The 144,179-nt window shown below is 48.7% G+C and overlaps 1 protein-coding gene across 2 annotated transcripts; it reads right to left on the reverse strand.

Annotated features, from left to right (window-relative positions):
* Positions 1-24,243: 24,243 nt before the first annotated feature.
* Positions 24,244-99,608, reverse strand: nudt14 (nudix (nucleoside diphosphate linked moiety X)-type motif 14). Of its 2 annotated transcripts, XM_055640252.1 has the most exons (5): positions 99,453-99,608; positions 59,472-59,515; positions 43,369-43,433; positions 34,371-34,620; positions 24,244-24,626 (listed from the first exon to the last, which is right to left on the reverse strand). In XM_055640252.1, exons 1-5 carry the CDS (start codon positions 99,531-99,533, stop codon positions 24,365-24,367), a joined length of 702 nt encoding a protein of 233 aa, XP_055496227.1. In that variant the 5' UTR covers positions 99,534-99,608; the 3' UTR covers positions 24,244-24,364. The 2 variants fall into 2 exon arrangements, with proteins under 2 accessions (XP_055496227.1, XP_055496226.1); XM_055640251.1 differs by lacking the exons at positions 59,472-59,515; positions 99,453-99,608 and adding an exon at positions 45,655-45,776.
* Positions 99,609-144,179: the final 44,571 nt, after the last annotated feature.

Genomic DNA, 144,179 nt, shown 5'->3' on the forward strand with positions numbered 1-144,179 from the left:
GCAGAGTGATCGCCCAACCAATCACAGAGCTTGGCACTGACCAATCAGCAACGCGCCCATTCACCGCCAATCAGAGCCCGCTCCGGCATGCGCGCCCCTGGATCGTTCTCCTTTTGCAGTTTGCCCTCTGCAGCAGTGCTGATGGGCAACACTGCAGCTGCCCTGATGCACAGTTTGCCCTTTGCAGCAGAGCTATTGGGCAACATTGCAGCTGCCCTGATGCAGTTTGCCCTCTACAGCAGAGTTGCTGCAACACTGTGTGTGTGTGACGCCTTCCCTCCCCAGAGCTGGTGGGAGGTTTGCGTGCAATGTTTGCACTGACTGGGTGTTGGTGTGAGCATGAAGTAATTGGTAATGGTCAATGCTCCACAAAGGCAGGAAATGGGCAAGGGCTGGACGCTGGGCTTCAAACAGCACACAGCCTCGCCCCCACAATGCTTGCCATTAACATGTTCCTGGTATTGATAACTGCAGGGCAGGCACTTCCCTGAAAATTTACTATTCTGCAATCTTTCCTTAGATTATTCACAGCGAGTCTCAGCCCAAGTGCACTGGAGAAGGGAATGTCACAAAATTGACTCTGGCACTGGGCAGAATATTCCGCAATGCTCCTCGGGGGAGAAAATTCATGTGATAGGAGCAGAATTAGGCCATTTGGCCCATCGAGTCTACTCCACCATTTAATCGTGGCTGATTGATCTCTCCCTCCTAACCCCATTCTCCTGCCTTCTCCACATGACCCCTGACACCCGGACTAATCAAGAATCTAACTATCTCTGCTTTAAAAATATCCATTGACTCTACAGCCTTCTGTGGCAAATAATTCAACAGATTCGCCACCCTCTGACTAAATTAATTCCTCCTCATCTCCTTCATAAAGGAACATCCTTTTATTCTGAGGCTATGACCTCTAGTCCTAGATTCCCACTAATGGAGACATCCTCTCCACATCCATTCTTACCAAGCCTTTCACTATTCAGTATGTTTCAATGAGGTACAGTGCCGTCAAACGCTCATCATATGTTAATCCACTCATTTTTGGGATCATTCTTGTAACCTTCCTCTGGACCCTCTCCAGAGCCAGCACATCCTCAGATATGGTGCCCAAAGTACTGGGGAGTGTATACATTTGGTCAGCTAACATCCGTGGAAAGAGAAAAAGTGCCAGGAGAATATACAAATGTACAGAAAACAAACTACTAATTTGTTTGTCATCACGATTGTAATCATGTATAGTCTTTTTGCTGATCGACACAAAATGTTGGAGTAACTCAGCGGGACAGGCAGCATCTCCGGAGAGAAGGAATGGGTGACGTTTCGGATCAAGACCCTTCTTCAAACTAGCAGAGTCTGAAGAAGGTTCTCGATCTGAAATGCCTTTCATCCATGTCCTCCAGTGATGCTGCCTGACCCGCTGAGTTACTCTATCACTTTGTGTCTCTTCTTGGTCAATCAGCATCTGCAGTTCATTGCTTCTACATTTTGACCTGATTAAGACAAAACCCCTTCACAGGCCCCTTCCCAGGTAACAAACAGCTTCCATTTTACAGACATCCATAAATTGATTTTGTCCATGTCGGAAAATACACAGAAATCACTCAATTAAAAATAACGTGCAGGGGCCACACAATGTTGCAGCAATTGGGGGAAACAGTGTAGACCTTTAATGTATGTGTGCTGTGGGCAGTTCTGGTAGCCCCACTGAAAAAGTGTTTCCTCATCTCCATTCTAAATGGCTTACCCCTTATTCTTAAACTGTGGCCCCACGTTCTGGACTCCCCCAACATCAGGAACATGTTTCCTGCCTCTAGTGTGTCCAAACCCTTAATAATCTTATATGTTTCAATAAGATCCCCTCTCCTCCTTCTAAACTCCAGAGTATTCAAGCCCAGCCTCTCCATTCTCTCAGCATATGACAGTCCCGCCATCTCGGGAATTAACCTTGTAAACCTACGCTGCACTCCCTCAATACCAAGAATGTCCTTCCTCAAATTAGGGGACCAAAATTGCACACAATACTCCAGGTGTGGTCTCACTAGGGCCCTGTACAACAGCAGAAGGACCTCTTTGCTCCAATACTCAACTCCTCGTGTTATGAAGGCCAACATGCCATTCGCTTTCTTCTCTACCTGCTGTACCTGCATGCTTACTTTCATTGACTGATGAACAAGGACCCCCAGATCCCGTGTTATTCCCCTTTTCCCAACTTGACACGGATCGTCGGCAGAACTACGATGAACCGGACTCTATTCAAGTGTTTCATTCATATGTACCAACAGCAGAACAATGACATTGTTACTTGCAGCAGCATAACAGACCTGTAAACACAGTATTCAGAAATAACATAATAAACAAATCAATTAATTAAGTTAAAACCCCAATATTCGTGAAAGAAGGCCAGTCTTTAATGCCACCAAGTCAGTTCATAGTTTAGTTAGTCATAGAGCTGTTCAGCACGGAAACAGGCCCTTCGGCCCACCTTGTCCATACAGACCACATTGGCATATAGCCTCATCCTGTTTGCCTGCATTTAGCACATATCCCTCTTAAATGGTTCTGATTTTGTTATGACCGGTTTCTTTTGCTTGTAACACAACTTTTCCCTTGCAACAAATGATCGGAAGGTGGTCAAGGCAGTTGTGCAACGGACAGCAAGATGTGATGTAAACTAACAGAGTCATGGAGTCAATGACTTGGTGTCGTTTATTATCGTCACGTGTACCGAGGTGCATTGAAAAGCTGAAAGACTATACATGATTACAGTCAAGCCATCCATAGTGTACAGATACAGGATGAAAGGAGCATTGTTAGAGTAGGAAATGCTGCTGTTGAAATAAGGATTTAAAACAGTGGAGCGATTGTAATGAATGATAGTAGATAGAGTCATAAAGTGATACAGTGTGGAAACAGGCCCTTCAGCCCAACTCGCCCACATCGGCCAGCAATGTCCCAGCTACCCTAGTCCCACATGCCTGCGCTTGGTCCATAACCCTCCAAACCTGTCCATCTGCTTCTTAAACATTGGGATAGTCCCAGCCTCAACTACCTCCTCCGGCAGCTTGTTCCATACACCCACCACCCTCTGTGTGAAAAAGTTACCTCTCGGATTCCTATTAAATCTTTTCCCCTTCACCTTGAACCTATGTGCTTGGGTCCTCGATTCCCCTACTCTGGGCAAGGGACTGTGCATCTACCCGATCTATTCCTCTCATGATTTTGTATTACTTCTGACCAGCAGGCAGAGTCTCGCCTGGCCTCAGCGCCATCTTGAATGGTGTGTTGTATTGCGCAGTATTCATGAGCTTGATAGTTGTTGGGAAGAAGCTGTTTTTGACCCTGGTGGTCACTGTTTCCCGACTCCTGCAGCTCTGATTCCGTTCCGTAAATTGGCCGTGTTCTGCGCAGCCTCCTGTCAGCCAGAGAACGCTGTCCTTTGTCAGTGCCATATGGAGCCCTGTCATTGTGTATGCAGGTCTACTGAATATCAGCGCGGACAGAGGCCGCCTGAATTATTTATCCTTGCACATGTTTCTATTGCACACAACATAAATGTGAGGATCCTGATCTCCCGCATCTGTTATCAAACTGAACCTCTGGCCTCTCACACTCACCTTCTTTCGTGGTTGCCAAAGTTTATTTTCCGCACTGTGTACAAAGGATGGGAGGCTGTGACCATAATACACTGTGCTCCCTCAATACGTGTCGTAATGAGAGCATAAGTCACTGGAGCAGAATTAGGCCATTTGGCCCATCGAGTCTACTCCATCATTCAATCGTGGCTAATCTATCTCTCCCTCCTAACCCCATTCTCTTGCCTTCTCCACGTAACCCAACACCCGTACTAACCAAGAATCTATCTCTCTCTGCCTTAAAAATATCCATTGACTTGGCCGCTACAGCCTTCTGTGGCAAATAATTCAACAGATTCACCACCCTATGACTAAATTAATTCCTCCTCATCTCCTTCATAAAGGAATATCTTTTCATTCTGAGGCTATGACCTTTAGTCCTAGATTCCCACCAGCGGAGACATCCTCTCCACATCCAATCTATCCAAGCCTTTCACTATTCAGTGCGTTTCAATGAGGTGCCCCCTCATTCTTCTAAACTCCAGTGAGTACAGGCCCAATGCCGTCAAACACTCATCATCTCTGCCATTCGATTATGGTTGATCTAGGGGATTTGGGCCAAATGCAGGAAAGGGCGTTGAAGGTCACGGAACAAAGGCAAAATAATGGGGCTGAGAGGGAAAAATAGATCACTCATGACATAATGGCAAAGCAGATTCGATGGGCCGAATGGCCTAATTATGCTTCTCTGTCTCATGGTCTTATGGAAACCGTGCACACGGAGAAAAGACATGTCACAGGGAAAACAACGTAAATGGGACGAGCTTAGATGGGGCATCTTGCTCGGCAAGGACAATCATAGACAAGTCCCACCCCTTGGGTAACAGTGACCATAATATGTTGCAATTCTGCATTAGGATGGAGAGTGACACAGGGAATAGTGTCCTGAACTTAAAGAAAGGAGACTTTGAAGGTATGAGACGGGAATTGGCTGGGATAGACTAGCAAATTATACTTAAAGGGTTGACGGTGGAGATACAATGGCAAAAATTTAAAGACCGCATGGATGAACTCCAGAAATTGTTCATCCCTGTCTGGCAAAAAAATAAAACGGGGAGGGCGGCTCAACCGTGGCTGACGAGGGAAATGAAGGATAATGTTAAATCCAAGGGAAGGGTATATAAATTGGCTGGAAGAAGCAGCAAACCGGAGGACTGTGTGAAACTTAGAAGTCAACAGAGGAGGACAAAGGGGTTAATTAACAAGGGGGGGGGGAAGAGCATGAAAGAAAGCTTGCGGTGAATCTGAAAATTGACTGTAAAAGCTTCTTCAGATATGTAAAAAGGAAAAGATTAGTGAAGATGCAGGTCCCTTACAGTCAGAGGCAAGTGAATTTATAATGGGAAACAAGGAAATGGCAGAACAGTTAAATGAGTACTTTGATTCTGTCTTCACTAAGGAAGACACAAACAATCTCCCGGAAATACCAGGGGACCGAGGATCTAGTGAGAGGGAGGAACAGAAGGGAATCCACATTAGTCAGGAAATGGTGTTAGATAAACTGTTGGGACTGAAGGCAGATAAATCCCCAGGGCCTGATGGTCTGCATCCCAGAGTACTCAAGGAGGTGGCTCTAGAAATTGTGGATGCATTGGTGATCATTTTCCAGTGTTCTCTCGACTCTGGATCAGTTCCTGTGGACTGGAGGGTAGCCAATGTAACTACACTTTTTAAGAAAGGAGGGCGAGAGAAAACAGGGATTTCTAGACCAGTTAGCCTTACATCGGTAGTGGGGATGCTGCTGGAGTTGATTATTAAAGATGTTATAGCAGAGCATTTGGAAAGCAGTGACAGGATGGGTCAAAGTCAGCATGGATTTATGAAGGGGAAATCATGCTTGACTAATCTTCTGGAATTTTTTGAGGATGTAACAAGTAGATTGGATAAGGGAGAGCCAGTGGATGTGGTGTATCTGGACTTTCAAAAAGCCTTTGACAAGGTTCTACACAGGAGATTAATGTGCAAAATTAGAGCACGTGGTATTGGGGGTAGGGTACTGACATGGATAGAGAACTGTTTGGCAGACAGGAAGCAAAGAGTAGGAATTAACGGGTCTTTTTCAGAATGGCAGGCAATGACTAGTGGGGTGTCGCAAGGCTCCTTGCTGGGACCCCAGTTATTTACAATATATATTAACGATTTAGACAAGGGAATTAAATGTAACATCTCCAAGTTTGCGGATTACATAAACCTGGATGGCAGTGTGAGCTGCGATGAGGATGCTATGAGACTGCAGGGTGACTTGGATAGGTTGGGTGAGTGGGCAGATGCATGGCAGATGCAGTATAATGTGGATAAACATGAGGTTATCCACTTTGGTGGCAAGAACAGGAAGGCAGATTATTATCTGAATGGTGTCAGATTAGAAAAAGGGGAGGTGGGTGTGCTTGTATATCAGTCACTGAAAGTAAACTGATGTACTGTCCCCTGTAAAGACTCCATCCCCTACTCCCAATTCCTCCGCCTACGCCGCATCTGTTCCCAGGATGAGACGTTCCACACCAGGGCATCGGAAATGTCCTTGCTCTTCAGGGAACGGGGATTCCCCTCCTCCACCATAGATGAGGCTCGCACCAGGGTCCCTTCCATACCCCGCAACACTGCTCTCTCTCCCCATCCCCGCACTCGCAACAAGGGCAGTCCCCCTAGTCCTCACCTTTCACCCCACCAGCCGGCAAATACAACAAATAATCCTCCGCCATTTCCGCCACTTCCAACGTGACCCCACCACTCGCCACATCTTCCCATCTCCCCCCATGTCTGCCTTCCGCAAAGACCGCTCCCTCCACAACTCCCTTGTCAATTCTTCCCTTCCCTTCCTTACCACCCCCTCCCCGGGCACTTTCCGTTGCAACCGCAAGAAATGCAACGCCTGTCCCTTCACCTCCCCCCTCGACTCCATTCAAGAACCCAAGCAGTCGTTCCAGGTTCGACAAAGGTTCACCTGTATCTCCTCCAATCTCATCTACTGCATCCGCTGCTCTAGATGTCAGCTGATTTACATCGGTGAGACTAAGCGGAGGTTGGGCGATCGTTTTGCCAAACACCTCCGCTCAGTCCCCAATAACCTACCTGAACTCCCGGTGGCTCAGCACTTCAACTCCCCCTCCCATTCCCAATCCGACCTCTCTGTCCTGGGTCTCCTCCATTGCCAGAGTGATCAGAGAGAAATTGGAGGAACAGCACCTCATATTCCGCCTGGGTTGCTTGCGTCCGGAGGCATGAACATTGAATTCTCCCAATTTTGCTAGCCCTTGCTGTCTCCTCCCCTTCCTTAACCCTCGAGCTGTCTCCTCCCATCCCCCCGCCCTCGGGCTCCTCCTCCCTTTTTCCTTCCTTCTCCTCCCCACCCCCCATCAGTCTAAAGAAGGGTTTCGGCCCGAAACGTCACCTATTTCCTTCGCTCCATAGATGCTGCTGCACCCGCTGAGTTTCTCCAGCTTTTTTGTGTACCTACTGAAAGTAAACATGCAGGTACAGCATGCAGTGAAGAAAGCTAATGGCATGTTGGCCTTCATTGAGAGAGGATTTAAGTTTAGGAGCAAGGAGGTCCAACTGCAGTTGTACAGGGCCCTGGTAAGTCCACACCTGGAGTATTGTGTGCTATTTTGGTCTCCTAATTTGAGGAAGGACATTCTTGCTATTGCGGGAGTGCAGCGTAGGTTCACCAGGTTAATTCCCAGGATGGCGGGACTGACATATGATGAAAGAATGGGTCGACTGGGCTTATATTCACTGAAATTTAGATGGATGAGAAGGGATCTTATAGAAACATATAACATTTTTAAAGGATTGGACAGGCTAGATGCAGGAAAATGTTCCCGATGTTGGGGGAGTCCAGAACCAGGGGTCATAGTTTAAGAATAAGGGGTAGGCCAGTTAGGACTGAGATGAGGAAAACTTTCTTCACACAGAGAGTTGTGAATCTGTGGAATTCTCTGCCACAAAGGCAGTGGAGGCCAATTCACTGGATGTTTTCAAGAGAGAGAGATAGATTTAGCTCAGATTTAGCTCTTAGGGCTAATGGAATCAAGGGATATGGGGAAAAAGCAGGAACGGGGAACTGATTTTGGATGATCAGCCATGACCATATTAAATGGTGATGATGGCTCAAAGGGCCGAATGGCCTACCCTTGCACCTATTTTTCTACGTTCTATGTTTCTAAAATATCTACTGACTTGGCCTCCACAGCCTTCTGTGGCCATGAATTCCACAGATTCACCACCCTCTGATTAAAGACTTTGTGACTCCACCACTGAAGGTTGGAGGAGATGGAGGAAAACAACAAGCGGAGGAGAGGTGAGGCGATGAGAATTAACGTGTTCATTCACTCATTAATCAGAGCAAACACCTCCAACCAAGCAAGAAGATTGAAGCCGGGAGATTAAAGTTGCTGAGACAATCTTACCCAAGAAAAATGCTAACCAAGTGATACCTCGAGAGACCTCAATACCTTCTTGGGTATTGTCCCCTGACATTTAACACCACGATTAATTATACTTCCATCTGCAAGAACCTTGACTCCACCAACCTTGCATTGGTGGTTGCCAAGGGAACTCCAAGGGATTTATTGCAAAGCCGAGGGGTTGTTGCCATAGAGACAAGCACAACCAATTTGTTGTCATCTGTTCCATGTTGTCATCAAAAGCCCACCCCACGCTCACCAGCCCACCCCACCCCACAGCCCCCCACCCCACCCCAGCCCAACCCTTCCCTCCCCACCCCACCCACATGATAAACGGAATGTGATGAATAACGTTTTAGTGCAAGTAAGAAATGTTGGTGTCAGAGTAGAGATTTAAAAGAGTGGAAGGATTGTAATGGGTGAATGCATGATAATCCAACCATCAAGATTGCATGACAATCAATACAAGATGAGTGACAATAAAACCTCAATTAATCATTGATTTATTGCAGATCCACTTCTGTGACGGGCGCACAAACAGTCGCCTGTGTTGGGCGCCATCTTGAAAGAGAGCCCTCCCTGTCTCCAAAACTGGGATATAATATTCTCATCACGATCCTGTCTCGTTTCACCTCTTTTACCCCTTAGACAGTGTGGTGAAGAATGCTTTTGGCACCTTGGTCTTCATCAGTCAGGGAACAGTGCAGAAGACGCAAGGAACTGCAGATGCTGAAATCCTGAAGAAAGCAGAAAGTGCTGGATTGAACTCAGCAGGTCAGGCAGCATTTGTGGAGTGAATGGACAGGTGACATTTCGGGTCACCTAGTCGACACTTAGCCACGCCCATGTACAGGAGGTCAATGAAACAGGCCCTTCGGCCCAACTTGCCCATGCTGACCAAAATGCCCCATCTACACTAGTCACATCTGCCTGAGTTTGGCCCATATCCCTCTAAACCTGTCCTAGCCACGTACCTGTCCAAATGTTTGTAAAGCATTGCGATAGTACCTGCCTCAACTCCCTTCTCCGGCAGCTCGTTCCATACACCCACCACCCTTGGTGTTAAAAAACATTACTCTTCAGGTCCCTATTAAATCTTTCCCAACTCACCTTAAACCTATGCCCTCTGGTTCTCGGTGCAAAAGACTCTGTGCATCTACCCGATCTATTCCTCTCACGATTTTGTACACTTCTATAAGATCACCCCTCATCCTCCTGCGCTCCTAGCCTGCCCAACCTGTCCCTGTAGCTCAGGCCCTCGAGTCCTGGCAACATCCTCGTGAATGCAGTAGATGAGGTTGGAGGAGGTGCACATGAACCTCTGTCTCACCTGAGAGGAACGCTGGGGTCCTTGGATGGAAGATGGATCAGGGGTTTATGTAGAATAACAGATGCAAGTTGCGAATTACAGGTTGGGATGTAATCAAGGGTTTGGGAGGCTCTATGTTCGTGATACACACGCGGTGAAGCCTCGGGCTGGAAGCTAATGACACGGAGAATAACGGAGAGAAGAGATGATGTCAGCTCTGCAGCTTTGAAGCAAGGAAGTGTTTTCCCCCGAAAAATGTAAACAAGCATTTTAAAGTCTATCTGTATCAAAGCATAATTAGCGAGGGGTGTGGATCGGAAATGCTCTGGCTGTTTGGGATTGTTGACGGAATTACCTGGCAATCATTTAAGTGAACTAATCTCCGCTGGCAACTGATGTGGTTCCCAGCCCCGCTGGGGACATGTAATCAGCATGAGGGTGCGGGTTTGAGGCGAGGGGAGGGGGGCGGGGGTGAGCGAGGTCTGGGGGTGAAATACGCAGAGAGTGCTCGGTGTACTGGCATCCACTTCCAGAGGAGGTGGTGGAATCCGATACAATTGCCACAGAGAACATAGAACAGTAGACAATAGACAATAGGTGTAGGAGGAGGCCATTCGGCCCTTCGAGCCAGCACCGCCATTCAATGTGATCATGGCTGATCATTCCAATCAGTACCCCGTCACTGCCTTCTCCCCATATCCCCTGACTCTGCTATTTTTAAGAGCCCTATCTTGCTCTCTCTTGAAAGCATCCAGAGAACCGGTCTCCACCGCCCTCTGAGGCAGATAATTCCACAGACTCACCACTCTCTGTGAGAAAAAGTGTTTCCTCGTCTCTGTTCCAAATGGCTTACTCCTTAATCTTAAACTGTGGCCCCTGGTTCTGGACTCCCCCAACATCGGGAACATGTTTCCTGCCTCTAGCGTGTTCAAACCCTGAACAATCTTGTACACGGTACACGGTGGTACAGCGGTAGAGTTGCTGCCTCGCAGCGCCAGAGACCCGGGTTTGATCCTGACTACGGGTGCTGTCTGTACGGAGTTTACACGTTCTCCCCGTGACCTGCGTGGGTTTTCTCCGGGTGCTCCGGTTTCCTCCCACACTCTTAAGACGTGCAGGTTTGTAGGTTAATTGGCTTTGGTCAAATTGTAAATTATCCCTACGCTGTAGAATAGCATTGTTGTACGGGGATCGCTGGGCGGAGTGGACTTGGTGGGGCCGAAGGGCCTATTTCCACGCTGTATCTCTAAACAACAGCTCAGGAACAGGCCCTACCGCCCACAATGTCCGTGCCGAACATGATGCCAAATTAAACAAATCTCCTCTGCCTGCACGTGATCCATATACCTCCGTTCCCTGCATAGCCACAAGCTTCAATGCCACTACAATATCCGCCAAGTAAGATTTTCCTCCTTGTTGGTACAGATGACAATAAAATTGTCTTGACTCGCCAGTCTGAAAAACAGTCCCGACCCAAAACGTCACCTATTCCTTCTCTCCAGAAATGCTGTGCGACCCGCTGAGTTTCTCCAGCATTTTGCGTCCATCTTCCATGTAAACCAGCATCTGCAGTTCCTTCCGAAACTCTTGACTCACCGGCCCTGGCAGCGGTTTCCAGGCACAGGGTATAAGGTACGTAGGTTTGCGTACAAACCTGTGTACGCCATGTATAAGAGGCATTGAGACGAACACTTCAATAGGCAAGGCATGAAAGGCCAACAGACATACTGCGGGCACAGGAGATTGGTGCGGATGGACAAAAAGGTTGGCATTGATATTGTGGGCTGATGGGCCTGTTCTTGTTTACTATTCTGTGATCTATGTTATTCAGGATTCTCTGCATTCACTCCAGTTTGTGTAGGAACCCTGCACTTCTCCTTCCCCTCCCCACACCCACACATCCCACACCCTTACATCCACCACCCCACAGCTCCCAAACATTGATCCCACCTCCAAATTGATTCCCAAATCTGCCCACCTCCCAACTGATCTCCCAACCTTCTCCTCACCTCCTACCCGACCTCCTTCATCTCCTCACCTCCCACCCATTCTCCAACAATCCCTCCCCTCCGACCCACCCGACCTCTCAACCAAAAGCCTCCCCGACATCACCAGTGGAATCAGTTAGCCACCGATGGCTGAGAGCTTGACCGAGGTCCCGAGAGAAGGGATCGTCTCCGACACTGGGCAGCATAGTCTTCAGCGGGTCCATTGCAAATGAGCGATGGCTCCCACAGATTGTCGCCGGAAACTCGAGTCCTTTTCACCGCCATTTAATGTGATCATGGCTGAGATTCGGATCGAGACCCGAACGTCACCTATTCCTTCGCTCCATAGATGTTGCCTCACCCGCTGGGTTTCTCCAGCATTTTTGTCTACCTTCGATTATATCCATGTTCTCCAGAGTTGCCGCCTGACTTGCTGAGTTATTCCAGCACAGTGTCTTTATTTGTCTTTTCAATGTTGTTATTGTGCCTGTTTCAACTACCTGCGGGAACCTAATGGGAAAACCTTGACACACAGAGGGTGGTGGGTGCATGGAACGAGCTGCCAGAGGAGGTAGTTGAGGCAGGGACTATAACAGCAATTCAGACATTTGGACAGGTACGTGGATAGGACAGGTTATGAAGGATATGGGCCAAACGTGGGCAGGCGGGTCTAGTGTAGATGGGGCATGTTGGTCGGCAGGGACAAGTTGGGCTGAAGGGCCTGTTTCCATGTTGTATGACTCTGTGACTATGTACCACAGGTCCAGAACAGGACAGAACACAAGAGTTGCTGGACCACAGAATGCCAGACGAGAGTTTCAATCTGTCAGAATAACTTCAGTCAAAGAGTTTAATTATTTACATAAATCCAAACCTATTTATTTAGGCCCCTATCGGTCGTGGCTGACCATGGGTGTCTCCAGGGTTGGAGGACGCCTGTGCGTAACTTTGTTTAACGTGGGGAGACTGGTGCACAGACAGCCACGCCACAGTCCTTGACAGATCTGGGTCAGGATCCAGTGGCATGGAGTCCAAGACGACCGGAGACCCTTTTCTGCCGCAGCCTTCATCCGCCTTCCCAGCCGTTGTGACGCTCCACTAAGGTCAGCCATCGTCCTCCGCCTGTTCCACCGTTGAGGTCTTGGTTGGATTGCTCTTTGTCAGAGACCTCCCCCTCGACCTTACCGCCATGGGTGGCCCTACCAGGAGCATCGCTCCAGACGGCATCGCTCTCAGGATCTCAGGACCACACAAGCTTCTCCACCACGACAAGGTGACAATCCCACGGAGAAGAAATACAAACCACCACCAGGAGTTTGTAGCTGCTCCGAGTTCCAATGGAAATTTATGATTTTAAAATATACTAATTCCTCTCACACATTGTCCCAGAGTTAAAAAAATACCCTTGACATGTAGCTGGCTACATTCTTAAAGGTATATCTGTGGACATCTTGGAGGGATGTAGACACAAAGAACTGCAGATGCTGGTTTACAAAAAAAAACACCAAGTGCTGGAGTAACTCAGCGGGTTGGGCAGCATCTCTGGAGATGGCACTTGGACAGGGACGTGGATGGGATGGGTTTAGAGGAATATGAGCTAAAGGCGGGCGGGTGGGCAGGTGGGACTGGTGTAGACGGGACAGGTTGGTGGGAGTGGGCTATAGGGCCTGTTTGAGTGCTGAACGACTGCGGCTCTGCGACACTCTGTCAGGGCGGAGGGAATGTGGCTGGGGAATAGTCGGAGCTGGAAGTGGTTTGGCTGATTGGACTGTATTGTCATTTATGTGACCACAATGAGTTGGTGAAGGAGCTTGTACTCCGGCTGTTGATGGTATCGTGGTCTGAGCACACTGTGGGCGGAGACACAGAGACCGTATGTATACCCAGGCATTTACAGCCCAGCCTCCCCCAACCCACCCCCCCCCCCCCCCCCCCCACCCCCTCTACCGATAAATAACATCCCCACCCCCCCTTCACCGATAAATAACCCCACCCCAACCACCCCCCACCGAGGGGGCCGCACACCCCGGACCAGCTCCACACGTCCTGCAGGGCAGTCACAGCCTGGGGTTAGACTGTGGGGAGGGGGGGAGAGGGTGAGGGGGAGTGGGGATGGATTGAGGGGGGGAGGATGAGGGGGAGTGGCATTAGATGGGATGGGAGGGGGGGAGGGTGAGGGGGGGAGTGGGGTTTAGACGGGGGGGGGGGAGAGAGGGTGAGGGGGAGTGGGGTTAGATTGGGGTGGGGGGAGGGCGAGGGGGGAGTGGGGTTAGACTGTGTGTAGGGGAGAGGGTGAGGGGTAGTGGGGAGAGAGGGTGGAGGGGGAGGTGGTTGGAGGGGGTGACTGAGGGAGGCGGAGTGGGGGATTGGCATTAGACTGGGGGGGAGAGAGTGAGGGGGAATGGGGTTAAACACGGGTAGAGGGGGAGAGGGTGAGGCGTAGTGGGGTTGGACTGAGGGGGAGAGGGTGAGGAGGAGTGGGTGGGGTTAGACTGAGTGTGTTATAGGGTGTGGGGAGTGAAGGGTGTGGGGTTAGACTGAGGGGCCAAGGGATTATAGGATGTGGGGAGTGAGGGCGAGTGGGATTAGTCAGGGGGGTATAAAGGGCATGGGTTCGGGGGGGTTTATAGGGTTCATGAGGCAGTAGGGGTGTTTAAGGCTTTTCTACGTACTCTTGTGAGTGATGGGTACAGACACAGTGGGTGCAGACGGGTACATGCGCTCACTGGGGGGTACAGGCATACATGGACGTGTACAGGGGCATACATTGACAGGTACAAGCATACACTGACGTGTACAGACACACACACTGACGTGTACAGGGACACACACTGACGTGTACAGACACACACACTGACATGTACAGGGACACACACTGACATGTACAGGGACACACACTGACATGTACAGGGACACACACTGACATGTACAGGGACATACACTGACATGTACAGGGACATACACTGACGTGTACAGGGACATACACTGAGAGATACAAACACACACTGAGGGGTACAGGCATATACTGACGTGTACAAGGCCATATACTGACGGATACAGGCGCTGGGACACAACTGCTAACTCCTGGCTTGCCGACTGTTATTGTGGCAGAGTGTTTACCTTGGCAGAGTGAACAATCTCCCGCCACATCTGACTCCTTCCCCCGACCAACACGAAGATTGATCTATTTATCCTCTACACACGTAGACAAATGTTTATGCATTGTTCTGAAAGATTCTGACAAAGCAAGTGGTCGCCGTGCAAGACTGAGTTGTGGTGCTGGAGTTACAGTCGCGCGGCACAGAAACAGGCCCTTCGGCCCACAGAGTCCGTGCCGACCTGCGATCATCCCGCACTATCCTACACACACTAGGGACAATTTACAATTTATTGAAGCCAATCAACCAGCACGTGTTTCGTGTATGGGAGGAAACCGGAGCACCCGGAGAAAACCCACGCCGTCACAGGGAGAACGTACAAACTCTGTACAGACACCACCTGTAGTCTGGAGTTTAGAAGGATGAGAGGAGATCTTATTGAAACATAAAAGATTATTAAGTGTTTGGACACGCTAGAGGCAGGAAACATGTTCCCGATGTTGGGGGAGTCCAGAACCAGGGGGCCACAGTTTAAGAATAAGGGGTAAGCCAATTAAAACGGAGATGAGGAAACACTTTTTCTCACAGAGAGAGTGGTGAGTCCGTGGAAATCTCTGCCTCAGAGGGCGGTGGAGGCAGGTTCTCTGGACATTCTCAAGAGAGAGCTAGATAGGGATCTTAAAGATAGCGGAGTCAGGGGATACGGGGAGAAGGCAGGAACGGGGTACTGATTGGGGATGATCAGCAATGATCACATTGAATGGCGGTGCTGGCTGGAAGGGTCGAATGGCCTACTCCTGCACCTATTGTCTATTGTTCTCCTCATGTTGCCGGCACGACACAGTAGCTGCACCCGCCTCTGCTGAACGTGCCTGAGTAACAGCAGCTTCACACACAGGGGCGGCGTGTGTGTAGTAGCGGCAGTATTTGCATACAGTTGGCGAGCAGAGATTGCAGCGGCAGTAAACCTTGGCCTCAACCTGCAATCTGCAGATGTTATCACTGTCCCGCAATACTTTCACACCTGCTGCTCTCTGCAGATCGGCCAGCCCCGCAGTCAGGCTCATTCCCTGACCTCGGCTGCTCCCCACCCCCGCCCCCACCCCTCACACAGCTGGTGGTCCCCACTACAGGGAGGGCCACAGCTATCACAAAGATCACTACTCCCTCCCCCTCCTTGTCAAAGCAGTCAGTTCTAATCCAGGAGCTCAGAACAATACGATCAGACAAAACACACACTGGAGTCATCTTATAGACAATAGGTGCAGGAGGAGGCCATTCGACCCTTCGAGCCAGCACCACCATTCAATGTGATCATGGCTGATCATCCCCAATCAGTACCCCGTTCCTGCCTTCTCCCCATATCCCCTGACTCCGCTATCTTTAAGAGCCCTATCTAGCTCTCTCTTGCAAGTCTCCAGAGAACCTGCCTCCACCTGAGGCAGAGAATTCCACAGACTCGCAACTCTCTGTGTGAAAAAGTGTTTCCTCATCTCCGTTCTAAATGGCTTACCCCTTATTCTTAAACTGTGGCCCCTGGTTCTGGACTCCTCCAACATCGGGAACATGTTTCCTGCCTCTAGCGTGTCCTTCTTCTGTCGTGTCCTTTATGCTACATAGCGGCTCGTCACTGCTGTACACATCGTTGTGCTGTTGGAGTGTTAAGTGCCCGGTCTACAGTAGTACATGGATTATCCAGCAATGGGCATTGCAGTAGGTGTTGCATTGTCTGGGTCTGTATGCCACAGTCACTCAGCAGGACAGGCAGCATCTCTGGAGGGAAGGAACGGGTGACGTTTTTCGGGTCGAGACCACTCTTCAGACCCAAAACGTCACCCATTCCCTCTCTCCAGAGATGCTGCCCCGTTCTGCTGAGTTACTTCAGCATTTTGTGTCTATCTTCGGTTTAAACCAGCATCTGCAGTTCCTTCCTACACATCCTTGGAGAACATGTGGAGGAGACGTTTTGGGTCGCAACCCTTCTTCAGACTGATTATGGTGGGGGAAATAAAGCTGGAAGAGAGATGGTGGCAAGTCAAAGACTGGCGAGTGAAAGGTGGACTCTGATGAAGGGGAATGGGGGGTGGGGGGATGGGGGGGGGGGGGAAATATGCAGATGGTCGGACAAAGCCCCATGGAGTCATAAAGCCCCATAGTCAGGCCCACTCCCTGGGCTGCGAAAATGGAGCGGCTGGGCTTGTACACTCTGGAGTTTAGAAGGATGAGAGGGTATCTTATAGAAACAAATAAGATTATTAAGGGTTTGGATACGCTAGAGGCAGGAAATGTGTTCCCGATGTTGGGGGAGTCCAGAACTAGGACGAGGAAACACTTTTTCACCCAGAGAGTTGTGAGTCTGTGGAATTCTCTGCCTCAGAGGGCGGTGGAGGTACAGTGAAAAGCATTTTGTTGTGTGCTAACCAGTCAGCAGAGAGCTTGATAGGGCTCTTAAAAATAGCAGAGTCAGGGGATATGGGCAGATACTTTCAAGAGAGAGCTTGATAGGACTCTTAAAAATAGCAGAGTCAGGGGATGATCAGCCGTGATCACATTGAATGGCGGTGCTGGCTCGAAGAGCCGAATGGCCTACTCCTGCACCTATTGTCTAACCCCCTCCCCTCACACAACAGGTCCTTCGGCCCAATTGGTCCATTCTGACCTATGTGTAGGAGTTCCAGGGATCCATGCACATGTACTCCTAGATCTCTCTGCTCTACAACACGCTAGAGGCAGGAAACATGTTCCTGATGTTGGGGGTGTCTAGAACCAGGGGCCACATTTTAAGAATAAGGAGTAAGCAATTTAGAACGGAGACGAGGAAACACTTTTTCTCACAGAGAGTTGTGAGTCTGTGGAATTCTCTGCCTCAGAGGGCGGTGGAGGCCGGTTCTCTGGATACTTTCAAGAGCTAGATAAGGCTCTTAAAGACAGCGGAGTCAGGGGATATGGGGAGAAGGCAGGAACGGGGTACTGATTGTGGATGATCAGCCATGATCACATTGAATGGCGGTGCTGGCTTGAAGGGCCGAATGGCCTACTCTTGAGTCTATTGTGTTTTTTTACAGGCCTGTTAAAATACAGTAAGCAAGAACTTCATTGTTCCCTGGCCAATACATATGACAATTCAACACTCTAGACTTTTAATCGTGGGGTGAAGAGCAGGGTTGCTGGTTAGTGTCTCTCCCATCAGATGGAAGGTCACCAAGCCTGGGTAGTCTGTGCAGCAGCCTCTCCTATCCACACTCACTGAAGACTCACCCTTCCCTGGTCACTAGTGTATATCTCTGAATGGAAAATAGACGCAAAATGCTGGAGTAACTCAGCGGAACAGGCAGCATCTCTGGAGAGAAGGAATGGGTGAAGTTCCGGGCCGAGACCCTCTTCTCCTCTCTCTGAACAGGGGATGTCTGTTTATCTGCCAAAGTTGTAAAACATCGACCTGTCTGTCCTCAACCTCCTCCCTTTCCAGAGTGAGACCGTGAGCAAACTGGAGGGACCGCTCCTCATATTGGCTACCTTACACCACAATGGTGTGAACATCCTTGATGCTGCCTGACCCACTGAGACACTCCAGCACTTTGCGTCTATCTTCAGTATAAATCAGCATCTGCAGTTCCTTCCTACACACTATGAACATTGAGTTTGTAAAAAGGAACCGCAAATGCTGGTTTATACCGAAGATAGGCACAAAGGATGAAGGTTTGGGTCGGGACCCAAAGGGTTCTGAAGAAGGGTCCTGACTTGAAACGTTACCCATTCCTTCTCACCAGAGATGCTGCCTGTCCCGCTGAGATACTCCAGCACTTTGTTTATCTTTGTGTAAACGTTGAATCATCCAGTTTCCAGTAACCTGCTCCCCCTCTGTCTCTTCCCTTCTTCATCTGATCCACCCCACTCCTCTCACCCACCCCGTTTTCCAACATACCCTACCCCACATCGGTGCTGGCTCGAAGGGCAGAATGGCCTACTCCAGCTCCTATTGTCTATAACCCAGTTTCTATCACCTACCCATATGCCCTTCTCCCCATCATTAGCTTCCCATTCCTCCCTGATTGTTATGTTCAGAGGCTTTTGAATAAGCACATCGATATGTAGGGAATGGAAGGGTATGGGTCATGTGCAGGCAGATAAAAGTTCATCTCGGCATCATGCTCAGCACAGACCTTGTGGGCCGAAGGGCCTGTTCCTGTGCTGTACTGTTCTATGTTTTTAGAGGACACAATTTTAGAATTTACTAGACTAAGTGGGACCCATTGGGTTCCATGTTCACACGGGAGGGCTAGTCCCCCAACGCAATATTCCACCTCGCCACAAATTCCAGTATTGGTGGCCAGTGGGGTGGTGGGTGCTTTCTGGACGCTGGTATGGGTGTTGTGGGACAAAAGGACTGGTTTTCAGAGGGCTAGTACAGACATTGTGGGCCAAATGGATTCTTGGGCTGGTGCCTCAGTCACTCAAGCCTGTTGTGCTGGCAGCTCACTCACTCACGGCTGGTGGGCTGGCAGTTGACTCACGGCTATTCCTTGAAATTCCACTTCAAGCAGGGTGCAAGGCCACTAAAGACAGCGAGTCGTGACCTCTCCCTCCTCCATCTTTCAGAGACTGAGCCATGCCCACATTCTGGGTATTATAGTCCCTCCCTCCTCCCACAGAAGGGCGTGGCCTTCATGGCATGATTGACAGGAGAGAGAATCTCAACATTTTTAAACACTAATAACTTTTATTTTTCATCGATGGGAGAAATCCTCGGCACCTGATGAGCGGAGGGGGACTCTGAGTAAGATGGCCAAAAATCACATTCGTACGTGGTAGCGTTTTTTTCTAAAATCAATATAAAGCGCAAACAGGAAGTGGTCAAGATTAGACTTTTAATTATATAGAAGGCAAAGCAGCTTTAATTAGGCAAAGCAACTTTAATTAGGCAAGGCAACTTTAATTAGGCAAGGCAACTTTAATTAGGCAAGGCAACTTTAATTAGGCAAGGCAACTTTAATTAGGCAAGGCAACTTTAATTAGGCAAGGCAACTTTAATTAGGCAAGGCAACTTTAATTAAGCAAGGCAACTGTAATTAGGCAAGGCAACTGTAATTAGGCAAGGCAACTTTAATTAGGCAAGGCAACTTTAATTAGGCAAGGCAACTTTAGCATTTCCAAGGCAACTTTAATTAGGCAACACAGCTTCAGCATTTCAAAACCAAAGGCAACACAGTATTCCAAACTATATTTTCAAATCACATTAAGGGCACTGACAGGTCAGTAAAACCACTCACAGTTTAGTAGACATGTGTTCAGTGTTATTCACAGCTCAGAATGAGAGACATGACCCTCTTGTTCCCCCCATCTTCCAGAGACTGACTGAGGCACTCAACACTTCCGGGTTTTATAGTCCCTCCGGAAGGGGCGTGGACTTCAGGTGAGAGAATCTCAACATTTTTTAAACGCTAATAACTATTTTATTTTTCATCGATGGGAAAAATACTCTTGTCCTGACTCCGAGTAAGATGGCCAAAAATCAAAGCCGTAAGTAGCAGCGTTTCTTCTAAAATCAATATACAGAACACCAAGAAGTGGTCAAGAATATAGATGAGTAAAAAGTCCTTCATCTCAACATTTTCCCCTTGCTCCTTCCTTCCCTCCCTCCTTCACTCCCTCCCGCCCTCGTTCCCCATAAAATAGACACCAATCCGCCCCTTAGCAATTTTGAGCAGTTTAAAAAAATATTGCCTTAATGATTTTAATCTTCAAGTATTCCGCCAGGATCATTTCTTTACAAACCTATTTAATTTCAGCTCTGTTGGAACAAGTTATTGCTGTTGATTTATGATAAACACCAGAGCTGGGTGCGTGTGGCGTGATGGGACGGAGCCGTGGGGCAGTAGCAGACAGACAGGGCACACGCGTAGGCTGTCACCTCCCCTCCCCTCACCTCCCTCCGGCAGCTGACTGGACCGCTCTGCATGGAGAAGATATCCTCTCCTCACATCCACATTTAGAAGAATGAGGGGAGACCTCATTGAAATGTACAGAATAGTGAAAGGCCTGGATAGAGTGGATGTGGAGAGGATGTTTCCATTACTGGGAGAGTCCAGGACCACAGGGCATACTCAGAATTAAAGGACGATCCTTTAGGAAGATGAGGAGGAATTTCTTTAGTCAGAGGGTGGTGAATCTGTGGAATTCTTTGCCACAGAAGGCTGTGGAGGATATATTTAAGGCAGTGATAGATAGTTTCTTGATTAGTAGAAGGCAGAAGCTTGTGGTTCAGAGGGAAAGATAGATCAACCATAATTGAATGGCTGAGTAGCCTCGATGTGCTGAATGGCCCAATTTTGCTCCTATGACTTATGAACATGAATCAGGCCCTTCGGCCCATTCTGAGCATGCTGACCAAGTTATCATGCTGAGCTAGTCCCATTTGCTGCATTTGGCCTATATCTCTCTAGCCGTTTCCTATCCATATAATCTGTCGAAATGCCGTAATTGTATCCAGATCTGCAGCTTCCACTGGCAGCTCGTTCCAGACACGGACAAGAGTTGACCCCGAGGTTCCTCTTAAATCTCTCCCACCTCACCTTATGCCTGTGCCCTCTAGTTTTAGAATCCTCCACACGCGAGTAAAACTGCAAGCGTTCATTTTATCCGTGACCCTTGTGGTCTTGTACACCTCAATAATGTGGTGGGCATACGGATCAAGTTGCCAGAGGAAGTAGTTGAGGCTGGTACAATAACAACTTTTAACAGAGCAATACACAGTGGGACAGGCAGCATTTGTGAAGGGAGGGCACAGGCGATGTCTCGGGGGGTGGGGTGGCAAACCCTGCATTGCCTGTCCTTGACAATGTCCTTCTTTCTTGATTAGTACGGGTGTCAGGGGTTATGGGGAAAAGGCAGGAGAATGGGGTTAGGACGGAGAGATAGATCAGCCATGATTGAATGGCAGAGTGGACTTGATGGGCCGAATGGCCTAATTCTGCTCCTATTCCTTATGGCTCGCTGAGTTCTTCCAGCACTTTGTGTTTTCCTCAAGATTCCAGCATTCCTTGGTTCATCATTGGGACAGGTACATAGATGAGATTGATAGTGGTTTACAGAAGGACCCCGCCTCAATAACATAGAACGAATGATCATTGGCTGGCATGGACTTGATGGGCTGAAGGGCCCGTTTCCATGCTGTCTCTCTAAACTAAACCTAACCAACCATAGGCACCAAATACACAAGTGTGCCTACCGGGCTGATCTAGCACTCTGCTGCCAGGATAGCAGCCTCCTCTTGAACATCAAAAAAACGAAGGAGCTGATCATGGACTTTAGGAGGGCATATCATCCGAGGACGTACACTCCATTGAGGATAAATGGGATCCTGTGGATAGGGTGAACTGTTTTAAATATCTGGGAGTCCACATCTCTGAGGATATGACATGGGCATCACACGCCTCAGCACTCGTGAGTAAGGCAAGGCAGCGCCTTTACCACCTCAGGCAATTGAGGAAATTCAGAGTGTCTCCGAGGATCCTCCAGTGCTTCTACGCAGCGACGGTGGAAAGCATCTTGTCCGGGAACATTACCATCTGGTTTGGGAATTGCTCTGCCAAGGACAAGAAGGCTCTGCAGAGAGTAGTGCGTTCGGCCGAAAGCACTATGGGAACTTCACTCGCCTCCCTGTAGGAACTATACAACAGGAGGTGCAACTCCAGAGCAAATAAAATCATGGGAGACCCCTTCCACCCCTGCAACGGACTGTTCCAGCTGCTACGGTCAGGCAAATGCCTCCGTTGCCATGCGGTGAGAACGGAGAGGTTGAGAAGGAGTTTCTTCCCAGAGGCAATTCGGACTGTAAACGCCTATCACACCAGGGACTAACTCTACAGAACGTTTTTCCTTCCATTATTTATTATGTAAAAGAATATGTGTGTTATGATTGTGTTTATAATTTGTTTGGTTGTTTGTCTTTTCAACAAAAGTCCGCGAGCATTGCCACTTTCATTTCACTGCACATCTCGTATGTGTATGTGACAAATAAACTTGACTTGACTTGCAGGAAGAGTAGATTATACTGAGGCAGTACACAGGAGTTGCCTTGTTTCCGCACCACTAGTACCTTTTAAGTTCAAAGTTATTAAAAATATAGAGTTTTAACTTGGTCTTAAAGACCAGTTTTCCTGGCGACGGCACTGGGCCAAAGTTGCAGGGGACAGCCTGGCCAGGTGATGTTGTCAAAGTCCTCCACCGTCCGTGCTGCTGCAGGTCGCGTCTGATCTGCGAGCTCGGCCTCTTGGAGCGGCCCCTCGGTCAAATGGAGCCCCAGGCTGTACAGGGCCTCCAGCGGCCCCCGGTCTAATAAAGCCCCAAGCTGCTGCAGGTTCTACTGCGGCCCTCTGTCTAATAGAGCCCCAGGCTGATGTAGGGCCTCCAGTGGCCCTCTGCCTAATGGAGCCCCAGGCTGCTGTAGGGCCTCCAGTGGCCCTCAATTTAATAAAGCCCCAGGCTGCTGTAGGGCCCTCTGCCTAATGGAGCCCCAGGCTGCTGTATGGCCTCCAGCTGTGGAGCGCAGCAAGTGATGAACGGTCTGCCTGCCCTTTAGGAAGGATCATGAAAAGGATGGCAGGAAAATAAAATGGAGCAAGTTGCTCCAGACTTAATTCGACACGCTGTGGTCCACAGAGGCCTTGCCAAGGTGCCTTTGGGAGCAGGAAGCAATTGACTGGGGATGTTCCTGCAGTAATCACCGATATTTTTTCTGTATTTCTCCCTGTCTCCAGGTAACTGTATTGTTCAGTGTGGGGCGTTTACTCGATGCACAGGATGAGGGGGGAATCTGAACGGGGCCTCTCCCTTCTTGCATCAGCCTCTCAGACCGTGTGCCGGGTCTACAGCATTAACGGGGCAGTGTTTTGGTGAGTGTTTGACAATAGACAATCAACAATAGGTGCAGGAGTAGGGCATTCGGCCCTTCAAGCCAACACCGCCATTCAATGTGATCATGGCTGATCATCCCCAATCAGTACCCCGTTCCTGCCTTCTCCCCATATCCACTGACTCCGCTATCTTTAAGAGCCCTATCTAGCTCTCTTGAAAGTATCCAGAGAACCGGCCTCCACCGCCCTCAGAGGCAGAGAATTCCACAGACTCACAACTCTCGTCTCCCCCAACATCGGGAACATGTTTCCTGCCTCTAGCGTGTCCAAACCCTTAATAATCTTACATGTTTCAATATGAATCCCTTTCATCCTTCAAAATTGCAGAATTTACAAGCCCAGCCGCTCCATTCTATCAACATATGACAGTGGAGCAGATCCACTTGGTTAGCTTACAATCTAACATCATGAATGTTGAATTCTCCAACCTTAGGTAACTAACCTACGAACCTCTTCAGCTTTTTCTCACAGAAAGTTGTGAGTCTGTGGAATTCTCTGCCTCAGAGGGCGGTGGAGGCAGGTTCTCTGGATACTTTCAAGAAAGAGTTAGATAGGGCTCTTAAAGATAGCGAAGTCAGGGGATATGGGGAGAAGGCAGGAACAGGGTACTGATTGGGGATGATCAGCCATGATGCTGGCTCGAATGGGCCGAATGGCCTACTCCTTCACCTGTTGTCTATTGCTTGACCCAGTGAAGACCTCATGATTTGGTCATAGAGTGATACAGCGCGGAAACAGGCCCAACATGCCCACACCAGCCATCATGCCCCCATCTACATTAGTCCCACCTGCCTGCGTTTGGCCCATATCCCCTAAATCCATGTACCTGCCTATATGTTTCTTCAATACTTTTAATACTTACAGTTTAAAATCAGAGATGAATAGCTTTAAGAGTGTGTACAGTGGACTGTGTTTAATTTTTACAAGGTTCCCAGGTGATGTGCGGTCGTGCTGGCAGCCGCTGGTTCCAGACGGATGCGGGTTTTGCGTGGTTGATAGGCGATGCCGGGAGACCTGCATCAGGAGGCGGGAGAGAGGCACTGGGCAGCGTGAAGCCGGGGTGCGATGTTGGACTGGAACCACAAGAAGGCCAAGTGGACACCCACTGCCTTGGGGATACGATCGTCCAACACAAAGGTCTGCCAGTCTCTCACAGGCACGTGGACCACCTCGATCAGCTCCCCCTCCTCCGCCTTGCCGCCATCCGCACCCACATGCAAGGCGTCCGTCACCTCCGTGTAAAACATTGTGTGCTTGGACCCCGTCAGTCCCACACCCGACCTGGCAGACAGACAGACAGACAGACAGAGAGAGAGAGAGAGAGAGAGAGAGAGAGAGCACGTCAGCATGGGCGAGGCCAAGGTTATCATCATACGTTAGGGCGGTCACGGTGGCGCGGCGGTAGAGTTGCTGCCTTACAACGAATACAGCGCCAGAGACCCGGGTTCCATCCCGACTATGGGTACTGTCTGTAAGGTGTTTGCAAGTTCTCCCCGTGACTGCATGGGTTTTCTCCGAGATCTCCGGTTTACTCCCACCCTCCAAAGACGTACAGGTTTGTGTGTTAATTGGCTTCGTAAATGTAAAAATTGTCCCCAGTGGGTGTAGGATAGTGTTAGTGTGCGAGGATCGCTGGTCGGTGTGCCTAATGCCTGTTTCCACGCTGTATCTCTAAACTAAATTGAACTACCTGAGAGAAGCAAGCACCTGATAGAAGCATACACCTGATATATATACCTAATACCTGTATATACGTTGGGTCCCATGTTCACACGGGAGGGCTGGTCCCCCGACGGAATATTCCACCTCTCCACCAATTCCAATATTGGTGGCCAGTGGGGGGGGGGGGGGGAGCTTTCTGGAGCGCTAGTATGGGTGTTGTGGGCCAAAGGGACTGGTTTCCAGAGGGCTAGTACGGACATTGTGGGCCAAATGGATTCTTGGGATGGCAGCTCAGTCACTCAAGCCTGATGTGCTGGCAGTTCACTAACAGCTGGTGGGCTAGCAGTTGACTCATGGCTGTTCCTTGAAATTTCATTTCAAGCAGGGCGTAATACAATCAAATTCAAATGCAGTTTCCTACCACTTCTAGCAGGGTGCAAGGCCACCGAATTCAAGTGCAGTTTCTGACCACTTCAAGCAGGCTGCAAGGCCACCACATTCAAATGCAGTTTCATACCATTTCTAGCAGGGTGAAACCACCACATAAACACCACACTCACAGTTCAGTAGACATTCAGTGTGTTCAGTTGATTCACAGCTCAGTCGTGACCTCTCTCCCCCCATCTTGCAGAGACTGAGCCACACCCACACTTACGGGTTTTATAATCCCTCCACCTCCAACTGGAAGGGGCGTGGCCTTCATGGCGTGATTGACAGGAGAGAGATTCTCAACATTATTTTAAACACTTTTATTTTTAATTGATGGGAAGAATCCTCTGCACCTGATGAGTGGCGAGGAACTGAGTAGGATGGCCAAAAATCACAGCCAATCTAAATCAATATTCAGTGCAAACAGGAAGTTGTCAAGTTTCCACCAATTACAGACATTTTTTTTTGCCGTGCAGTCTTTCATAGCAGTTACCACCACCAACAACATCCATTTTTTTTGCAGTGCACGGGGTGGTGGTGCAGGAGATGGTAGTGCATGGGGTGGTTTAACAGACAGTAGTGCAAAGGGTAGTAGTGCAAGAGGTGGTAGTGCAAGGGGTGGTGGTGCAAGAGGTGGTAGTGCGTGGGGTGGTTTAAGAGACAGTAGTGCAAGGGGTGACAGTGCAAGGGGTGGCAGTGCAAGGGGTAGTAGTGCAAGGGGTAATAGTGCAGGGGGTAGTAGTGCAAGGGGTGATGGTGCAAGGGGTAGTGGTGCAAGGGATTGTAGTGCTTGGGGTGGTAGTGCAGGGGGCTTGGGTAATAGTGCAAGGGGTGGTAATGCATCCACACACACAGGTCAGCACCCAACATCACGATGGAACCTGGGTCTCTGGCACTGTGAGGCAGCGACTACCTGCTCATTGTGAAGGAGAAGAACAAGCTCTGGATCGATTGGCCAGGTGGGCTGAGGACTGGTTTATGGAATTTAATACAGAGAGGGTGAGGCGTTGGATTTTGGGACGTTGAACATGGGCAGGACCTACACAGTGAATGGTAGGCCCCGGGGTAGTGTTGTAGAGCAGGGGGATCTAGGAGTACAGGTGCATGGTTCCTTGAAGGTCGAGTCGCAGGTGGATGAGGTGGTCAAAAAGGCTTTTGGCACTTTGGCCTTGATCAGTCAGAGTATTGAGAATAGAAGTTGGGAGGTCATGTTGCAGTTGCATAAAACGTTGGTGAGGCCGCATTTAGAATATGGTGTTCAGTTCTGGGCACCATGTTATAGGAGAGATATTGTCAAGCTTAAAAGGGTTCAGAAAGGATTTACGAGGATGTTGCCAGAACTAGAGGGTGTGAGTTATAAGGAGAGGTTGAGTAGGCTGGGTCTCTATTCCATGGAGTGCAGGAGGATGAGGGGTGATCTTATAGATGTCTATAAAATCTTGAGAGGAATAGATCGGGTAGATGCACAGTCTCTTGCCCATAGTAGGGGAATCGAGGACCAGAGGACATAGGTTCAAGGTGAAGTGGAAAAGATTTAATAGGAATCTGAGGGGTAACATTTCCACACAAAGGGTGGTGGGTGTATGGAACAAGCTGCCAGAGGAGGTAGTTGAGGCTGGGACTATCCCAACGTTTAAGAAATAGTTAGACAGGTTAGACATGTTAGACATGGTTAGGACAGATTTTGAGGGATATGGACCAAGCGCAGGCAGGTGGGACTAGTGTAGCTGGGACATGTTGGCCGGTGTGGGCAAGTTGGGCCAAAGGGCCTGTTTCCACACTGTATCACTCCATGACTCTGAGACGTGCCCTTTCCATCACTCGGTTCTCATTCTTCCAGGGCCCTTGCTGTAAGACAGCAGCCTGCTAGCAATGTGCGGGGCTGCAATGAGCGGAGGCTATTCTACAGGTGGTGGTCAGGTTAAGGCACGCTCCAGCTTCAGAAGTGTCAGGAGCGTAGGAGGGAGATGTGTCGTGGGCTGAGATATTAATGGGTTAGAGTACATCTTGACCACCCACAAGGGGAACAGCGTGTACTGTAGCACGGGAACAAGGTAGGAGGACAGCAGAAGAAAACAAATCATAAATCAGCATTCAGACAGAGGCCAGGGAGAGGGAGAGAGAGAGAGAGAGGGAGAGAGAGAAAGAGAGAGAGAGAGAGAGAGAGAGAGAGAGAGAGAGAGAGAGAGACAGACAGACAGACAGATAAAGAGCTATTGGTCTATTGCGAGTTTATGTACAGGGACATATCTATCCATGCACTGTATACTTATATTTATATTTATGCATTTTAAATATGTATGTCATGTTTTATACTTTGGCAATATAACGATGTATTTTATCATGCCAATAAAGTTTTTAAAATTGAAATTGAATTGAGAGAGAGACAGAGAGAGAGAGCGAGAGAGAGAGAGACAGAGAGACAGAGACAGAGACAGAGACAGAGAGAGAGAGAAAGAGAGAGAGACAGAGAGAGAGAGAGGCTGGGACAAATAATTTCACAAGAGATGCGACTGAGAATGAGGGAAACAAAGGGAGACAGCGAGAGTATGATGGAGAGAGAAAGGCAGGAACGGGGTACTGATTGGGGATGATCAGCCACGATCACATTGAATGGCGGTGCTGGTTCAAAGGGCCGAATGGCCTACTGCACCTATTGTCTATTGTATCTCTAAACTAGACAAATTCTTGATTAGTACGGGTGTCAAGGGTTATGGGGAGAAGGCAGGAGAATGGGGTTAGGATGAAGAGATAGATCAGCCATGATTGAATGGCAGAGTAGACCTGACGGGTCGAATGGCCTAATTCTGCTCTTATAACACAAACTTAGAAACTAGATGAAACTAAACTAAACTTAGATGAAAACAAACACAGAGGGTGTGGGGTGGTTTCGAGTGTCAGTGCCACAGTGCCGGTCTCCAGGAGGGAGCAGCCTGATCCTTGAACCGCAGCATGTCCAGAGTATTTGACAGTGAATGATATTTCTTTCCTCTAAATCCCGCTGCCCCACACCTGTGCCGGGCACACCCGCCGCTCCGGATCAACATTCCCCGCAGGAAATACTTGGGCAAAATATAAAAAGTTGTGCGAGTGACTAGGTGTGACGGGAAGTGGCTGGAACGGGAGAGGTTGTGTGCGAGAAAGCTGGCCGGCGTTCCCCTCAATTACTCACAGTGCTTTCACTGAAGCTCGACAGCTCGCGACGGTTAATTGCGCCGGCATGTCCCTGCATGCAGATGCGCGGGCAGTGACTGGAAAGGCTGACAGTAACTCTGCTCAGCCCCAGTTCAGTTAATTGTCACGTGTACCGAGGTACAGTGAGAAGCTGTTGCTCCGTCCTATCCAGTCAGCTGAAAGACAATATTGTTAGCATTTATAGACAATAGGTGCAGGAGTAGGCCAGTCGGCCCTTCGAGCCAGCACCGCCATTCAATAGGATCATGGCTGATCATCCCCAATCAGTACCCCGTTCCTGCCTTCTCCCCATATCCCCTGAATCCGCTATCTTTAAGAGCCCTATCTAGCCCTCTCTTGAAAGTATCCAGAGAACTGGCCTCCACCGTCCTCTGAGGCAGAGAACGCCACAGACTCACCACTCTCTGTGTGGAAAAAATGTTTCCTCGTCTGCCTCAGAGGGCAGTGGAGGCAGGTTCTCTGGATGCTTTCAAGAGAGAGCTAGATAGGGCTCTTAAAAATAGCGGAGTCAGGGGATATGGTGAGAAGGCAGGAACGGGGTACTGATTGGGGATGATCAGCCATGAATGGCGGTGCTGGCTCGAAGGGCCGAATGGCCTACTCCTGCAACTATTGTCTATTGTCTCTGTTCTAAATGGCTTATCCCTTATTCTTAAACTGTGGCCCCTGGTTCTGGACTCCCCCCAACATCAGGAATATGTTTCCTGCCTCTAGCGTGTCCAAACCCTTAATAATCTTATATGTTTCATTATTTTTCTTTATTTCATTTCTTTATTTCAAGTGGGCTTGTATACAAAAACAGGGATGATTTTTTATGATGAGCGTTTGTCGGCACTGGGCCTGTACTCACTGGAGTTGAGAAGGATGAGGGGACACCTCATTGAAACATACAGAATAGTGAAAGGCCTGGATAGAGTGGATGTGGAGAGGATGTTTCCACAAGTGGGAGAGTCTAAGACCAGAGGTCACAGCCTCAGAATTAAAGGACATTATTTTAGGAAGGAGATGAGGAGGAATTTCTTTAGTCTGGCTGTGGAGTCCAAGTCAGTGGATATATTTAAGGCAGATATAGATAGATTCTTGATTAGTACAGGTGTCAGGGGTTATGGGGGGGCAGGCAGGAGAATGGGGTTAGGAGGGAGAGATAGATCAGCCATGATTGAAAGGCGTAGTAGACTTGATGGGCCGAATGGCCTAAATCTGCTCCTATCTCATGATCATATGAATACATGATTAACATCGAGCCATTTACTGTGTATTGATACATGATAAGGGAATAACATTTAGTGCAAGGTAAAGCCAGCAAAGTCCGATCAAGTATAGTCCAAGGGTCACCAATGAGGTAAATAGTAGTTCAGCTCTCTGGTTGTGGTAGGATGATTCAGTTGCCTGATAACAGCTGGGAAGAAACCAGCTGTGTGGGCTGGAGGGCAGCTGATGAAACCCATCCCGGAGAGCCTGCAAACTCCACGTAGACAGCACCTGAGGCCAAGATCTTGTTTCGTTTAGAGATACAGCGCGGAAACAGGCCCTTCGGCCCACAGAGTCCACGCCGACCAGCACTAACACTATCCTGCACATACTAGGACAGGTGTCGGTAGCCTACGGCCCCCGGGCCGAATGTGGCCCGTAACCCAAAATCAACCGGCCTGCAGACGGATTTTTTTTGACGTAATTTTTCCTTCACAACCCCATGCTCCTGCCTCCTCCTTATAGCCTTTGATGCCCTTACTAATCAAAAACCCATCAATCTCTGCTTTAAAAATACTCAATGAATTTACCTCCACCGCCGTCTGTGGCAATCAATTCCACAGATTCACCACCTTCTGGCTAAAGAAATTCCTCATCTGCATTCTAAAGGTACCTCCTTTTACTCCGGGGCTTTGCCCTCCAGTCCGAGACTCTCCCACTAGCGGAAGCGTCCTCTCCACATCTACTCTATCCAGGCCTTTCATTATTCCTTAATCAGTTCAGGCCCAGAGCGGCTTTACATCCTTGCTTTATTAACTAGTTCCCCTCCAACATTAGAAGGTTGAGGAGGCACTTCATTAAAACTTACAGAACAATGAAAGGCATAGATAGAGTGGATGCGGAGAGGATGTTTCCACTGGTGGGAGAGTCTACAACCAGAGGTCACAGCCTCAGAATTAAAGGGTGCTTTTTTAGAAAGGAGGTGAGGAGGAATTCCTTTAGTCAGAGGGTGGTGAATCTGTGGAATTCATTGCCACAGAGGGCTGTGGAGGCCAAGTCAGTGGATATTTTTAAGACGGAGATAGACCGTTCTAATTTTTGATTAAAACGGGCGTCAAGGATTATGAGGAGGCAGGAAAATGGGATTAGGAGCCAGAGAGCAGCCATGATTGAATGGCGGAGTAGACTCGATGGGCCGAATGGCCTAATTCTACTATTATAACTTGTGAACTACCGACCCAACCTGCAAATTAACCCTTTGGGAATCCTGCACCGGCAGTCCCATGCCTCTTTGTAAAGGGGAAGGTACGGAGTCTCAGTATTGTAGCACTCCAGCTCCAGAGACAGAGGTATTCGCTGGCTGCAAGGATTTTTGCTGGGAGCCCAGGGTGCTTGCAGAAATAATTGCTTCATTTTTCATTCGTATGGGAAATTATCCAAATTGAGGCAACAGAAGGCAATGGATGCAGAAGCAGGGAACTGCAGATGTTGCTTTACAAAACAAGACACTGAGTGCTGGAGTAACTCAATGGGTCAGTCAGGCAGCATCTCTGGAGAGGGCGGTCACGGTGGCGCAGTGGTAGAGTCGCTGCCTTACAGCGCTTGCAGCGCCGGAGACCCGGCCGGGTTCCATCCCGGTTACTGGTGCTGTCTGTACGGAGTTTGTACTTTCCCCCCGTGGATTTTCTCCGTGATCATCGGTTTCCTGCCACACTTCAAAGACGAGCAGCTGTGCAGGTTAATCGGCTTAGTGTATGTGTAAATTGTCCCTAGTGTGTGTAGGGTAGTGTTAATGTGCGCTGGTCGGTGTGGACTCGATGGGCCGAAGGGCCTGTTTCCGCCCTGTATCACTAAACTCAACAGTTTAGACGTGGGAGGCACAGTGGTGCAGCGGGTAGAGCTGCTGCCTCACAGCGCTGGAGACCCGAGTTCGATCCTGACCTCACATAATGTCTCTGCATGGAGTTTGCACGTTCTCCCTGTGACTCTGTGTGTTTTCTCTGGGTGCTCCGGTTTCCTCCCACATCCCAAAGATGCAGGTTTGTAGGTTAATTGTCCCTCTTAGTGTGTAGGGAAGGTGGAATGACATGGGACTGGTGTGAGCGGGTGATCGCTGGTCTGGCCTGGGCACGGTGAGAGTGCTTCCATGCTGTATCTCCAAGGGCTAAAGGTGGAGCGATGGCGTTTTGGGTTGGGACCCTCCCTACAGGCAGTGGATTGCTGCCAGCCCAGGAGTCAGGTGTGGACACCTTATACCACAGGGTGTTAGGATTTGTTCTCAGCGTTAGGTTGAATGCTTGGGATGCTTTAGCCAGCAGCAGCTGCCTGTCCTTCACCTCCACACGGACAAAACCCCGCGCCAAACAATCAACACTCCCCCTAGCAACCACCCGTCCACCAATGGGCAGGGGCAAGGCACTGACCAATTTAAACAGACTCTACAGGAACAGCCATGACAACAGGGACACAGCCAACCTGCGCTCAGCACTCCATGTACACATGCCACTGCTCCACCACTCATCTCAACCTCAGCTTAACAAAATCTTGCCGACTTAAAATTCCCGAGTACGACAGATGCAACAGCGAGGGTGCTCGCCCGACATCAGTGTCACGTTTCGGCGAAGCGGTAGAGTTGCTGCCTTACGGCGCCAGAAACCGGGGGGGTTCCATCCTGACCGCGGACGCTGTCTGTGTGGAGTTTGTACGTTCTCCACCATGTCGGTTTTCCCCAGGCGCTCCGGTTTCCTCCCACATCGCAAAGACGTGCAGGCCAATTGGCCGCTCTAAATTGCCAATGTGTAGCCATCATCGTTGAAAACATTCGCGACGCAGTGGCGCTGGTTTCCGACGGGAACGGTGACGGACGCACCACACGTCTCTGTCCTCCAGTTCCTGCGGACTTCCGCCGCTGGAAGTACAGGGTTTTGGTGTGTGTGTGTGTGTGCTTTATCATCATTCTTACAATGCTATGTACAACAGTGATTGCAACTTCTACTGAAGTGTGGATGGCTGTCGGCTCGCTAGGAGCTCATCCGCCCTTTGTTTTCCGTCCTACTGAGGGTCCACAGCCCTCTCCTCACCTAACAAACCAGGTGGGGGAGACGGTTTAGTCACCGACTATCCGACCATGGAGCAGGTAGCACGGGATTACATAGTACCCGTGGCGAGGGGGGGGGGGAACTCCCCCTGACCTGACCATCTGATGTGTAGTAGCCTAATGCTAGTGTATGGTAGACAAAAGTGCTGGAGAAACTCAGTGGGTGCAGCAGTATCTATGGAGCGAAGGAAATAGGCAATGTTTCGGCCCGAAATGTTCCCATTTCCTTCGCTCCAGAGATGCTGCTGCACCCGCTGAGTTTCTCCAGCACTTTTGTCTACCTTCGATTTTCCAGCATCTGCAGTTCCTTCTTAAATGCTAGTGTATGGGGTGATCTCTTCGTGTTTCCAAGCTGTTTCCAAGCTCTATTCCTGGGATGTCAGGACTGTCTTATGAAGAAAGACTGGATAGACTTGGTTTATACTCTCTAGAATTTAGGAGATTGCGAGGGGATCTTATAGAAACTTACAAAAATTCTTAAGGGGTTGGACAGGCTAGATGCAGGAAGATTGTTCCCGATGTTAGGGAAGTCCAGGACAAGGGGTCACAGCTTAAGGATAAGGGGGAAATCCTTTAAAACCGAGATGAGAAGAACTTTTTTTTCACACAGAGAGTGGTGAATCTCTGGAACTCTCTGCCACAGAGGGTAGTTGAGGCCAGTTCATTGGCTATATTTAAGAGGGAGTTAGATGTGGACCTTGTGGCTAAGGGGATCAGGGGGTATGGAGAGAAGGCAGGTACGGGATACTGAGTTGGATGATCAGCCATGATCATATTGAATGGCGGCGCAGGCTCGAAGGGCCGAATGGTCTACTCCTGCACCTAATTTCTATGTTTCTATCCACACCAACCAGAGATCGCCCCACTAGCACTATCCTACAAACTAGGAAGAATTTAACCTACAAACCCACAAGTCTTTGGAGTGTGGGGGGAAGCCGGAGCACCCGGAGAAAACCCACGCAGGTCACAGGGACCAACTCTGTACAGACAGCACCCATAGTCAGGATCGAACCTGGTACTCAGGTGATGTGAGGCAGCAACTCTAACACTGTGTCACCGTGCCACCCTCTAAAGAGACAATAGGTGCAGGAGTAGGCCATTCAAAACATGTTCCCAATGTTGGGGGAATCCAGAACCAGGGGCCACAGTTTAAGAATAAGGGATAAGCCATTTAGAACGGAGACAAGGAAATATTTTTCCTCACAGAGAGTTGTGAGTCTGTGGAATTCTCTGCCTCAGAGGGCGGTGGAGGCAGGTTCTCTGGATGCTTCAAGAGAGAGTTAGATAGGGCTCTTATAGCGGAGTCAGGGGATATGGGTAGAAGGCAGGAACGGGGTACTGATTGGGGATGATCAGCCATGATCACATGGAATGGCGGTGCTGGCTCAAAGGGCCGAATGGCCTACTCCTGCACCTATTGTATATTGGGAGCAGGTGAGGAACACTGTTACCTGTAGGAGCTGATCTTCTGCAGGCTGTCCAGAGCCACTCGGTAGCCACACTCCTCCTGCACCTCCTCCACGGCTACTTGCTCCAGTGAGAGGCCAGGCTTGTCCACGATGCCGGCGCACAGCTCGTACGTTACGCCCAGGGAGGCGGGGAGGGTCTGCACTGCCACCCGGGACTGGGGGTCCGCATCACTGGTCATGGTGTCGATGGGGGGCAGCAAACCTTGCCGGGCACACTCACACATGTAAACAGCTGCAGACACACAATGGCAGGATCAACACTCTATACATCAATAGACAATAGACAATAGGTGCAGGAGTAGGCCATTCAGCCCTTCGAGCCAGCACCGCCATTCAATGTGATCATGGCTGATCATCCACAATCAGTACCCCGTTCCTGCCTTCTCCCCATATCCCCAGACTCCGCTATGTTTAAGAGCTCTATCTAGCTCTCTCTTGAAAGCATCGAGGGAACCCGCCTCCACCGCAGGAAGCAATTCAGACCAGCGTCCCCTCCTGGAAATGACCACCCATTAGAGTCTTGGAGCCACACTGTGCGGCCGATCACACACAGGCCCTTCAGCCCACATCTTCCATTCCCACCGAGTTGGCATATTGGGCTAGTCCCATTGGGGACCCGGTTTGGGGGGGGGAGGGGGGGGGGCACTCTAGTTTAGATTCCTCTGCCCATGGGGTAAGTCTGTGTCTGTTTGTTCACTCGTTCCAGTGAAGGTGCTGTGCACACGGCAGCCAGGCAACACTCGCTTGTCCTTTTCTTTTTGCTTTCACTTTTAGTTTAATTTTAATTTCAAGTTGTGACTGTTGGCAGACCAATTTCCCTCCGGGTTGAATAAAGTTCTAATGTATCGTATCTAACATAAAACATTGAACAGCAGAGCGGAGGAACAGGCCCTTTGGCCCACAATGTCTGTGCTGAACATGATGTTAAGACTAACCCTTATCCGCCTGCACATGGCCCATATCCCTCCATTCCCTCATGTCCCTGTCCAAATTTAAGGAAGGACATGCTATTGAGGGAGTGCAGCGTAGGTTCACCAGGTTAATTCCCGGGATGGCGGGACTGTCATATGTTGATAGAATGGAACAGCTGGGCTTGTATACTCTGGAATTTAGAAGGATGAGAGGGAAACTTATCTATCTATATTACTAAAAGTCTGATCTTGACCGCTTTTGGCCCGCTGTGCCACGATTTCCGAGAGAACGCCGCCACCTATAGCCGTCATTCTTGGCCACCTCGCTCAGAGCCCTCCTCCGCTTTCCAGGGCCGGAGGATTTTTCCCATCGAAGAAAAATCAGAGAGATATTAATGTTTTTAAATAATTTGCCATTCTCTCTGCTGCCCCTGCTGGAGGGACTATAAACCAGGAAGTGGTGTGCCTCACTCAGTCTCTGCAAGATGGAGGAAGCCAGAGGATCACGTCTCTCTGAGCTCTGAATAACACTGAACACATGTCTACTCAACTGTGAGTGCCCTTAATGTGGTTAGAAAATGAAAATTTGGTTGGTTTGAAGTAAAAATGCATTGCAAATGGTTGTTCGGGTTGAAGTAATTGGTGGAGAGGTGGAATATTGCGTCGGGGGACCAGCCCTCCCGTGTGAACATTGGACCCAACGGGTCCCACTTAGTCTAGTTGAAACATATAAGATTATTAAAGGTTTGAATACGCTAGAGGCAGGAAACATGTTCCCGATGTTGGGGGAGTCCAGAACCAGGGGCCATAGTTTAAGAATAAGGAGTAAGCCATTTAGATGAAGACGAGGAAGCACTTTTTCTCACAGAGAGTTGTGAGTCGGTGGAATTCTCTGCCTAAGAGGGTGGTAGAGGCTGGTTCTCTGGATACTTTCAAGAGAGAGCTAGATAGGGCTCTTAAAGATAGCAGAGTCAGGGGATATGGATTGGATGCTTTCAAGAGAGAGTAAAGGGGCTGTCCAACTGCAGCGACCTCCTTCGACTATGTTGAAGACTAGCTTCGACGAGCTTCGGGAAAATTGTACACCGAATAGTGGAGAGTCAAGCCGACCTCCTTCGACGTCCCTTCGACGTCCCTTCGACTATGTTGAAAACTATCTATGACTACCTTCGCCTACCCTAGATTACCTACGACTAACATGCCGACCTATTACGACCTACTTCAACTAAACCTACGAGTAAAAAAAGTATCGATTTTTTCCATGGCGACCTTTTTTTACTCGCGGGCATTTTTCAACATGCTGGAAAAAAACGTCGCTACCTTGCTGAGGCAGAGAGTACGCGGGGACTACTCTCGAGTATGAAGGAGAGTTACAAAGACCTCCTAGGACTTTGTGCCGACCATGCTCCGCTATCTCCTCTATCGACCTGAAACGTCACCTATTCCTTCGCTCCATAGATGCTGCCTCACCCGCTGAGTTTCTCCAGCATTTTTGTCTACCTTTAAAAGATATTTGGTGAGGTACATGGATAGGAAAGGTTCAGAGGGATATGGGCCAAACCCAGGCAAGTGGCGCTAGTTTGGATGGGGCCTGGGTCTGTAGTGTATGACTCCATTTGTCCTGCATTCTTCCTGCAGGTTCTCTACCAGCAAGATTACAATGAGTTGTAATGGGCTGGAAATAGAAAACTAACAGAGTGACTGTGGCCGAGCCAGCCATGAGATCGGCCCAGCGATTAGCCGCACGGCAGTGCAGTGCAGGCGGCTGTGACGCTCCAGTGATCACAGGCAATTTTGCCCAGTGTATGTTTAACTAAACTAGTTTGCACATAATAGCGAGGCAAAGGGTCGGCCAACAAAAAGACGCTTCGGTTGGAAATGAAATCAGGCAACTTTTCATTTCAATTAAATGTTTTGTCAGAAAAGGCTTCTTGATCCCAGGATCAAGATTGAGATTGGCAAGAATCACACAAGCACTAACACCCGTGAACATACCAATGGTTTAGGCTGAAGATTATTATTGTCGCGTGTGCCGGGATACCGTGAAAAGCACTGTTTTGCATAGACAATCAACAATAGGTGCAGGAGTAGGCCATTTGGCCCTTCGAGCCAGCACCACCATTCACTGTGATCATGGCTGATCATCCAAACAGATCAGATAATACTATAATCAAGTGGGTGAGAAATGAAGATAACACAGAACCTGTGTGGACGGGTGATTGATAGTCGGCATTCACTCGAGTGATGCAGGGTGGAAATAGGCCCTTCGGCCCAACTTGTCCACTCCGGCTAACATGTCCCATCTACACTAGTCCCACCTGCCCGCATTTGGTACATATCACCTCCAAACCTGTCCTATCCATGTACCTGTCCAACAGTTTCTTAAACTTTGGGATAGTCCCAGCCTCAACTACCTCCTCTGGCAGCTTGTTCCATACACCCACCACCCTTTTAATAGATTCCTATTAAATCTTTTCCTCTTCACCTTAAACCTACAGTATGTGCTCTTGTCCTCTATTCCCCTACTCAAGGCAAGTGACTCACACGATCTTTTCCTCTCATGATTTTATACACTCGATGGGTCGAAGGGCCAGCTGTATCTTTCAATTCAATGCATTTTTGTGTTGTCTGAGTCTGTGGGCCGCTGATACTGTAGCAAGCAAGGTTTTCCCTTGTACCTATATCTCACCGTGCAGATGACAACAAACTCGACAACCTGAAATGGGAGCTGTTAGTGTTCCGCGGAGATATGTGTAGGAAGGAACTGCAGATGCTGGTTTAAACCAAAGATAGACACAAAAGCTGCGGATCAGGCAGCTTGGAAGTCCAAGTCGCACCAGCTTCTTGTTTTCACCCAACAGCTAACAAAGGCCTGTTTCCTTTATCGTCATTACGTTTTTGCATATCTTTCATTCTTTGTTCTTTATCTCTCCACATCATCGTCTATATCTCTCGTTTCCCTTATCCTTAACCAGTCTGAAGAAGGATCTCGGCCCAAAACGTCACCCATTCCTTCTCTCTAGAGATGCTGCCTGTCCTGCTGAGTTACTCCAGATTTTTACGTCTGTCTTCTGTGGAGATACACCCTTTGGCCCAGCGCACTCACACATATGAGGGACTTCTCTCAGCTGTCTGCTGCGAACATCCAAGAAAGCTGAGAAACAGGCAGGGAGGCTAATCTCTCACTAGTTGTCAGCTCCACCCTTCTCAAGAGATATTGAGCCAGCTCATTTAAAGCTGCCAGTAAACGTATATCATTCAGACGGTGTCAAATTGCTCATTCTCCCTTAGAGAAAGAAGCTTTTGTACTGGTGTCCTCAGCTTGCTAGCTCTTCATCATCTTGGCTTTAAGCTGAGAGGTATCTTTCATTAAAGGGCCTCGGCACTGCAGATAGACACACACAAAGCTGGAGTAACTCAGCGGGACAAGCAGCTTCTCTGGAGAGAAGGAATTGGTGATGTTTCGGGCCGAGACCATTCTTCAGACCGAGAGTCAGGGGAGAGGGAGGCACAGATTTGAGGAAGTGTAAGGTGTGAAAATGAGATATCAAAAGAAATGAGGCTCAAGGAAAAAAGCAGAATAGATCACTGCTAGCTAGGAGAAGGTGACAATGAAGCAAACAGATACAAATGTGATCAGGGAGACAATCAGACTGGTGGGAGAACTAGGAAGGGATGGAGAGAGAGGGAAAGCAAGGGTTACTTGAAGGTGGAGGTCAATGTTCATACCGCTGGGGTGTAAGCTGAAATATGAGGTGCGTCACTGCATCAGTTAGCGAGTGCACGGACTCTTATGCCTTTGCTCACACTTGCTCACACTTGGGTAAGGACAAGTACCAAGTACCAATTGTCATATGCAGGGCTCTCTATATTTCTGCCCTGCATTCCCCAAACCTGAGTAAATATATCTCTTCTGGGCCAGTGGATTTATTTCCTTTAGTTCAATCCGTTTACCTAATATTTTCCCATTATTTTTGCTTTAAATGTAGTTATATCATTTCTAATCTCATTGTCCAATGTCATGACCACCTGATCTGTCTCCCTGCAAGATACTGATGCTGAGTAATTATTTAATATTTCCGCCATTTCGTGACCACTGCCTGATATTATCCCCACTGGCCCTGCTCCCAACCAGCTTTCCTTTTCTAATTTATGAGCATGTAGAATATTTTTGCTATTTTGTTTCATCATTCTTCATAATTGAGTTTCATTATTCTGCTCTTCCGTTCATGCAGTTTAGTTTAGAGATGCAGTAAGGGCAAAATGGGCCCTTCAGACCACTGTGTCCGTGCCGACCATCGATCACCACATTAGTTCCGTGTTATCCCACTTTCCCATTCATACAGAGGGCCAATTAACCTACAAACCCGCACGTCTTTGGGATGTGGGAGGAAACCGGAGCACCCGGAGGAAACCCACACAGTCACCGAGAGAAGGTTCAAACTCCACACAGACAGCACACGCAGTCAGGATCGAACACAGGTGTCTGGTACTGTGAGTGTGAATGGGATATCGATGGTCGGTGTGGACTCAGTGGGCTGGAGGGTCATTTCAATGCTCTTTTAATTCAGCTCAATTCAACAATCCTCCGCCACTGGATTCAGAAGTCAATCTTATCTGGCTTTTTAGAGTCGTACTGTGTGGAAGACAATAGACAATAGAGAATAGGTGCAGGAGTAGGCTATTCGGCTCAGCACCGCCATTCAATGTGATCATCCCCAATCAGTACTCCATTCCGGCCTTCTCCCCATATCCCCTGACTCTTTTTAAGAGCCCTATCTAGCTCTCTCTTGAAAGCATCCAGAGAACCGGCCTCCACCGCCCTTCTGAGGCAGAGAATTCCACAGGCTCACCACTCTCTGTGAGAAAAAGTGTTTCCTCGTCTCCGTTCTAAATGGCTTACCCCTTATTCTTAAACTGTGGCCCCTGGTTCTGGACTCCCCCAACATCGGGAACATGTTTCCTGCCTCTAGCGTGTCCAAACCCTTAACAATCACATATGATTCTATGAGATAGCCTCTCATCCTTCTAAACTCCAGAGTGTACAAGCCCAGCTGCTCCATTGTCTCAGCATATGACAGACCCTTCGGCCCAACTTGCCCACGTAGACCAAGATGTCCCATCTACACTAGTCCCACCTTCCGGTGTTTGGCCCATATCTCTCTAAGAAGGGTTTCGACCCGAAAAGTCGCCTATTACCTTTGCTCCATAGATGCTGCTGCACCCTCCTGGGATAAAGATCTATTGTATCGTATCGTACAATCTCCATACAGACTGCACCCAGAGTGAGGATTGAACCCGGATCCCTGGCGCTGTAAGGCAGCAGCTCTACTGCTGTGCTCCAAGGAAAATGTCCTAGCCGCCTCAACGTCTAACAAAGTTGGCCTTCATTGCAAGAGGACTTGAGTATAGGAGCAAGGAGGTCCTATTCCAGTTGTACAGGGCACTGTTGAGGCCACATCTGGAGTATTGTGTGCAGTTTTGGTCCCCTAATTTGAGGAAGGACATTCTTACTATTGAGGGAGTGCAGCGTCGGTTCAAAGGTTAATTCCCAGGATGGCGGGACTGATATATGATGAAAGAATGGAGCGGCTGGGCTTGTATACTCTGGAATTTAGATGGACGAGGGGATCTTATAGAACCATATAAAATTATTAAGGGATTGGACAGGCTAGATGCAGGAAAAATGTTCCCCATGTTGGGGGGAGTCCAGAACCAGGGGTCCCAGTTTACAAATAAGGGGTAGGCCATATAGGACTGAGATGAGGAAAAACTTTTTCACCCAGAGAGTTGTGAATCTGTGGAATTCTCTGCCACAGACGGCAGTGGAGGCCAATTCACAGGATGTTTTCACGAGATTTGGCTCTTAGGACTCTCGGAATCAAGGGATATGGGGAGAAATCAGGAACAGGGAATTGATTCCCGATGATCAGTCATGATCATGTTGAATGGTGGTGCTGGTTCGAAGGGCCAAATGGCCTACGCCAGCACCTATTTTCTATTTTTATATTTACTGCTGCGCCACCGTGCCACCCTCGAGTCTCAGAGTGATACAGTGTGGAAACAGGCCCTTCGGCCCAACTTGCCCACAAAGGCCAACATGTCCCAGCTACACTAGTCCCACCTGCCTGCGCTTGGTCCATATCCCTGCAAACCTGTCCTATCCATGTCTAACCTGTCTAACTGTTTCTTAAACATTGGGACAGTCCCAGCCTCAACTACCTCCTCTGGCAGCTTGTTCCATACACCCACCACCGTCTGTGTGAAAAAGTTACCCCTCAGATTCCTATTAAATCTTTTCTCCTTCACCTTGAACCTATGTCCTCTGGTCCTTGATTCCCCTACTCTGGGCAAGAGCATCTACCCGATCTATTCCTCTCATGATTTTGTACACCTCTATAAGATCACCCCTCATCCTCCTGCGCTCCATGGAACAGAGTCCCAGCCTCATTTGTTAACCATTCGCTGACAGGTTTTGAGATCAGTGTGGAGATTGCTCCACAAGCTACCTGCTCTACTCATGTCATTGGCACTGGCCTGAGGAACAGGGGCAAAACACACCAGCTACTGACACAGCAGAAAGCAACGTTTAACAGATGCCTCACCAACCTCGTCTGTTGCCCAAGCTGTAAAAATAATCAAATGTTGCTGACATTCAGAAACAAGTAACACATTCCAAAACTATTCAAAACCTAAAATTAAAAAAGACTAAAACACAACCACTAAAGATGAAATAAACACAAGTTAAAAAATGTAAGTTAATTAACGTCTACCTCATATTTCATTTGGTGTAGCTTACAAGCGAACATATGATCATTGAATTTTCTAGTTTTGAAGAAGGGTTTCGGCCCGAAATGTTGCCTATTTCCTTCTCTCCATAGATGCTGCCTCACTCGCTGAGTTTCTCCAGCACTTTTGTCTACCTTCGATTTTCCTGCATCTGCACTTCCTTCTTAAACACCTCCTACCTCTCTCTTTCTCATGCTTCTTCCCAGCCTGCAGCACACACATTTCTCCCACTGTCCCACCAGTCTTCCCTCTCCCATCCATGTCCGCTTTACACTTCACTCATTCTCCTCCATTTTTCTGGCACTCTTTTGACTCAGGAACAGCTTCTTCCCCTCTGTTATCAGGTTCCTGAACGGTCCTTCCATAAGCTAGGGTACTGTCCGATTCACCTCTACCCCATTGTGGACATTGGACTTTGTCTGTGGAACTGATGCGCTACAATGCTGAGAACTATATTCTGCACTCTGTATCTTCCCCTTGGTTCAACCTGTTGTACTGGAGTTTGGTTTGATTGTATTCATGAATAGCATTATATTAAGAATAAGGAGTAAGCCATTTAGAACGGAGACGAGGAAACACTTTTTCTCACAGTGGCGAGTCTGTGGAATTCTCTGCCTCAGAGGGAGGTGGAGGCAGGTTCTCTGAATGCTTTCAAGAGAGAGCTAGATAGGGCTATTAAAGATAGCAGAGTCAGGGGATATGGGGAGAAGGCAGGAACGGGGTACTGATTTTGGATGAAGAGCCATGATCACATTGAATGGCGAACACAAAGCTGGCTCGAAGGGCCAAATGGCCTACTCCTGCACCTATTGTCTATATGGTCTGATCGGATAGCATGTACAGCAAAGCTTTTCACTGTACCTCGGTACACGTGACAACAATAAACCTCAACCTTTTCATCTCTAGCCTTTGTCACTTACTTCACCCATCTGCCAACCAACCCCCCCCTCACCTCACCTGTATCCACCTATCACTTGCCAGGCTTTGTCCGACCCCCAAGCTCTCTTTTCCAGCTTTCTCCCCCCCCCCACTACAATCAGTCTGAAGAAGGGTCCCAACCCAAAATATCATCCGTCCATTCCTTCTCTCCAGAGATGCTGCCTGTCCCGCTGAGTTCCTCCAGCACTTGGGTGTTCAGCTCATGATTCCAGACTTGGTGTTGCTGGTGCCTCCTGCTTCTTACGTTCCCAGATAGACCTCCGCAGCTTCAGATATCTCCCTCACCACAACCCCAACCCCAGCCCCAGCAAGGCAACATGATGTTCAGCTGAGATAATCACCTGGACGAAACTGTTTCACGAGCACAAAGGTCTCCCGCCCTGCGTGGTAGATCAGCACTGAAACGCTGGAAAAGACAGAAAATAAGGAGAGTTTGTTACAGTCTCCTGCCATCATTATTGAATTGAATTGAAAGTACAGGATTCTGTACCCACTAAGATCCAGGTTCAGGAATAGCTTTCAGCAGTCTGAAACAGCAGTCTGAAGAAGGGTCTCCACCCGAATGGTCACCCTTTCCGCCTGTCGCGCTGAGTTACTCCAGCATTTTGTGTCTATCTTCAGGAACAGCTTCTTCCTGAGAACCACCAGGCTATTGAACACCACAGGCACCAACTAAACTCCGAACTCACGGAACTGGGTCTCTGCGGATCCAAGTGCAACTGGATCCTCGACTTCCTCACCAACAGACCACAGTCTGCACAAATGTTTAAGAAAGGACTGCAGATGCGGGAACAATCGAAGGTGGACAAAAATGCTGGAGATACTCAGCGGGTGAGGCAGCATCTATGGAGTGAAGGAATAGGTGACGTTTCCTTCGTCTAACGTCGCCTATTCCTTCGCTCCATAGATGCTGCCTCACCCGCTGAGTTTCAGTCTGTACAAATTGTAAGTGACACTTCCTCCTTGATAAGCATCAGCACGGGAACACCTCAAGACTGCGTGCTCAGCCCCCTGCTGTACTGACTCTATCCCCATGACTGTGTAGCCGGACACAGTTCTAACTCCATCTTGAAATTTGCCTACAACACCACCATTGTTGCATGAATTATAGATGATAGGACACAAAAAGCTGGAGTAATTCCGCAGGACAGGCAGCTTCTCTGGAGAGAAGGAACGGGCGATGTTTCGGGCCGAGACCATCCTCCCAACGAATTATAGATGATGATGTGATCAGTGTAGGGGGGACAATAGACAATAGCTGCAGGAGTAGGCTATTTGGCCCTTCGAGCCAGCACGGCCATTCAATGGGATCATGGCTGATCATCCCCAATCAGTACCCCATTCCTGCCTTCTCACCATATCCCCTGACTCCGCTATTTTTAAGAGCCCTATACAGCTCTCTCTTGAACGCATCCAGAGAACTGGTCTCCACCGCCCTCTGAGGCAGAGAATTCCACAGACTCACCACTCTCTGTGAGAAAAAGTGTCTCCTCATCTCCGTTCTAAATGGCTTACTCCTTATTCTTAAATTGTGGCCCCTGGTTCTGGACTCCCCCAACATCGGGAACATGTTTCCTGCCTCTAGCGTGTCCAAGCCCTTAACAATCTTATATGTTTCAATGAGATGCCCTCTCATCCTTCTAAACTCCAGTGTGTACAAGCCCAGCCGCTCCATTCTCTCCGCATATGACAGTCCCGCCATCCCGGGAATTAACCTTGTAAACCAACGCTGCACTCCCTCAATAGCAAGAATGATTTAAAGATCGACTGACCAAATGGTGTCAGGACAACAACCCCGCTCTCAACATCCGTAAAACCAAGAAACTGATTGTTGACTTCAGTGACGGGACGGTAGAGGAGAGAATCAAAAACATTCTTTGGTGACATTTATCTGAAGATCTGTCCTGGACCCAGCACATTGATGCAAAACTCTAAGTAAGAGCATATTGACTGGTAGCATCACAGCTTGGTTCAGCAACTCAGACACCCAGAAACGATTGGCAAAGGTGGTGGACACTGCCCGGTCCATCACAGATACAGACCTCCCCACCATCGAAGGTCCATCACAGATACTGACCTCCCCACCATCGAAGGTCCATCACAGATACTGACCTCCCCACCATCTAAGAGCCTGAAAACTGTAACGTCCAGGCTCAGGAACAGCTTCTTCCCAACAACCATCAGGCTATTGAACACGACAACCTCCAAATATGCTTCAAACTATATGGACTTGGAGACTGTTTTTGTCTTTGACTACCCTAGCTTAAAAAAAATATATATATTAAAAAACCTTTTGGTGTTTGGCTTTATAGAGTACAATGTTTACAGGCCTGTTGTGCTGCTGCAAGTATGAGTTTCCTTGTTCCGTTTCGGGACATATGACAATAAAACACTCATGACTATCTTGAACTACAAACTGCCTGGGGTGCACCAGAGACTTTGGGCTTTGTCATGTTTTTGCACTACATTAGGTTTTTTATTTATTGAACTTTTTTCCTGTTTGTTTAATAATTTAATCTATTGAGTAAGGGCCGGCATGGTGGCGCAGTGGGTAGAGATGCTGCCTCACAGCGCCAGAGACCCGGGTTCAATCCTGACCTTGAGTGCTGTCTGTACGGAGTTTGTACCTTCTCCCCGTGACCTGCGTGGGTTTTCTCCGGGTGCGCCGGTTTCCTCCCACACTCCAAAGACATTCAGGTTTGTAGGTTGTAGTAGTAAACACTGCCCCGTCCATCATCGGCTCTGACCTCCCTTCCATCGAGGGGATCTATCGCAGTCGCTGCCTCAAAAAGGCTGGCAGTATCATCAAGGACCCACACCATCCTGGCCACACACTCATCTCCCTGCTACCTTCAGGTTGAAGGTACAGGAGCCTGAAGACTGCAACGACCTGGTTCAGGAATAGCTACTTCCCCACAGCCATCAAGCTATTAAACATGGCTCGGACAAAACTCTGAACATTAATAGCCCATTATCTGTTATTTGCACTTTTTCAGTTTATTTATTCATGTGGGCATTTACGTACATAATGGTATATGGACACACTGATCTGTTTTGTAGTCAATGCCTACTATGTCCTGTTGTGCTGAAACAAAGCAAGAATTTCATTGTCCTGTCATGGACACATGACAATAAACTCTCTTGACTCTTGAGGTTAATTGACTTTGATAAAAAAATATATAAATTGTCCCTAGTGTGTAGGATAGTGTTAGTGTATATGGTGATAGCTGGCCGGCGCGGATACAGTGGGCCGAAGGGCCTGTTTCCACACCGCCACTCTAAAGTAAACTAAAACTACTCTGCTTACAGACCTGTAGAAGTGTCTCGACCTGAAACATTATCCATTCATTCTCTCCACAGATGCTGCCTGTCCTGCTGAGGTACTCCAGCTTTTTGTGTCTATCGTCTAATTTGATCTGTCATTTTCACACCTCACCCTCTTCCATTTTTCTAGCCTCCCTCTCCCCCAATTCTCAGTCCAAAGAAGGGTCTTGACCCGAAACGTTATCCATTCATTCTCTCCACAGATGCTGCCTGTCCCGTTGAGTTACTCCAGTTTTGGTGTCTATCTTTTAAACCAGCATCTGTAGTTCCTTCCCACACTGCTTACAGTTGTTTAAGAAAGAACTGCAGATGCTGGAAAAATCGAAGGTAGACAAAAATGCTGGAGAAACTCAGCGGGTGCAGCAGCATCTATAGAGCGAAGGAATAGGTGACTATTCAAAGGAATTGTCCTCCTCACAACCTAAACCTATACCTATAGTCAGAGGGTGGTGAATCTGTGGAATTCTTTACCACAGAAGGCTGTGGAGGCCAAGTCAGTGGATATTTTTAAGGCTGAGATACAGTAGATAGATTCTTGATGAGTACGGGTGTCAGGGGTTATGGGGAGAAGGCAGGAGAATGAGGTGAGGAGGGAGAGATAGATCAGCCATGATCGAATGGTGGAGTAGACTTGATGGGCTGAAGGACCTAATTTTCCTATCACTTATGGCCTTATGACCAGTCTGAAGAAGGGTCCCGACCCGAAATGTCACCTATTCCTTCGCTCCATAGATGCTGCCTCACCCGCTGAGTTTCTCCACCATTTTTGTCTACCTGCTTACAGTTGTGTAGGTTCTGCAAGGAAGGATTTCCTTGTTCTGTTTCGGACATATGACAATAAAATACTCTTGCTTAGAGGTTTGTTACAGCAATCGGAGGCATGCCAAATATCTTTAAACTTCTATGTAAATAGAAGGTCTGGTGTGCCTTATTCCTGATTAAATCTTTCCACACCTGTGATGATAGGTTACTCAGGTTGTAAATGAGAGGCCACACGACAGACAGACAGACTTCAAAGAGCTGTAGACTAGTTATTTAGTTCTCAGTAAGTTGGCAGCTCCAGCACTGGTTGGGATCGGTGGAAAATGGCAATTACTGGGGCTGGAAGGAGCCAGTGTTCACCAAAGATCCTATAGCGAGCAAGAGAGATCACTCGAGGAAAAAGACGTAGTACGGTCATGTGCAGATTCATGGGGAATTTTCGGCCCCATTTCCGTAACCGGCTTCCGTCTCCGCACCAAAGATCCTATAGGATACTAGTGCGGAGACGGAAGAAGAGGGCAGGGGTGTGGAGAAAGAGAGGGTTGGGGGGGGCAGAGAGGGGGGTGGGGAGGGGGATGGAAGGGGCAGAAGAGGAGGTAGGGGAGAGAGTGGGGGGTGGGGGTGGTGGGAGGGGGGTGGGGGGGGGGGGCAGAGAGAGTGGGGGGGGGGGGGGCAGAGAGAGGGGGTTGGGGAGGGGGATGGGAAGGGGCAGAGAGATGGGGGAGGGGCAGAGAGAGGGGGTTGGGGAGAGAGGGTGGGGAGGGGGATGGGAAGGGGCAGAGAGAGGGGGGTTGGGGAGGGGCAGCGGTGGGGTGGGGGGGGGGGGTGAGGAGAGAGAGAGAGAGAGAGAGTCAGCAGAAAGACTAGTTGGGCAGGAAGGAACTGCAGATGCTGGTTTACACTGAAGATAGACACAAAAAGCTGGAGTAATTCAGCGGGACAGGCAGCATCTCCGGCGAGGAGGACGGGGGGGGTGACGTTTCAGCTCGAGACCCTTGGCTGGCTCAGCTGATGTAAGGCTCTGCGGTGATCAGACATCAATCAATCCCCCCCCCCCCCCCCCCCCCCCCCCGCACGCTGGGTGAGCTGTCAGTCTGAGATCCCCCCCCTCCCCAACCTGGACGGGAACTAGTATCACCAATGAGTGCCTGGCCAGCCCACTGATGGACAGCCGCTAACACACGTGCAGCTATGTCTCCTGTGTCTTTATTTAGGCAGTGGAGCGCAGGCTATATTTAGCTGGCATCAGGGGTTCCTCCCACAGCCAAGAAACTGTTCCTTCACCAATAACTTTTGCAAATGTTATGTAATATCTCACAGACATGGTACTAGAGACAATGCATCAATGTCTCCATAATTTGCAAATCCATAGTAGATGCAGTTATCTCAGCGCTCAGTCCGAACACAGTAGTTTCAAAGTGGGTGCAGTCCTGTGTGTGTGTGTGTGTGTGTGTTTGTGTGTGTGTGTGTGTGTGTGTGTGTGTGTGTGTGTGTGTGTGTGTGTGTGTGTGTGTGTGTGTGTGTGTGTGTGTGTGTGTGTGTGTGTGTGTGTGTGTGTGTGTGTGTGTGTGTGTGTGTGTGTGTGTGTGTGTGTGTGTGTGTGTGTGTGTGTGTGTGTGTGTGTGTCTGTCTGTGTGTGTGTGTGTGTGTGGGCCATAAAGCCCTCCGTTTCTTCCTCGACCGCAGCACCATCCAATCTCCCTCCACTTTATAGTTTTTTCGCACCTCAGTCTTAAATGGCCTCCCCTTTATTCTAAGACTGTGGCCCCTGGTTCTGGACTCGCCCAACATTGAGAACATTTTTCCTGCATCTAGCTTGTCCAGTCCTTGTATAATTGTATGTGTTTCTATAAGATCCCCCCACATACACTGGACGTACACTCCATTGAGGATAAATGGGGATCCTGTGGATAGGGTGAACTGTTTTAAATATCTGGGAGTCCACATCTCTGAGAATATGACATGGGCATCACACGCCTCAGCACTCGTGAGTAAGGCAAGGCAGCGCCTTTACCACCTCAGGCAATTGAGGAAATTCAGAGTGTCTCCGAGGATCCTCCAGTGCTTCTACGCAGCGGCAGTGGAAAGCATCTTGTCCGGGAACATTACCATCTGGTTTGAGAATTGCTCTGCCAAGGACAAGAAGGCTCTGCAGAGAGTAGTGCGTTCGGCCGAACGCACTATGGGAACTTCACTTGCCCCCTGCAGGAACTATACATCAGGAGGTGCAACTCCAGAGCCAACAATATCATGAGAGACCTCTTCCACCCCTGCAACGGACTGTTCCAGCTGCTACGGTCAGGCAAACGCCTCCGTTGCCATGCGGTGAGAACGGAGAGGTTGAGAAGGAGTTTCTTCCCAGAGGCCATTCGGACTGTAAACGCCTATCTCACCAGGGACTAACTCTACTGAACGTTATTCCTTCCATTATTTATTATGTAAAAGAATATGTGTGTTATGATTGTGTTTATAGTTTGTTTGGTTGTTTGGTTGTTTGTCTTTTGCACAAAAGTCCGCGAGCATTGCCACTTTCATTTCACTGCACATCTCGTATGTGTATGTGACAAATAAACTTGACTTGACGACATCCTTCTAAACTCCAGTGAATACAAGCCTAGTCTTTTCAATCTTTCCTCATATGACATTCCCGCCATCCCAGGGATCAATCTTGTGAACCTACGCTGCACTTCCTCAATCACAAGGATGTCCTTCCTCAAATTAGGAGACCAAAACTGTACACAATATTCCAGATGTGGTCTTACCAGAGCCCTATACAACTGCAGAAGAACCTCTCTACTCCTATACTGAAATCCTCTTGTTATGAAGGCCAACATTCCATTAGCTTTCTTCACTGCCTGCTGTACCTGCACGCCAATTTTCAGTGACCGGTGTACAAGGACACCCAGGTCTTGCTGTACCTCCCCCTTACCTAACCTAATCCCATTGAGATAATAATCTGCCCCCTTGTTTTTGCCACCAAAGTGGATAACCTCACATTTATCTATATTATACTGCATCTGCCACGCATCTGCCCACTCACTCAACCTGTCCAGGTCACCCTGCAACCTCCTAACATCCTCTTCACAGCTCACTCTGGCACCCAGCATTGTGTCATCCGCAAACTTGCTAGTGTTGCTCCTAATTCCCTCTTCCAAATCATTAATATATATGGTAAACAGTTACGGCCCCAACACCGAGCCTTGCGGCACTCCACTCGCCACTGCCTGCCATTCTGAAAAGGACCCGTTCACTCCTACTCTTTGCTTCCGGTCTGCCAACCAATTTTCTATCCATATCAACACCCTACCCCCAATACCATGTGCTCTAATGTTAGTCACTAGTCTCCCGTGCGGGACCTTATCAAAGGCTTTCTGAAAGTCTAGATACACTACATCCACTGGCACCCCTTCATCCATTTTACTTGTCACATCCTCAAATAATTCCAGAAGATTAGTCAAGCATGATTTCCCTTTCATAAATCCGTGTTGACTTGGGCTAATCCTTTTACTGCTCTTCAAATGCCCCATTATTACCTCTTTAATAATTGACTAGCATCTTTCCCACCACTGAAGTCAGGCTAACAGGTCTGTAATTCCCCGTTTTCTCTCTCACCCCTTTCTTGAAAAGTGGGATAACATTAGCTATCCTCCAATCCACACAAACTGATCTAGATGCTGGTAAGTAACATAGAAACATAGATAATAGGCGCAGGAGGAGGCCATTTGGCCCTTCAAGCCAGCACCGCCATTCATTGTGATCATGGCTGATCATCTACAATCAGTAACCCGTGCCTGCCTACGCCCCATATCCCTTGATTCCGCTAGCTCCCTAGAGCTCTATCTAGCTTTTAAATACATCCAGTGAATCGGCCTCTACTGTATTCTGTGGCAGAGAATTCCACGAATTCACCTCCCCATCCTCCAGTTTAAACCGAAGCGCCCAGTGGAACATATCCCATTTTGGGTCATTCTTCAGCTAAGCCCCTCGAGCTCTATCTAGCTTTATAAATACTGCCTGTCCCGCTGAATCGAATCTATCTCTACTGTATTCATGTGGCATTTTACATTATTTTATGTACTGGTGTTGGTTTGTGATGGACACTTGGACCGAGATACAGTGAAACACTTTGTTCCGCATGTTATCCAGTCAAATCGTACAGTGCCTGTGGAAGGGCCGAATGGCCTACTCCTGCACCTATTGTCTATTGAAAGAGAAAATAAACAGTGTTTAAGAAAGAACTGCAGATGCTGGTAAAATCTACGGTAGACTAAAAAATGCTGGAGAAACTCAGCATCTATGGAGCAAAGGAATTGGCGATGTTGGCGAGTGGATGAGAACATGTGATAACAACAAACTACTGTCAAAGGGCGATCGATGGGTAGCATGGACTCGGTGGGCCAAAGGGCCTGTTTCAGTGTTGTATCTCTAAAACTAAAACAAAGCATTGCAGGAACTCAGCGGGTCACGCAGCATCTGTGAAGGGAAATAGACAGATGATGTTTCTGGTCAGTCTGAGGAAGGCTGTCGACCCGAAACGTCACCCATTCCTTCTCTCCAGAGATGCTGCCTGTCCCACTGATTTACTCCAGCTTTTTTTGTGTCTATCTTCGGTTGAAATCAGCATCTGCAGTTCCTTCCTTGACGAACATAGGGAGACGTTTTGGGTCGGAATCCACCTTCAGACTGATTAAACCCGTCGCACGGTACGAGTTCTTTCCACGAGTTCTCCCGAGTTTGCCCTGATTCGAACTCGGAGATTTATGGTGATGGCCGCTCGTCGGTACTCGGGGCTCTCGTGGACATTTTTCAACATGTTGAAAAATCTTCACGAGTCTTCCTGTGCTTACCTGCCATTAGCGAGTCTTCCCGAGTACCTGCTGTTAGCGCTAAGAGACGTCCCCGAGCTCCGACGTACCCGCTACGTTCATTCTCCGTGCTTACCACGAGTTTGATTTTTTTTAAACTTGGGAGAGCTCTTGGAATGAACTCATACCGTGGGACAGGGCTATTAGGGTGGGGGAAATAAAGGTAGAAGAGAGGTGTGGGCAAGTCAAAGACTGGCGAGTGAAAGTTGGATACAGATGAAGGGGAATTGGGGGGGGGGGGGGGATAGGCAGATGTTCGGACAAAGGCCAGAGATCTCTGCATAGATGCTGCCTCACCCGCTGAGTTTCTCCAGCATCTTCTTAAATAAACTGCTTGCAGTAACATATAATGTTACCGGCACAGAGAGAGTGCAGATATACTGTTTACTTTGTGAGCTCCATGCACACAAGGAATGTCACTGCACTGTTGCATTTGATGATCAAGTAATCTGAATCTGGATCTGAATCTGTGAAGGAGATAAGTAGAAAGCAACTTGGATGGAGATAAAGAACAAAAGAGTGTGGGAGAGGGCCGAGTGCTAAAGGATTACAGAGAGACATTATGAATATAGAACACTTCTATACAAAAGAAACATACTAGGGGTCTGTATAGTACCACTGTCATAGTGTGTAGGAAGGAACTGCAGATGCTGGTTTAAACCAATAATGGACGCAAAATGCTGGAGTAACTCAGCGGGCCAGGCAGCATCTCTGGAGAGAAGGAATGGGTGACTTTTCGGATCGTGACCCTTCTTCAGACCATAGTCCTGGAGGATTTCACTTCACAAATATTAACTGGGACTGCCTTATGGGCCCGTCCCACTTAGGCGATTTTTTCGGCGACTGTCATAGTCGTAGCGGGTCACCGTAAAAATGGCGACTGGACCCCCTCCCCCCCCTTACGACAATGTCTACGACAACCTATCCCCTAGTCGACGTCAAGCTGTGGCAATCTACCGACAACCGGCGACCCATTACGACCACACCTACGACAACCTACGTCCACCCACCACAAGCTACGACAAGGTAAGACAATTCAGTCGCCGGTACCTGTCGCCGGTTGCTGTAGGTTGATGGAATTCTCCAAAGTCTGCACCGGCGACAACCCACGTCATCCGGGCGACAACACCATCGTCACGCTACGATCGTTGGCGTCAAGCCCACGACCGCCAACTGTCGCCGAAAAGTTTTGAACATTTCAAAATCCAGCGGCGACCAGAAAAAAGGTACGACTCTTTGGGCGACTGAGGAGACCAGACAGGCGACACCCAGGCGACCATGTGGCGACAGCCTAGTCGCCTGTAGTCGCCTAAGGGCATTAGTGTAAAAGGTTGAGAGAGGGCAGAGTTAATAGTTGTGTTGAGGGGAGCATTTTGATACAGTGCGTGATGGATAATGTTGCTAGAATTTAGAAGATTGAGGGGGGATCTTATAGAAACTTACAAAATTCTTAAGGGTTTGGACAGGCTAGATGCAGGAAGATTGTTCCAGATGTTGGGGAAGTCCAGGACAAGGGGTCACAGTTTAAGAATAAAGGGGAAATCCTTTAGGACCGAGATGAGAAAACATTTTTCGCACAGAGAGTGGTGAATCTCTGGAACTCTCTGCCACAGAGGGTAGTTGAGGCCAGTTCATTGGCTATATTTAAGAGGGAGTTAGATGTGGCCCTTATGGCTAAAGGGATCAGGCAGTATGGAGAGAAGGCAGGTACAGGATACTGATTTGGATGATCAGCCATGATCATATTGAATGGCGGTGCAGGCTCGAAGGGCAGAATGGCCTACTCCTGCACCTATTGTCTATGTTTCTATGTTTCTCACACAAAGGGTGGTGGGTGTAAGGAACGAGCTGCCGGTGCAGGTAGTTGAAGCAGGGACTATTGCAGATTAAGAAACATTCAGACAGGTACATGGATCGGACAGGGTTAGAGGGATATGGGCCAAATGAAGGCAGGTGGGACTAGTGTAGGTGGGACATGTTCGTCGGCGTGGGCAAGGTGGCCAGAAGAGCTCTATGACTCTAGGTCAGATGGATTCCGGGGCTGGAGGACACAGGCTTAGGGTGAGGGGAGAGATGTAAAAGGAACCTCTGAGGTAATGTTTGATCCTAAAAGCCCTGTCCCACGGTACGAGTTCATTCCAAGAGGTCTCCCAAGTTTGCCCTGATTCGAACTCAGAGATTTACGGTAATGGCCACTCGTCGGTACTCGGGGCTCTCGTGGACATTTTTCATGAATCTTCACGAGTCTTCTCGTGCTTACCTGCTGTTAGCGAGCCTTCCCGACTACCTGCCGTTAGTGTTACGAGCCGCTAAGAGACATCCCCGAGCTCCGACGTACCCGCTACGTTCATTCTCCGTGCTTACCACGAGTTAGACTTTTTTTTAACTCGGGAGAGCTCTTGGAATAAACTCGTACTGTGGGACAGGGCTATAATTTGTTCCAGAAGGAACTGCAGATGCTGGAAAAATCGAAGGTTGACAAAAATGCTGGAGAAATTCAGCGGGTGAGGCAGCATCTACTGAGCGAAGGAATCGGTGACGTTTTGGGTCGAGAACCTTCGCTCCATAGATGCTGCCTCATCCGCTGAGTTTCTCCAGCATTTTTGTCTACGTAATTTCATCCATGTACCTTGTACCTTTCGGCTCCCTCTCCCTTGACTCTCAGTCTGAAGGGTCTTGGCACCTATTCATTTTCTCCAGAGATGCTGCCTGACCAGCTGAGTTACTCCAGCACTCTGCGTCTATCATGGAATGAGCTTGCCAGAGCAAGCTACAGGAATGGATACATTCACTATTTTCAAGAGACATTTGGACAGGTGTGTGGATAGAAAGAATTTAGAGGGATATGGGCCAAATGCCAACACAGAATGCCAACTTGGTCGGCTTGGGCAAGTCGGGAAGAAGGGCCTGTTTCCGTGCTGCACCACGAAGGAAGGAGCATTTCTACCGCTGCACCATTGGGAGTGGCCAGGAGAGACGGGGTGGGAAGGTGAGAGGGAGGGGGATGAGAAGGGGGGGGGCAAGATGGGATGGGAGGGCTAGAGAGAGGGGAGGGAGAGATGGAGGGGGAGGGGGAGAGAGGAGGGAGGGAGGGGGGGGGCGAGAGGGGGGGGGGGGGGAGGAGGGAGGGGGGGGGGGGGGGGGGAGGGAGGGGGGGGGGGAGAGAGGGAGGGGAGAGGGAGAGAGAGGGAGGGGGGAGAGAGGGAGAGAGAGGGGGGGGGGGAGGAGAGGGGGAGGGATGGAGAGGGGGGGGGGGAGGGGGAGAGAGAGGGGGAGGGGGAGGGGAGAGGGGGAGGAGGGGGAGGGGGGGGGGGGGGGGAGAGGGGGGGGGGGGGGGAGAGAGAGGAGGGGGGAGGGGGCGAGAAGAGGGAGGGAGAGGCGAGGGAGGGAGGGGGGAGGGGGGAGAGGAGGGAGGGGGGGAGAGGGAGAGAGAGGGGGGGGGGGGGGGAGGGGAGGGGGGCGAGGGAGGGGGGGGGCGAGGGAGGGGGGGGGAGAGAGGGAGAGGGATTGGAGGGAGAGTGTAAGTAAGTAAGTAAGTAATTTTTATTTATATAGCACTTTTAAATCAAATCACGTTGAAGCCAAAGTGCTTTACAGAGAAAAAAAATGTGATTATCATACATCCATACAAAACAAAAAAGATGAAAAAAAAGACACAATACACCATAGGATTCTCGGAGTGGGGCCGAGAGAGTGGGTGGGTTGAGGGGGAGGGGGGACGAGAAAAATTAAAGTGAGCGTGAAGATCTAGTGGGGGTAGGAAAACCAGCAAAGAGCAGAGGGAGTGAGGGAAGGAGAGGGGAGTTGAGACAGAGAGATGGAGAGCGGATGGAAGGGATCCAGAGAGTCACGTCATTGATAACGATTTACAATGCCCTGGTTTGCTGCTGGACATCTATAAATAATTCCAGATGCAACTTTTCCCACTTTATATTTGTACATTCACACCACCGGATCTTCCTGTTCCTGCAACCACTTAAAATATTCTCATAATAAAGGAAAAAACGGGGAGATGAAAGCAAGATCTTAAATAAATTGTACAGTGGATAAATCAGTGTTCCTGTCGATCCTTGATTGGACTTTACTGGCTTTGCCTTGCGCTAAACGTTATTCCCTTACCGTGCATCCGTACACAGTGAATGGCTTGATTGTAATCATGTATTATCTTTCTGCTGACTAGTTAGCACGCAACAAAAAGCTGTACCTCGGGTAGAGTGAGATGTAATGCTGAGGCTCTATAAGGCGCTGGTCAGGCCGCATTTGGAGAATTGTGAGCAAATTTGGGCCGTATATCTGAGGAAGGATGTGCTAGCTCTGGAGAAGAGGGTCCAGAGGAGGTTTACAAGAATGATCGCAGGAATTAGTGGGTTAGCATATGATGAGCATTTGACAGCACTGGGCCTCTACTCGCTGGAGTTTAGAAGGTTGAGGGGGGACCTCATTGAAACGTACAGAACAATGAAAGGCATAGAGTGGATGTGGAGAGGATGTTTCCACTGGTGGGAGAGTCTAGGACCAGAGGTCACAGCCTCAGAATTAAAGGGTGCTCCTTTAGAAAGGAGGCAAGGAGGAATTCCTTTAGTCAGAGGGTGGTGAATCTGTGGAACTCATTGCCACAGAGGGCTGTGGAGGCCAAGTCAGTGGATATTCTTAAGGCAGAGTTTGACAAATTCTTGATTTGAATGGGTCAGGGGTTATGGGGAGAAGGCAGGAAAATGGGATTAGGTGGCAGGGATCAAAGGTGGAGTAGACTCGATGGGCCGAATGGCCTAATTCTACCCCTATAACTTGTGAACGTGACAACAAACTAAACTACTCCCTCCTCCTCTCACCACCTTTCCCCATCTGTGACATTCTCCGTCAACTACCCAATTTGGGAACCGGCCCATCGGCCCATCGAGTCCGCACCGTCCACTAGTACTATCCTCAACACGAAGGACAATGTACAATTTTACCAGGGTCAATTAACCTACAAACTGTATGTCTTGGAGTTTTATGGCCCTGTCCCACGGTACGAGTTCATTCCAAGAGTTCTCCCGAGTTTCCCCTGATTCGAACTCGGAGATTTACGGTAATGGCCACTCGTCAGTACTCGGGGCTCTCGTGGACATTTTTCAACATATTGAGAAATCTTCACGAGTCTTCCCATGCTTACCTGCTGTTAGCGAGTCTTCCCAAGTACCTGCTGTTAGCGTTACGAGCCGCTAAGAGACGTCCCCGAGCTCCAACGTACCCGCTACGTTCATTCTACGTGCTTACCACAAGTTTGATTTTTTTTAAACTCGGGAGAGTTCTTGGAATGAACTCGTACCGTGGGACAGGGCCATACGGTAGACAAAAGATGCTGGAGAAACTCAGCGGGTGAGGCAGTATCTTTGGAAGTGAATGGACAGGCAGGGTTTCGGGTCGTGACCCTTCCTCAAACGAATCAGTCTGAAGGACAGTCCCGACCTGAAACATCATCCAAAGATGCTGCCTGATCTACTGAGTTCCTCCAGCGCTTTGTGTTTTGCTCAAGATTCCAGCGCCTGCAGTCTCTTGCGTCTCCCCAGTCGCTCAGTGGGCCAGCAAACATCCATGGTCGAGTCGCTGCCTCACAGCGCCAGAGATCCGGGTTCGATCCTGACTACGGGTGCTGTCTGTATACTGTTTGTGCAGTACAGGCAGCATCTCTGCAGAGAAGCAATGGGTGACGTTTCGGGTCAACTCTACTCACTTGTATTCACTGGAGTTTAGAAGGATGAGGGGGCTTCTTATAGAAACATATAAAATTATTATATGACTGGACAAGCTAGATGCAGGAAAAATGTTCCCAATGTGGGGCGAGTCCAGAACCAGGGGCCACAGTCTTAGAATAAAGGGGAGGTCATTTAAGACTGAGGTGAGAAAAAACTTTTTCACCCAGAGAGTTGTGAATTTATGGAATTCCCTGCCACAAAGGGCAGTGGAGGCCAAATCACTAGATGGATTTAAGAGAGAGTTAGATAGAGCTCTAGGGGCTAGTGGAGTCAAGGGATATGGGGAGAAGGCAGGCACGGGTTATTGATAGGGGACGATCAGCCATGATCGCAATGAATGGCGGTGCTGGCTCGAAGGGCCGAATGGCCTCCTCCTGCACCTATTTTCTATGTTTCTATGTAAAACCCTTCCTCAGACTGACCAGAAACATCATCTGTCTATTTCCCTTCACAGATGCTGCCTGACCCGCTGAGTTCCTCCAGTGCTTTGTTTTTGTTTTAGAGATACAGCACTGAAGCAGGCCCTTCGACCCACCGAGTCCATGCTGACCATCGATCGCCCTTTGACAGTAGTTCTATGTTATCCCATGTTCTCATCCACTCCTTACACACAAGGGGCAATCTTCAGAATACTTTTTCTACAGTTTAGTATTTCAATCAGGCTTCTAATCTTGGCTGTGTCAGCCACACCATGACCCTCACCCTCACCCTCACCCTCACCCTGACCCTCCCACCCCCACTCTCACCCTCACTCTCACTCACCCTCACTCACTCTCACCCTACCCTCACCCTCACTCTCACCCTCACTCTCACCCTACCCTCACTCTCACCCTCACCTTCACTCTCTCTCACCCTCACTCATTCTCACCCTCACTCTCACCCTCACCCTCACCTTCACTCTCTCTCACCCTCACTCACTCTCACCCTCACTCTCACTCACTCTCACTCTCACCCTCACTCACTCTCACCCTCACTCACTCTCACCCTCACTCTCTCACCCTCACTCTCACTCACCCTCACTCACCCTCACTCACTCTCACCCTCACTCACTCTCACCCTCATTCTCATTCACTCTCACCCTCACTCTCTCTCACCCTCACTCACTCTCACCCTCATTCTCATTCACTCTCACCCTCACTCTCTCTCACCCTCACTCACTCTCACCCTCACTCTCACCCTCACTCACTTTCACCCTCTCACCCTCACTCACACTCTCACTCTCACACTCACATTCACCCTCACTCTCACCCGTGGAGGCCAAGTCAATGGGTATTTTTACGGCAGAGATAGCTTCTTGATTAGTACGCGTGTCAGGGTTTATGGGGCGAAGGCAGGAGAATGGGGTTAGGAGGGGGAGAGATAGATCAGCCATGATTGAATGACGGGATAGACAATGGGCCAAATGGCCTAACTCTGCTCCTATCACTTATGAACATGAAACAAGGAAAGGGATAAGGAGATAGAGAGAGAACAGGCGTGAAAGGATGTAGGTGGAAGTGGCCAGTCTGCCAACATCCACCCAGAAACAAAGTAGGTGCAAATATGCTGCCCAGGTGACGGCCACGATACCATTGCGTCAGGGAGAGAGGAGCGGGGAGAGAGGTGCTGGAAGGACTGGGCTGTAATCAGAGGCAGCAGAAGATGATCATCAAGAAAAGAGCAAGTGTGTAAATGATACATCACCGCGGCAGTGAGATCGGCGGGTGCCGGCTGAGGATGTAAACAATGGCAAGCGGCGTTCCAGGGGAGATTCACCTGTCGTGTGTTTTCACAAAGTCCCATTCCTTCCGGATGCCGTTCTGTAAACAAGAGGGAGAGAGAGATAGAGAGAGAGAGAGAGAGAGAGAGGCATGTTTGAGGAGCCTGTGTGTGTAGCGAGTGGAGAAATGACAGAGGTGAAGCAGACCAAAAATATCCCTGCGCCGGCAAAAGCAGGTGAGCCCCACTAGCAGCACTGGCCTAGGGGGGTGGTCTTAAAACCAGATGGAGAGAGGGAGAGGGAGAGAGGTAGAGAGGGAGAGAGAGAGGGGGAGAGGGGGAGAGAGAGATGTTGACATCACCGCAGATGGAAAATAAAGAGTGCACTAGGTGGGGGCTTCACACAGACAAGAACAGAATGGCAATGGTCATCTCAGAGGCAGGCAGTGTAGGGGGGGGGGGGGGAGAGAGAGAGAGAGACACAGAGAGAGTGAGAGGGGGAGAGAGAGAGAGATAGGGGGAGAGAGAGAGCGAGAGAGGGAGAGGGGGAGAGAGAGGGAGAGAGAGAGGGAGAGAGAGAGAGAGAGTGAGTGAGAGAAAGAGTGAATGTGAGAGAGAGAGAGAGAGAGAGAGTGAGATAGTGAGTGTGAGAGAGAGAGAGAGAGAGAGGGGGAAAGAGAGAGTGAGAGAGAAAGAGAGAGAACGAGAGAGAGTGGGAGAGAAAGTGAGAAAAAGGAGAGAAGAATCTCTGTCATAATGTCATAAGGGATAGTAGAATTAGGCCATTCTGCCCATCAAGTCTACTCCGTCATTCAATCATGGCTGATCTATTTCTCCCTCTTAACCCCATTCTCCTGCCTACTGACGGCCCCCACAGCCTTCTGTGGCAAAGAATTCCACAGATTCACCCAATCTGACTAAAGAAATTCCTCCTCATCTCCTTCCTAAAAGAACATCCTTTAATACTGAGGCTGTGACCTCTAAACCTAGACTCTCCCACTAGTGGAAACATCCTCTCCACATCCACTCTATCCAGGCCTTTCACTATTCTGTATGTTTCACAATAAGCTCCCCCCGTATTCTTCTAAACACTGGAGTACAGGCCCAGTGCTGTCAAACGCTCATCATATGTTAACCCACACATTCCTGGGTTCATTCTTGTAAACCTCCTCTGGACCCTCTTCTCCAGAGCCAGCACATCCTTCCTCAGATATGGTGCCCAGAATTGCTCACAATATTCCAAATGCAAACTGACCAGCACCTTATAGAGCCTCAGCATTACATCGCTGTTTTTGTATACAAGCCCTCGTGAAATAAATGCTGGCATTGAGTTTGCTCTCTTTAATACCATCCTGGCAGTTTGAGTAAAGTGAGTTCCAAGGGTCTCCCTCTGAGAGGAAAGACAATTGCCTAATCACTAATTTAATCCCTGCAATCTCTCCTTGACTGGCCGAGAGACTTGCTGAGAGAATGGAGCAGCTGGGCTTTTATACTCCGGAGTTTAGAGGGATGAGAGGATATCTTATTGAAACATATAAGATTATTAAGAGTTTGGACACGCTAGAGGCAGGAAACATGTTCCCGATGTTGGGGGAGTCCAGAACCAGGGGCCACAGTTTAAGAATAAGGAGTAAGCCATTTAGAACGGAGATGAGGAAACACTTTTTCTCACAGAGAGTGGTGAGTCTGTGGAATTCTCTGACTCAGAGGGCGGTGGAGGCAGGTTCTCTGGATGCTTTCAAGAGAGACCTAGATAGGGCTCTTAAAGATAGCGGAGTCAGGGGTTATGGGGAGAAGGCAGGAACAGGGTACTGATTGGGGATGATCAGCCATGATCACATTGAATGGCAGTGCTGGCTCGAAGGGCCGAATGGCCTACTCCTACACCTATTGACTATAGTCACATTACAATATATGGACACACTTATCTGTGTTATAGTTAATGCCTACTATGTTCTGTGTGCTGAAGCAAAGCAAGAATTTCATTGTCCTATACAGGGATACATGACAATAAACTCACTTGAACTTGAACTTGTACAATCTGCATTTACCCAGGGAGGGAAAAATGAAAGGCAGAGGATATAGTTTTAAGGTGAGAGAGGAAAGATTTACTTGGAACCCAAGAAGCAACCTTTTCCAGCCAGAGGGTGGGTGGTGGGTGTATGACCGAGCTGCCAGAGGAGGTAGTTGAGGCAGGGACTAGAACATTTGTCTGTTGTAGTAAGAAGGAACTGCAGATGCTGGTTTACACCGAAGATAGGCACAAAAAGCTGGAGCAAATCAGCAGGATGGGCAGCATCTCTGGAAAGAGGGAATAGGTGAGGTTTCAGGTCGAGACATTTCTTCAGATGGAAGACGATAAGACGGATAAAAAATATCTACCTGTATTCAGCCTTAAAATTATTCCCTGCCTCCATGCCGTCTGTGGCAAAGATTTCCACAGATTCACCACCTTCTGACCAAAGAAATCTCTCCTCATCTCCATCCTAAAATAAGTCCTTTAATTCTGAGGCTGTGCCCTCTGGTCCTGGACTCTCCCACTAGTGGAAACATCCTCTCCACATCCACTCTATCCAGGCCTTTCACTGTTCTGTATGTTTCAAAGAGGCCCCCCCTCAGTCTTGTAAACTCGGTCCTAAGTCCTGTCTCCTCCGCGCCCACCAGCCCAGCCCAGTGAGAGGTACTTTGATGCATCTTGTAGCATCAATTCTCTCTACATTGACGACACATGTGCCCATTAGTTTAACGGCTCGTTATCTTGTGCACCGCTCGTAAAGCAGAGCCCAGAAGCAGGTGAAACATGCAGAGCCCAGAGGCAGGTGAAACATGCAGAGTCCAGAGTCTAATGTAACGGCTGCAGAATGACAACATTCTGCACACCTGTACATGTCAGGTGTGTTAGACTGACGGGCCCGTGAGTGAGCACAGGGATTGTAAGCTGCATCAAGTGGAGTAACAAAGAACTGCAGGTGCTGGTTTACACCAAAGATAGACACAAAATGCTGGAGTAACTCAGCGGGTCAGGCAGCATCTCTGGAGAACATTTCGGCTCGGGACCCTTCTTCAGACTGATTGTGGGGGGGGGGGGGGGTTGGAAAATGGAATTCAAAAGACCAGGACAAGTCAGGGCCGGCAACAGATGAGCTCAGGCTGGAGAAACTCAGCGGGTGCGGCAGCATCTATGGGGCGAAGGAATAGGTGACGTTTCGGGTCAAGACCCTTCTTCAGACTTTCCAACATCTGCAGTTTCTTCCTAAACAGCTCAGGCGGGATTGTTCTGATTTGTTTGCTGCAAAGGCAAGTCAAATTTCACTACACTGTTTGTGATAATAAATGTCCTTTGTGCCTTTGTTGGCTCGGGGACGGGGTGATCACAAGAGGGATACTTCGCTGTGAACCGTAGAACTGGTTAACCAACGCCTGGAGGATACCCATGCGGTCACAGGGAGAACTCCACGCAGACAGCAACCGAGGTGGGGATCGAACCCGGGCCTTGGACGCTGTGAGGCAACGGCTCTAGGGGGGTAAGCCATTTAGAACGGAGACGAGGAAACACTTTTTCTCACAGAGAGTGGGGAGTCTGTGGAATTCTCTGCCTCAGAGGGCGATGGAGGCAGGTTCTCTGGATGCTTTCAAGAGAGAGCTAGATAGGGCTCTTAAAGATAGCAGAGTCAGGGGATATGGGGAGAAGGCAGGAACGGGGTACTGATTGGGGATGATCAGCCATGATCACATTGAATGGTGCTGGGCTCGAAGGGACAAATGGCCTACTCCTGCACCTGTTGTATATTGTCTAAGGCAGGGGAATGGGGTTAGGAAGGATAGATAGATCAGCCATGATTGGATGGGGGAGTAGACTTGATGGGCCGAATGGCCTAATTCTACTCCAGTTCCTCATGACCCCTCACCCTCACACGCCCACTTTCCTTTGATGTGCGGTGTTTACTGTGGCCATGATTGAAGGGAGGTGGCCTGGCATGTTTGTGCCCTGATCGTACTAAATCAGTGTGTGATAAGGCTGGGTGTACAAAGCCAGGGCAGACAATGGAGCCACAGAGCGGGAACGCCACACAGACTGCCAGCCCGCACTCCTCCCCCCCCCCCCCCTCCCCTCCCCCCCCCACACCCACACCCTGGCCCAGGCCATCCCAGTCCTCCCCTCCCCTCCCGCTCGCTCTGTTTGCCCAGTTGCTGCGCGACCCATTGCCAGTAATCATTAACTCCACACGTACTAACGACTCTGTGTGAGAAAGGACGGCAGATGCTGGTTTAAATCGAAGGTGGACACAAAATGCTGGAGTAGCTCAGCGGGACAGGCAGCGTCTCTGGAGAGAAGGAATGGGCGACAATTCAGGTCGAGACCCTTCATCAGACTGATGTCGGGGGAGGGGGCGGGGGTCTCGACCTGACCTGCCTCTCTGTGTGAAAAAGTTTTTGTTAGACATCTCCACCCTGGGGGAAAATGCTCTGACTGTCTACTCTATCTATGCCTCTCATAATTTGATATAGTTCCATCAGGTCTCCCCTCAACCTCCGACATTCCAGAGAAAACAATCCAATTCCCGGGATGGCGGGACTGTCATATGCTGAGAGAATGGAGCAGCTGGGCTTGTACACTCTGTAGTTTAGAAGTATGAGAAGGCATCTTATTGAAACATATAAGATTATTAAGGGTTTGGACACGCTAGAGGCAGGAAACAAGTTCCCGATGTTGGGCGAGTCCAGAACCAGGGGCCACAATTTAAGAATAAGCAGTAAGTCGTTTACAACGGAGACGAGGAAACACTTTTTCTCACAGAGAGTGGTGAGTCTGTGGAATTTTCTGCCTCAGAGGGCGGTGGAGGCCGGTTCTCTGGATGCTTTCAAGAGAGAGCTAGATAGGGCTCTTAAAAACAGCGGAGTCAGGGGATATGGGGAGAAGGCAGGAACAGGGTACTGATTGGCAAGAGCGGAACTCGCTATAAAAACGTGGAGGGGACGGGGGACACCATTTTTTGGCGGCCACGTGCGCATGCGCACACTCACACGTGCGAGGCTTCGGAGGCTCAATCCAGCGCTAAAAGCGGAGATTTTAAAATCGGGATCACAAAAACTTGGGGGGGATGTCCCCCACCTCTCAAAACATGGGGGGGGGACGTGTCCCCTCTGGCCCCCCCTGGGTATTCCGCCCCTGCTGATTGGGGATGATCAGCCATGATCACATTGAATGGCGGTGCTGGCTCGAAGGGCCGAATGGCCTACTCCTGCACCTATTGTCTATTGACCCAAAACATCACCCATTGCTTCCCTGACATCAGTCTGAAAAAGGGTCTCGACCCGAAACATTGCCCATACCTTCTCTCCAGAGATGCTCTGCCTGCCCCACTGAGTTACTCACAGCTCTACCATCTAAGCAGTGTACACTAGGGGGGTCATTATTTCTATACACTCCATGGTGGAGAGGGGTAGGGGGTAGGAGGGGGGAAGGAGGAAGGAATAGTCCACGCCTTTATTCCTACTACCAAAGTGCATGACCACACATTTTGCCACCCTGTATTCCATTTGCCACTTCTTTGCCCACTCTCCCAACCAGTCCAAGTTATTTATTTATCCACATCCCTCTATTCCCTGCTTGTCCATGTGCTAATCCAAAAAGCCTCTTAAACACCACAACCATATCTGCCTCCACCTCCTCCCCTGGCAGCGCGTTCCAGGCACCCACCACCCTCTGGGTAAAAAAAACTTGCCCCGCACATCTCCATTGAACATTTCCCCCTCGTACATTATATACCATGCCCTCTAGAAAAATGTTCTGACTGTCTCTACCCTATCTACCCCTCTCATAAAGTTATATACTTCGATCAAGTCTCAAACATCGAAAATAGGTGCAGGAGGAGGCCATTTGGCCCTTCGAGCCAGCACCGCCATTCATTGTGATCATGGCTGATCATCCACAATCAATAACCCGTGCCCTGCTTTCTCCCCATATCCCTTGATTCCGCTAGCCCCTAGAGCTCTATCTAACTCTCTTTTAAATTCATCCAGCAAATTGGCCCTCTGTGGCAGAGAATTCCGCAAATTCACAACTCTCTGGGTGAATTTATTTTTTCTCATCTCAGTTTTAAATGACCTCCCCTTTATTCTTAGACTGTGGCCCCTGGTTCTGGACTCCCCCATCATTAGGAACATTTTTCCTACATCTAGCTTGTCCAGTCCTTTTATCAATGTATACGTTTCTATAAGATTCCCTTTCATCCTTCTAAATTCCAGTGAATACCAGCCCAGTTTCCACTCAAGCTCTGGTGTTTCAGAAAAAAACACGAAGCCTAGACCAACTCACATCACAGTATCCCTCTATTCCCTGCATATCCATGTGCCTATCTAAAAGTCTCTTGGAAGCCACTTCTCCCTTTTATAACGCTGGTGATTTGGGATTCCTGAAGCCACAGGTACCAGAGAGTAAGTGATGAGACCAGTCAGTGAGGCCCAACAGTGGATGTACTTCCTGCGGCAGCTGAGGAAGCACAATCTTTCACAGGCAATGATGGTCCAATTCTACACGGCCATCGTAGAGTCTGTCCTCACCTTCTCCATCATGGTCTGGTTTGGCTCAGCCACCAAACTCGACACCTGGAGGCTGCAGCGAATCATCCGATCAGCAGAGAAGGTTATTGGCTGCAACCTTCCCTCCATTGACGAACTGTACACTGCAAGGGCCAGGAAGCGAGCGGGTAAGATCATCTCTGACCCCTCTCACCCTGGCCACAAACTCTTTGAATCACTTCCCTCTGGAAGGCGACTCTGGATTGTCAAAGCTGCCACTGCCAGACATAAAAACAGCTTTTTTTCCACATGTAGTAGCTCTACTCAATAACCAAAAATCTGTAGCCTCCTTTTGCTCTGGTATTTTATTTAATTCACATGTTTAATCAATAATGTTTTATTGTTAATGTTTAATGTTTTTTGTGGCATTCCTAACTATCACTGTACGTCATGTTGTCACTTACGTGCGGAGCACCAAGGCAAATTCCTTGTATGTGAATACTTGGCCAATAAACTTATTCATTAATTCATTCATTCATTCATTTTCATCATCCGTCGGAAAGAACTGCAGATGCTGGTTTAAACCGAAGGCACAAAATGCTGGAGTAACTCAGCGGGACGGGCTGCTTCTCTGGAGAGAAGGAATGGGTGACATTTCGGGTGGAGACCCTTCTTCGGTCTGAGGAAGGGTCTCGACCCGAAACGTCACCAGTACTGCCCGTCCCGCTGAGTTACTCCAGCATTTTGTGTCTACCTTTTCATTGTCTCTCTGGTTATGATTATGGTCAATTTGATCAACAGAAAGTTGAGGGTGTTTGCACAGCTTATCTGGTCACTGGTCAATTCACTGGTCAAGTCCTGGAGAGACAGCATGCTGAGGTCATTAACTGACAGCCAACTAAGAAAACGCTTCACAGCTCAACAGCAGGTTCCATACACCCACAACCCTCTGAAATAGTTGTCACTCAGGTTCCTGTTAAATCTTTCCCCCTCTCACCTTAAACCCATGTCCTCTGGCTTTTGATTGCCCTACTCTGGGTAAAAGACTCTGTGCACCTACACTATCTATTCCCCTCGTGATTTTGTACACCTCTGTAAGATCGCCCCTCAGCCTCCTTCTGAACCTTCTTCTGAACCTTCTGAATTTTGGAGTCGGCAGGGCAGTACTCTGCATATCGCCAACTTGGACAATTTTATTATTTTTTTAAATCAAGCTAATTAACCTACAAACCCGTACATCTTTGGAGTGTGGGAGGAAACCGAAGTTCTCGGATAAAACCCACGCAGATCACGGGGAGAGCGGACAAACTCCATACAGACAGCATCCGTAGTCGGGATCGAACCCAGGTCTCTGGCGCTGCATTTTGCTGCAAGGCAGCAACTCTAACGCTGCGCCACCGTGACTGCCCAAGGAGTAAAGTCGCTCCAAGGAGTAATGTCCGAGCATGCGCAACATCTCCCTATCTAACTCAGGCTTGTGGGACCGGAAGGCAGGGAGGGATGCGGGCCTGATGTGGGGAGGGATTAGCGTGGATGTGAATCACAGTCAGCATGGTGGGGATGGGCCGAATGGACTGGTTCCTGTACTGTACATTCCTATCACTCTGTGTGCATTTATTGCGACGTCACACTAAAAGAAAAGTAGAGTGAGGCCACACCCAGAGAGTGCAGGGATCGTCAGTAGAGTTGACTTGTGCTTTTGTTAATAAAGGCTGCCCTCTGCTGTAGCAGCAGCCTTCACTTGCTGCTCCATTCTCCGAGGAACTCCTCCACTTTGGAGTTAAAAGAGCAGCGCATTTTTAACGACGGACTTTATTCCTTTTGGTTTTAGTGGTCGGGGCCATCTGACATGGCAAAAGAATCCACAGCTTGAACGACGGCAACTTGATCGTGAATAGAGTGGATGTGGAGAGTCTAGGACTAGAGGGCACAGCCTCGGAATTAAAGGACGTTCTTTTAGGAGTGCTAGCTAGGGCTCTTGAAGATAGCGGAGTCAAGGGATATGGGGAGAAGGCAGGAACGGTGGTACTGATTGTGGATGATCAACCATGCTCACACTGAATGGTGATGCTGGCTCAAAGGGCCGAATGGCCTAGTCCTGCATCTATTGTCTATTGTCTATTGAGAAAAGGAGAAACATTTTTAGTCAGAGGGTGGTGAATCTGTGGAATTCTCTGCCACAGAAGGCTGCAGAGGCCGTCAGTGGATATTTTTAAGTCAGCGATAGATAGATTCTTGATTGGTGCGTGTGTCAGAGGTTATGGGGAGAAGGTAGGAGAATGGAGTTAGGAGGGAGGGATAGATCAGCCATGATTGAATGGCCGAGTAGACTTGATGGGCCAAATGGCCTAATTCTACTCCTATCCCTTATGACCTTATGAAAGCCTTCAACATCGGACAATGAACAAATAAATGAACCGGCATGTGTGTGTTCAAATACACAGGAATGAGAAACACAAACACATTCACACGTGTGCACACACACACACGTACACACACACACACACGTACACACACGTATATACACACACGTGCACACACACATGCACACAAACACACGCACACGTATACACGCACACACACGTATACATGCACACACACGCACACACACACGTACACACACGCACACACACACACACACACATACACACACACGTACATTCACACACACACACACATAAACACGCACACACGTACACTCACACACACGCGCACACACGTACACACACACACGTACACACACACACGTGCACACACACACGTACACACTTACACATACGTACACATACACACACATACATACACACACACACACACACGTACACACACGCACACACACACACAAGGGTCTGGGAACGAGGGGTATTGATTTGGACTGGGCAGGGATAGGGCCATACAGCACGGAAACTGGCCCTTCAGCCCAACTCGTCCATTCCGACCAAGGTGCCCATCTCAGCTAGTCCCATTTGCCCTAGTTTGGCCCATTTCCCTCTAAACCTTTCCTGTCCGTGCATCTTTTCAATGTTGTTATAGTCCCTGCCTCAACTACCTCCTCTGGCAGCTCATTCCATACACCCACCACCCTCTGAATCTCCCCACTCTCACAGTAAACCTCTAGTTCTTGATTCCCCTATTCTGGATAAAAGATTATACAGTCACCCCATCTATTCCCCTCATGATTTTATCAGATCACCCCTCAGCCTCCTGAGCTCCAAGGCATGAAGGATCATGGCTCCAGTCTCCAGAATGAATTCATTTCCCACATTGTTCATCAGTTAGAGCACCACACATAATAAGAATAAGGAGTAATCCATTTAGAACGGAGACGAGGGAACATTTTTTCTCACAGAGAGTGGTGAGTGTGGAATTCTCTGCCTCAGAGGGCGGTGGAGGCCGGTTCTCTGGATACTTTAAAGAGAGAGCTAGATAGGGCTCTTAAAGATAGCAGAGTCAGGGGATATGGGGAGAAGGCAGGAACGGGGTACTGATTGGGGATGATCAGCCGTGATCACATTGAATGGCGGTATTGTGTCGAAGGGCTGAATGGCCTACTCCTGCACCTATTTGTCTGTTGTCTATTGAAGGCCAACATGCCATGAGCTTTCTGAGCAACACTTTGGTTATTGTGAGTGAGGCGCTCCTGTCCTCATAGTTCTGAGTTGTGATTTCATTTGAAGAGGTGAGCAGGAGGCGGTGGGTGGGTGGGTGGGTGGGGGAACAGAGCAAACAATACACTAGAATTCTTCAGTCATGTAGGTAGCACCTGGTCGGCTCGAAGAATAATTCAGCCAAACAAGCAGCTAATGCAGTTACCTTGGCAAAGTCTATATGTAAACAGTGGGCTGGACGAGCTGCGACATGCTCGCTTCACACACACAATGAGCCGCTTCAGTTTGGGGAGATCTTCCCGTTTTACCTTCTGCATGGACGGCATTTATTTATTTTTAGTTTAGTTTAGAGACACAGCGCGGAAACAAGTCCTTCGGCCCACCGAGTCCGCACCGACCAGCGACCCCCGCACACTAACACTATCCTACACACACTAGGGGCCATTTGCAATTTAAAAACAGCCAATTAACCTGCAAACCTGCACGTGGGAGGAAACTGGAGCAGCCGGAGAAAACCCACGCAGGTCACGGGGAGAACGTATGGACTCCATACAGACAGTTCCTGTGGTCAGGATGGGACCCGGGTCTCTGGCGCTGTGAGGCAGCAACTCTACCGCTGCGCCACCGTGACACCCTGCCATTACAGCCAGAGAATGAAAAGCTTCACACACGCACACGCACACGCGAGCACGCGCACACAACACACGCACTCACACAACTATCTATCTCAATGGAGGCCCTCGGACTATCTTTAATTGGACTTTACTGGACTTTATCCTGCATCTGTAGTCTGTGAATGGCTCGATTGTAATCATGTATTATCTTTCCTCTAACTGGGTTAGCACGCAAGAAAAGCCTTTCACTGTACCTCGGTACACGTGACAGTAAACTAAACTCAACTAAACGCACACACGCACCCATCTGAGAAAACTCAGGTCATAATCATAGTCATACAGCATGGAAACAGGCCTTTCAGCCCAACCTGCTCGTGATGCCCCATCTAAGTTAGTCCTGTATGCCCGCATTTAGTCCATATGCCTCTATACATTTCCCATCGATGTACCTGTCCAAGTGTATTTTAAAGGCAGACAAAAATGCTGGAGAAACTCAGCGGGTGAGGCAGCATCTATGGAGCAAAGCAACAGGTGACATTTCAGGTAGAGGCCCTTCTTCAGATGCTGCCTCACCCGCTGAGTTTCTCCAGCATTTGTGTCTACCTTGGATTTTTCCAGCATCTGCAGTTCTTTCTTAAACAAGTGTCTTTTAAATGCTTTTTTAGTAGCGGCCTCAACTACCTCCACCAGCTAGACGCAAAATGCTGGAGCAACTCAGCGGGACAGGCAGCATCTCCGAAGAGAAGGAGTGGGTGACGTTTCGGGTCGAGACCCTGCTACAGACTCTAGCCGTTCGTTCCACGGAAGCTGCCAGAATAGCTGGCTTCCTCCAGCACTTTGCAAATCGAATGATGTTTTAACAAGATTGCACGGTCTGCTTTTGTGTGAATAACTCAGATGGCGTCAAGTTGGGAAAAGGGGAAGTACAACGGGATCTGGGGGTCCTTGTACATCAGTCTATGAAAGTAAGCATGCAGGTACAGCAGGCAGTGAAGAAAGCGAATGGCATGTTGGCCTTTAGAACAAGAAGAATCGAATATAGGAGCAAAGAGGTCCTTCTGCAGTTGTACAGAGCCCTAGTGAGACCACACCTGGAGTATTGTGTACAGTTTTGGTCCCCTAATTTGAGGAAGGACATTCTTGCTATTGAGGGAGTGCAGCATAGGTTTGCAAGGTTAATTCCCGGGATGACGGGACTGTCATATGCTGAGAGAATGGAGCAGCTGGACATGTACAGTTTAGAAGGATGAGAGGGCATCTCATTGAAACATATAAGAAGGGCTTGGACACGCTAGAGGCAGGAAACATGTTACCGACGTTGGGGGAGTCCAGAACCAGGGGCCACAGTTTAAGAATAAGGTGTAAGCCATTTAGAACGGAGACAAGGAAACACTTTTTCTCACAGAGCGTGGTGAGTCTGTGGAATTCTCTGCCTCAGAGGGCGGTGGAGGCCTGTTCTATGGATAAACTTTCAAGAGAGAGCTAGATAGGGCTCTTAAAGATAGCGGAGTCAGGGGATATGGAGAGAAGGCAGGAATGGGGTACTGATTGTGGATGATCAGCCATGATCACATTGAATGGCGGTGCTGGCATGAAGGGCTGAATAACTTCCTCCTGCACCTATTGTCTAAAATCTCAGTGACTGTGGAGTGTTGAAGTGATTAAGGAGATGTGGAGGAAGGACAATGTGGAGGTCTAATCCCTGGTTAACTCGTCCCTGCCCACCCAAACCTCCCGCAGAAGATACAACACCTGTCCCTATACCTCCTCCCTCAACTCTGTCCAGGGACCCCGACAGTCCTTTCAGGTTAGGCAGAGGTTCACTTGCACCTCCTCCAACTTCATCTACTGTATCCATTGTTCAAGATGTGGACTCTTATACATCGGCGAGATCAAACCAGACTAGGCGATCATTTTGCGGAACACCTTCGCTCAGCCCGCCTGAACCTACCTGATCTCCCGGTTGCTGGACACTTTAATTCTCCTTCCCGTTCCCACACTGACTTTTCTGTCCTCAGTGTCCTCAATTGTCAGTGAGGCTAAACACAAATTGGAGGAACAGCATCTCTGCTTCTTTTGCTTGGGCAGCTTACAGCCCAGTGGTGTGAATATTGATTTATCTAACGTCAGGCAACCCCAGCACTCCCTCTCTCTATCTCTCCCCCACCCAAGTCGCACCAGCTTCTCGTTTTCACCCAACAAACAGCTTGCAATGGCCAGTTTCCTTTATCATCGTTACCTTTTTGCTTATCTTTCATTCATTTGTTCTATATCTCTCCACATCACCGTCTATATCTCTCGTTTCCCGTCACTTTCTGTCTGAAGAAGGGTCCCAACCCGAAACGCCTCCCATTCCTTCGCTCCAAAGATGCTGCCTATCGCGCTGAGTTACTCCAGCTTTTTGTGTCTATCTTTGGAGGAATAAGGAGTAAGCCATTTAGAACGGAGACGAGGATTTGTTACTAACACCTATGAGAGAGAAGCGAGTGTTAACAATCTTCTGAATTCTCTGGGGTGGAACCCTCTCCAAGACAGACGTGAAGCTCACCGTTTGACCTGTTTTTTACAAAATGTTAAATAGTCAGCTCGACATAGACTACAAGACCTACACCAAACCCAAACCAATTAGGAGCAAACGAGGGCATTCAATCCAATTTGTGATCCCAGCTACAAAGACAGATGTATACTGCAATTCGTTCTTCCCCCGCACAATTAAAGCATGGAATAATCTCCACCCAACTATAGTTACCCAACCAGATGCAACTAAATTTAAAGTAGCTCTTTCTTCCCAATAACCCATCCTGGCTTAAGCCCTCCCTTCACCACCTCCAGTTTAAATTCCATTTGGAATATTTTGGAGGACCAAGAAACCAAGAACCAAGAACCAAGAGGAAACACCTTTTCACACAGAGTTGTGGGTCTGTGGCATTCTCTGCCTCAGTGGAGTCGGTTCTCTGGATGCTTTCAAGAGAGAGGTAGATAGGGCTCTTAAAGATAGCGGAGTCAGGGGATATGGGGAGAAGGCAGGAACGGGGTTAATGATTGGGGATGATCAGCCATGATCACATTGAATGGTGGTGCTGGATCGAAGGGCCGAATGGCCTACTCCTGCACCTATTGTCTATTGAATGAGAACATGGCCAGATTTGACTGAAAGGGTATAAGTAGCTGGAGAAGAGGAGCAGGAATGCAGGAAGTTTCACTTCCTTATCTAGCACAGATCCAATTAGTCCTTGGCTGAAACCAGCCGGCACATCGTTGAGCAAGGATCAATCTCGGTGACCTTGTTGTCCTAGTGTACGGGTTAATTTTTAATGGCAGTAAAATTGCCATCGGGAAAGCAGAGTGACAAGAGTTAAGATTTAGAATGACTCGACACTTGAAACGCTACATCCTAAATCAGGTCCAGGGCGGCGAGGAGAATGGGGTAGAGAGCACTTCCTTCCAGTTTTGAACAAGAAACTCGTTAATAGGAGCTGGATAACAGGAAGCGACTGCCTTTAGCTTCTGCAAGCTCCCAGTGCCCTTCTACATGGGCTAAGGTTACTGATTCGACCAACCATTCTGCCAGTGGGAAGTGCAGACCCGCACTGCAAAAACAGGCAGCATCAGCCCCTTGAATCAATAATCCATCAGCTAGCAATAATTTATGAAGAGATAGAGAATTGACCAACATTAACTCCTAGGTAGACAAAAATGCTGGAGAAACTCAGCGGGTGAGGCAGCATCTATGGAGCGAAGGAATAGGTGACGTTTCGGGTCGAGACGACCTTCGCTCCATAGATGCTGCCTCACCCGCTGAGTTTCTCCAGCATTTTTGTCTACCTTCAATTTTCCAGCATCTGCAGTTCCTTCTTAAACATGTATTATACTGGGATATGCATCAGAGGTTGGAAGAGACCATGCCACAACTTTAATAGAAGCCATGTCATAAGGTGATAGGGGAAAGGTTTAAAAGGGATCTGAAAGACAACTTTTTAGTGTGTGTATATGGAACAAACTGCCAGAGGAACACTGATTATTAAAAGATACTTAAATGGGTACATGTATAGTATTGGTTTGAAGCAAATACGAAGCACAGTGGCGCAGCGGTAGAGTTGCTGCCCCACAGCGCCAGAGACCCGGGTTCAATTCTGACTATGGGTGCTGTCCGTACGGAGTTTGTACGTTCTCCCCCGCCACCGGTGCTCCGGTTTCTTCCCACATCCCAAAGACGTGCAAGCTTGTAGGTTAATTGGCCCTCTGTAAATTGCCCCGAGTGTGTAAGATTGAACTAATATATGGGTGATTGCTGGTCGATGCGGACTCGGCGAGCCATGAGGCCTGTTTCCACGCTGTATCTCTAGAATAAAACTAAAGATGAGAAAGATGGAGAGACAGAAAGAGTTTAATTGCCGTATGTACCAACAACAATAAAGGGCAACCAAGTCATCACTACTTTGATTTCAGCCACAAACAATGTGCTGGAGGAACTCAGCAGCAGCAGAAGAAAGAACGGTCCTGATACACAATGTTGTGTATCCATTCCCTCCACAGACACTGCCTGACCCACTGAGTTCCTCCAGCACCCTGTTCTTTTCTGAAGATTCCAGCATTCTGCAGTTGTCCAGGTCTCCGCTTTGTATTAATTTCCCTCAGGAAATAAACAATAGACAATAGACAATAGGTGCAGGAGGAGGCCATTCGGCCCTTCGAGCCAGCACCACCATTCAATCTGATCATGGCTGATCATCCCAATCTGTACCCCGTTTCTGCCTTCTCCCCATATCCCCTATTTTTAAGAGCCCTATCTTGCCCTCTCTTGAAAGCATCCAGAGAACCAGCCTCCACCGCCCACTGAAGCAGAGAATTCCACAGACTCACAACTCTCTGTGAGGAAAAGCGTTTCCTTGTCTCCGTTCTAAATGGCTTACCCCTTATTCTTAAACTGTGGCCCCTGGTTCTGGACTCCCCCAACATCGGGAACATGTTTCCTGCCTCTAGCGTGTCCAAACCCTTAATAATCTTATATGTTTCAATAAGAGTCATTGACCTCCAGCTCCTTATTCTTAAAATGTGGCCCCTGGTTCTTGAAGAGCAGTACAGCATGAGATTGGGCCCTTCGGCCCATAATGTCCGTGCCAAACACGATGCCAAGACCAACTCTAATCTGCCTGCACCCATCCCTCCATTCCCTGCATATCCATGTGCCTGTCCACAAGCCTCTTAAATGCCACATTCATATCTAACGTTTGTATCATATCTAATCTGCTGGTAGACAAAAGTGCTCGAGAAACTCAGCGGGTGCATCTATGGAGTGAAGGAAATGGGCAACGTTTCAGGCCGCTGGGGTGCAGACTGCCCAAGCGGAATATGAGGTGCTGCTCCTCCAATTTCCGGTGGTGCTCACTCTGGCCATGGAGGAGGCCCAGGACAGAGAGGTCGGATTCGGAATGGGAGGGGGAGTTGAAGTGCTGAGCCACCGGGAGATCAGGTTGGTTAATGCGGACCGAGCTGAGGTATTGGGCGAAACGATCGCCAAACCTACACTTGGTCTCACCGATGTAGATCAGCTGACATCTAGAGCAGCGGATGCAATAGATGAGGTTGGGGGAGATGCAGGTGAACCTCTGCCGCACCTGGAAAGACTGCTTGGGTCCTTGAATGGAGTTGAGGGGGGAGGTACGACAAGTGTAACAAGGGAAAGCTGCTGGGTTGGGTTTCGGAATGACCCCCTGCTCCTGTTTATAGCCTTTTGTGAATCATTCACTAACACTCTGGTCCTCTTTATCTCACAGCTCTGCAATCTCTCACCAATTAGATAAGGTGCTTATTTCCCTTTCTTTCCGTCCTTCCTCGATGCTCAGCTGACTGCACTCGGCAACAGTCACACTCGCCAATAGTCAGCAGTGTTTAACTGTACTAACAATGGAAGAGTGACATTCTTTACTTGCAGCAGCAATAACTGGCCCCCTGAACACCATGCATAGAAATAATATACAGTAAACCCTGGCAATAACTTGTGTGTGTAGATATATATATTCAATGGTAGTTCCCGGGATGGCGGGACTGTCATATGCTGAGAGAATGGAGCGGCTGGGCTTGAACACTCTGGAGTTTAGAAGGATGAGAGGGTATCTCATTGAAACATATAAGATTGTTAAGGGCTTGGACAGGCTAGAGGCAGGAAACATGTTCCCGATGTTGGGGGATTCCAGAACCAGTGGCCACAGTTTAAGAATAAGGGATAAGCCATTTAGAACGGAGCCGAGGAAACACTTTTTCTCACAGAGAGTGGTGAGTCTGTGGAATTCTCTGCCTCAGAGGGTGGTGGAGGCAGGTTCTCTGGATACTTTCATGGGAGAGCTAGATAGGGCTCTTAAAAATAGTGGAGTCAGGGATGAAATAGCAGAAGGCAGGAACAGCGTACTGATTGGGGATGATCAGCCATGATCACATTGAATGGAGGTGCTGGCTCGAAGGGCCAAATGGCCTACTCCTGCACCTATTGTCTATTGGTATATGGACACACTGATCTGTTCTGTATATATTTATGCCTTCTATATTCTGTTGTGCTGAAGCAAAGCAAGAATTTCATTGTTCTATCTGGGACACATGACAATAAACTATCTTGAATCTTGAATCTTGAATCTCTATGTAGAAGATAGACACTAAATGCTGGAGTAACTCAGCACGACAGGCAGCATCTCTGGAGAGAAGGAATGGCCGATGTTTTGGGTCGAGATCCTTCTTCAGACTGATGTCAGGCGAGAGGGAGATGCATAGATAAGGAAATGTAAGGCGTGATAATTGGACAATGGGAATGGAGATCAAAGAAAATGTATAGATCATGGTTGGCTGTGAGTTAGCTGTTTTTTTAATCTCCGTTCAATGCAAACAAAAACAAAAAAAAATAGACGGAGACAGTAAGAATGGTCGGAGAACTTGGAAGTGGGCGATATGGAGAGAGAGGGCTATTTAAAGTTAGAGAAGTCAATGTTCATAGTCGCTGGGGTGTAAGCTGCCCAAGCGAAATATGAGGTGCTGTTCCCCCAATTTGTGCTGAGCCTCTGACAATGGAGGAGGCCCAAGACAGAAAGGTCAGTGTGGGAATGGGAGGGGGAGTTCAAGTGTTTAGCAACCGGGAGATCAGGTAGGTTAAGGCGGCCTGAGTGGAGGTGTTTAGCGATACGATCGCTGAGCCTGCGCTTGGTCTGGCCAATATATAGGAGTCTATGTCGTGGATCTTGGTTGTAGAGGAGCGAATGGCCCACTTCGATGAAAAGCACAACAGAAAGTGATGCTCAGCCCCAGATGCCTAACAACATTTCAACCAACATCCTTGGGGCGGCTACAGTTGCCCAGCGGTAGAGTTGCTGCTTATGGCCCCGTCCCACGGTGCAAGTTCATTCCAAGACCTCTCCCGAGTTAAAAAAAAAATTAAACTCGTGGTAAGCACGGAGAATGAACGTAGCGGGTACGTCGGAGCTCGGGGGCGTCTCTTAGCGGCTCGTACCGCTAATGGCAGGTACTCGGGAAGACTTGCTAACGGCAGGTAAGCTCGGGAAGACTTGTGAAGATTTTTCAACAAGTTGAAAAATGTCCACGAGAGCCCCGAGTACCGACGAGCGGCCATTACCGTAAATCTCTGAGTTCGAATCAGGGCAAACTCGGGAGAACTCTTGGAATGAACTTGTACTGTGGTACAGGGCCATCACAGCAGTTGTTGCGCTGGAAATCCTGGTTCCATCCAGACTGTGAGCGCTGTCTGTACGGAGTTTGCATGTTCTCCCCGTGACCAGCGTGGGATTTTCTCCGAGATCTTCGGTTTCCTCCCACACTCCAAAGACGTACAGGTTTGTAGGTTAATTGGCTTGGTGTATGTGTGAATTGTCCATAGTGGGTGTAGGATAGAGTTAATGTGCGGGGATCTCTGGTCGGTGTGGACTCGATGGGCCTGTTTCCGCATTGTATCTCTAAACTAAACTGATCCTGAGAGAGGGAACAGAATATGGAGTCTTGCAGCACGGATAAAGACCCTTCCGGTTCAGTTTAGGTTATTGTCACGTGCACCGAGGTACAGTGTAAAGCTTTTGTTGCATGCTAACCAGTCAGCAGAAAGACAATACATGATTACAATCGAGCCATCCAAAGTGAATAGATACATAATAAGGGAATAACGTTTAGTGCAAGGTAAAGCCAGCAAAGTCCGATCAAGGATTGTCCGAGGGTCACCAAAGAGGTAGATAGTAGCTCAGCACTGCTCTCTGGTTGTGATAGGATGATTCAGTTGCCTGATAACAGCTGGGAAGAAACTGTCCCTGAATCTGAACCCTGAAGGTGTGCTTTTTCACACTTCTATACCATTTGTCCGATGGGAGAGGGGAGAAGTGGGAATGGCCAGGGTGCGACTGGTCATTGATTATGCTGCTGGCCTTGCCAAGGCAGCGTGAGGTATAAATGGTCAATGGAAGGGAGGTTGGTTTGTGTGATGGTCTAAGCTGCGTCCACAATTCGCCGCAAATTTCTTGCGGTCTTGGATGGAGCTGTTCCAAAACCGAGCCGTCGTGCATCCTGATACCCGTTATCCCTGCATGAACTAGTTCACGTCGACCAGGTCACCCCATCTAAGCTCGTCCCATGAGCCCGCGTTTGGACCATAATCCTTGAAACCTTTCGTGACCATGTACCCGTCCAAATGTCTATTAAATGCTTTTATGGTACCTCCCTCAACTACCTTCTCTGGCAGCTCGTTCCATACACCTACCACCATCTGAGTAAAAAGGGTGCCCCTCAGGTTCCTATTAAATCTTTCCCCTCTCACCTTAAATCTACCTCTGGTTGACGATTCACCCCAACTCTGGGTAACAAACTATCTACATCCATCCTATCTATTCCCCTTCAATATTTTATACAGGGCAGAATAATTCAGGTATACACAAGGTTAATTCCTGGGATGGCGGGACTGTCATATGTTGATGGAATGGAGTGGCAGGGCTTGTATACTCTGGAATTTAGGACGAGAGGGGATCTTATTGAAACATATAAGACTATTAAGGGTTTGGACACGCTAGAGGCAGGGAACATGTTCCCGAAGTTAGGGAGAGTCCAGAACCAGGGGCCACAGTTTAAGAATAAGGGGTAAGCCATTTAGAATGGAGATGAGGAAACACTTTTTCACACAGAGAGTTGTGAGTCTGTGGAATTCTCTGCCTCAGTGGGCGGTGGAGGCCGGTTCTCTGGATACTTTCAAGAGAGAGCTAGATAGGGTTCTTAATGATAACGGAGTCAAGGGTTATGGGGAGCAGGCAGGAACGGGATACTGATAGTGGATGATCAGCCATGATCACATTGAATGGCGGTGCTGGCTCGGAGAGCCGAATGGCCTACTCCTGCACCTATTAAAATAGCTCAAGCATTTTGTAGCAAAGTTTGAGAGAAAAGGAAGGAGAGAGACCTTGGAAATTGAGCCAGGTTATTAGAGGAAATAGGAGGTGTCTCCTTCACACGGGATGTATCTCTCTCTCTCTCTTGACAAAATCAAGGCTGAGGTTGAGTTACACCTAGCGTACTGGGCGTGATACGCCCTGGCTGGGTACTATGCCAAGGGATGTTAAGAGTTACGGAACTAGAGGAAGGAACCAAAGTTAAGATAGGCTGTATGCAGAAACAAAGAACTGCTCATGCTGGTTTATACCAAAGATAGACACAAAGTGCTGTGTTACTCCAGCACTCTGTGTCTGTCTTTAAGATGGGGCTGAACAGTTTTGAATTGGTCTCATCCTGATCTCATGTCTCAGCCTGAGCTACAGGGAGAGGTTGGGCGGACTAGGACTCTATTCCTTGGAGCGCAGGGGTATCAGAGTAAAGGGGGCTGAATACTTTTGCACGCCACACTTATTTGTAAAAAATTTTTAAAACCATGTATCATTTTCCTCCCACTTCACAATTATGCGCCACTTTGTGTTGGTCTATCACATAAAATCCCAATAAAATACATTTATGTTTGTGGTTGTAACGTGACAAAATGTGGAAAAGCTCAAGGGGTATGAATACTTTTGCAAGCCACTGTAGATGGGACATGTTGGTCTGTGTGGACAAGTTGGGCCAAACGGCCTGTTTCCACGCTGTATGACTATGACTCAGATTATTATCTACAAGGTGTCAAGTTGGGAAAAGGGGAAGTACAACGAGATCCGGGGGTCCTTGTTCATCAGTCAATGAAAGGAAGCTTCTCCCTGCCCCCCCACCTCTGATCAGTCTGAAGAAGGGTTTCGGCCCGAAACGTTGCCTGTTTCCTTCTTCGCTGCACCCGCTGAGTTTCTCCAGCTTTTTTGTCTACCTAATGAAAGGAAGCATGCAGGTACATCAGGCAGTGAAGAAAGCGAATGGCATGTTGGCATTCATAACAAGAGGAGTTGAGTATAGGAGCAAAGAGGTCCTTCTGCAGTTGTACAGAGCCCTAGTGAGGCCACACCTGGAGTATTGTATGCAGTTTTGGTCCCCAAATTTGAGGAAGGACATTCTTGCTATTGAGGAAGTGCAGCGTAGGTTACAAGGTTAATTCCCGGGATGGCAGGACTGTCATATGTTGAGAGAATGGAGCGGGTGGGCTTGTATATTCTGGAGTTTAGAAGGATGAGAGGATATCTTATTGAAACATATAAGATTATTAAGGGTTCGGACACGCTAGAGGCAGGAAACATGTTCCTGATGTTGGGGGAATCCAGAATCAGGAGCCAGTTTAAGAATAAGGGGTGAGCCATTTAGAACGGAGACAAGGAAACATTTTCTCACAGAGAGTTGTGGAATTCTCTGCCTATGAGGGCGGTGGAAGCCGGTTCTCTGGATACTTTCAAGAGAGCTAGATAGGGCTCTTAAAGATAGCGGAGTCAGGGGATATAGGGAGAAGGCAGGAACGGGGTACTGATTGTGGAAGATCAGCCATGATCACATTGAATGGTGGTGCTGGCTCGAAGGGCCGAATGGCCTAATCCTGAACCTATTGTCTATTGACTCTACAAGACTGCACAGTTACTGTCTGTCTGTTACTGAGTACTACTGGAGAGGTGAAAAGTAACTGCTGGCTGCTGTGTAAAACAGACACCAGCACTCTGGAGGATGGGTGTGTCGGAGGGGATATAATTAACACCCTGCATCATTAAGTCTCCACCAGTGTTTCACAGGTATGCATCGTTGGCAGCCGTGCTCCAGCTATAAATCAGGTTATCACTAGCTGACCTCGTCCACTCTGCAGCTCATCACACCCGCACAGATGCTTCATGTCCTGACGTCCAGCCCGGACACACGACCTTCATACTCTGTCATGTAACTGAACATCAGGAAAACCAAACATTATTGCATGGCACAACATGGAAACAGGTCAATAGAACAAAAGGTGCAGGAGTAGGCCATTCGGCCCTTCGAGCCAGCACCACCATTCAATGTGATCACGGCTGATCATCCCCAATCAGTACCCCGTTCCTGCCTTCACCCCATATCCACTGACTCCGCTATCTTTAAGAGCCCTATCTAGCTCTCTCTTGAAAGTATACAGAGAACCTGCCTCCACTGCCCTCTGAGGCAGAGAATTCCACAGACTCACAACTCTGTGTGAAAAAGTGTTTCCTCATCTCCATTGTAAATGGCTTACCTCTTATTCTTAAACTGTGGCCCCTGGTTCTGGACTCCCCCAACATCGGGAACATGTTTCCTGCAGGTCATTGGGTGCAGCTGGTAGAGCCGCTGCCTCACAGCGCCAGTGACCCGGGTTCCAACCAGGCTTCGAGTGCTGTCTGAGTGGAGTTTGCACGTTCTCCCTGTGACCACGTGGGTTTCCTCCGGATTCCAATATTCCAACAGACGTGTGGGTTTGTAGGTTAATCGGCCCTCTGTAAATTTCCCCCAGTGTGTAAGGAGTAGATGAGAAGATGGGATAACATAGAGCTTGTGGGAATGGTTGGTGAATTGTTGGTGTGGACTGAATGGGCCAATGGGCCTGTTTCCATGTTGTGTCTCTTAACTAAACTACAATACCCTGGGTGTTAATGGAACTCCACTCATCTAAGCAACTGATGAGTATTCAAAGAAAATGCTGGAGTAACTTAGCAGGTCAGGCAGCATCCCTCGAGAACATGGATAGATGGGAAGGGTGTCAACCTAAAACGTCACCTATTCATGTTCTCCACAGATGCTGCCTGACCCGCTGAGTTACTCCAGCACTCTGTGAAACGTCACCTATCCATGTTCTCCACAGATGCTGCCGGACCCGCTGAGTTACTCCAGCACTCTGTGAAATGTCACCTATCCATGTTCTCCACAGATGCTGCCTGACCCGCTGAGTTACTCCAGCACTCATAGAAACATAGAAATTAGGTGCAGGAGTAGGCCATTCGGCCCTTCGAGCCTGCACCGCCATTCAATATGATCATGGCTGATCATCCAACTCAGTATCCCGTACCTGCCTTCTCTCCATATCCCCTGATCCCCTTAGCCACAAGGGCCACATCTAACTCCTCTTAAATATAGCCAATGAACTGGCCTCAACTACCCTCTGTGGCAGAGAGTTCCAGAGATTCACCACTCTCTGTGTGAAAAAAGTTCTTCTCATCTCGGTTTTAAAGGATTTCCCCTTTATCCTTAAGCTGTGACCCCTTGTCCTGGAGTTCCCTAACATCGGGAACAATCTTCCTGCATCTAGCCTGTCCAACCCCTTAAGAATTTTGTAAGTTTCTATAAGATCCCCTCTCAATCTTCTAAATTCTAGAGAGTATAAACCAAGTCTATCCAGTCTTTCTGTGAAACGTCACCTATCCATGTTCTCCACAGATGCTGCCTGACCCACTGAGTTACTCCAGCACTCTGTGAAACGTCACCTATCCATGTTCTCCACAGATGCTGCCTGACCCACTGAGTTACTCCAGCACTCTGTGTCCTCTTGTGCATTAACCAGCTTCTGCAGTTCCTTGTTTTTATTAGCAATGGTTTTTTTCTAGTGTATTCACGGTGGCACAAGCCGAGATTTATAAGGTGTCTCTGACTTGGGAAAGAACATTTCACTGAACATGTTCAGTGTTTGATGGTCACTAGGCAACCTGGGTATACAGTCCAGGTTTGCTGCGTAGAGTGGGATAAGTCAACAGTACAGAAGGAGAAACCAAAGCCTTTACCAACTTTGAAGAAAACAACACCAGCACAGTTCATCTGGCTGAGAAACACTTCAGGAAGACAAGAAACGATCACCTCTGTAATAGTGCATCACAAAATGTGCAGGAAGGAACTGCAGATTCTGGTTTAAACTGAAGATAGACACAAAAAACTGGAGCAGCCCAGCAGGTTTGACAGCATCTCTGGAAAAAAGCTTGTTTGATGAAGGGTCTCACTAGACAATAGACAATAGGTGCAGGAGCCATTTAAAACGGAGACGAGGAAACTCTCTGCCCTTCGGCCAGCACCGCCATTCAATGTGATCATGGCTGATCATCCCCAATCAGTACCCCGTTCCTGCCTTCTCCCCCTATCCCCTGACTCCGCTATCTTTAAGAGGCCTATCTAGCTCTCTCTTGAAAGTATCCAAAGAACCGCCCTCTGAGGCAGAGAATTCCACAGACTCACAACTCTCTGTGTGAAAAAGTGTTTCCTCGTCTCCGTTCTAAATGGCTTACCCCTTATTCTTAAACTGAACTACAAACTGAACTTGCCGCACATTTTTCGGTGACCTGATACGACAGTCAATGATGCCAGCAGTCGCCGAACAAATCGCCAAGTGGGACAGGGCCTTTATACCAAGCCAATTAACCTGCAAACCTGTACATCTTTGGAGTGTGGGAGGAAACGGAAGATCTCGGAGAAAACCCATGCGGTCACGGGGAGAAAGTACAAACTCCGTACAGACAGCACCCGTAGTCAGGCTGTGAAGGACCTGTCCCACTTACATGTCCTTGGCACACAAATTACGCGACCTCGTGGTCTCGTTCATGACGAGGCCATCGTGTGGCCGGGCGGGGACGGTCCCACTGAGAAGCGCGGAGGGGTATGTAGTTGTGCGCGACATCGCGCGGGGCTCCGAAATTTTTGTAGCGAACAAAATCTTTGCGCGCCAACGGCCTGTAGCGTAACTGACGGCCAAAGTGGGACAGGCCCAAGACCCTGGCGTGACGCAACATCTCACCTCCAACAGCAGCAGAAGCAGGAAAACGATCGCCGAGCTCGGCCTGGGGCTCACGGCCTTTTGTGGTCCGGATCCGCCCCCATTTCTACTCCCAGAGCGGGGCCAAGAAAATTGAAGATACTCAGAAAATTCAGGAGTAACTCAGCGGGACCGGCAGAATATCTGGAGAGAAGCAATGGGTGACGTTTCGGGTCAAGACCCTTCTTTTCAGACTGAAGAAGGGTCTCGACCCGAAACATCATCCATTGCTTGTCTCCAGAGATGGTGCCAGTCCTGCTGAGTTACTCCAGCATTGTGTCCATCTTCAAATGACGTCACGCGCTCCAGACGGCTGTGCGGGCGCATGAAATCGCGCGCGACCTTCGCGCGGCTCAACGCGACCACGAGGTTGCGTAATTTGTTTGCCAAGGACACGTATGTGGGACAGCAACAGAGTTGAGGCAGCAACTCTACCGCTGCGCCACCGTGCCGCCAATGTATCTGTACACTGGAACCAGCTCAATCGTAATCATGTATAGCTGACTGGTTATCACGCAAAAAAAAAGCTTTTCGCTGTACCCCGGCTCACGGGACAATAAACTAAACTAGGGGTTGTGGAGTTCGGCAAATGGCTACACAATGGTGTTAGGAAGAGAGCTTCCGTTCCTGGGGTACTGGCACCAGTTCTGGGGAAAGGTTGTTCAGCAACGATGGCCCAAGCCTGAACAGGAAGCAAACTAATGAATGGAAATGGCAGAGATTTGTTCAACTAGGAAGGAGGAGCAGGGAAAAAATCAAAGCACTCAAATGGCAACGGAGAAAGGTGGCAACAGATGAGCTAATCGCACATTTTTTTTCTTTTAAAAAGTGCAAAAGGAATATAGAATTCCGCAGGAAATCGTAGAATACACAATATAAGCTTTAATTATAGGAAGTGGAATGAGGTACAAACTGTGACTAAAATAAAACAAGACTCGTGTTAAATGTGAACAAAAAGAACCGATGCTTTACAATGCTTGGAATGTGGGAAAATAAACCAGGGAAACGTAAAACAATGTCACAGGAAAATATAGATTTAATCTCACACTAACTTGCTGCGAACAGTGTGGAATGTAAAGCAAACTCATCGGGTTGTGATATTTTTGAACATAGAATAGAAGAAAAATGCGGCACAACAACAGGCCTATTGGTCCACAACTTCTGTGTCGAACTTGATGCCAACTTGAAGGTAGACACAAAATGCTGGAGTAACTCAGCGGGACAAGCAACGTCTGGAGAAAAGGAATGGGTCTTCTCTCTCTGGAATTTAGAAGGATGAGAGGATATCTTATTGAAACATGTAAGATTATTAAGGGTTTGGACACACTAGAGGCAAAAAACATGTTCCCAATGTTGGGGGAGTCCAGAACCAGTTTAGGAATAAGAGGTAGGCCATTTAGAATGGAGATGAGGAAAAACTTTTTCACCCAGAGAGTTGTGAGTGTGGTATTCTCTGCCTCGGAAGGCAGTGGAGGCCAATTCTCTGGATGCTTTCAAGAGAGAGCTAGATAGGGCTCTTAAAGATAGCGGTCAGGGGATACTGGGAGAAGGCAGGAACGGGGTACTGATTGTGGATGATCAGCCATGATCACAGTGAATGACGGTGCTGGCTCGAAGGGCCGAATGGCCTACTCCTGCACCTATTGTCTATTGTCTCTCCAGAGACGCTGCCTGTCCCGCTGAGTTACTCCAGTATTTTGTGTCTACCTTCGATTTAAACCAGCATCTGCAGTTCTTTGCTGCGCATGATGCCAACTTGGATAGAACTGTTCTGTATTCATGCCTTCTATATTCTGTTGTGCTGAAGCAAAGCAAGAATTTCATTGTCCTATCTGGGACACATGACAATAAACTCTCTTGAATCTTAAATCTTGATAGGCAAGGTTCAGGGGGATATGGGCCAAACCTGGGCAAGTGGGACTAGCTTAGATGATCGGCATGGATGAGTTGGGCCAAATGGCCTGTTTTTGTGCAGTATAACTATATGGCTGAGATGACTTGTAAATGGTGCCAAAATACTATCGTGTTTTGTTCTTTTTTTATTCGTATGGCTGTATGGTGGCCCCAAATTTCACTGTACCATTTGGTGCATGTGACAATAAATGTCTCTTGAATCTTGAATCTTAAAACTGGTGACTGGATACTGACTCAGCGTCTAATACCACTGTACACTTGTGCTGTATCTGAGATGCTTATCTAGGATGTTTCTAAGTGCTTATGTATAGTGATAGTTGTACTGAATGGTATACTAAAATGAATTTTGCAGTTATTCATCATCGTTTTGAAAACATTCGCGACGCAGTGGCGCTGGTTTCCGACAGGAATGGTGACGGACGCACCACACATCTCTGCCCTCCAGTTCCTGCGGCCTTTTTGCCGACCAGCGATCACCCCGCACACTAGCACCGTCCTACACACCAGGGACAATTTTTGCAATTTAACCAAAGTCAATTAACCTAAAAACCCGCACGTCCTTGGTGTGTGGGAGGAAACCGGAGCACCCGGAGAAAACCCACGCGGTCACGGGGAGAACGTACAAACTCCGTACAGACAGCACCAGTAGTCAGGATCAAAGCTGGGTCTCTGGCGCTGTGATGGCAGCAACTCTACCGCTGTGCCTCCTCTATTTTACATACTTCTATCATGTTTTGCCTCAGCCTCTTTCCGGTGTTCCAGTGAAAACAATCCCAGTTTGAGCGGTGAATATTTATAAGAGTGAAAAAAAGAAGGAATGGTGACACAGGAGACAGAATCCACTCTGGAGGGGCAGGTGCAGTTGACAGGAATTCAGACAATTGGTGTGATTAGAGATGAAAGATCAAAAGCTGCGATTGCTCCATTAGTGGGTTTAATGACAGGTTCCATCCTCCAACAAACCACAGGCAGGAACCTGCAGACAGATCGGTGAGATGAGCAGAGATTGCAAAATTATCCTTCCCCAAGCTTTTACTCATTGACTGCGAGATGTGCAAATCAGGCGCAAAATTCCATGCAATACATTTTTTTTCATGAGATAAAGCACGGAGATAGGCCCTTCAGCCCATCAAGTCCATGCCCATCACCCGTTTACACTGGTTCGATGTTATCCCACTTTCTCATCCACTCCCTACACACTAGGGGTACTTTATAGAGGGCCAATTAACCTACAAACCTGCATGCCTTTGGGATGTGGGAGGAAACTGGAGCACCCGGAGGAAATCCAAGCGGTCACAGGGAGAACGTGCAAATCCCACACTGACAGTGCCCGAGGTCAGGATCGAACCCGGGTCTCTGGCGTTGTGAGGCAGCGGCTCTACCCGCTGCGCCACTGTGCCGCTTCTGTGGGGGAGCCTGGTAAAAGGTGCAGCATTTAGAAGGCTGCTGGAGGTCCATTACTCTTATTGAAACATATAAGATTATTAAGAGTTTGGACACGCTAGAGGCAGGAAACATGTTCCCAACGTTGGGGGGAGTCCAGAACCAGGGGCCACAGTTCAAGAATAAGAAGTAAGCCATTTAGAACGGAGACGAGGAAACACTTTTTCACCCAGAGAGTTGTGAGTCTGTAGAATTCTCTGCCTCAGAGGGCTGTGGAGGCAGGTTCTCTGGATGCTTTCAAAAGAGAGCTAGATGGGGCTCTTAAAAATAGTGGAGTCAGGGGATATGGGGAGAAGGCAGGAACTACTGATTGTGGATGATCAGCCATGATCACATTAAATGGCGGTGCTATGTCCTCTGGTTCCTGAATCCCCAAATCTGGGTAAAAGACTGTCCATTCAGCCTGTCTATTCCCCTCATGGTTTTACACACCTCTATAAGATCGCCCCTCATCCTCCTGCGCTTCAAGGAATAAAGTCCTAACCTGCCCAATCTCTCCCTATAGCTCAGCCCCTCAAGTCCTGGTAACATCTTGTACATTATCTCTGCACTCTTTCCAGCTTAACTACATCCATCCTATAGCAGGGTGACCAAAACGGAACACAACATTCCAAATGTGGCCTCACCAACGTCTTATAGAAGAGTGGCATAACATCCCAACTTCTCTCCCCAATAGAACTGATGAAGGCAATCTACCAAACGTTTTGAAGTCTGAAGTGAAATTCTCTGCCTCAGAAGGCGGTGGAGGCGGGTTCTCTGGATGCTTTCAAGAGAGAGTTAGATAGGGCTCTTAAAAATAGCGGAGTCAGGGGATATGGGGAGAAGGCAGGAACGGGGTACTGATTGGGGATGATCAGCCATAGAAACATTGAAACATAGAAAATAGGTGCAGGAGTAGGCCATTCAGCCCTTCGAGCCAGCACCGCCATTCATTGTGATCATGGCTGTTCGTCCCCTAACACATTGAATGGCGGTGCAGACTCGAAGGGCCAAATGGCCTACTCCTGCACCTATTGTCTATTGTCTATTGAAGGGTCTCAACCCGAAACATCACCCATTCCTTCCCTCCAAAGATGCTGCCTGTCCCGCTGAGCTACTCCCGCATTTTGTGTTGACCGAAAGCTTTCTTCCCTTCCCATCTACCTGCGACGGCACTTTCATACTATTAAACTTAGTCTCAATTAAATTCTTTGGCTTTACATTATTGGATATAAAACAGTGTTTTCTGCACGAGGATTTAATAATTAGAAAAGTATAGCCACAGAACAAGACACTTGGCCCACAACATCTGTGCTGTCCACAATGCCTACTTGGACAAGTACGTGGATAGGTTAGGGGGTTAGGGGGATATGGGCCAAACGCGGGTAGCAGCTCGGATTGGGTATATTGGACAGCATGACAAGATTGGCTCAAGGTCATGTTCCTGTGCTCTATGGTCACATGTGCAAAGTGCAAACACAGCAAAATTCTTTTCTTGCAAACAGTCCACTAGAGTCTCACCACCCAGACCACCCCGTGATTAGCAAGTCAAGTCAAGTCGACTTTATTTGTCACCTACACATACAAGATGCACAGTGAAATGAAAGTGCCAATGACTGTGGGATTGTGCAAAACAACAGGACAACAGAACAGAAACCAGTATATGTTTGTCTAAAGGGTTTTGACCCGAAACGTTGCCTATTTCCTTTGCTCCATAAATGCTGCCTCACCCGCTGAGTTTCTCCAGCATTTTTGTATACCTTCGAGAAACCAGTATTACATTTTTTTTTAATGCACAACAGTAAATTAGTCCCTGGTGAGATAAGAGTTTACAGTCCTGATGGCCTGTGGGAAGAAACTCCGTCTCATCCTCTCTGTTTTCAGCTGAGGTGCTTGCCTGACCATAGCAGCTGGAACAGTCCGTTGCTGGGGTGGTAGGGGTCCCCCATAATGTTGCTGGCTCTATATCTGCATCTCCTGGTCTATAGGTCTTGCAGAGGGGGGAGTGTACTTCCCATGGTGCGTTCGGCCGAACGCACTATTCTCTGCAGAACCTTCCTGTCCTTCCCAGCAACTGTACAGCAACAGCCTACTGAGCCCGCATGCAAGAGGCACCATGTTTGGCAGCATTTAACAAGTCTAGTCCACACTTCAGCTGTTATGAGCGGTATGACTCAATGACTCATCGATAATCTCATCTGCCTGCACATCAACCATATCCAAATCCATAGATTGTTAAGGGCTTGGACACACTAGAGGCAGGAAACATGTTCCCGATGTTGGGGGAGCCCATAACCAGGGGCCACAGTTTAAGAATATAAGGAGTAAGCCATTTAGAACGGAGACGAGGAAACATTTTTTCTCACAGAGAGTGGTGAATCTGTGGAATTCTCTGCCTAGGAGGGCGGTGGAGGCAGGTTCTCTGGATGCTTTCAAGAGAGAGCTAGATAGGGCTCTTAAAAATATCGGAGTCAGGGGATATGGGGAGAATGCAGCGACGGGGTACTGATTGGGATGATCAGCCATGATCGCATTGAATGGCGGTGCTGGCTCGAAGGGCCAAATGGCCTACTCCTGCACCTATTGTCTATTGTCTATTGCCTATTTAAATGCCTATCGGACAATTGCAGGTTTGCCAGAGTAAAGACATTGCTGAGGGATTCTCGTGTAACGAAGAGTTGCAGATGCAGGTATAAATAGAAGGAAGACACAAAATGTTGGAGTAACTCAGCGGAAAGAAGGAATGGGCGACGTTTTGGGTCTGAAGAAGAGGTCTCGACCCGAAACGTCGCCCATTTCCTTCTCTCCAGATATGCTGCCTCACCCGCTGAGTTACTCCATCCAGCATTTTGTGTCTACCTGCTGAAGAATTCTCCAAGGTTAAGCTCAGAGCACCCTCTGCTGCCGTGACAGAAGACTCTCTCACACCACCATGCTCAGCAACACTGCAGCTGCGTGCCAAGGCGTCTGCAATGCTGGTCAGCACACCTGCATTCCACAGATTTGTCAATAGACAATAGGCAATAGACAATAGGTGCAGGAGTAGGCCATTCAGTCCTTCGAGCCAGCACTGCCATTCAATGTAATCATAGCTGATCATCCACAATCAGTACCCCGTTCCTGCCTTCTCCCCATATCCCCTGACTCGCTATTTTTAAGAGCCCTATCTAGCCCTCTCTTGCAAGCATCCAGAGAACCTGCCTCCACCGCCCTCTGAGGCAGAGAATTCTACAGACTTACCATTCTCTGTGAGAAAAAGTGTGTCCTCGTCTCCGCTCTAAATGGCTAACCCCTGACGACAGATGGCGCAATGGGCTAAGTGTTCGGCTGGCGACCGGAAGGTAGCCGGTTCTAATCCCGCTTGGAGTGCATACTGTCGTTGTGGCCTTGGGGCAAGACACTTCACCCACCTTTGCCTGTGTGTAAATGTAATGTAATTATGTGAAGCACTTTGGGGTCAATGCAAGTTGACTAAAAATGTGCTATATAAATAAGATCATTATTATTATTATTATTATTATTCTTAAACTGTGGCCCCTGGTTCTGGTTTCCCCCAACATCGGGAACACGTTTCCTGCCTCTAGCGTGTCCAAGTCCTGAACAATCTTATATGTTTCAATGAGATTCCCTCTCATCCTTCTAAACTCCAGAGTGTACAAGCCCAGCCGCTCCTTTCTCTCAGTATATGACAATCCCGCCATCCCGGGAATTAACCTTGTAAACCTACGCTGCACTCCCTCAATAGCAATAATGTCCTTCCTCAAATTAGGGGACCAAATCTGCACACATATACTCCAGGTGTGGTCTCACTAGGGCTCTGTACAACTGCAGAAGGACTGCAGAAGGACCTCTTTGCTCCTATATTCGATTCATCTTGTTATAAAAGATGACTGTCACCTTCATCCCAGTCACAGCCAGGAATCACAAGCAGTACAGAGGCACAGCTTGTCAAGACCATGCCATGAAGATAGTATATTTTCCCTCAAATTTGATAAATGGAGAAACAAGGAACTGCAGATGCTGATTTACAAAACAAGACGCAAAGTCCTGGAGTAACTCAGCAGGTCAAGCAGTATCTATGGGAGTCTGGAGAAGGGTCCCGACCCTAAACGTCTCCTATCCACGATCTCCAGAAATGAATGCCCGACCCACTGTTACTCTAGCACTTTGTGTCATTTGATAAATATTACAAGGAACATAGAACAGTACAGCCCAGGAACAGGCCCTTCAGCCCAGAATGTCTGTGCCGTACACAATGCCAAGACCATCTCTTACCAGCCTGCACACAACCAATATCCCTCCTGCATATCCATGTGCCTGTCCAAAAGTCTCTTAAACACCACTATCATATTTGCCTCCACCACCACCCCGGCAGCTCATCCCATGCACCCCCCTAACCCCCCCCCCCCCCCCCCCCCCCCCCCCCCCCCCCCCCCCCCCCCCCCCCCCCCCCCCCCCCCCCCCCCCCCCCCCCCCCCCCCCCCCCCCCCCCCCCCCCACCCCCCCCCCCCCCCCCCCCCCCCCCCCCCCCCCCCCCCCCCCCCCCCCCACCCCCCCCCCCCAAACGTGCTCCGCACATCTCTTTCAAACTCTGTCCCTCTCCCCTTAAAGCTTACTCCTCTATTAGAAGAGTTTTCCATCCTAGGGAAAAAAGACAGAGAGTAGACAATAGACAATAGACAATAGTTGCAGTAGGCCATTTGGCCCTTCGAGCCAGCATCGCCATTCAATGTGATCATGGCTGATCATCCACAACCAGTACCCCGTTCCTGCCTTCTCCCCATATCCCCTGACTCCGCTATTTTTTGACTCCGCTATTTTACACAAGAACCTTGTTCCTGGGGTGGAAATGTCAAAGACTAGAGGGCACTGCATACAGGTGAGAGGGGCAAAGCTTAAAGAAGATGTGCGGGGCAAGTTTGTATTTACCAGACGGTGGCGAGTGCCTGGAACGTGGCCGGGGGGTGGTGGTGGAGGCAGATAGTGGTGTTTAAGAGACATTGGATATTCAGGAATTGGAGGGGTATGGACCACGTGCAGGCAGAGGAGATTAGTTTCACTTAGCAACGTTAGTCTCGTACATTGTGGGTCGAAGTTCCTGTGCTGTATTCCATGTTCTATGCATATTCTAAACTGTGTCTTTTGTATAATAGTTAGAAGCTAACATGCCCCACTGTGAAGCAGGCTATCACAGAGGATTCAAATACAAGATGCCTTACTATTAAATTGGACAATGGTGAGACCACATGTGCAGTACTGTGTATCATTCTGGCCCCCTTACCAAAAGATGGATTATACCTGTTAGGGGCCTGAGGTAATTCAAGAGTTCTCCCGAGTTCTCCCCTGATTTGAGGTCGGGTAATGTCCGTAGCGGTACGTAGGGGTTCGTGGATGTCATGTAGCGGCTCGTACGTAAACTCGTGACATTTTTTCAACACTGTGAAAAACGTCCACGAGTAAAAAAATACTAATGAAAATGTTTTAAACTTTTACTCGTACGAGCCCCTACGTACCCACTACGTACATTACACGAGCTCGAATCAGGGGAGAACTCGGGAGAACTCTTGAATTACCTCGTACAGTGGGACAGGCCCTTAATTGTGACGTTTAGCTTAAGAAAGAACTGCAGATGCTGGAAATATTGAAGGTAGACAAAAATGCCGGAGAAACTCAGCGGGTGAGGCAGCATCTATGGAGCAAAGGAATAGGTGACGTTTCGGGTCGAGACCCTCCTTCGCTGCACAGATGCTGCCTCACCCGCTGAGTTTCTCCAGCATTTTTGTCCACCTTCCTGTTATTGTGACAGTGCATTTAAGATTTGTGTGGGAAGGAACTGTAGATGCTGGTTTACACTGAAGATAGACACAGAAATGCTGGAGTAACTCAGCGGGACAGGCAGCATCTCTGGAGAGGAATGGGTGACGTTTCGGGTCGAGACCCTTCTTCAGTCTGACCCGAAACATCACCCATTCTTTTCTATCCAAAGATGCTGCCTGTCCCGCTGAGTTAGTCCAGCATTTTGTGTCTATCTTCGGCATTGAAGATTTACCAGGTTAGTTCCAGGGGTGACGGCTGTCTTTTAAGGGGAGATTGAGTAGTCCAGAGTAAATGAAAAGTAAAAGCAAAACAGAAAACGTTGGAAACAATCAGAAGGTCAGGCAGCATCTGTGGAAAAGGAACCAGAGATAATGTTTAAGGCCAAATAAACTTTGGGCTTGTACATTCTGGAGTTTAGAAGGATAAGAGGGGATCTTATTGAAACATATAAGATTATTAAGGGTTTGGACACGCAGGAAACATGTTCCCGATGTTGGGGGACTCCAGAACCAGGGGCCACAGTTTAAGATTAAGGGGTAAGCCATTTAGAACAGAGATGAGGAAACACTTTTTCACCCAGAGAGTTGTGAGTCTGTGAAATTCTCTGCCTCAGAGGGCGATGGGAGCCAGTTCCCTGGATACTTTCAAGAGAAAGCTAGATAGGGCTCTTAAAGATAGCGGAGTCAGGGGATATGGGGAGAAGGCAGGAACGGGGTACTGATTGTGGATGATCAGCCATGATCACATTGAATGGCGGTGCTGGCTCGAAGGGCCGAATGGCCTTCTCCTGCACCTATTGTCTATCAAACTATGTAATGTTACTTGCCCAGATGCAAAGATCGAGGAGCTCAACAACTGGCTAGGTGGGTGATGGTGATTTAGGGGTGCTTTGTCTATAGAAGGTGGAATTTAGCAGTAGTCATAGAGCTATACAGTACAGAAACAGGTCCTTCGGCCCAACTTGTCCATGCTGAACAAGTTATCATACTGGGATGGTCCTATTTGCCTGCATTTGGCCCATAGCCCTCAACCCTTCCTCCCATATATCCATCTAAATATCTTTTGAAACATAATTGTATCCATTTTTGAAGCTTCCGCTGGCAGCTCATATTGGATCTGGATTACCCTCTGTGTGAAACAGTCGCCCCTCTTTTAGAAACCTCTACCTAGCTGAGGAAAACGACTGTGAGTGTTCACTTTTATCCATGCCCCTCATGAACTTGGACACCTCAGTAAGGTCACCCCTCAACCTTCCACGCTCCCAGCCTATCCAACCTCTCGTTATAACTCAAGCCCGCGAGTCTCAGTAACATCCTGGTGAATCTATTCTGCATCCTTCCCAACTTAACGACATCCTTCCTGTAGCCGGGTGACCAGAACTGCACACATAACTCCAAGTATGGTCTTATCAATGACTGTATCACAATGTCTGAGATTTTGTATGTTCAGAAGTGACAAGAACCAGACACAATGGTATTAGTCTTGTGAAGGAAGGAACTGCAGATGCTGGTTTAAACCGAAGATGGACACAAAATGGTGGAGTAACTCAGCGGGACAGACAGCATTTCAGGAGAGAAGGAATGGGTTGAGAACCCTTCTTCAGTCTGAAGAAATGTCACCCATTCCTTCTCTCCAGAGATGCAGCCTGTGCCGCTGAGTTACTCCAGCATTCTGTGTCCATCTTCGGTATCAGTCTTTGGTTTAGTTTAGAGATACAGCACCAAAGCAGGCCCTTCGGCCCACCGAGTCCATGCCAACCATTGATCACCTGTTCACACTCGATTCTATTTTACCCTACTTTCTCATCCACTCTCTGCACATCAGGGGTAATTTACAGAGGGCCAATTAACCTACAAACCCGCACGTCTTTGGGATGTGGGAGGAAACCGGAGCACCCGGAGAAATCAGCCATGATTGAATGGCGGAGTAGACTAGATGGGCCAAATGGCCTAATTCTGCTCCTAATGACCTTATGACTTTAGAGATACAGCATAGAAACAGGCCAATTCGGCCCACTGAATCCGTTCCAACCAGCGATCATCCCATACAATAACACCATCCTACACACTTGGGACAATTTACAATTTTTACCTGCATGTCTTTGGAGTGTGGAAGAAAATAGGATCACCCGGAGAAAACACATGCGGTCACAGGGAGAACATGCAAACTCCACACAGATAGCACGTAAGGATGGTCAGGCACAGTAGCACAGCGTTAGAGCTGCTGCCTCGCAGCGCCAGAGACCCAGTTTCGATCCTGAGTACGGGTGCTGTCTGTACGGGGTCTGGGCGTTCTCCCTGTGATCGCGTGGGTTTTCTCTGGGTGATCCGATTTCCGCCTACACTCCAAAGACATGCAGGTAAAAATTGTCGCCAGTGTGTCAGGTGGTGTTAGTGTACGGGATGATCGCTGGTTGGCATGGAGTCAGTGGGCTGAATGGGCCTGTTTCTATGCTGTATCTCTAAAGTCTAAAGTCATAAAATCATTAGGCTATTTGGCCCATTAAGTCTACTCTGCCATTCAATCATGGCTGATCTATCTCCCCCTCCTAACCCCATTCTTCTGCCTTCTCCCCATAACCCCAGGCACCCTTACGTATCAAGAATTTAGCTATCTCTGTCTTAAAAATATCCATTGAGTTGTCAATATCATCAAAGTCATGATGGAACCTGGCTCTGTGGCGTTGTGAGACAGCAGTTCTACCAGCTGCGCCACAGTGCCGTCCCAAAGTCCTCCATTCACTTGTGGAAGAGATTTCTGTTCATCCAAATTTCAAATAGGTGGTTGACAATGACACTGAACAGGTGGAGGAAGAAGAATGCTGGGTGTCCACGTTCTTGTGAAAAGTGCCACAGAGGTTCCTAGTGGCTTGGGCAAAGGGCAATCTATAGATGAAATATAGAAGAGATTCAGGAATAGGTCGTGGAAGGGGCAGAGGAGGGAATGGTGTGGGAGTGAGCAGAGAAGCTACAGCACGTGGGTGCATAGAAAGTCTGAGGGCGATGGCAAGACTCCGAACAGCATTGTGTAGGAAGGAATGGAGCTGGCTTCTTACACCAAAGATAGACACAAAAAGCTGGAGTAGCTCAGCGGGACAGGGAGCATCTTGGGAGAGAAGGGACAGGTGACGTTTCGGCTCAAGATGCCTTCTTCAGACTGAGAGGTTCACGAAACATCACCTATTCCTTTTCTCCAGAGATGCTGCCTGTCCCACCGAGCTACTCCAGCATTTTGTGTCTATCTTCTACCAGCATTGATGTGCAGAGGGATCTGGGCACTAAGTCAACAGCTCCATGAAAGAAGAGGCATCACAAGTGGATAGAGAGGTAAATGAGGTTTATGGTAAGCTTGCCTTCAGCGATCTGGGCAGTGAGTATAAGAGTCAGGAAGTCATGATGCAGCTTTAGAAGACTTCGATTAGGCCATATTTGTAGTGTTGTTTGCTGTTGGGGTCGGCCCATGACAGGAAAGATGTGGAGGCTTTGAAGAGGGTGCGGAGGAGGCATTAGAACAGAAGTTGAACTGACGGATTGTTTTCTCTGCAACGAAAGAGGTTGAGGGAAGACCTGGTAGAAGTAAATAAAATGATGAGAGGTGTAGAAAGGGCAGACATGGGATGGGAATATCAAATAGTAGAGGGCATGGCTTTAAGGTGAGAGGGGAATAGTTTAAAGGAGCTGTGTGGGGCATGTTTTTTTTACACAGGTGGTCGTGGAGGCAGATACGATAGTGACATTTAAGAGCTTTTTAGGGAGGCACGCACATATGCAGGGATTGGAGAACAGTGAAAGGCTTGGATGTGGAGAGGATGTTTCCACCAGTGGGAGAGTCTAGCACTAGAGGTCACAGACTCAGAATTAAAGGACGTTCTTTCAGGAAGGAGATGAGGAGGAATTTCTTTAGTCAGAGGGTGGTGAATCTGTGGATTTCTTTGCCACAGAAGGCTGTAGAGGCCGTCAGTGGATATTTTTAAGGCAATAGACAATAGACAATAGGTGCAGGAGTCAGGCCATTTGGCCCTTCGAGCCAGCACCGACATTCAATGTGATCATGGCTGATCATCCCCAGTCAGTACCCTGTTCCTGCCTTCTCCCCATATCACCCGACTGCTATTTTTAAGAGCCCTATCTAGTTCTCTCTTGAAAGCATCCAGAGAACCTGCCTCCACCGCCCTCTGAGGCAGAGAATTCCACACTCATCTTTCTCTGTGAGAAAAAGTGTTTCCTCGTCTCTGTTATAAATAGCTTATTCCTTATTCTTAAACTGTGGCCCCTGGTTCTGGACTCCCCCAACATCTGGAACATATTTCCTGCCTCTAGCATGTCCAAGCCCATAACAATCTTATATGTTTCAATGAGATACCCTCTCATCCTTCTAAACTCCAGAGTGTACAAGCCCAGCTGCTCCATTCTCTCAGCATATTACAATCCCACCATCCCGGGAATTAACCTGGTAAACCTACGATGCACTCCCTCAATAGCAAGAATGTCCTTCCCCAAATTAGGGGACCAAAACTGCACACAATACTCCAGGTGTGGTCGCACTAGGGCTCTGTACAACTGCAGAAGGACCTCTTTGCTCCTATATTCGATTCCTCTTGTTATAAAGGCCAACATGTCATTCGCTTTCTTCACTGCCTGCTGTATCTGCATGCTTACTTTCATAGACTGATGTACAAGGACCCCCAGATCCCGTTGTACTTCCCATTTTGCCAACTTGACGCCATTTAGATAGTAATCCTGTTTTTGCTACCAAAGTGGATAACCTCACATTTATCCGCATTAAACATCATCTGCCATGCATCTGCCCACTCTCCCCAACCTGTCCAAGTCACCCTGCATTCTCATAGCATCCTCCTCACAGTTCACAATGCCACCCAGCTTTGTGTCATCTGCAAATTTGTTAATGTTACTTTGAATCCTTTCATCCAAATCATTGATGTATATTGTAAATAGCTGCGGTCCCAGCACCGAGCCTTGCGGCACCCCACTAGTTACTGCCTGCCATTCTGAAAGGGACCCGTTAATCCCTACTCTTTGTTTCCTATCTGCCAACCACTTCTCAATCCATGCCAGCATTCTACCCCCAATACCATGTGCCTTAATTTTGCCCACTAGCTCCTATGTGGGACCTTATCAAATGCTTTCTGAAAGTTCAGGTACACTACATCCACTGGCTCTCCCTTGTCCATTTTCCTAGTTACATCTTCAAAAAATTCCAGAAGATTAGTCAAACATGATTTCTCCTTCGTAAATCCATGCTGACTCGGAACGATCCTGTTACTGCTATCCAAATGTGCCGCTATCTCATCTTTTATACTTGACTCCAGCATCTTCCCCACCACCGATGTCAGGTTAACTGGTTTATAAATCCCCGTTTTCTCTCTCCCGTCTTTCTTAAAAAGTGGGATAACATTAGCTACACTCCAATCCACAGGAACTGATCCTGAGTCGATAGAACATTGAAAAATTATCACCAATGCATCCACAATTTCTAGAGCCACTTCCTTAAGTACCCTGGGGTAAAGACCATCAGGCCCTGGGGATTTATCAGCCTTCAGTCCCATCAGTCTATTCAACACCATTTCCTGCCTAATGTGGATTTCCTTCAGTTCCTCCGTTACCCCAGATCCTCTGGCCACTACTATATCAGGAAAATTGTTTGTGTCCTCCTTAGTGAAGACAGATCCAAAGTACCTGTTCAACTCATCTGCCATTTCCTTGTTCCCCATAAGGCAGAGATAGATAGATTCTTGATTAGTGCGGGTGTCAGGGGATATGGATAGAAGGCAGGAGAATGAGGTTAGGAGGGAGAGGTAGATCAGATATGATCGAATGGTGGAGTAGACTTGATTCTGCTCCTATCACTGATGACCTTATGACAGGGGGCCCAGATTCCCACAGAGTGACCAGTGTCCGCAGAGCCCGGCCTCCCTCCACCCCCTCCCTGACCCCGCAGTGGGCCCCGCACCCACCTGAGTGTAGTGGGCCCGCAGTGGGCGCAGGAAGCGGGAGTGGCGGCACGAAGACACCTCCACGTCCATCACCGACTCCATCACGTGACCGGCTCCCGGGGCAGCCGCCTGTCACTCACCACCCGGGGGCGGGGTCTAACCGGGCTGTCGCTCACCGGCAGCGCACGTCACTCACCGCCCGGGGGCGGGGTGTTCACCGCGCTGGTTTAACCACGCTGTCGCTCACCGGGGGGGGGCGGGGCATGGGGCCCAGCGCACGTCACTCACTGCCCAGGGGCGGGGTGTTCCCGCGGGGGCGGGGCCGGCGCTACCTCCACCCTGGGCGGGACCATCGCCTGTCACTCACACCGGCGGCGGGGTCTGTCAGCACTGGAGGGCGGCGCCACCGTCTGTCACTCACCCTGGGGACAGGGTTTATATGGGGGTACACAAAAAAGCTGGAGAAACTCAGCGGGTGCAGCAGCATCTATGGAGCGATGCTGTACCTTCGATTTTCCAGCATCTGCAGTTCCTTCTTAAACACGGGTATATATGGCGACGGGTCTGTCAACACTGGGGGCGGGGTCAAGAATGTCACTCACTCCGGGGGCGGGGATCTGTCAACACTGGAGGCGGGGTCACAGCTGTCACTAACTCGAGGGCGGGGTTTACCTGGGGGCAGGGCCCGGTCTGTCACAAGAGTCAAGAGAGTCAAGAGTCAATTTAATTGTCATTTGGACCCCTTGAGGTCCAAACGAAATGCCGTTTCTGCAGCCATACATTACAAACAAATAGACCCCAGACACAACATAATTTACATTTTACATAAACATCCATCACATTGCTGTGATGGAAGGCCAAAGAAAACTTATCTCTCTCCACTGCACTCTCCCCCCCCCCCCCCCCCCCCCCCCCCCACAGAGTCAAAGTCCAAAGCCCCCCCCCCGCTGGCGATGCGATGGCGATTCTCCTGCGGCCATTAAAGCCACGCCGGGTGGTGCGAGGTCGCACACCGGGTCTTGATGTTGGAGCCCCCGGCGTGCGCTCGCAGAGTCCCGCAGCCATTCAAAGCCGCGCGGGGCGGTGATGTCAGGCCTTGCTCCAGGAGCTCTTCGACCCCGCAACTCGGGCGGGAGAAGTCGCCGTTGCGAGAGCCCTGAAAAGCGGTCTCCCTCCAGGGACACGCGGGCTCCCGGTGCCGCCATCCGCCAGACCCGCAGTTGCAGCCTCCGAATCAGCAGCAGCAGCAGCGGCAGCAGCAGTGCTCCACCACCGCTCCACCCGCTCTGGACTCGGCCAGCTCCGCGACGGTGAGGTGAGTCGGCACCAGAGTCCCCGGTCACCGCGGGGGGGGGGATCTACCTGGGGGCGTGTCCGGGCTGTCACTCACCGCAGTGCGGGGGGAGGGGAGGGGCGCTGACCAACTGCCATCCACCACAGACGCTGCCCGACCAGTTGAATATTTTATTTACGATAGAATTAGGGCGGTCACGGTGGCGCAGCTGTAGAGTTGCTGCCGCCTTACAGCAAATGCAGCATCGGAGTGCGATCCCGACTATGGGCGCTGTCTGCACGGAGTTTGCACGTTCTACCCGTGACCTGCGTGGGTTTTCTCCGAGATCTTCGGTTTCCTCCCACATTCCAAAGACGTACAGGTTTGTAGGTTAATGTAAAAGAATTGTCCCTAGTGGGTATAGGATGGTGTTAATGTGTGGGGGTCGCTGGTCGGCGCGGAACCGGTGGGCCGAAGGGCCAGTTTTCCGCGCTGTCTCTAAACTAAACTGAAAGACGCAAAAAAAGCTGGAGTAACTCAACGGGACAGGCAGCATCTGTGGAGAAGGAATGGGTGATGTTTCGGGCTAGGATCCTTCTTCAGACCTAATTAGGGATAAGGGGAGCGAGAGATATAGACGGTGAGATGGATTGGTTTATTCAATATTCTTTGCCCTGTTGTCAATCACTTTACGCTTTATGTTCTTACAGTTACACAGCGTGGAAACAGAACTCGCCCACACCGGCCTACATTCTCCATCTACACAAGTCCCGCCTGCCCACGTTTGGCCCATATCCCTCCAAACCTGTCCTATCCATGAACCTGTCCTAGTGTCTGTTAAATGGTCCCTGCCTCAACTACCTCCTCTTAACAGCTTGTGTAGGAAGGAACTGCAGATGCCGGTTTAAACCGAATATAGACACAAAATGCTGAAGTAACTCAGCGGGACAGGCAGCATCTCTGGAGAGAAGGAATGGGTGACGTTTCGGGTTGAGTCTGAAGAAGGGTCTTGACCTGAAATGTCACCCATTCCTTCTCTCCAGAGATGCTGCCCGTCCCGCTGAGTTACTCCAGCATTTTGTCACCATCCTCTATGTGAAAAAGCTGCCCTTCAGGTTCCTAATAAATCTTTCCCTTCTCACCTTAAACCTATGTTCTCTGGTTCTTGTTTACTCTGCCCTGGATTAAAGTCTCTGAGCATTGGGCGGCAGCGGTAGAGTTGCTGCCTCACAGCGCCTGAGACCTAGGTTCAATCCTTAACTACGGGTGCTGTCCGCACGGAGCTTATACATTCTCCCCGTGACCGCGTGTGTTGTCTCTGGGTGGTCCGGTTTCCTTCCACATTCTGTAAACATACAGGTTTGTCGATTAATTGGCTTCGGTAAAAATTGTAAATTGGCCCTAGTGTAAAATAGTGTTAATGTACGTGGGGATCGCTGGTCGGCACGGACTCGGTGAGCCGAAGGGCCTGTTTCCACACTTTATCTCTAAAGTAAACTAAACTATGACTCTGTGCCTTTCCTCCTGGTGGTGGGCTTCTGTACTAACAAGATTGGTCAGATTTCCAGCTAAACGAGTGAGCATGATCCAGGACCCACACAACCCTGAAATTGTGAAGAAGCAGCAGGAGTCTGAAGAATGTGAATCTGTGGAATTCATTGCCACGGAAGGCTGTGGAGGCTAAATCAACTTGCCCACACCGGCCAACATGTCCTAGCTACACAAGTCCCACTGGCTTGGGTTTGGCCCATAGCCCACCAAACCTGTCCTATCCTGTCTAATTGTTTCTTCAAAGTTAGGATAGTCCCAGCCTCCTCTGGCAGCTTGTTCCATACACCCACCACCCACTGTGTAGCAATACCCATTTAAAATAAGGGGTAAGCCATTTAGAGCGGAGACGAGGAAACACTTTTGCTCACAGAGTTGTGAGTGTGGAATTCTCTGCCTCAGAGGGCGGTGGAGGACGGTACTTTCAAGAGAGAGCTAGATAGGGCTCTTGAAGATAGCGGAGTCAGGGGAGAAGGCAGGAACAGGGTACTGATTGTGGATGAGCAGCCATGATCACATTGAATGGCGGTGCTGACTTGAAGGGCCGAATGGCCTACTCTTGCATCTATTGTCTATTGCCAACAAAACTACGAACTACAACAGTCTTGGTTGCACTGAGGGTTTTGTTTAATTTTGCACTAATATTGTTTTTTTTAATTTATTGAACTTAAAAACTGCAGAAGCTGGAAAAGTCAAAGGTAGACAAATCTTATATGTTTCAATTTTTGTCTACCTTCGACTTTTCCAGCTTCTGCAGTTCTTTCTTAGACACAGATTCAAGATAATTGGGAAAAGAATCACAAGAGTGTTTAATGTTAAATGCATTGAGTTGCTGTGGTCTGGACTGTGGTGCCTGGAAAGGAAGTTGGATGAAGACTTAACAAGAAAGAGTCGCAAGGAGTCTGGGGAAAGGGCAGCGGGTGGGAAGCGATTGAACAAAGAGCACATGAGGGCACAATGCGCCAAGTTCTGTGTTGTGTGATTCAACATGGAAGGAAATGGTGGAGGCTTACTCCCTGTATAATGGTGATTGTCCAAGAATGACATTCAGAGGGCAATGTGATCATGGCTTTAAGTGCATTCGGAACTGAGCTAATCCAACAATGCAGCAAACGATTCTGAATGAGCTGTAGACAGAAAGCATTCAAACGGTCACTGTAGATTATGAGCAAACTTAACAGTGGCCCACAACCCTCTCCCCTCTCACCTGCATCCACCTATCACTTGCCAGACTTTCTCTCGACCCCACCTCTCTTCCAGCTTTCTCCCCTTCCACTTTCCTTCATTGATGAACTGTACACTGCAAGGGCCAGGAAGCGAGCGGGTAAGATCATCTCTGACCCCTCTCACCCTGGCCGCCAGCTCTTTGAATCACTGCCCACTGGAAGGCGACTCCGGACTGTCAAAGCTGTCACAGCCGGACATAAAAACAACTTTTTTCCACTAGTAGCTCTACTCAATAACCAAAAATCTGTAGCCTCCTTTTGCTCTGGTATTTTATTTAGTTCACATGTTTAATCAATGATGTTTTATTATTAATGTTTAATGTTTTACGTGTCGCTCCTAACTGTCACTGTACGTCATGTTGTCACTTGTGGGCAAAGCACCAAGGCAAATTCCTTGTATGTGAATACTTGGCCAATTAACCTATTCACTCATTCATTCTCCCCCCCTACAATCAGTCTGAAAAAGACTATAATTAGACCATTCAGTCCATCGAGACTAATCTGCTGATCCATTTTTTTCCTACCAACCCCATTCTCCTGCCTTCTCCCTGGAACCTTTGATGCCCTTGCTAATCAAGAACCTATCATTCTCTGCCGTAAAAACACTCAATGACTTGCCCCCCGTAGCTGTCTGTGGCAATGAATTCCAGAAGTGTCCCTATCCTTGTGAGACAGCAACTCCATTGCCATGCCACTGTGTTCTCCAGAAATGCTGCGGAGTTACTCCAGCACTTTGTATCTTTTTCTGTAAACCACCATCTGCAGGTCCTTGTTTCAACTCAGCGTGTGAGGCAGCATCTGTGGAGGAAATGGACAGACAATGTTTTGGGTTGGGATCCTTCCTCAGACTGATGGAGTAGGAGGGGAGAAAGCTAGAAGAGAGGTGGGGATGGACAAAGCCTGACAAGTGATACGTGGATACAGGTGAGGAGGGATTTGGTGGAGTAAGTGACAAAAGCAAGAGGTAAAACGAAGAACAAAGAATTGTAGCTGTTGGAATTCTGTTCAGAGCAGAGTGCTGGAGTAACTCAGCGGGTCAGGCAGCATCTGTGGAGAACATGGATAGGTGACGTTTCACAGAGTGCTGGAGTAACTCAGTGGGTCATGCAGCATCTGTGGAGAACATGGATAGGTGACGTTTCACAGAGTGCTGGAGTAACTCAGTGGGTCAGGCAGCATCTCTGGAGAATGTGAATAGGTCGGAACCTTTTTTCAGATTGAAAGGAGACAAAACGGTGTCAAATAAGGGGGCAGACAGGTGAAAGAGTGGACTCGACTTTCTGACCCACAGACCACAATCAGAGAGGATAGACACCTACTCCACCGGCTCAAAGCAGTGATGAAGGGTGTCATCATGTCCTTACACCAGTACTGCACATCGCTCTGTACATGATCCTCCCGCTTCTGTTTCTCCTTGTAAGCAGGGCGTACAAGCACAGCCAGGTGATCAGATGTAGCACAATGTGGGCTGGGCAAGGAGAGGTTGCGCTTTCAATGGTTGAGGAGCAGTAGTCAGAATGTTGCCTGGATTAGAGGATACAGCCACAGGTTGGACAGACAATAGACAATAGGTGCAGGAGTAGGCCATTCGGCCCTTCGAGCTAGCACTGCCATTTAATGTGATCATGGCTGATCATCCACAATCAGTATCCCGTTCCTGCCTTCTCCCCATATCCCCTGACTACGCTTTCATTAAGAGCCCTATCTAGTTCTCTCTTGAAAGTATCCAGAGAACCGGCCTCCACCGTCCTCTGAGGCAGAGAATTCCACAGACTCACAACTCTCTGTGAGAAAAAGTGTTTCCTCGTCTTCGTTCTAAACAAACGGCTTACCCTTTATTCTTAAACTGTGGCCCCTGGTTCTGGACTCCCCCAACATTGGTAACATGTTTCCTGCCTCTAGCGTGTCCAAACCCTTAATAATCTTATATGTTTCAATAAGATCTCCTCTCATCCTTCTAAACTCCAGAGTGTACAAGCCCAGCCGCTCCATTCTCTCAGCCTATGACAGACCCGCCATCCCGGGAATTGGATTGTTTTCTCTGGAATGTCGGAGGTTGAGGGGAGACCTGATAGAACTAGATCAAATTATGAGAGGCATAGATAGAGTAGACAGTCAGAGCCTTTTCCCCCAGGGTGGAGATGTCTAACAAAAATGTTTTCACACAGAGAGTTGTGAGTCTGTGGAATTCTCTGCTTCAGAGGGCGGTGGAGACCGATTCTCCGGATGCTTTCAAGAGAGAGCTAGATAGGGCTCTTAAAGATAGCGGTCAGTGGATATGGTGAGAAGGCAGGAACGGGGTACTGATTGGGGATGATCAGCCATGATCACAGTGAATGGCGGTGCTGGCTCGAGGGGCCGAATGGCCTACTACTGCACCTATTGTCTATAGTTTATTGACTAGAGGGAATAGTTATACGGTGAGAGGGGGAAAGTTTAAGAGAAACGTGCGTGCTGTCGGGGTAGACGTGAAGCATGGATCCCGCTCGTCCCCCGAAGACCGGAGAGCAGATGAGGAGGGAACCAGCCGCTGGAGAAGTCGGACGCGAGGAGCAAGGGGGGTGAACCGGGGTAAAGCCTCCAGAGCCTTCAGGGTCAGCTGCAGGTGGACACAAAGACAAGAGACAATAGACAATAGACAATAGGTGCAGGAGTAGGCCATTTGGCCCTTCGAGCCAGTACGCCATTCAATGTGATCAAGGCTGATCATCCCCAATCAGTACCCCGTTCCCGCCTTCTCCCTATATTCCCTGACTCCGCTATCTTTAAGAGCTCTACATAGCTCTCTCTTGAAAGTATTCAGAGAACCGGCCTCCACTGCCCTCTGAGGCAGAGAATTCCACAGACTCACAACCCTTTGTGTGAAAAAGTGTTTCCTCGTCTCCGTTCCAAATGGCTTACTCCTTATTCTTAAATTGATGGCCAGGTGAGGAGAGGAAAGGGGAGGGACGTCGGTTTGCGGGCCGATCCGGTCGAAGGCGACGGAGGAAGGCCCTGCAGGTGCCTGGGGCTCGCCTCGGTTGAAAGCCGCTCCAGTAGACTTTGCACACGGGCCGACACTTCCGAATTTGAAAATGGTGCCAAAACATGGCGAAGCCCGCGTGTGTAAATACGAACTCCACTGTGTAGTTGCCACAGGTGAGAAATAAAGCAGCGTTGAACTATTGACCATTGTGTGGGCCACCCTCTGGAAGATTAAGGTTGAAAAGCAAAATGTGAAAGTGAATGAGTCACCCAGTAATCGCTCCTTGACAACTCTGACGCCAGATATATCTGTGTTTTGAATCGGTCCCACCCACTGTAAATGCAGTGAGAAAACACTGCTTTCTCTCTTCCTCCGTCATTGTATCGGGAACTCACTTTACAGCACAGGAAAGTTGCCCTTTGTGGCCACTTCTGGTCCCATCGCCAACGGCAACGTGGTGCTTTATCCCAAACTACCCTTTGCAAAAGGCACAGAAAACTTTCCAGCCTCCGGCAATGCACAAAACCCGGCTCATTCAAACCCGGATTCCAAATGCACTCGGACCGTGGGCTGATGCATTGGTTCCTAACTCGTAGAGTCTTCTTCTTCTTGCGTATGGCGTGCACAGCCTAAAGTTGTAGGTCAACTTGTTCTATTTGATCTAATTGTTTGTGCACATTGGGTTGGTTGCATTCGTCAAAACAGGGCGGACCACGTGAAGGTTGCATTCTCCCACCCCACTGTTAGAGTCACGGAGAGCCTAAAGTCTAAATATAAAGTATCTCTGAAATCTAAAGTCACGGAGTAATTCAACACAAAAATTATCCCTTTGGCTCAATTTGTCCATGATGACCGAGATGCCCCATCCAAGCCATTTGCCAGCGTATCATATCCCTCTGAACCTTTCCTACCCAAGCAGCTGATTTAAGAGGATGTGTGAGGTGCAGCTTTTCCACACAGAGGGTGGTGGGGGTATGGAATGAGCTGCCAGAGGAAGTAATTGAGGCAGGTACTATAACAGGACTTAAAACTCATTTGGAAGGGTACATAAATGCCTTGCACTAAACGTTATTCCCTTAACATGTATCTATACACTGTAAACAGCTCGATTGTAATCATGTATTGTCTTTCCGCTGACTGGTTAGCACGCAACAAAAACTTTTCACTGTACCTCGGTACACGTGACAATAAACTGAACTGAACTACATGCGTAAGAAAGATGTCGAGGGACATGGGCCATGGCAGGTGGAACGAACAGAGATGGAACATTTTGGTCAGCACAGACGTTGGGCTGAATGGCCTGTTTCCGTGCTGTATGACTCGCTGACTAATCCCCTGATGTTTTTTTTAAAAACAATATATTGAAATCACTACACATCTATACAGACATTGTTCCATCAATTCAATGCATTTGCTGGTGATATATCAAACCCGCTCAGGTTTCCTCCTAACACAATGCACTGTGAAGTGCTGGCGAGACTGTTACATGGGACCCAGCCCCTCAGTGCCCGTGGTGCTGGGACCTGAGACTGTGGTCTTCCCCCACAGAGCCTTGGTGTTGGCTGCACCGAGCTTCATTGCGTCCCTCAGCACGTATACTCCTGCAGCCTGGAACGTGCCAGGCAGAAGCAGCAGGAGGCTGCTTGGTTTGGCTGCTGAAGATTGCAGCACAGAGGCACAGCTGGTGGAGTCGCTGCCTCTCAGCGCCAGGGACCCGGGTTCCATCCTGACCTTGGGTGCTGTGCTGTCTGTGTGGAGTTGAAGTATTTTTAGAATGGAGAATTCTCTGAGGCAGAGAATTCCACAGACTCACAACTCTCTGTGAGAAAAAGTGTTTCCTCGTATCCGTTCTAAACGTTTACTCCTTCTTGTTCTTGTTCTTGTTTAGTAAGGCATCACAGCCATTGGGGAAAGTGTGATCAATGGGGTTGGGGAGGAAAGATCAGATCAGCCATGATCGAGGACCAATGCCCGTTCGATGGGCTGAATCCCCTAATTCTGCCCCTGACTCTTATGATTTTACTCCGACAAAACTCTGCACTCCCACTCCAAAGCTTATCCCCAGTACTCATTCCTCCATTCTCGCCCCAGTCTCTTAGCTCCCCCCCCCCCCCCCCCACCCCCCCTCACACACTCCTTCTGTACGAGAAAATTGTCTCTCCTCCAACAGTTCCGTTCTAAAAATCATGGAAACGTTTACTCCCCAGAGAGAGGGAATCTTGTTAGAGGCTTGTTCTTGTTTAGTAAGGCATCAAACCAGAGGGAGGTTTATGGGGAGAAGTCAGGAAATGGGGTGCCAGAGGATGTAGGGAAGGAAAAAAGAATTGATAAGATCAGCCATGTTGGCCGAAGTTGGACCAAAGGGCCTGCCAGACTGACGATGGGCTCTAGGAATCTGGTGGTATCTATATTCTGTAAGATCTTGACCAATTTTGACTCATGCTTGATTTCCGACAGAACTCTGCACTTACTCCAATTCCATTAGGCAGGATTAGGCCATTCGTACCTTCGATTGCCCCAATTTATATGATCATGGCCATCATCCAACTCAGTATCCCATACCTGCCTACTCTCCATACACCCTGATCCACTTAGTCACATGGGCCACATCTAACTCCTTCTTTACGATACCAATGAACTAGTCTCAACTCCCTTGTGGCAAGAGTTCCAGAGATTCACCACTCTCTGTGTGAAAATAGAAACATCTCGGTTTAAATTTCCCCCTTATCCTTGAGAGGAATAGACTGGATAGAGGCACAGAGTCTCTTCCCATCTAGAGTCCAACCCCTTAAGAATTTTGTAAGTTTCTATAGGTCCCCTCTCAAAAATTCTAGAGGGGGAAAGAAGTCTAATAGGAATCTGAGGGGTAGCTTTTTCACAGAAAAAGGAATGGTGGGGTGTATGGAACAAGCTGCCAGAGGATGTAGTTGAGTCTGGGAGACCAAAACTGTACAATACTCCAGTTTCTCAAAAAGACCCTGTACAATTGCAGTAGAAGGTCCCTTTAGATACTCAAATATTTTGCAATGAAAACATACCAGTCTGATGGGACCTGCATGCCTACCTTCAATGAACTGGTGTACCATGACACCCAGGTCTCGCTGCATCTCCCCCTTTCCCAATCGGCCACCATTTAGATAATAGTCTGCTTTCCCATTTTTGCCACCAAAATGGATAACCTCACATTTATCCACATTATACTGCATCTGCCAAAAATTTGCCCACTCACCCAGCCTATCCAAGTCACCTTGCAGTCTCCTAGCATCCTCCTCACAGCTAACACTGCCCCCCAGCTTAGTGTCATCCGCAAATTACGTCGTCATTTTGGCCCACCTCGCTCAGGGCCCCCCTCCTCCAGACTGGATCAGAGGGTTTCTCCCATCGATGAAAAATCAGAGAGATATTAATGTTTTAAAACATTTTGCCATTCTCTCTGCTACCCCTGCTGAGGGGAGGGGGGAGGGACTATAAAACCCAGAAGTGGTGTGCCTCACTCAGTCTCTGCAAGATGGAGGAAGCGAGAGGGTCATGTCTCTCTGAGCTCTGAATAACACTGAACACACAGTCTACTCAACTGTGAGTGCCCTTAATGTGGTTTGAAAATGAAAATATGGTTGGTTTGAAGTAAAAAGGCACTGCAAATGGTTGTTTGGGGGTTTTGGGTTGAAGTAAAAAGGCACTGCAAATGGTTGTTTGGGGGTTTTGGGTTGAAGTAAAAAGGCACTGCAAATGGTTGTTTGGGTTGAAGTAAAAAGCCACTGCAAATGGGTGTTTGGAGGGTTTGGGTTGAAGTAAAAAGGCACTGCAAACTGTTGTTTGGGGGGTTTGGGTTGAAGTAAAAAGGCACTGCAAATGGTTGTTTGTCTAAACTTAACAACTTCCTGTTTGCACTATATTGATTTTAGATAAAACGCTACCACTTACGGCTGTGATTTTTGGCCATCTTACTCAGTCCCCCTCCGCTCATCAGGTGCAGAGGATTCTTCTCATCAATGAAAAATAAAAGTGTTATTAGTGTTTAAATAATGTTTGAGAATCTCTTTCCTGTCAATCACGCCATGAAGCCCACACCTTTTCTGGTGGGAGGGGGAGGGGGAGGGATTATAAAACCCGGAAGAGTGGGTGTGGCTCAGTCTCTGCATGATGGGGGAGGGAGAAGTCACGACTCTGTCTGAGCAGTAAATCAACTGAACACACTGAATGTCTACTGAACTGTAAGTGGTGTTTTGTGTGGTTTTATGGTGGTTTCACCCTGCATGAAATGGCATGAAACTGCTTTTGAATGTGGTGTTGTTGCACCCTCCTTGAAATGGTATGAAACTGCACTTGAATTTGGTGGCTGCACTTGAGTTTGGTGGCCTTGCACCCTGCTTGAAATGGTAGGAAACTGAATCTGAATTTGCTGGCCTTGCACCCTGCTTGAAGTAGTATGAAACTGCAATTGAATTTGATGGCCTTGCACCTTGCTTGAAGTGGTAAGGAACTGCACTTAAATTTGTGGCCTTGCACCCTGCTTGAAATGGTAGGAAAATTGATTGAATTTGGTGGTCTTGCACTCTGCTTGAAATGGAATTTCAAGGAATAGCCGTGAGTCAACTGCCAGCCCACCAGCCGTGAGTGAGTTGCCAGCACATCAGGCTTGAGGGACTGAGCTGCCACCCCAAGAATCCATTTGGCCCACAATGTCCATACTAGCTGTTGGCTGCAGGGACTATTGGTCTCCAGAGGGCTAGTATGGACATTGTGGGCCACCCATACCAGCGCTCCATAAAGGCCCCCCCCCCCTCCACCCACTGACCACCAATATTGGAATTGGTGGAGAGGTGGAATATTGCGTCGGGAGACCAGCCCTCCCGTGTGAACAAGGGACCCAACGGGTCCCACTTAGTCTAGTCCTTCCTGTAATGGAGCAACCACAACTGCATGCAATTCTCCAATTGCGGCCTAACCAAGGCCACACAAAGCTGCAACATGACTACATGACTCTTATACTCAGTGTAAAATGACACAAAGTGCTGGAGTAACCCTGGCTAACAAAGGCAAGCAAATACAATCAACCTTAAGAAAGATCCCAACACGGAACATAACCCTTCCATGTCCTCCACAAATGCTGCCTGACCCGCTAATATACTCCAGCACTTTGTGTCTTGTTTTGTGAAGCAGCATCTGCAGTTCCTTGTGTCTACACTTTCTTCGCTGTTGAACTGGACCCCACAATCTCTCTCTGCCCTGCGTCCTCACTACCTCTGTTGAACGGCGGCACGATGGCGCAGTGGCAGAGTTGCTGCCTCACCGCGCCAGAGACCCGGGTTCAATCCTGACCACGGGTGCTATCTGTACGGAGTTTGTACGTTCTCCCTGTGGGTTTGTCTCCGGGTGCTCCGGTTTCCTCCTACGCTCCAAAGACGTGCAGGTTTGTAGGTTAATTGGCTTGGTGTGTAAATTGGAACCTGTCCTTAGTTTGTTGGATGGTATTAATGTACGGGATGATGGTTGGTCGGCGTGGGCTGAAGAGTGTGTTTCCACGCTGGATCTCTAAAGTAAGGTCTGACTTGCGATGCACTGAACATTAATGGCTCCCACTGTGCCTACGATGTTCAGGCAACCTCGTGGTGACAAAACGATTCCATTATTAAAACTCCTTTTCTAATCTACTCCCCACAGCATCCTGTCCAAAGCTAAACTGTGCATAAGGGCCGGAAATTACTTTATACAATTGATTTATTTCTAAATAAACACGTTAGTCCAGAACAATATGTTATTGTGAGAGGGTTTGCGACGGCGAAAGCTCTCGGTGAAAGATTTGTGCAGCTGCGGTGTTGATAAGTTGCACCCAGGATAATGCATGGCCCCACACTGATAGTTGCGTAAAGCACCAGCCTGCTTCCTGCTCTGGCTCTTGTTTGCTTCCAATGACGGCAGCTCGTTTCCTCTGCTGGGCGGAATGTTTTCTCATCGGTCGATGCCTTTGCTCAACAACACCTCCTGGTCCGATCCACTGCGCCCCTGCCGAGGGCTGGGAGGATGGAGGAGCCGGTGAAGACCACGTGGATGGGTGAGGAACAAGGCCGGTGGGAGAGGAGAGGGAACCTGGGATTGGCTGCGGGAGACTCGCACCTCCCCCCCCCCCCCCCCCCCCCACCCCCACACCGGGGAACAATGGTAGATGGGCGAGGAGAGGGTTCGCTGGTTGACACATACGACCGAGGAAGGCAACGGCAGGAGGCTCGCCTGGATCGAGCACCGCTCACAACAACTAGAGCGTGGACTGGACTCTGAACATGGCGCCAAAACATGGCCCCTCTTCCATGCGGGATCAGTGGACTATTTCTGTACAGTTGATCATCGCGGATGTGCTTAGATACCACAATACTCTACTGCACTGTCTGTAAGAAAGAATTTCACTGTGCATTTGCACTTTGCACAGGTGACAATAAAAGCATCACTGAACCATTGCTGGATAATTGCAATTATACAGAAGGGCACAGCAGTGACTCTACTTCCTGAGAAGATTACGGAGATTCGGCATGTCGAAGAGGATGCTCCTAAACTTCTACAGGTGCACGGTAGAGAGCATTCTGACTGGCTGCATCGTGGCTTGGCTCAGCAACCTGAACGTCCAAGAGCGAAAAAGACTACAAAAAGTTGTGCCCTCTCCCCAGTCCATCACCGGCTTTGACCTCCCCACCGTCGATGGGATCTATTGAACTCGCTGCCTCAAAAAGGCAGCCAGCATCATCAAATACGCACACAATCCTGGCCACACACTCATTGCATCACTGCCATCAGGAAGAAGGTACAGGAGCATGAAAACTGTAACGTCCAGGTTCAGGAGCAGCTTCTTTCTTCCCTACACCCATCAGGCTATTACACACAAGAACAAATGAGCTCTGAGCTCTGAACTGCAAATGACTATATTATTACTGCATTATATTTCTTATTTATTGAACTGTTTTTCTCTTCCCCCGTTATGTACTGTGTTTACACATTCACATATTCTGTTGTGCTGCAGTGAGGAAGAATTTCATTGTCCCATCTGGGACATATGACAATAAAACACTCTTGACTTGTGGGAAGCTCCTTCCACATCTCACCCCCCTATCTCCACAGCCTGAAGAAGGGTCTCGACCCAAAACGTCGCCCATTCCTACTCTCCAGAGATGCTGCCTCACTCGCTGAGTTACTCCAGCGTTTTTTGTCTACCTTTGATGTAAACCAGCATCTGCAGTTCCTTCCTACCCCCCACTTCTCCACATATTGATCATGCCTAACCCTCACATCCCCCCTCCCCATCCACTCCATCTGCACCTCACGCTGCCTTGGGAAGGCAGCCAACACATCCAAGGAGACATACCCTGCTTGGATAGCGTACAACCCAACAGGGTGAATATTGATGGATACAAGGAACTGCTGGTTTACAAAAGAATACAGAAAATACCAGAGCAACTCAGCGGGTCAGGCAGCATCTGTGGGGGTGACGTTTTCAGTCGGGACCCCTCGTCAGACCCTGGACCCATGAATATTGAACTCCCCTTATCCCCTCCTCTGTTTCCATTTCCCCCTACCCACCCTGGCACACATTTGCACCATCATCTCCCACCACCCACTCACCCTGCTCCCTTCCCCTCCTCCCTGCACTCATCTCCCATCCCCATGCCCACCATTTCCTTTATCCACTCTCTTTCCCCCTCCCCCCCTCCCCCCTGGCACTTTCCACGCACAGCCCCCCCCCCCCTCCCTCCTCTCCCCCCTCCAGCTATACATTTCACTCCTCACACTGAACAGCCACCCATCATCATTCTCTGCCTCAGAGGGCGGTGGAGGCCGGTTCTCTGGATACTTTCAAGAGAGAGCTAGATAGGGCTCTTAAAAATAGGGGAGTCAGGGAATATGGGGAGAAGGCAGGAATGGGGTACTGATTGGGGATGATCAGCCATGATCACATTGAATGGCGGGTGCTGGCTCGAAGGGCCGAATGGCCTACTCCTGCACCTGTAGACAATTGTCTGCTGTCTTTTGTCTATTCTCCTTGATGCTGCTTGACCCGCTGAGTTACTCCAGCACTTTGTGTCTATCTTTGGTATAAACCAGCATCTACAGTTGCTTGTTTCTACATAGAAACATAGGAAATAGGTGCAGGAGGAGGCCATTTGGCCCTAAATAAAGGCATTGATAACATTAATTGGCCCTCTGTATATTGTCCCTAGTGTGTAGGGAGTGGATGGAAAGTGGGATAGCATAGAATTAGTGTAAACAGCTGATCGATGGTCGGCATGGACTCGGTGGGCTGAAGGGCCTGTTCTCATGCTGTATCAGTCAATAAATTCAATCAATTTGCATCCAGGCGCCATATCAATGAAGGTGCCACCTATACATGTTCTCCAGAGGTGCTGCTGACATCAGCATTTTGTATTCTTTTGTGTATGAACTAGCATCTGCAGTTCCTTGGTTCTCTACATAGAGCAGTACAGCACAGGAACAGGCCCTTCAGCCAGCAATGTTTGTGCCGAACACGATGCCAAAACCATGATGCCATCTACCCGCACGTGATCCATATCCCTCCATGTTCACGTGCCTATCTAAATGTCTCTTAAACACCACTATCATACTGCCTCCACCACCACCCCTGTCCAGGCACCCACCACCCTCTGTGTAAAATACTTGCCCCACTCATCTCCTTTAGACTTTGGCCCTCTCATATTAAAGGGGAATCTCACATCTCTGGAGAAAAGGGGAAGTACAACAGGATCTGGGGGACCTTGTACATCAGTCTATGAAAGTAAGCAAGCAGGTACAGCAGGCATGTTTTTTTTGGGTTTTTTTAATCAAAAAATGTATTCAATTATTAAAAAATAATATTTACACTACAATAAAACAAGCCAGAACCCACCACCATAAATACAATACAAACATATATCCATAATAAATGATTATACAATTATGATACAATCCTTATTGAGGATACATTCAACACCCTGCGGAGCCCAGCGGTCCCGGAACTCCCTCAGGGTGCCCACAGACAGGGCGTATTCCCTTTCTAATCCCACCCGGGCACGGACGTAACCCCGGAAAAGGGGCAGGCAGCTGGCTCGGGTAGAGCCCTCCGCCGTCTAGCGAATGGCATGTTGGCCTTTATCACAAGAGGAATCGAATATAGGAGCAAAGAGGTCCTTCTGCAGTTGTACAGAGCCCTAGTGAGACCACACCTGGAGTATTGTGTACAGTTTTGGTCCCCTAATTTGAGGAAGGACATTCTTGCTATTGAGGGAGTGCAGCGTAGGTTTACAAGGTTAATTCCTGGGATGGTGGGACTGTCATATGCTGAGAGAATGGAGCAGCTGGGCTTGTACATTCTGGAGTTTAGAAGGATGAGAGGGTATCTCATTGAAACATATAAGATTGTTAAGGGTTTGGACACGCTAGAGGCAGGAAACATGTTCCCGATGTTGGTGAAGTCCAGAACCAGGGGCCACAGTTTAAGAATAAGGAGTAAGCCGTTTAGAACGGAGACGAGGAAACACTTTTTTTCTCACAGAGAGTGGTGAGTCTGTGGAATTCTCTGCCACAGAGGGCAGTGGATGCGGGTTCTCTGGATGCTTTCAAGAGAGAGCTAGATAGGGCTCTTAAAAATAGCGGAGTCAGGGGATATGGGGAGAAGGCAGGAAAGGGGTACTGATTGGGGATGATCAGCCATGACCACATTGAATGGTTGTGCTGGCTCGAAGGCCCAAATGGCCTACACCTGCACCTATTGTATCCTGTCTATTAAAGCTGTGCCCTCTAGTCTTTGACATTTCCACCCTGGAATAAAGGTTCTGACTGTCTACCCTATCTACGCCTCTCATGATTTGATAAACCTGTCAGGTCTTCCCCTCAATCTCCAGAATTCCAGAGAAAACCATCCAAGTCTGTCCGACCCCTCCGTCCTCCCTGTCGGGAGTTTGTGGTAGACACAAAAAGCTGGAGTAACTCAGCGGGTGAGGCAGGCAGCATCTCTGGAGAGAAGGAACGGGCGACGTTTCGGCAGTTTGTGATCCATGTGCTCTCCCTGTTGGACGCCAGTGGAACTGCAGGCAAGTGTTGCAGTGGGGAAACCCAGAGCAGCGCTTCCACACCTCAAAAAAACATTCCTGAAAAAGAATCCCAAATTTCCTGGAATTTGATGGTATTTCCTGAAATTGTCAAAAATGCTTCCTGCGTGCTATTTGTTGGGGTTTTTTCCACAGGCACACATTAACAACACAAAGAAGAACAAGGCAAAACATATCTATGTAACAACACCGTATCTGCCTGTTTCTGTTACTCACTTGTACAGTTATGCAAGGCAGCTTCCATTGCTTCCAACTGCTTTCCTTGTCTTCGTTTTTTTAACCTGCTCTCATGGGTCTAAGTCTCTGCTCTCCCCTCCCTCCCCTTTCCCTTTCGCCCGCCCCCCTCTCTCTCTCTTCTCCCTCCCTCCCTCCCCTCCCTCCCTCCCTCCCTCTCTCCCTCCCTCCTCTCCCCCTCCCCCCCCCCCCTCCCCCCTTTTTCCTCCCTCCTCCCTCCCTCCCTCCCTCCGTCTCTCCACTTTCCCTCTCTCTCCCTCTTCCCTTCTCTCTCCCTCCCTCCCTCTCTTATCCCTCCGTCCCTCCACTTTCCCTCCCTCCCTCTTTCCCTCTCTTCGTCCGTCCCTCTCCCTCCCTCCATCCCTCCCCTCCCTCCCTCCCCCCCCCTTCCCCCTGTCCCCCCCCCCTTTCCCTCCCTCCCTCCCTCCCTCCCTCCCTCCCTCCCTCCCTCCCTCCCTCCCTCCCTCCCTCCCTCCCTCCCTCCCTCCCTCTCTCTCTCTCCTCCCTCTCACTCCCCCATCCTTTTTTCACTCCCTCCCTCCCCTTCCCTCTCTCTCCCTCTCTCCACCCCTCCCCCCCCCCATCTCGACTCCTTGAGCCCACCCACCATTCTGTAAAATCAAGGCCAATCCCAATGTAACTGCAATCCCACCGCCCACTGGTAACGTTTCACCACTAGGCTTATCCAGAATTCTACCACTGCCTGAAAAATAATCAAAGGCTCAACTACCACTGAGAAAGGGAATTCCAAATACTCGTTATTATACGAGAATTTTCCCGAACAGTCTGTGACCCATACGGCTGTGGCCATAACACTGTGTTTAAAGCCCATAGCGCTGCAGCCGGTAGCGCTATATTTAGAACCCATAGCGCTGCTGCTGACAGCTCTTTGTTTAAATTCCCACGCGTTAAATTGACAACGCTCTGTTTAAACCAAGGGTTTAAACCTTTGAGCGCCAAACCGGCAGTGCTTTGTGTTTTACCTTTACATCCCTTCGCAGGACAGATGCGGAAATTTCCTGAAATTATTCAATTTCGCTAAAATTACCCGTAGCCAATTAGAATTTCCCGAATTTTGGGTAATTTCCATCAAAGTGGAAACACTGACCCAGAGTCCTAATGAGGGGGTAGGGGAGTGGGGAGAATGTGAAGAGAGCGGGAAGGGGAGGGGGGGCAAGGGAGTTGAGGGGAGGGGAGAGAAGGTGTGGGGTGAACAGTGGAAGGATGGGGAGTGGAGGGGAAGTGAAGAGAGTGGAAAGGAGAGGAGGTGAGGTGAGGGCAGGAGGGGATGGATGAGGAATGGGGTGGAGGGAAGGGAGGGGGAGGGGAGGTGAAGGGAGGGGGAAGGGTAGAGGAGATGATGGGGAGGATGGCAAATATCTCCTGAAGATCAACAAACAGAGATGAAAGATCTCAATCTCTTGACCAAAATACAAAGTGCTGGAGGAACTCAGCGGGTTGGGCAGCATCTGTGGAGGGAATGGACAGCCTCTTGCTTTAAATGTTATTTCCTTTATACTGTATCTGTACACTGTGGGCGGCTCAATTCTAATCATGTAGAGTCTTTCCGCTGGCAGGTTAGCATGCAACAAAAGCTGTTCACTGTACACGTGACAACAATAATAAACTGAACTAATCTAAACTAGAGGACGTAGCTTTAAGGTGAGAGGAGAAAAGTTCAAAAGGTATGTACGATGCAAGTTTTTTACATAGAGATTCGTGAGGCTTGGAAAGTGCTGCCAGGGCTGGTGGTGGAGGCTGATATAATAGTAACATTTGCTATTCTGCGTTTAACCAGGGCTGCCAACATTGGGTTAAGAGTTGGGGGGGGGGGGGTTCCCCCCTTCCCATTGGTATGGAGCTTTTGCATTTTTCTGCTTGAAATTGTGCAATCTGGTGCATACTGTAGCGAGTCTTTTAACTTACACTTGAATGCAATATTTATGCTTTACGTTGGATTAGCTATGATTAAGGTTAGGCTAAATTGCATTCCTAATTACATTCCATAGTAGAGCCAGGCTCTGATCAACAGGTGCAGCACATGAATGATCTTAGTATATTCATGTATGGAAATCAGATTATAATCAAACACTTGGCCCATGTTGACCAACCTGGGTCTCACTGCACACCTGGTACTATTCCTGACCTTGACTCCAGTTGCATACCTTCTCTCATTCCTGACCCTGAGTCCAGCCTTACACCTGGCCCCCTATTCTACCCTGATCATAGCTGCTTAGCTGCTTGGGTTCCCAGTGCAGAACACTCCCATTGTCCCAGCCTTGACTGCACACCTAGTACTATTCCAGACCTTGACTCTGGATGCACACTTGACCTTCCCCCTAGCCCCTCCGCACTGACAATATATCTGGCCCATGCATAAAGCCCCATATCTGACCCCCTGGACTTAACCTATTATGTTCAAGTCCATAAGTGCGGTAATCTAATGCGGTAATTTGTTATGGGGCACTTCACAGACCAAATTTTGTATAACAAAATTTGCTACATCCATTGGCTAGCTTGTTATCTAACATGCTAGTTACATTGTCAAAGAGGTCATCAATTGGTTGAACACAATTTCTCATCCAAAAATTATACTCACTCAGCTGCATAAGTATTCTGTTACCATTTCCTTCATTTTCCTTACAAACTGTCCTGAAGTCATTTTCACCCCCAATATATTCAGTATTTTGCTGTCTTCCTCTCAGCTGGGACTTTTCCGACATGCAAAGTCCAATAACTATATATTTAATTAATATTATTCTATTAAATGTGATCTTGAGAGTACATAATATTTTCTGTGGTATTCATAACACAATGATAAAAAGATCTTTGTTTTGATTGCACCTATCAACATGCATACATTATTATATTAGTTAATATGTACCGAGGGCAAGGTTTTGTTCCAATGCTCCCCATTCCCAATAACTTCTACATTGAAGTGATTGAAATCCAAGTGAAGTTTAAATGGCATCATAAAAGTAAAACCTCTAGAATGGATGATATTCTTTACGTGGTTGGTTGGAGAGTATCAGCACAATTAGTATATTAAACATTGAATCTTCAGATGTCCTGGTTCAAGCTAAAACTAAAGACAAATAATAACCTCCTCACACACAGAGAAATAGTTAGTGAGGTAAATAAACATAATAGTTGAGTGGCAAATGACAATAGTGCTACCTTCCCAATATTTAACTGAAGTAAATAATGGGTTATCAGGGCTGTATGTTGTGACAGACAGCCTGACACCTTGCATGTCATTTTAATATTACACTTATTCCATCCTCCTGGATGGGACTTTTTGAAATTTGATATATTAAAATCATGTTTTAGTGCATTGTAGAAGTGTGATTTGTAAGAGGTAACTTTTTTTTAAGAGATAACTTTTCAAGGAGTAACCTTTTCCACACAAAGGGTGGTGGGTGTATGGAACAAGCTACCAGAGGAGGTAGTTGAGGCAGAGACTATCCCAACAAGAAACAGTTAGACTGATACATGGATAGGACAGGTTTGGAGGGATATGGACCAAAAGCAGGTAGTGTAGCTGGGACATGTTGACGGGTGTGGGCAAGTTGGGCCGAAGGGCCTGTTTTCACACTGTATCACTCTATAGCTACATTATACCTCCACCATGCATGAATGCTTCAAAATCAGGTGGTCGAGTTTTATTGCCATATACTCAAGTATAGACACATAGAAAATAGGTGCAGGAATTGGCCATTCAGCCCTTCGAGCCAGCACTGCAATTCAATATGATCATGGCTGTTCATCTAAAATCAGTACCTCTTTCCTGTTTTTTCCCCATATCCCTTGATTTTGCTATCCCCCAGAGCTAAATGTAACTCTCTCTTGAAAACATCCAATGAATTGGCCTCCACTGCCTTCTGTGGCAGAGAATTCCACAGATTCACAACTCTCTGGGTGAAGAAAGTGTGTCCTCATCAAAGTCCTAAATGTCCTATCCTTTATTCTTAAACTGTGACCCCTGGTTCTGAACTCCCCCAACATCGGGAACATTTTTCTTGCAGTTACAGTAAGTGTAAGTCTAGCAGGCAAGCGGGATGCTTTCTCCAACCACCCCCATTTGAAGACCATTGTCTTCCACTACTTCTACCCAGTGCTTGGTACTTACTTCCAGCAGCCACTGGTTGTCCTCCAGGAGGCCCCGAGCCACAGCCTGATCCATGCCGGTCGCCTGGGCAAATTCGGCACAGAGACACTCACGGCAGTGGGACTCTTGCACTGAGACTGCTCCATGGCCAGAGCTGCAGCGAGCTACTCGCCAGCCCGGCAAACACTAGCCAGCCGGCAAACACTCGCCAGCCCGGCAAACACTCGCCTGCCCCGGCTCCCAGTCCGCATCTGTCCCCACCGCTGCTTCTGCTTCCATCCCTCCTTCTGCCCTGGCTCTCCAACATCCGCACGTAATATGAGTTTTGAAATTTTCGCTGATCACAGAATTTCTCACGACAGAGCGTGAGAAATTTGTGATCAACGTGAGAGCGTGAGAATTTGGCCGAATGCGTGAGTCTCACGCTCAATGCGTGAGAGTTGGCAGCCCCGGTTTAACCCACATCCCTCCAAACTTCCCTATCTACATACCTGCCCAAATGTGTTTTAAATGCTGTCAAAGTAACTGCCTCAACAATCTCCTCTGGCAGCTCGTTCCATACACCCACCTGAGTGAAAAAGCTACCCTGAGGTTCCTATTAAATCTTTCCCCCCTCACCTTAAACACAAGTCCTCTGGTTTTGCTTCCTTTACTCTTGATAAAGACAGTGCATTCACCCTATCTATTCCTCTCATGGTTTTATACACCTGTATAAGATCACCCCTCATCCTCCTGCGCTCCAATGAGTAAAGCCCTAGCCTGCCCAACCTCTCCCTGTAGCTCAGGCCCTCGAGCCCTTGCAACATCTTCTCTTTCCAGCTTAACTCCATCTAATGACACAAGCAGTCTTTCCAGGTGCGGCAGAGGTTCACCTGCATCTCCTCCAACCTCATCTATTGCATCCACTGCTCTAGGTGTCAGCTGCTCTACATCGGTGAGACCTCCGCTCGGTTCACAATAACCAACCTGATCTCCCGGTGGCTCAGCACTCCCCCTCCCATTCTGAATCCGGCCTTTCTGTCCTGGGCCTCCTCCATGGCCAGAGTGAGGCCCACCGTATATTGGAGGAGCAGCACGTCATATTTCGCTTTGGTAGTTTACACCGCAGCGGTATGAACATTGACTTCTCCAATTTCAGGTAGTCCCTGCTTTCTCCCTCCTTCCCCTCCCCTCCCCAGCTCTCCCACTGTCTCTGCCTCTTTTTTCTTCTTCCCGCCCCCCACCACTCCCACATCAGTCTGAATAAGGGTCTCAACCCAAAACGTCACCTATTCTTTCGCTCCATAGATGCTGCCTCACCCGCTGAGTTTCTCCAGCATTTTTGTCTGCCTTCCAGCTTAATGGTATCATTCCTGTTTTATAAACTTTAGTGAGGTCACCTGTAAGGTTATCTATCCTTGAAAGACTGCAGAATATGTTACCTCATTCCTCCAAGCAATGTCCCCACATTCCACAAACCTACACCACTCTATCTTCTCTTTATTCGGTAGCGATATGATTCAGTATACCAAACTCCAGGTGCGATCTAACCAGGGTCCAATATACTTGGAGTACTAAGTCCAGGATATCGATTTCAGTGCTGTAAGTTGAGGGCTAAGTATTGACCATAATTCCGTGAGAACATGGAGGCACAAGTAACCAAAGTTTCACAGTATCTGGCATGGAAGACAAAGTGCTGGAGCAACTCAGCGGGTCAGGCAGCATCTGTGGAGAGAAGGAATGGGCGACGTTTCGGGTCGAGACCCTTCTTCAGACTCGGGGTCAGGCAGCATCTCTGGAGGACATGGATAGGTGACTGAAAAGTCTGAAGAAGGTTCCGACTGAAAACATTGCTCATCCATGTTCTCAGGAACAGCTTCTTTCCCTCTGTTATCAGGCCTCTGAACGGTCCTTCCATAAGCTAGGGTACTGTCCGATTCACCTCTACCCCATTGTGGACATTGGAGTTTGTCTGTGGAACTGATGCGCTACAATGCTGAGAACTATATTCTGCACTCTGTATCTTCCCCTTTGCTCTAACTATTGGACTTGAGTTTGACTTTGTGTATGGTATATCTGATTGGATAGTAGGCAGAACCATGCTTTTCACCGCACCAAGGTACATGTAGCAATAATGAATCTAAATCTAAACGCAGACCTGACCCGCTGAGTTACTCCAGCACTTTGTGTTCTCTGAAACACTGTGGTCCTTTGCTCCTTTCCACAAAACCGTTTCTTCCCCGCTCGCTGTTCTCAGTCTACTGTATGGACCCCTCATAACCTAAAGGTCTGGCCGCAATTTCCCAACCTACCTCCTGGCGGGCCTTGCACGTTTTTATATCTGCACTTTCTCTGCAGCGGTAACGCTATAATATTATGTGCTGCACTGTATTCTTGCATTGGCTCTCACAGCCTGAGACCCAGGGTCGATCCCAACTTCGGGTGCTGTCTGTGTGTGGAATTTGTACGTTTTCCGTGTGACCATGTGGGTTTTCTCCAGGTACTCCAGTTTCCTCTCCCATCCAAAAGACGTGCAGGTTTGTAGGTTAATTGTCACTCTATAAATTGCCCCTAATGTGTGTAAGGTGTGGATGAGAAAGTAGGATAATGTGGGCTAGTGTGAACGGTGGATCGATGGTCGGCATGGACTCAGTGGGCTGAAGGGCCTGTTACTGCACCCCCTGCATCTCTCAACTAAATAAATGTTTTCACTGTAGTCACAAAAAGCTGGAGTAACAGCGGGACAGACAACATCTCTGGAGAGAAGGAATGGGTGACGTTTCGCGTCAAAACCCTTCTTCAGACTCAACCCGAAATGTCGCCAATTCCTTCTCTCCAGAGATGCTGCCTGTCCTGCTGAGTTACTCCAGCATTTTGTGTCTATCTTCGGCTTAAACCAAAGATCACATGATCTTCGGTTTAAACCAGCATCTGCAGTTCCTTCCAACACAAATGTATTCACTGTATCTCAATGGGGACCTGAAGTTTCGCTCACCATGACCTGCATTACTGCCTGTGTCCACCAGGTGGTGGCAGTGGCCCGTGTTTTCTGTGGTCATCCAGAATAGTCAGAGCCTTATTTTTCATTTCATTAAATCGGCCCTTCGGCCAAACTCACACTCGCACACACCCATGCACACACCACACACCCATACATAAACACACTCATACACACACATACACACACATGCATAAACACGCTCATACACACAAAGATATATCCACATACAAACACACCCACACACACACACAGATATACACACAAACATAAACGCATTCATACACACAAATATACGCACACCCATACATACATACACACCTACACACACACCCCCATATACACAAACACACCCTGCACACAATTACACCCATATACACAAACACAAGCATACGCACAACACACTCATACATGCATACCTCTATGATCACATGAACAGACTTACTGACACACACTAATACACACACACACAGAGGGTGGTGTCAGGTGTGGTGGTGGAGGCAGATATGATAGTGGTGTTTAAGAGGCTTTTAAGGTATGCGGGGATGGAAGGATAAGGATCACGTGCACGCCGAGATTAGTTTAACTTGGCATCATGGTCAGCACAGATATTGTGGGCCGAAGGACATGAAAATAAGACAGAGTGCTGGAGTAACTCAGCGGGTCAGGCAGCATTACTGGAGAACATGGATGGGTGACGTTTCGGTTTGGTTCCCTTCCTGTGAAGAACGGTCACCTATGTAAGTTCCGAAGAGATGCTGCCTGACCCGCTGAGTAACTCCAGCACTTTGTTGTTTGTTTTGTAAACCAGCGTCTGCAGTTCCCTGTGTCGGTGTTATTCAAGTGAAGCCTAATTAAATCCCATTCTATTCTGAATGTTCCCTTGAAGTGACATCAGCCTGACTGCAGCTCCTCTGATGCGGATGGAAGTCACGGGGATCTGAATCATTTCACACTCTCCAGCGAGATAGCTGAGAGAATATTTTGATTCTGATATCTCATGGTATTTAATTAAAAGGATTGGATTATGAACTAAACCCTCGCTGCCTCATGACGCAGAGATATTTTGGTCAAATGATGTCAACCTACTGGTGAATTAAAATGTATAAGGCCTTCAGAAAATCAGAGATACAAGGAACTGCAGATGCTGGAATCTTGAGCAAAGCACAAAGTGCTGGAGTAACTCAGCGGGTCAGGCAGCATCTGTGGAGAACAATAGACAATAGATAATAGGTGCAGGAGTAGGCCATTCGGCCCTTCGAGCCAGCACCGCCATTCAATGTGATCATAGCTGATCATCCCCAATCAGTACCCCGTTCCTGCCTTCTCCCCATATCCCCTGACTCCGCTATTTTTAAGAGCCCTATCTAGCTCTCTCTTGAAAGCATCCAGAGAACCGGCCTCCACCGCCCTCTGAGGCAGAGGATTCCACAGACTCACAACTCTCTGTGAGAAAAAGTGTTTCCTCGTCTCTGTTCTAAATGGCTTATTACTTATTCTTAAACTATGGCCCCTGGTTCTGAATGTGGATAGGTGATGTTTCACAGAGTGCTGGAGTAACTCAGCGGGTCAGGCAGCATCTGTGGAGGACATTGATAGGCAACCCTTCTACAGAAGAAAGGTTAGGGTGTGTGAGTGTGTGTGGGGAGTGCGTAAGTGTGTCTCCTATCCAAGTTCTCCAGAGTTGTTGCCTGACCCCCTGAGTCACTCCAGCACTCTGTGTCTTTTTTTTCACAAGAATAACAATGGCTTTCTTCAACACCAGGGATTTAAGGGAAGTAAAACATAGGACATAGTACAGCGCTGGAACAGGCCCTTCGGCCCACAAGGTCTGTGTTGTACATGATGCCAAATTAAACTAATCTCCTCTGCCTGCATGTGATCCATATCCCTCCATTCCCTGTATGTCCATGTGCCTGTCTAAAAGCCTCTTGAACTCTGCCGCTGTGCCACCGTGCCGCTCTGAGTGTACATTACCCACTCTCCCACAGCAGGACGGAATCACAGCCTCCACAGTGTGATTCATCCCAGCGTCTCCGAGCAGTGGATGCATAACCTGCAGGTGCTGATTAATGGCTTCAGCTGAGAATGGATACAGAGCGATTTACCAACTACAGGCACGGGAAACACGCACGCACACACACACACACTCATACGCACGCACACACACTCACGCACACACGCATGCACACACACTTATGTACACACACACATGCACGCACACACACGCATGCACACACACACACACACACACACAGATTCACACACACACACACACACACACAGATTCTCACACTGACACACAGATTCACACATCGACTGGCAGATACGCTCACACAGACAGACTCACAGAAACACAAGCACACCCCTACACACACCCTCTTGGTTAGATTGACACACTCACAGAAACACACTCAGCCATACCCGCATAGACACAATCACACACATAAACACCACCATGCCCACACAGAAAAGGGCCTGTCCCACTTAGGCGATTTTTCAGCGGACTGACTGTCAAGTTGCTGGTAGTCACTTGAAAAACCGGGAACTGGAACGGTGAGTGTCAGAGTGGAACACACACGCACACGCGCACACGCACACGCACACGCACACGCACACACACCACCACCACCACCACCACCACCGCCACCACCACCACCACCACCACCACCACCACCACAAAGGAGGGGGCCAGGGAAAGTGGGGGAGCGCTGTCTGAAATTCACACAATACAAAGCCAAGGTGATACAGACGCACACCGCGATGAACAGGACGGTTAAGATGGCTAGCACAGTGTACGTCCTTTCAAAGAGCCGGGGGGATGGGGGGGGCAGAGGGGAGAAGGGGGGAGAAGGAGTGGAGACACTTTTAAGAAGCCAGATAACTTTTAATAAGCCAGAGATACACAGACATTTAAAATTGTGCACATGTACACACACACCGGGGTAGTGCGCACACACACACACACACACTCACAGAGGGTGGTGCACACACACCACAGTACCGCATGCAGTGTGAATGAGTGTGTGACTGAGTGTGACAGTCGGTTCCACCCATCCCCACATCCATGGAATTCCTGTCATTCCCTGGGCTGTGGGTTGAGGTGGAGCTGCAGGCCCCGGGTGGAATCCGGTCTCATGCCTGGGATGCCTGTGTGGGCCGTGACTAGTGCACAGACTCACAATCGAGCCGGCCGGCATTCACCCACAGAGGGCCCAGCAGGGGACTGGCAACCTGACATGCAGTAGACGGGGCAGTGGGGTCAGTGTGGGGACGGATACACGGCTGTGGGGAAGAGTGTGAGATAGTGATGGAATGTTCCAGATGGACTCTAATGTGTCTTTAACCCAGTACGGAGCAGCCATTGATACGAGGACTGAGGCAGCAACAGATTGTGTGAATTGCAGGCAACAGATTTCCAGGTTATGGTTTGTAAACAGTCAATAAGTTAACTGCGAGGCCCACAAATCATTGTCTTTGCCTGTGACAGGGACATGAATACGGACAGAAGGTGTAGTGTTCCCCACTGTGGCAGGGGCCGGTGTGTGTGTGTGTGTGTGTGGGGGGGGATGCTTTGTGTTGTGGGAGTGTGGGGAAGATACTGTGGCACTCACCCTGACAGATGGACACTGCCTCGCAGAGGGAGAGCTGCAGAATGGACTGGGCTGCCACAGCCTGGCGGGCGGGCCTGCTGGTGAATGATAGCCCTCTCCACTCACACACACCTTCAGTCCCAGTAAGTTGTAGTGACAGGATCCTGCACCAGGGCTATGTGTTCAGCTCTGGTCAATACACAACAGACAATAGGTGCAGGAGTGGGCCCTTTTGGCTCTTCGAGCCAGCACCGCCATTCAATGTGACCATGGCTGATCATCTACAATTAGTACCCTGTTCCTGCCTTCTCCCCATATGCTCTGACTCCGCTATTTTTAAGAACCCTATCTAGCTCGTTCTTGAAAGCATCCAGAGAACCTGCCTCCACTGCTCTTTGAGGCAAAGAATTCCACAGACTCACAACTCTCTGTGAGAAAAAGTGTTTCCTCATCTCCGTTCTAAATGGCTTACTCCTTATTCTTAAACTGTGGCCCCTGGTTCTGGACTCCCCCCAACATCGGGAACATGTTTCCTGCCTCTAGCGTGTCCAAACCCTTAACAATCTTGTATGTTTCAATGAGATGCCCTCTCATCCTTCTAAACTCCAGAATACACAAGCCCAGCTGCTCCATTCTCTCAGCATATGACAGTCCCGCCATCCCGGAAATTAACCTTGTAAAACTACGTTGCACTCCCTCAATATTTTCACCCAGAGGGTGGAGGGTGCATGGAACAAGCTGTGAGAGGAGGTAGTTGAGGCAGGGACTATCACCATACCCAAAATATATATTTGGACAGGTACATGGATAGGAAGTGTTTAGAGGGGTCTGGGCCAAACACGAGCAAATGGGACTATCTTAGATGGGCATCTTGGCTGGCGAGAGCATTGGGCCAAAGGGCCTGTTTCTGTGCTCTGTGACTCCAATAATTAAGATAATACCAAGGAGCTGCAGATGCTGGAATCTTGAGCAAAACACTAAACGCTGGAGGAACTCAGCGGGTCAGGTAGCAGTCACACAGCACGGAAACAGGCCCTTCAGCCCAACTCATCTAAGCTAAGCAAGATGCCCCATCTAAGTTAGTCAGGGTAAACAGAACCGTTTTCCCACAGTGGAAGTGTCAAAGACTGGAGGATAATGCAGCAGCTTTAAGGGTAACGTTTAATGCAGATGTGCGGGGGCAAGGTTTTGCCTGGAACGTGCTGCCAGGGGTGGTGGTAGAGGCAGATACCATAGTGGCGTTCAAGAGGCTTTTAGACAGGCACGTGGATATGCAGAGAATAGCGGGATATGGATCACGTGCAGAGATTAGTTTAATCATCAGGTTAGGCATGAACATGGTGGGCCGAAGGGGCTGTTCCTGTCCTGTGTTCTATGCCTTCACTCTTCTGGTCTTTGTCTCCCTTTCCGTTCTCTTTCTCTCATTCCCCTCTCTCGCTCTCTCCCTCTCTCTCTCTCTCTCTCTCTCTCTCTCTCTCTCTCTCTCTCTCTCTCTCTCTCTCTCTTGTGAAGGAGAAAGCTTCATCCTATAATGAGGCCCAGCGAGGTCAAGGTGCTGTAATTATCTGCTGGAGAATTTCACCGCTTCGGGGCGTTTAAAGCAGCCAGCCTCTCCCGTTATTTGGAATGAATGCAGGGCTGATAATTTGCTTTCTAATCAGCGCTTCACAGAGTGAGAGGCGGCTCCTTGCCCGAGTGTAATGAGTTCCACATCCCACACACTCTGAATGGAAAATATACCCCTTAGATCTCCTTGACATGTCTCCCCCCCTTAAAGCTCTGCCCTCTTCTGCCCAGGGGAAAATCACTGTGACTCTCTCAGCTCTCTCTATGCCCTTCGTAGTTTAACAAACCCCTCTCAGGTCAGCCTACAATGCGTTGTCCCATAAGGACAGTGTCCATTCACTCGTGTAGGGTCACAGAGATGCACAGCACTGAAACTGGCCCTTCGGCCCATCGAGTCCCTGCTGACCCATTTATTATATTCTTCCCACAGTCCCGTCAGATTCCACCATCCGGTCTGGACGGCACCAGTTATCAGGAAACAGAGAGAATAGAACATACCACAGTACCTTACGGCACAAGAACAAGAATGGCCGAGTTGGCATATTGTGTGAGTCCCTTTCTCTGCAGTTAGCCAATATCCCTTTAAATCTTTCCTATCCATATATCTTTTAAAGGTCAAAATTGTCTCGTGCTACTGTCATCTGGTCATAGTACAACACAGAACCAGGCCCTTCAGCCCACCTTGTCCATGCCGACCAAGTTGGTACCCATTTGCCTGCATTTGACCCATATCCCTGTAAACCCTTCCCATCCATAGCGTATCAGCCCAAAACATTGCCTATTTCCTTCGCTCCATAGATGCTGCCTCACCCGCTGAGTTTCTCCAACATTTTTGTCTGCCATCCATATATATATATATTTTTTTAAGTCATAATTGTATCCAGTTCTTTAGTCATCTAAGTACAGTTGTAGATGTTTATGGTAGACAAAAAATGCTGTAGAAACTCAGCGGGTGAGGCAGCATCTATGGAGAGAAGGAATAGGAGATGCTCTCCATAGATGCTGCCTCACCCGCTGAGTTTCTCCAGCATTTTTTGTCTACCTTCGATTTTTCCAGCATCTGCAGTTCTTTCTTAAACAGTTGTAGATGTTTATTTTATTTTAGAGATACAACGTGGAAACGGGCCCTTTGGCCCACCGAGTCCACGCCGACCAGCGATCACTAGTTCGATCTGACACACTAGGGACAATTTACAGAAGACATTTAGCTACAACCCCGAACGTCTTTGGGAAAGTAGGAGGAAACCGGAGCACCCGGAGTAAACCCACACGGTCACAGGGAGAACGTGCAAACTCCGTACAGACAGCACACATAGTCAGGATCGCACCTCTGGCGTTGTGAGACAACAACTCTATCGCTGCGCCACCGTGCCGCACAGATATCTAATTGGTGCGGTGGCGCAGCGGTAGAGATGCTGCCTTACAATGGCAGAGACCCGGGTGCGATCCTGACGACGGGTGCTGTCTGTATGGAGTTTGCACGTTCTCCCTGTGACCGTGTGGGTTATCTCCGAATGCTCCGGATTCCTCTCACACTCCAAAGACGTACAGGGTTGTAGGTTAATTGGCTTGGGTAATATTATAAATTGTCGCTAGTGTGTGTAGGATAGTGTTGATGTTTGTGGATCACTGGTCAGCCCGGATACGGTGGGCCAAAGGACCCGTTTCTGCACTGCAGCTCTAAACGAAACAGGCCCTTCAGCCCACCACGTCTGTACTAACCCACTTTAGACCTGTGTCTCTCCATGCCTTGGTGAATCAAGGACTTGTGTCTCTGTGCTGGCAACTCAGCGAGCTTTGTTACACACAGTCATGCATGCAGACACCTCCCTGACAGCCTGAAGCACCAGCGGACCAAGACAGGGAACCACTGGAAGCAGATTCACGGATGTACAGCCGCATCTTTAATAAATAAACAGCCTCCTGCAAGCTCTGAATAATTTACCTCCGTTTGTCTGCATGATTTGATGGCAATTTATTTGTCTCTGCGAGGAATTGCCGTGTGTAAGTCGACGGTGCACGTGATCCCAGGCTGGGGGGTTGCTGGCAACTGCCAGCGTTCCTGCCCGGGACAGATTCAGGAACACATCCCTCCGCTGTTGGGACAGTCGCCATGTCGGGGTGAAGGGGAGAGAGCACACGCGGAGATTGATCCCAAATCTGAAATGGCAACAGTGAGGAATTCCCAGGATTCAAGCACAAGACACACTGCTTGAATCTGTGCCTGAATTGGTCATTCCTTGGCCTGGGAGTGTGTGATGGGACCGTGTAGAGTCATAGAGTGATACAGTGTGGAAACAGGCCCTTCAACCCGTCTTGCCCACACCGGCCAACATGTCCCAGCTACACTAGTGCTACCTGCCTGCGCTTGGTCCATTTCCCTCCAAACCTGTCCTATCCATGTACCTGTCCAACTGTTTCTCAAACGTTGGGATAGTCCCAGCCACAACTACCTCCTCTGGCAGCTCGTTCCATTCACCCACCACCATTTGTGTGAAAAAGTTACCCCTCGGATTCCTATTAAATCTTTTCCCCTTCACCTTGAACCTATGTCCTCTGGTCCTCGATTCCCCTACTCTGGGCAAGAGACTCTGTGCATCTACCCGATCTATTCCTCTCATGATTTTGCACACCTATGTACAAGGATAAGAGGGAACTTGACGCTGTGTCTGACCCGGGAGTGTGTGATACTGAGATCTGTTCAGGTTTCAATAGAAAATGTGTTTCCTCCCTGACTCAATCTCAGCCAATTGAAAACCGGTACAAACCTCGGCAAGTACAGCCTGCAAGATGCAGAAGCTTGAAAGCGCGCACCACCTGACTCAGGAACAGCTTCTTCCTCTCTGTTATCAGGCTTCTGAACGGTCCTTCCATAAGCTAGGGTACTGTCCGATTCACCTCTACCCCATTGTGGACATTGGACTTTGTCTCTGGAACTGATGCTCTACAATGCTGAGAACTATATTCTGCACTCTGTATCTTCCCCTTTGCTCTACCTGTTGTACTGGAGTTTGACTTGACTATTTATGTGTAGTATTATCTGATCTGATTGGATAGCATGTATTGTTGACAAGAATAAACCTCAACCTGAAGCTGACCTAGAACTGCTGGCAGGAAAACCAAAAATACATATGTGCAGGCAGGAACTGTAGATGCAGGTTTATACTGAAGATAAGATAGGACATTGTTGCTATTGAGGGAGTGCAGCGTAGGTTTACAATGTTAATTCCCGGGATGGCGGGACTGTCATACGCTGAGAGAATGGAGCAGCTGGGCTTGTACACTCTGGAGTTTAGAAGGATGAGAGGATATCTCATTGAAACATATAAGATTGTTAAGGGCTTGGACACGCTAGAGGCAGGAAACATGTTTCCGATGTTGGGGGAGTCCAGAACCAGGGGCCACAGTTTAACAATCAGGGATAAGCCATTTAGAACGGAGACAGGGAAACACTTTTTCTCACAGAAAGTGGCAAGTCTGTGGAATTCTCTATCTTCAGTGGGCAGTGGAGGCAGGTTCTCTGGATGCTTTCAAGAGAGAGCTAGATAGGGATCTTAAAAATAGCGGAGTCAGGGGATATGGGGAGAAGGCAGGAACTGGGTACTGATTGGGGATGATCAGCCATGATCACATTGAATGGCGGTGCTGGCTCGAAGGGCCGAGTGGCCTCCTCCTGCACCTATTGTCTATTGTCCAAGACACAGAGTGCTGGAGTAACACAGCGGGGCAGGCAGCATCTCTGGAGAAAAAGGATGGGTGACGTTTCGGGTCAGGACCCATTTCCAGACTAAGTCTGAAGAAGGGTCTCGACCCAAAATATCACCCATGATTGTTCTCCAGAGATTCTGCCTGAGCCACTGAGTTGCTCCAGCACTCAGTGTCCATCTTCCAAAGACTCACATGATGTGTCCATGTATACTACCAGCATGGGCAGATAGTGGACAAACACACAGTAATAATCAACACATGGCCCCACCCCATCTCAACAAGAATTGTAGTTGACTCACAAGAGCGCGGGCCCAGGCAGCGGGTAGTCGACGGGCTGGGCTGCCCGCCCCTTGTCCGGGCCCACGTGTCCCTGTAGCGAGAACACACACACGCGGTGTCCACGGGGAATCTGGAGGCCGTCCATGAACGCTGGTCGCCACGGGAGGTCACGTGTATTGTTGATAAAGTTGGCGATATATTAATTTGATGACCGTTTGTTAGTAAATTGTCAACACAGGCAGCCTTTGATCGTGTTAATATGTATGTTTTTGTTTTCTGAATAAAAGTATTTGTATAATATAAAAGAGAGTCTCATATGTAGACATTCTTACTTGCTGCATCTTGACAAGCCCATTAACGCACAAATACAACAAGGAGCAGTACAGCACTGGAACAGGCCCTTCGGCCCACAATGTCAGTGCCTGCACGTCATGCCGTTAAGGGCCTGTCCCACTTGTGCGTCATTTACGCGACATCATTTAGGCGCCACGACGCACACGTAACGTGCGCATGGTGCGTGGTGACGTAGGCAGTGTCACGCGCGGCAACCCAGGATTTTGGGATGCACAAAATCGTCGCGCGCCATCTTCGTGACGCGCAAATGACGGCCAAGTGGGACAGGCCCTTTACTAATCAACTCTGCCTGCGCCTCGTCCATGTCTCTCCATATCTAAAAGTCTCTTAAACGCTACTACCGTATCTAACCATGTCTCCAGCACCAGCCTTGGCAGCACATTCCAGGCACCCACCACCAGAGGACATAGGGTTAAGATAAGTAGGAACTTGAGGGGCAACGTTTTCACACAGAGCATGGTGGATATATGGAACGAGCTGCCAGAGGAGGTAACTGAGGCAGGTACTACAATGTTTAAACAACACTTGGACATGTAGATGGATAGGGAAGGTTTAGAGGGATATGGGCCAAATGCAGGTAAACACACGAGAGGCAGGAAACATGTTCCCGATGTTGGGGGAGTCCAGAACCAGGGGCCACAGTTTAAACAATAAGGGGTAAGCCATTTAGAACAGAGACGAAGAAACACTTTTTCTCACAGAGAGTGGTGAGTGTGGAATTCTCTGCCTCAGAGGGCGGTGGAGGCCGGTTCTCTGGATGCTTTCAAGAGAGAGCTAGATAGGGCTCTTAAAGATAGCGGAGTCAGGGGATATGGGGAGAAGGCAGGAACGGGGTACTGATTGTGACCTACTCCCGCACCTATTGTCTATTAAATGGGACTAGCTTAGATGGGGCATCTTGGGTTGGCATGGGTGGGTTGGGATGAAGGGCCTTTTTCCGAGTTGTATGACTCTGTGATGGAGAGGAGTGTGTGAGATGTCAGTAGTACTGCAGGGCACCCTGATGCTCCTGTGGGCATCAGTGTAGAGCCGAGCTCTGCTGCTCTCTGGGGAAGTGCTTTCATTAAAGTCCAATCACACAGCAGGTGCTGGCAGTGCTGAGACACTGATTATCATTGCAGGAGCCTGTGTGGAGGAGCTCATCAAAGCCTCTGTTACCGGACTACCAGTAGACGGGGCAAGATGGGGCGACTGGAAACCGCTTGCAAGTGTGAGAAGAGATTGGATCCGTCATTCACCATCCAATCATATTCACCTGACTTCAGACGGGTTTCTTAACCAGCAGCTTGGCCCAAGACTGCAAGAAAGTTGTAGATGTAGCCCAGTCTATCACACAGACCACACTCCCCACCATTGTAGATGTAGCCCAGTCCATCACACAGACCACACTCCCCACCAATGTAGATGTAGCCCAGTCTATCACACAGACCACACTCCCCACCATTGTAGATGTAGCCCAGTCCATCACACAGACCACACTCCCCACCATTGTAGATGTAGCCCAGTCTATCACACAGACCACACTCCCACCATTGTAGATGTAGCCCAGTCCATCACACAGACCACACTCCCCACCATCGACTCCATCTACACTTCACGCTGCCTCGGGAAATAATCAAAGACCGGTCATTCCTTCTTCTCTCCGCTCCCGTCCGGCAGAAGGTACAGAAGCTTGAAAGCGCGCACCACCAGACTCAGGAACAGCTTCTTCCCCTCTGTTATCAGGCATCTCAATGGTCCTTCCATAAGCTAGGGTACTGTCCGATCCACCAACCTACCTTATTGCGGCCTTTGCACTTTCTTTATACGCACTCTTTCTGTTAATGTGACACTATAATTGTAATGCTCCATTCTGTGCTGTGGTATTTTCTCTTTGCAACAGCTGTGGGCGTGACACTAGATTGTACTCATGTATGGTACGATTTGACTGGAAAGCACAAAATAATTTTATTGACTGCATCTCGGTAAATGGGACAATAAACTAAATTCATTAGAAATGTTTTCCACTGTAACTCGGTAAAGGTGACAATAATAAGCCGATACCGTTGGAAGGGCACATATATCATATCCCCCCGATTATCCCCTAGAGTTGCCAACTGCCCCGTATTAGCCGGGACATCCCGTATTTTGGGCTAAATTGGTTTGTCTCGTACGGGACCGCCCTTGTCCCGTATTTGACCGCTGCTACTCGGGTCGAGGGGATTGTAGGGTCGGGCCCCGCCTCACTTGTCCCGACGTAGTGCAGCCCATGGAGTGCAGCAGCAGCAGCAGCAGCAGCAGCGCCTCGCCCGTGGCCCCGTCGGTTGGTTGGCAACCCAGCCAGCTGTCTGACCTTCGGACCTTCGCTTACCGCCGACACCGACACCACCACCTCCTTCTCATGGGCCGATCATCGGTTCACGAGTTGGACGGGATGCTGGACTCGGGCCAAAACTCCTCAGCTGGCCCGCCGGCTGGGCTTTGCGGGTCCAACTCATCATTCACCCAGCCACGGCCGAGTCAGTCAACTAATTGCCGTCGGACACACCAGACTTCCCACCATCAACTCCCAAATCATCGCCAGTCCACAGATGCTGCCTGACCTGCTGAATTGCTCCATCACTGGTTTTGCTCAAGATTCCAGCATGTGCAGTTCGTTGTGTCTCCTTTACATTCCTCTACACTTGGCCTCTCCACCACTTGCAGGGAATGCACTTGGCTTCTGAGCGGCTAAACGTTGGAACTATCTCCCTAGACCCCTCTACCTGAACCAGTTGGAGTAGCTCTGTCTGCGATAAGCTATGGGTCAGTCACGGTTTGTAAAAGTATCTTTTGCACGTTTTTGTAAAAAATCTTCCACGCAGTTAATTAAAATGTTAATGAAGCCTAATACATAATTGTAAAATTAGCATTTTAATGTTAGTGTGGATGGAAGGCAAGTGAGCGGGAAGATCAAAGAACGGGGGGGAGATTTCTTCTAGTGGAGTGTGATTAATCCTGTAACTGGAGCCTGGATACCAAGGCTGTGATCAAAGGAGCTGGTCTGTCTTGCAGTCATTTGTGGATGACAGTATGCCCATAATCCCTCTAGTTTGCAGCTTGAGCAGTGATGCAATCAGGCTAATGTAACGTCAACAGCTGCAGTCAAGGCAGAGAGATCTCTGGGTTAGAGTCAGAGAGGGTTTCACTTTGTGGGTGAGTTGTGAATCCACTAAACTCTCTGTCTCTCACGCTGAGTGGCAGTCAGGCCAGTTCATTCTCCTTCTTGCGTGTGGCGTGCACAGCCTAACGTTGTCGATCAAGGGCAGACATCCAGGCCAGGACAGCATCAGTTACTGGGTGGATGGCATTGATGCCACCAGGGAAAAGCCTCAGTGGGCCGTCATTCACGATGTGTGCGATGGTCTGGTCTGGTCTGGAGGTCTGCAGTCTCCCACCCAGGCCAATTCATTGATGTAGTGTCTATAATGTGGTAAAGCATTAGAGGGAGAGCTTGCTAACAAACATTTGTATTGCCCCATAAATAAGCTGCCAGAGGAGGTATGTAGTTGGAAGGAACTGCAGACGCTGGTTTAAACCGAAGATAGACATTAAAAGCTGGAGTAACTCAGCGGGACATGCAGCATCTCTGGAGAGAAGGAATGGGTGACGTTTCGGGTCGAGACCCTTCTTCAGAAACGTCACCCATTCCTTCTCTCCAGAGATGCTGCCTGTCCCGCTGAGTTACTCCAGCATTTTGCCCCATGTATTGCCCCATAAATAATCTGCCAGAGGAGGTAGATGAGGCAGTTACTACAACAGAATTTAAAATACATTTGGACAGGTACCTGGATAAGGAAAGGTTTAGAGGGAGATATAAGGAACTGCAGATGCTGGTTTACAAAAGAAAACACAAAATGCTGGAGTAACTCAATGGGTCGGGCAGCATTTCAGGAGAAGATGGATAGGTGACGTTTGGGGTCTGTGGGTTTGGAGGGATATGGTCAAAATGCAGGCAAATGGCACAGATGGGGCTTAGAGTCACAGAGCATCCTTCAGCACAACTTGTCCATTCCCCATCTACACTAGTCACACCTGGGCCACATAAAAAATCTTTCCTTTCCATGTACCTGTACAAACATCTTTTCAATGTTGATAGACACAAAAAGGGCAGCATCTCTGGAGAGAAGGAATGGGTGACGTTTTGGGTCGAGACCCTTCTTCAGACTGGTTAGGGGTAATGGAAACAAGAGATATAGATAATGATGTGGAGGGATAAAGAACAATGAATGATTAAATGTTGTTGTCGTACCTGCCTCAACTACCTCCTCTGGCAGCTAGTTCCATATATGTGCAAAACATTGCCCCCCGGGTTCCTATTAAATCTTGCTCCTCTCACCTTAAACCTACGTCTTCTGATTCCTGATCCCCCTACTCTGGGTAAAAGACTGAGCATTCACAGTGAAAAGCTTTGTTTTACATGCTATCCAATCAATAGACAACAGACAATAGGAGCAGGAGTAGGCCATTCGACCCTTCGAGCCATCACCGCCATTCACTGTGATCATGGCTGATCATCCCCAATCAGTACCCCATTCCTGCCTTCTCCCTATATCCCCTGACTCCGCTATCTTTAAGAGCCCTATCTAGCTCTCTCTTGAAAGTATCCAGAGAACCTGCCTCCACCGCCCTCTGAGGCAGAGAATCCCACAGACTCACCACTCTCTGTGAGAAAAAGTGTTTCCTCGTCTCCGTTCTAAATGGCTTACCCCTTATTCTTAAACTGTGGCCCCTGGTTCTGGACTCGCCCAACATCGGGAACATGTTTCCTGCCTCCAGCGTGTCCAAACCCTTAACAATCTTATATGTTTCAATAAGATCACCTCTCATCCTTCTAAACTCCAGAGTGCACAAGCCCAGCCGCTCCATTCTCTCAGCATATGACAGTCCCGCCATCCCGGGAATTAACCTTGTAAACCTACGCTGCACTCCCTCAATAGCAAGAATGTCCTTCCTCAAATTACGGGATCAAAACTGCACACAATACACCAGGTGTGGTCTCACTAGGGCTCTGTACAATCAGATCAGATACAACACATAAATACACTCAAGCTCAAACTGAATCTTTCAAGCTTCTGCTCCTTCTGCTCGACGGTAGCAGAGAGAAGTTAGGACTGGGTGCATGGATACATTTTTGACTCTGTTTATAAGTTCTAGGAGCAGAATTAGTTCATTCAGACCATTAAGTCTACTCCACCATTCAATCATGGCTGATCTATCTTTCCCTCTCAACCCCATTCTCCTGCCTTCTCCCCATAACCTCTGAAACATCCGTGCTAATCAAAGCTGCTTTTCCAAAGTGTAGGTGGAGTCGATGGTGGGGAATGTGGTCTGTGTGATGAACTGGGTTACGTCCACAATGCTTTCTACGGTGCTTTTATCATTTAGTATGGAGTCAACACCCTTAAGAGTGGCACAAACGCTGAAAGCAAGCAAGCCGTTAAGCTGCCACTGTATAGGGAACGAGTATGAAACATATAAGATTGTTAAGCGTTTGGGCACACTAGAGGCAGGAAACATGTTCCCCATGTTGGGGGAGTCCAGAACCAGGGGCCACAGTTTAAGAATAAGGAGTAAGCCATTCGGAACGGAGATGAGGAAACACTTTTTCTCACAGAGAGTGGTGAGTCTGTGGAATTCTCTGCATGCTTTCAAGAGAGCTGGATAGGGCTCTTAAAAATAGCGGAGTCAGGGGATATGGGGAGAAGGCAGGAACGGGGTACTGATTGGGGATGATCAGCCATGATCACATTGAATGGCGGGTGCTGGCTCGAAGGGCCGAATGGCCTACTCCTGCACCTATTGAAACAAAGTCATTGGGTCATTTCTCATGTCAGTGTGTTGGCTGGGGATGCAATGTAGGCCAGGAATCTGGAGCAAGATATTGCAATGTCTCAGGTATAGCTCTGAGAACAATTACATCAGACGGACAGGACCTGAATTCAACAACTCCCATGACACAGCTCTGAGGAGGTGACCAGAATTAAGTTGCTCAGAAACTAGACAGTTGTAGGTTGATTTCCACAAGGACAGAAAGGACTTGGTAAAGAAGCTTTCATCAATATGGGTATTGAGGCCAGAAGATGGGACGTTATCTTCTAGTTGTACAAGATGTTAGTGAGGCCACATTTGGAGTATTGGTCACCCTGCTACAGGGAGGACATCAATATGCTGGAGAGAGTGCACGGGAGATTTACAAGGATGTTGCCAGGACTCGAGGGCCTGAGTTATAAGGAAAGGTTGGGCTGGCTAGGACATTATACCTTGGAGTGCAGGAAACTGAGGGATGAGCTTACAGCCATGTATAAAATCATGATGGGAATAGAATGGGTGAATGCAAAGGTTTTTATCTACAGGTCAGATCAGGGGGAGATCCCCCCACCACGGGTACCATGTAATCCCGTGCTACCTGCTCCATGGTCGGATAGTCGGCGACTAAACCGTCTCCCCCACCTGGTTTGCCAGGTGAGGAGGGGGCTGTGGACTCCCAGCAGGACCAAAAACAAGACATGCCAAAGAGCGGATGAGCTCCTAGCGAGCCGACAGCCATCCACACTTCAGTAGAAGTTGTGATCACTGTCGTACATAGCATTGTAAGGAACGATGATAAAGCACACACACACACACACCAACATCCTGTACTTCCAGCGGCGGAAGTCCGCAGGAACTGGAGGACGGAGACGTGCGGAGCGTCTGTCACCGTTCCCGTTGGAAACCAGCGCCACTGCGTCGCGAATATTTGCAACGATGATGAATGAATGAAGAATAAAAAACAGGAGGGCATAGGTTTAAGGTGGGAGAGAAAAAAAATACTAGGAACCTGAGGGACAACCTTTTCATTCAAAAGGTGGTTGGTATATGGAACAAATTACCAAAGGAGATAGTTGAGACAGGCACTAGAACATTTAAAAGACACTTGGATGGGTACTTTAGGTTCAGAAGGCAAATGGGACTAATGTAGACGGTAATCTTGGCTGGCATGGACAAATTCCGCTGTTTCTGTGCTTCTGGCTTTCTTGGTCCTCCAAAATATTCCAAATGGAATTTGAACTGGAGGTGGTGGAGGGAGGACAAGACAGAAAGGGTTTTTGGGAAGAAAGAGCTACCTTAAATTTAGTTGCATCTGGTTAGGTAACTATGATAGGGTGGAGATTATTCCATGCTTTAATTGTGCGGGGGAAGAACAAATTGCTGTACACATCTGTCTTGGTAGCTGGAATCTCAAATTGGATCGAATGCCCTCGTCTGCTCCTAATTGGTTTGGGTTTGGTGTAGGTCTTGTAGTCTATGTCGAGCTGACCATTTAACATTTTGTAAAAACAGATCAAACGGTGAGCTTCATGTCTGTCTTGGAGAGGGTTCCACCCCAGAGAATTCAGAAGTTTGGTAACACTCGCTTTGTGACTCTAAGAAGATTCTGCAGAGGCATTATGAGCAGCACCACTAATGTGATCATCTCTGGATGCCACGTATGCCACTTACAACTTGGCCATGGGTGAATGGGATGAGAGGGCTAAGTGAGGGAAGGCTTATAATAAAGGTTGACAGGGAGATATGGGTTCTGATTCCAAGTGCACTGGCACAAAATCTTGCTCTTGATATTAGCAAGGCCAAGCAGCTACTTCTTATCGAGTCCACAGCACAAGATTAAGAAATAGTTTAGCCAGAGCTGACCAGAGGCTTCTCGGCATCTGCATACAATGGCGTCTTGCGCTTCTTGTGCGTGGTGGTGGAAACAGGGCTGCGAGGTGAACGCTCTTTCCTTGTCTCCACCAAGGAGCTGATGGTTGACTTTAGAAGAGGGGGTCAACTGCTTCAATTCCTGGGCAGGCATATTCCTGCAGGTCTGTCCTGGGCACAACACCTCAACGTAATCACACACAAAGCTCATCAACGCCACTACTCACTCAGAAGATTGAGGAGATTCAGTGTGCTGATGAATCTCTCTCGGTGGAACAAGCTGCCAGAAGAGACAGGTGAGGCAGGTACTATAACATTTAAAAACACTTGGGCCAGGTACATGGATAGTAGAGGAATATGGGCCAAACACATGCAAATGGGATCGTTCAGATAATAGACAATAGGTGCAGGAGTAGGCCATTCGGCCCTTCGAGCCAGCACCGCCATTCAATATGATCATGGCTGATCATCCCCAATCAGTACCCTGTTCCTGCCTTCTCCCCATATCCCCTGGCTCTGCTATCTTTAAGAGCCCAATCTAGCTCTCTCTTGAAAGTATCCAGAGAACCTGCCTCCACCGCCCTCTGAGGCAGAGAATTCCACACTCACAACTCTCTGAGAAAAAGCGTTTCCTCAGGGGAGGGGGGAGGGATTGTTAGATTAGTTACCTGATCTTGGACAATTCCATGTTCATATCATTAGGTTGTAAGTTAATCAAGTGGAATATGAGGCTCTCAGTCTGAAGAAGAGTCTCAACCCAAAACGTCACCTATTCCTTTTCTCGAGAGATGCTGTCTGACCTGCCGAGTTACTCCAGCATTTTTGTGTCTATATCTGGCATATGAGGTGCTGCTCGTCTAATTTGCACTGGGCCTCACTCTGACAATGGAGGAGGCCCAGAACAGAAAGGTCAGTGTGGGAATGGGAAGGAAGGCAAGCTGCTCGATTGTTATAGACAATAGGTGCAGGAGTAGGCCATTTGGCCCTTTGAGCCAGCACTGCCATTCAATATGATCATGGCTGATCATCCCCAATCAGTACCCCGTTCCTGCCTTCTCCCCCATATCCCCTGACTCCGCTATTTTTAAGAGCCCTCTCTAGCTCTTTCTTGAAAGCATCCAGGGAACCTGCCTCCACCGCCCTCTGAGGCAGAGAATTCCACAGATTGTTAAGCTACTCTGCTACCCAGAGGAACAGGGCTCAGAGCTGTGGAATCTGCGTTGTTTGACGCATTGACCTTCAGGCACAGATGCGTTGTCCTTGCTTGTCGATGACCAGAACACCGGCACTAGTTCCAATTCGAGCTGAATTAACACTAATCCAAGTGCTGACCAGGCAGGATCGGCAGAGCTCATCTAATATTTCACCATCAAAGCATTATATAGATTAATGCTGTAACCAAAATCTCATTGGTAACTCTAATGAAAAGACTGAGCTGAAAGTGCAGTGTTGTGATTTTGTGCGGCAGCTTCTGATTCGGACTCAGACTGTGACTCATTACCACTGATGTCCTGTCCTGTCCTGTCCTTCCTATACCCAGCCACTGACACCCTCCTCCGCCTAGCGGAGTTGGTCCTCACCCTCAACAACTTTACGTTTGACTCCTCCCATTTCCTCCAAACACAAGGCGTAGCTATGGGCACACGCATGGGCCCCAGCTACGCCTGCCTCTTTGTCGGGTACATTGAACAATCCTTGTTCAATACGTACCAGGGCCCCATCCCCGACCTCTACCTCCGTTACATTGACAACTGCTTTGGTGCCGCCTCCTGCACCCACACACAACTGACTGACTTCATCCACTTCACCACCAACTTCCATCCGGCACTCCAATACACCTGGACCATTTCCGACACATCCCTACCATTCCTTGACCTCACCATCTCCATCGCAGGGGACAGACTTCTGACCGACATACACTACAAACCAACTGACTCACATGGCTATCTGGACTACACGTCTTCCCACCCTGCCCCCTGTAAAGACTCCATCCCCTACTCCCAATTCCTCCGCCTACGCCGCATCTGTTCCCAGGATGAGACGTTCCACACCAGGGCATCGGAAATGTCCTCATTCTTCAGGGAACGGGGATTCCCCTCCGCCACCATAGATGAGGCTCACACCAGGGTCTCATCCATACCCCGCAACACTGCTCACTCTCCCCATCCCCGCACTCGCAACAAGGGCAGAGTCCCCCTAGTCCTCATCTTTCACCCCACCAGCCGGCAAATACAACAAATAATCCTCTGCCATTTCCGCCACCTCCAACGTGACCCCACCACTCGCCACATCTTCCCATCTCCCCCCATGTCTACCTTCTGCAAAGACCACACCCTCCACAACTCCCTTGTCAATTCTTCCCTTCCCTCCCGTACCACCCCCTCCCCGGGCACTTTCCGTTGCAACCGCAAGAAATGCAACACCTGTCCCTTCACCTCCCCCCTCGACTCCATTCAAGGACCCAAGCAGTCGTTCCAGGTGCGACAAAGGTTCACCTGTATCTCCTCCAACCTCATCTACTGTATCCGCTGCTCTAGATGTCAGCTCATTTACATCGGGGAGACTATGCGGAGGTTGGGCGATCGTTCCTCCGCTCAGTCCGCAATAACCAACCTGAACTCCTGGTGGCTCAGCACTTCAACTCCCCCTCCCATTCCCAATCCGACCTCTCTGTCCTGGGTCTCCTCCATTGCCAGAGTGAGCAACACCGGAAATTGGAGGAACAGCACCTCATATTCCGCCTGGGTTGCTTGCGTCCGGATGGCATGAACGTTGAATTCTCCCAGTTTTGCTAGCCTTTGCTGTCTCCTCCCCTTCCTTAACCCTCGAGTTGTCTCCTCCCATCCCACGCCGTCGGGCTCCTCCTCCTCCCTTTTTCCTTCCTTCTCCCCCCCCCCCCCACCCCTCATCAGTCTGAAGAAGGGTTTCGGCCCGAAATGTCGCCTATTTCCTTCGCTCCATAGATGTTGCTGCACCCGCTGAGTTTCTCCAGCAATTTTTTGTACCTTCGATCTTCCAGCATCTGCAGTTCCTTCTTGAACACACTCCAAAGACTTACAAGGTTGTAGGTTAATTGGCTTCTGTAAATTGTCTCTAGTCTGTAGGATTATATTAGTTGGCAGGGAACG

This window comes from Leucoraja erinacea, chromosome 9 (genome assembly GCF_028641065.1).
Source record: "Leucoraja erinacea ecotype New England chromosome 9, Leri_hhj_1, whole genome shotgun sequence".
In the NCBI taxonomy this organism is placed as follows: Eukaryota; Metazoa; Chordata; class Chondrichthyes; order Rajiformes; family Rajidae; genus Leucoraja; species Leucoraja erinaceus.

Bases quoted from the DNA above. Each gene is read 5' to 3' on its own strand.
- nudt14 (XM_055640252.1), bottom strand. From the start codon at position 99,533: ATGGAGTCGGTGATGGACGTGGAGGTGTCTTCGTGCCGCCACTCCCGC. The intron at 43,434-59,471 runs GTGAATCTCCCC...TGTCTTTTCCAG, and splicing joins TTTGTGAAAACACACGACAG to CGTTTCAGTGCTGATCTACC. The intron at 24,627-34,370 runs GTAACAGTGTTC...TCTGTCTGCCAG, and splicing joins CAGAAGATCAGCTCCTACAG to GTCGGGTGTGGGACTGACGG.